Source organism: Henckelia pumila, chromosome 1 (assembly GCF_033568475.1).
Source record: "Henckelia pumila isolate YLH828 chromosome 1, ASM3356847v2, whole genome shotgun sequence".
Lineage (NCBI taxonomy): Eukaryota > Viridiplantae > Streptophyta > Magnoliopsida > Lamiales > Gesneriaceae > Henckelia > Henckelia pumila.
Genome location: NC_133120.1, coordinates 85,155,829 through 85,283,860, shown reverse-complemented (window position 1 = coordinate 85,283,860; position 128,032 = coordinate 85,155,829). Strand labels below are relative to the sequence as shown.

The following is a 128,032-nucleotide window of genomic DNA, read 5'->3' as shown; positions in this document are numbered from 1 at the left end:
GTGGTGGAGGTTTACTTCTGCACCTTTTGTTGCGGCGAGAGGAGTGGCCACCTGGGCCGAGTTTCGCACAGCTTTCCAAAAGCGGTATTTTCCTCCTGCACTCCGACAGTCGAAGGCAGGCGAGCTACTGAGTCTGCGACAGGGAACTATGTCTATCGATGAGTATCAGCAGAGGTTCTTTGATCTGCTATCCTATTGCCCCGAGATTGCTGATAGCTCAGGGATGAAGTATAATCTGTTCCTTCAGGGCCTTAACCCTGAGATCCATGACCGTGTGGCGGTTGGTGACGACATGTCCTACGAGGGTTTGGTGAGCCGTTGTCACCAGGCGGAGGATAGCATTCGGCGGAACAGGTCTTTCTCTCAGTCGAGACCTGCTAGTTCTTTGGCCCCCCGTGCCCAGTCATTCAAGAAGTCCGGGTCTACTTCTTCCTCTGGTTCGGGAGGTGTTGTCCGTTTCGGTAAGAAGGACAAGTGTGATCACTGTGGGAAGAACCATCCATCCGACAAGTGCCGCAGAGCTTCTGGAGCTTGTTTCCGTTGTGGAGAGACTGGTCATATCCGGAGGGATTGTCCACTGTTTGGGGGAGGCGGTTCTGGTTCTGGTTCAGGATCGGGTTCTCAGGCTACCGTACAGCAGAGGTCGCAGGGACAGTCTGCTGGGAGTTCTCATTTGAGGCCACGAGCTTCTGGCCAGGTGTTTGCCCTGAGACATGATCAGGCAGTGGAGGAGAATGAGAAAGTCATCGCAGGTACATTTATGCTTTATGGTATACCTGCTCTTGTACTTATTGACACTGGTGCATCTCATTCCTTCATTTCTGCACGTTTTGTTAAGAGGCATAAATTACCATGCATTGCACTAGACGTAGTGATGTCTGTTTCTACTCCGACGGGCCAATCTGCTTTGGCTAAGCGTCTAGTGATGGGTTGCCCTTTAGAGTTCAAAGGGAACATTCTGTTAGCGAATCTCATGGTCCTGGCGATGGACGACTTTGATTGCATTCTGGGAATAGATGTGCTGACTACCTATCGAGCTTCAGTGGACTGCTATCAGAGATTAGTACGCTTTCATCCGGAAGGGAGTGAGAGTTGGTTTTTCTATGGTGAGGGAGCGCGACCCCCGATGCCTTTGGTATCAGCTTTGAGAGCCTGTCGAGCTCTAGAGTCTGGCGGGGAAGGCTACCTTATCTATGCAGTTGATTTGTCCGCTGAGAGTATTGGGATAGAGAGCATTCCGGTTGTGGATGAATTTCCAGATGTGTTTCCTGATGAGATTCCGGGTTTTCCTCCTGCTAGGAAAGTCGAGTTTGGCATAGAGTTGATGCCGGGTACTTCGCCTATTTCTAGAGCACCGTATCGTCTGGCTCCGTCAGAGATGCGTGAGTTGAAGAATCAGCTACAGGATCTTTTGGACAAGGGGTACATTCGTCCTAGTGTATCTCCTTGGGGAGCTCCTGTTCTCTTCGTGAAGAAGAAGGATGGGTCGATGCGGCTGTGCATTGACTATCGGCAGCTGAATCGAGTCACTGTGAAGAACAAGTATCCGTTGCCTCGTATTGATGACTTGTTTGATCAGCTGCAGGGTACTTCTATTTACTCCAAGATTGACTTGAGATCTGGGTATCATCAGTTGAGAGTCCGTGATCAGGACGTAGCCAAGACTGCATTCCGTACTCGCTATGGGCATTACGAGTTCCTAGTGATGCCATTTGGTTTGACCAATGCGCCGGCTATATTCATGGATCTGATGAACCGTGTCTTCAGGGAGTATTTAGACAAGTTTGTCGTGGTCTTCATTGACGACATCTTGGTGTATTCGCGTAATACGGAAGAGCATGTTTCTCACTTGCGGTTGGTACTACAGACTCTTCGAGATGAGCAGTTGTACGCCAAGCTGAGCAAGTGTGAGTTCTGGATGGATAGAGTGGTCTTTCTTGGCCATATCATATCTAGGGTGGGGATTTCTGTTGATCCAAGCAAGATTGAAGCGGTACTTAATTGGTCGCGTCCGACGACAGTTGCTGAGATCCGTAGTTTTCTGGGTCTAGCAGGGTATTATCGTCGCTTCATTCTGAACTTCTCTCAGTTAGCTCGACCGTTGACGCAGCTTACCCGCAAGGGTGTGGATTTCGAGTGGTCCTCCGAGTGTGAGGAGAATTTCCGTGAGCTTCGACGGCGGTTGACTTCTGCGCCGGTGTTAGCATTACCGTCAGGATCTGGAGGGTATGTAGTTTACACGGATGCTTCTCTTCAGGGGTTAGGTTGTGTCCTGACTCAGAATGGGCATGTGATCGCATACGCTTCTAGACAGCTGAAGCTTCACGAGGACAACTACCCAGTCCATGATTTGGAGTTGGCAGCCATTGTGTTCGCTTTGAAGATCTGGCGTCATTATCTGTATGGCGAGAAATTTGAGATCTTCACCGACCATAAGAGTCTCAAGTATTTGTTCACTCAGGCGGAGTTGAACATGAGGCAGAGACGTTGGATGGACTTGCTTAAGGACTATGATTGCGAGATTAAGTACCATCCGGGAGCTGCTAATCTCACCGCTGATGCTTTGAGTCGCAAGGTGCGACTATCCGCACTTCAGACTTGTTCGATGTCTAGTGCGATCAGTGACTGTTGTACTTCAGGTTATACCTTCAAGCATAAGAAAGGTATGCAGAGTATCCAGATGTTTGCGATATTATCTGAGCCAGCTTTGTACTCGCGGATCCGAGATGCTCAGATGTCTGATTCGAAGACCCAGCGTTTAGCTCGTCTAGCTAACGAGGATAGCTCATCTGGATTTCATTATCAGTCAGATGGATTTCTGTGTTTGTCTGGTAGGCTTGTGATTCCACAGGATGAAGAGTTGCGAGAGGAGATTTTATCTCAGGCACATCGCACTAAGTTGAGTATTCATCCTGGGAGCAACAAGATGTACAAGGATCTACGTACTCGTTTCTGGTGGAAGGGAATGAAACGCAGTGTTTATCAGTTTGTTTTAAGATGTTTGGTGTGTCAACAGGTCAAGGCAGAGCACCGACGACCTGGAGGATTGCTTCACAGTCTGCCTATTCCTGAATGGAAATGGGAGTTTATCACTATGGACTTTGTGACCCATTTGCCGGTATCCCCGAGGAACTGTGATGCTATCTGGGTTGTGGTGGACCGACTCACCAAGTCAGCGCATTTCATTGCCTATAGCCGAGAGTACTCTGTGGATCGCATGGCACGGATGTACATTCAGGAGATCGTTCGACTTCATGGAGTGCCTGTGAGCATTGTCAGCGATCGGGACCCCAGGTTTACTTCTAGATTCTGGGGGAGTGTTCAGCGTGCGATGGGTACTACTCTCAGTTTGAGTACAGCCTATCATCCAGAGACTGATGGTCAGTCAGAGCGCACTATCCGTACGTTAGAGGATATGCTTAGAGCGCGCGTCTTGGATTTTGGTTCAGCCTGGCAGGATCATTTGCCGTTGATCGAGTTCGCTTACAACAACAGCTATCACACTAGTATTGGGATGGCACCTTTTGAGGCGCTGTATGGGCGACGTTGTCGTACTCCACTCTTCTGGGAAGAAGTGGGGGAGAGACAGGCTGAGGGACCGGAGTTTATCCAGCAGGCGATAGATATTGTTGATCAAATCAAGAAACGGATTAAGACTGCACAGGATCGTCAGGCCAGCTATGCTAATATCAAGCGTAGGCCTTTGCAGTTCGAGGTCGGGGAGAAAGTGTTTCTGAGAGTGTCACCTTTCCGCAAGATTCTCAGATTTGGCCTTAAGGGCAAGTTGTCTCCCAGATTTATCGGTCCGTTTGAGATCTTAGAGAGCATTGGCGATTTGGCTTATAGACTAGCTTTGCCACCGCATCTATCCAGCATTCACGACGTGTTCCACGTATCTCTGTTGCGACGGTATGTGGCGGATGAATCTCATATTCTGCAGCGGTCTGAGGTTCAGGTAGACAAGGATTTGACTTATGTTGAGAAACCTCTTCGCATCCTTGATTATAAGGATAAGGTTTTACGGAACAAAGTCATTCCTTTGGTTTTAGTTCAGTGGCAGCGCCGAGGCACTGAGGAAGCTACTTGGGAGCTTGAGGACAGGATGCGTAAAGACCATCCTGAGTTGTTTTGATTTCATTCTTTAAGTTGTATTCAGTTGCAAACTCTGTAAACGTTTGATTTGAATAAAGAATATTTCTGATTTCTGTATGTGCATTCGGTACTTAAGATCTGATTTCGAGGACGAAATATCTTAAGTGGGGGAGAATGTAGTAGCCCGAACCCTAATTGAGTAATTAAAGGATTAATGCTAATTAAATAAATTGGGGATTGGACGGATCGGAAGCTCCGAAGGGACGATCGAAAGCTCCGATCGGGATCGGAAGCTCCGATGAGGATCGGAGGCACCGATGATATTACGTCATCCATGACGTGTGGCTGGATCGGAAGCTCCGATCAGGACCGGAGGCTCCGATCACCCCTATCCGGAGTCATCAAGTGATATTTTGACACGTGGCAGATCAGGATCTTCGGAAGCTCCGATGGCAGGATCGGACGTTCCGATCGAAGTTCGGACGTTCCGATCGAGGATCGGAGGCTCCGATCGTTGTCTATAAATAGAAGGCCGAGATTTCATTTCTCCTTGCCAATTCCGGATTTCCTCTCTATTTCTAGTCATATTCGAGCTGTTCTAGTCTTCTTAGGCTTGGTCCGGAGGTCGGAGAGGCGTTCGATAGTCGTAGCGGAGTTGTGCCCAAGTTCTGGAGGCATCGACATCAAAGGGCTAACGACGGACGAAGGTATAGCTTTTGCTTCCTATAAATATTTAGGAGTATGCAATAGCTTAGTTAAGGCTTTTAGAGCACTGTAATGATAGTGGTATCATTTCGCTGTGTAGGCGGACTTTAGGCTTGGACTTAGAGCTGGTAGTGCCTACCTGGTATTTGAGGTACGAAAGTACTGTTCGAGATATCCTGACTGAGTATGCATGTATTATGTGACCGCATGATTTATATGCCATGATATTATGCTGCATTCATTTGCATCTTGCTGTATCTCCTTCGAGATGTCTGTTAGTAGGGTTGTACCCTATCCTGTTAGTGGATGGACTTCCATCGATTTGGGTCCGGTGTTTCCACGGTTATCTCGGTATGGGAGCCACCTCCTGAAGCGACGGCACAACGTGTTACATACCAGGGCCCGGTCTGTCTCTGTTATCTGATCCTTGACCTCGAGTCTATAGGGAGTTCACTTTGCATGCATGTATACTCATACTCTCGCACTGAGCGTTTTATGCTCACGTCTCGTACTCTGTATTTTCTGGACACCCTATTCCATGGGGCAGGTTTGCGATTGGACGAGGAGGGTGGATCCAGGAGGGGCTAGTCAGTGGTTGGTCAGCTGGAGCTTCGTCTAGGCTTTATTACTGTTGTTTGGGTTTTATACAGCTATTCGATTTGGTTGTATAATATTGGATAATTACAGATTCCTTTACTTGGGATTGTATAATGTTATTGGTTTCCGCAGTTTTATTCTGATATCTGTTTTATTAAGTTAATTGCATGCCTAAGTTCTGTTTAGTAGGTGATCCGGGTAAGGGTCACTACAAATCAAATATCGAAACGTAATTGCATCCATAACAGGAGAATACGTTTTTTCATAATCAATTCTAGGCCTTTGAGAAAAACTTTGTGCAACAAGTCTGGCTTTATATCTTGCTATTTCATTTTTCTCATTTCGCTTTCGAATAAAAACCCATCTGTATCCAACAGGTTTTACATCTTTAGGTGTGAGGACTATAGGTCCAAAAACATTACGTTTATTTAGCGAATCCAATTCAACCTGGATGACATCTTTCCATTTGACCCAATCATGACGAGTTTTACATTCACCAAAATATTTTGGTTCATGATCCTCATTTTCATTTATGATGTCACATGCCACATTATAAGAAAATATCTCATCAATATCTTCTATATCTTTTCGGTTCCATATTTTTCCTGTATTAATATAATTGATAGAGATTTCACGATTCTCGTCAGTTTTTGGTTCTGACAGAATATTTTCATCATCAGGTGTTTCTTCTGGAACACCATTTTCTATTTTATGATTATCGTGTTCCTATATGCCTTTTTTTCCGAGGATTTTTATCCTTGAAACCGACTGGCCTTCCATGCTTCAAGCGTTTTATGACATCATGAGTGTCTTCAATTTGTTTCTTTGGAATTTCAATTCGAGCAGGGGCATTTACAACATGTATATATGATTTTGTTACCCCTTTTGTGTCTGCAAATGCATCTGGCATTTGATTTGTAATTCTTTGCAAGTGCACAATTTGTTGTACATCTTTCTCACATTGTTTGGTCCTTGGATCCAAATGTAACAATGATGGTACATACCATGTGATTTTCTTTTCGATGTGTTTCTTTTCTCCCCCTAACATTGGGAAGATTTCTTCATTAAAATGACAATTAGCAAAACGTGCTGTAAACACATTGCTTGTCTGAGGCTCAAGATATCGAATGATTGATGGGCTATCATAACCGATATAAATACCGATTTTTCTTTGAGGACCCATTTTTTATCGTATAGGTGGTGCAATAGACACATACACCATACATCCAAAAATTTTCAGATGAGAAATATTTGGTTCTTTACCAAATGCAAGTTGCAATGGGGAGAATTTATGATATGCACTTGGTCGATTGCGAATTAATGCCGCAGCATGTAAAATTGCATGTCCCCATATAGAAATATGGAGTTTTGTTCTCATAATCATTGGTCTAGCAATCGGTTGTAGACGTTTAATCAATGATTCACCTAATCTATTCTGTGTATGAACATGAGCAACATGATGTTCAACAGTAATTCCCATTAACATACAATAGTCATTGAAAGTTTGGGAAGTAAATTCTCCAGCATTATCAAGTCTTATTATCTTGATTGTATAATCGAGAAATTGATTTCGCAATTTTATTATTTGAGTCATTAATCTTGCAAATGTCACATTCCGAGTTGACAATAAGCATACCTGTGACCATCTGCTGGAGGCATCGATCAATACCATAAAATATCGAAATGGTCTACATGGTGGATGAATTGGCCCACAAATATCACCCTGAATACGTTCAAGAAATATGAGTGATTCTGTTTGGATTTTAGCTGGTGATGGTCTTATAATAAGTTTTTCAAGAGAACATGCTTTACATTGAAACTTATTATTCTGAAAGATCTTCTGGTCTTTCAATGGATGATCATGTGTATTTTCAATAATTCTTCGCATCATTATTGAACCAGGATGTCTCAATCGATCATGCCAATTGGTTAATATTGGAGAATTATTAACCATCATATTTGATTCGATTGACCTTATATGTGTATAATGCAATCCAGTAGGGAGCATTGATAATTTTTCAACCACATATTTCTTTCCTGATTTATATGTGGTAAGACACATATATTTCTGATTTCCATTAGTTATCGTCTCAGTATCATATCCATGAGAATATATGTCATTAAAACTCAACAAATTTCTTTTCGATTGTGGTGAATATAAAACATCATTTATCCAAAATTTTGTATCATTTGGTAACAAAAAATGTGCTTTACCACAACCTTCAATCAAGTCTACAGGACCTGATATGGTATTCACCATTATTTTTGTTGGTTTTATTTCCATGAAATATTTTTTATCTCGCAGAATAGTGTGCGTTGTACCACTATCCGGTATGCAAATTTCCATGATATTATTTCCATGTTTGCTCATAGCATTTTCCATATCAAACTTCACAAAAATGCAATAAAAAAATTAAGTACAATACAAATGCAAAATATAACACGCTTTATAATACAAGAATGCATGAAAAATACAAATTTGTTACAATCTAGTTCCACCAATCTTTTAATCAATGTTTTCGAAATCATTAAAAAAATCTGCAGCATTGAAACTAGTTGAACCAATTAAATGGTCACTATTTTCAATAAAATTGGTCTCTTTTCCTTTTTCCTGTGTCGATTCTTTATAGAGCTTACATAGGTGCTCAGGGGTTCGACAAATATGTGACCAATGTCCTGGAGTGCCACATCTATAACAAACACTCTCAGATCTTTTTTAGTGATTTTCATTTTCACTCGTATTTTCATGCTGTTTTTTTGGTGGGTGGTTCGTGACATTCTTTTTAGATGAGTTATTGAAATAACTATCTCGATTATTTTCATATCCACGGCCACGACCACGACCACGACCGCGATAATTTTTACGTCCACGTCCACACCCACTTCCTCGACCTCGTCCACGACCAAAATATTGTCTATGCCTTTGATTTTGGTTTTCATTTTTAATTACGACATTTGCTTCTGGAAATGCCGTTGAACCAGTGGGTCAGGATTGATGATTTCTTACTAACAATTCGTTGTTCTTTTTCGCCACAAGAAGACATGCGATGAGTTCGGAATATCTTGAAAATCCATGCACTCTATATTGTTGTTGTAGAGTTATATTTGATGCGTTGAATGTGGAAAATGTTTTTCAAGCATTTCCATCTCAGTAACAACATGTCCACAAAATTTCATTTGCGAGACTATTAATACATCGCAGAATTGTAATCACTGAATTTTTTAAAGTCTTGGAATCTCAACGTATTCCATTCATCACGGGCGGTCGGGAGTATAACTTCCCTTATGTGCTCAAATCTTTCTTTCAACCCTTTTCATAAAATCATTGGGTCTTTTTCTGTGAGATACTCACATTTCAATCCTTCATCAAGATGTCTACGTAAGAAAATCATAGACTTTGCCTTTTCTTGTGAGGATGATATATTATTTTCTTTGATGGTATCACTTAGACCCAATGACTCAAGATGCATCTCTACATCGAGAGTCCATGGCATATAATTCTTTCCAGTGATATCGAGCGCAACGAATTCAATCTTTGCCAAATTTGACATGGTGGTACTAGAAAAATAACAATGCATTTTATTAGTTAATTTCTATTAGTACGATAATACAAAATAATGGAATAACGAAGATTACAAGTGCGTGTACAAATAGAGAAAAAGTATGTGGTGGAAAATCGCTGGTGAGTACAAGACTCGTGAGCATGATGATCATAGTCGTTATGAAAAATAACCTTATAAATGCCATCATCTTCATCTTTGAAAAATCGAGGAGAAATTATTTTGAGAGAAAGAGTGAATTTGGTATGATTGAAAATGAGTTTGAGTGAACATATTTATAGGGCAAAAACTAGTCGTTTGTTACCGTTGGGGGTAAGAAAAAATCGAGTATGTGTTGAATAAAAATTCGTGATAATCATGTGATGCATATAATGATAATCATAATTAAATATACGCAATAGAATATATATCATATCACGTTATTATAAGGTCAGTGTTCTAGACAACCTCTTATATAATAACATGAAATTATATATTGATATAGTTAGTATAAATACATAATAAATATATACCATATCACGTTATTATAATGTCGGTGTCATAGATAGCCTCTTATATAATAACATGAAATTATATAAATATAATTAGACAATAAAATTATATAAGCAGTAATGTATAATCATATCACATTATTATAATGTCGGTGTCATAGACAGCCTCTTATATAATAACATGAAATTATACAAATATAATTACACAATAAAATTATATAAGCAATAATGTATAATCATATCACGTTATTATTTAAAAACCCTTAGAGGCTTTTATACTTGTCGTATCCCTTACTGAGAGTATGAGATGTCGTCTTAACATCCTCACAGGATTTATAACAAGTTTTTTTAAAAACTTATTATTATTATTATTATTATTATTATTATTATTATTATTATTATTATTATTATTATTATTATTATTATTATTATTATTTTAGCATTTCTGATAATAACATGATATTATATATTAAATATATACACAACAAACAAATAAACAATAAAATAAATATACTTACTTGTTAAATATTTTTGTCTTCTCTTTGTGTTTTGGAGCGTCGGAAATTATAGAGAACCTTCGAGCGATCGTGCTGATAACGTGTTGTGAAAAGTAAAAATTTATGGTAAAAACTAAAAACTCTAAAACTCAAAATATATATCAAACCAAACACTTATAAAATCTTCTCTCTAAACTTGTGTTATTTCTTCACAAATGTTGAGATCTATTTATAGATCCTCAATTGAAAAATGTCCAAAAATAAATATGTCATCCATTACATAATCAAAAATTAAAATATCATCACATCACCATCACAATAATTTTCAATCTAATTTTAATATATAATTTCCAATATATATTATACACATTGCAAATACCTAATAAATATATATTTTGAAAGAAAAAATTATATGTAGAATTTTAAAAATTCGTATTCTTTCGAAATCAATGAGTTCGACCATATATCCATGGTGCATATAATTAATTAGTTTATAAGCAAGGACATATGCGTTAACAGTGGAATTCGGCAAGTGTCTGATTGTTTTTGAGTCGAAACATGCAGTGATTACCGCTAATTGTTTATTGATAGCTCGCTAAATGAAGCAAATGTCTTTATGATATTGGACATGGTAAAAACATTCGACAGACAATGCAACGAAACTGTCCTAGAAACCATATTTTTATGATATATATTATCCTAAACTAGCCCCCCAAAAACAAAATCGTGTTAACAAATAAAAGTGTCGTTATACCAAAAATGACATGATTAATACATTAAAAAAGTTATAAAAATAGTAATCAACTTCATTAATGCTAAACGCTGTTTTAATTAATCAATGGTGATGACTTTGAGACAAGTCACATCCTTAAGAAAAGGTAGCATCCCCAACCCTAGTTGTGTCCTTGCTCCATCACCATATATTCTTTATTTATAATTTCCAATTTAATTAAAATTAGAACCGAGCCTACCGAAAAAAAAAAAAGAAAAAAAAAATGGAACCGAGCCCTGCAGAAAATTTGATTGAATTGAAAGCTTCATGACAAGAATATAATAAATTCGACGAAGTTTAATGTTATACAAGAAATATTCGAATATAATAAAATTAAATAGAAAGGACAAATTTTGAATTTTTCAAAAAATGAGAAAATTTTGTGGATAATTTTATAAATGTACGAGATAAGTACTACTATCACAAGATAGATCACAAATTTTTTCACATGGGAAATTCATCAGAGGTGTAAGTACATATTTAATTTCGTTAATAAAACTTATTCAAAGAAGTTAGATAATTACTTTTTTCTAAAATAATTTTCTTAAGTAGGAGTGTTGGATCATATTGGCGGTCACATACTCACATTTATTCATGATAAAAGCTTGTATAAGTAAAGGAAAGTGATTTATAAACTTTTGATATTAATCATTGCTACAACAAAAAAAGAAACATTTTTTTGATAAAACAAGTATAAATGTTATTTGAATGCTTTATCAAAATTTGATTTTGATATGAATGAAAAGCGATAAAGTAAGAATATATCTATAGAAAGTATACATGTCAAAACGGGCCGGCGGTACGGGTCGGCCCGCAACCCGTCTCAACCCGCCTTTACGCAGGGTCGGCCCGCTATTTGGGCGGGCCTCCAAATGCTCAACTCAATCCAAACCGTTTTGGCGGGCCGGCGCGCTTAATTTTTTATTAATTTTTTTATAAAATAAATGTTAATTTTTTGATTAAAAAAATTATAAAAACACTTGAAATGCTAAGAAAATAAAAAATAAAATTTAATCAAATAGTTTAATTGATATTAAAAAGTATTACCTTGAAAAATTAATAATATATAAAATTAATTAGTAAAATAAAATATGAAAAAATTTACAAAATACTACATAGTTTATTATTATCAAAATTCATTCAAAATAATTTCAATAAAACTAAAAAATATGTATAAAAAATACAATTTTGCAAAAAAAAAAAAAAAAAATTGGCGGGCCAGCCCGCCCTAACACACGGCCCGCGCGGGCTCAGCCTGTTTGGGCCGCCTCCAAACGGGCTGAGATTTGGCCAACCCAACCCAACCCATTTCCATAGCGGGGCGGGTCAGCCCGACGGGCCCAACACAATTTGACAAGTCTAATAGAAAGGTAATTGACAACTATGTCATTTTTAAATAATTTTAATTTTAAAAAATATTTATTTAAAAAATATAGATTTTTTTTTTTAAAAGCATATGAATTTTTTTTCTAAACAATATTAAAATATAAACGAAGATTTCTTTTCCCTTGATCAGGTTAGACATAAATTAAAAGCCAATACAATGATTAAAGGTATTTAAACTACTTTATTTAGAATTTTGGGTAGATATTCTGCATGTTGTAACTAAAATGATTAAAAATTAAAATAAAATTTTCTTTTTTGGGACGGATAACAAAGAGACTTTTATTTTGATAAGAAGAAATAAAATTGTGAATAGAATCGCATGCATACTATATTTTAACATATTATAAAGGAAAATATATTTAAAGAATAAAAACTTATAAATTCAAATAAACATTGTTTGTAAATTTAATTAATTTGAAATAATTTTTAAAAAATACAATAACCCAAACGGAATTATTGAAATCATCTCTCATGACCTGTTTTTTTTAAAAATAAGTTTCTAATTTATTTCGAAATGATGATAATGATAAAGAGTCTAAACTATGAATCGTTGTCTAGCTCTATTAAAAAAGGTCACCGGTATAAATGATTCTTTTATATCTAATTCAAAAGAAAATTAAATATTTTAAATGCAAATTGCTCAAAAATCCTTAATGCAAACATGTTTTGTTCTGCACTCTCTAGCCACTTTTTTGTTCCACAATTTTTGTTAATTTGTACCACATCTTATATGGTTTTGTACCACATTTTATGACTAAAGAACCCAAAGCAAAACATGTTTGCATTTGAGAATTTTTGAGCAAATTGCCCATATTTTAATCAAGAAAATAAATTATTTTGAAATAATGATAATCCTTATTATTATTTTAAAAAAGTATGTAGTTGTGTGGCCTACACAAGAATCCTGGGCACCGCACAATAATAGTAAATATTCCATATGTTGGTTGAAGTTGGGACAATGGATCCCCCATGATGGGGATTCATCATCCCACTAATTGCTTCCATGGTCTTAGCTTATTCCACCCAATATAATTAAAGTTTCCACCTCATCCCTCTTATAGATTATTTAATTTTCCCATCCAACACGCGCTTTTCTCGTACCATTTCACACTACTAAGCTATTGGCTGGCAAGGATTTCATTGTAAGACGATTTTAATTCACCAAACCAAAACATTTATAAAGTATTTTAAATATTTTTTATTCTCTTTTAATAATATAAATTTATTTGTCTATATGATAAAATTGTTAATTGCAGTAACTATTATATATCCATACTATAATTTTAATTAAATAAAGCAAGAAGATTAAATATATAGTACAAACACACTTTCTTGAAGCATTTTTCTTAATTTAATTTGAAAACTACCCTTTCATCACACTAAACATTTAATTTTGTAGAAATGCTAAAATTTTCATATTTTATATTTAAAAAAAAAAACTCTTACTAAATCTTATATCATATTTATTTATGTGAAAATCAAAATTTGCAAAACAAATATGTGCACATAATGTGTGTGCGTTTGTGCTCAGTTGCTAGTACCGGGATGACATTTTGACATATTAGATGCATATATGATAGATCCAAGAGATTATGTGAGATACAAGAAATATTATATATAGTAATAGTATATATATATATAAATGATTAATCCGGGGATCTAATTTGATGGGATTTGATATAACTAAATGAAATCTTAGCAAAAATAAAAAAATCTAATATGATAAATTTTTTCTTTCTTTTCAAACCAACTAAAAATATCATGTCCTCAACAAACTATACATTTAATTCATAAATATTTTATCATATAATTGAAAAAATTATTTCGAAACCATTTTAAAATATTTATATATTTAAAAATTATGCAGATTTTTTTTACTATGAACTTCAATTATTTATAAGGCTAAAAACTTAATTTATCATAATTTGATAACTTTATCTCAATTTTATTTTGATGAAAATTTTTCATTATTAAAAAATTTAATTTAGTAAAAATAAATATTTCATTATATTTATAAATTATTTTTATTAAATACCATGTATAAAAAAATATGTGACTATTAAATATTATTAATAAAAAAGATATTTTAAAAATAATAAGTAAAAAAATATAAAATTAGATTAATTTTAACTATCAAATCCAATTCCTTAATAAACATTAGCCAAACACTAAAATGGAATTCTAAATCCAAGAATTTCAAATGCAATTCCAATTCCAATTTCAAATCAAATTCCTCCAAACACAGTGTTAGGGACATGTTTGATTTTCAGGATCTTTTTCTTCTATCGATGAAGTACTTCATATTGTGTTGTTTTTATTTTATTTTAATTAATATTTGAGCCCTTTAGCTAGCGATTTGGAAATATTAATTTGTATTTGGATTGAGTCATATAAGATTTTAAATTACATGGATTTTTTTAATTTTTTTATATAACTTAAACGCCCTACGAGATGTTCAAATCAAATATTTATTTAATTTATTTAGATTATAATTATATATTTATCACAATAAATTTCAAATCGTCAAAATATTAGAGTCATTTCAAATCTATTGTGATTAATATAATTATATATAATAAATACTAGCGTCTCTTGCACGCGATGCGTGCATGTACATAAATTTTTTATGTTAATTGACTTTCATGTCATTTTTAGAATCACATGACTGACTGAAAAAAAAAAAAGTAACATGATGAATTAGATATTCAAAGTTTAAAAGTGATAATTATCCAATCTAAAAATTTAAAATATAAACAAAGATAGCAAATGTCTTGGTAAATAAGATAAAATCTAATGGCTAAAAAATATGAGACCATATAAAATGACTAATTTGTTTAATAATTTTGATTTTTTTGGAATTAAATTAGGATATAATCGTAATTTCACCACAAGCTTCGCCGATTAATTGAAATTTAGTTAATTAAAGGCTCCCTAATTTAATAATATATTAGTATTTCACTGCACGCGTTGCGTGCTCGTACATTTCATTTTTTTAACGAAGAAAATAAATAATAAATTGTAAAATTAAAAAATAATTAAAAAAATATAACGTTTTTCTAAACAAATATTCACAAAATATATATATCTTATAAATTGAGTGTCATTTTTGTGAATAAAATAATATCAAAGGGCACAAAGTGAGCTTTTAATGTCTAGAAAAGAGAAAATGGTATAAAATGACTATTTAGCCCAATAATTTTAGTTTTATTGAAAATTAAGTTAGGAGATAATAATAATTTCAAATCAAACTTCACCAATTAATTGAAAGTTTGTTAATCAAAATGTCTCTACTTTAATAATATAGTAAGATAATATATATATATATATATATATACACACACACTAAGATATTGAAATGGATTTGAGTTTACTTTGTTTTAGTTATTTAGTCATGGAAATAAATTCGAAATCATGGGCTAAAACTCAATCCAAATACAACCTTATCCCCCAATTTGGCAATAATAAATAATTATGAATTAAAGAAAACAATTTGAGAAAATTCAAAATTACCTAATTAACAGGCTTTGTCGCGTCGTAAGGGAAAACTATGTATGGGGCTATATATGACCAAAATCATGAATATTAATTAATAACTAATAAACATGCACGTTCTAAAATTCTTTTCAAAATTATTGCATTTGCACATTATTTCACATTTTTCATGATACGTACGAAGAATAATTTTTTTTATCTTTATCTTTATAATTTTTTTTTTTTGCGTGATGATATTAGAAATCATGTATAGTGGATAATATATATCAATTGCTTTTGTGTGCAATATTTCAACTCATCCACTCTTGGTGTACGCGTCTATATAATTTAGAAATTGAATATGCGCGCACATGCATATATAATAGTGGTGGATATATAATATGTTTGCAAGCATATTGAATTATAATTTTTGCAATGAATAACTTAATTTTTTGGCCTGGCTAATGGCGAGAATGACACCGGTGGTCCTAAATGAGTTTAGAGTATATCACCACAAAATATAAACATTACATTGTATTCCTCTTGCATGCCATGCACTTGTTAGAGATCGAACAAGTATTAATGGCATAACATTCCTTCCCCCATCACCCTCAATCCCTATTATGAATTTAATATGTTGCCAACTTATAATTAACAAAAAGGAAAGGGTCGAACAATACTTATACCACAAAATTTTTATTACAATCTCATACATAAATATAACTAATTAATGGTGTGAAAAATGAATCAACACATTTTTTTATAAAAAAAAATTGAGAATTAATTGGAAATGACAAAAGCCTAAACTTGCATGGATGCATGCATATATGCTGAGAAATTATTCTTGTATTTAATTTTTTTTGGGTTTTGGATTGCTTTAGCAACTTTGTTCATGCAGCATAGACAAATTAATGAGGGAACGTACAGTACAGCTAGCGAGGGATAAATATGGTCCATACTTTTTTTCCATTTTAGTACTATTTTGTGTCATTAGCCCAATCCAAGTCCATTTAATTCCCAAGTGCCAATGACAAAGATCTCTTCATGCTATAATATTCTTCCCCCTTGGATACTTTTGGTTAAAAAATACTTGTCATTCATAAAGAGTGTGACAAGACTATGTACGTACAAATTAAAATGGGATCGAGCCTAGGTTTTTTTTTGAGATGTCGATGCTACCCACAGAGTAGTGCCTTGTGGGTAGCGTGACGGGTTTTGATAAATCCAAATCAATGGAACCCACGTGGAATCCACTGATTTGGACCAATCATTGGGGGTCATGTTGCCCATGTACAAAACCCTTTTTGAATGTTATCTTTGTTTGTTTTTTTTGTTTTGTTTTGTACTTTCTTTAATGGCAGCACAATTTCACAAACATATGGTGTTGGCATCGAAATTCACCGCACTTGGATCGTCCATGTCGATCGTACATTGGTAACCAGCCTGCAGTGTACTGCCAAACGTCAAACGTGGACATTCATATACCCACTCAAACTCTTGCATTTGCAGGTATACTCCGCAGAATGGTCCATGTACGTACGCACCTAAGATATATATTGCATGAATTTCTCTCGTAGAAACAGCTATCACATTACATATTCACATGCGAAGTTGATGAGCTCATTAAATTTGAAACTCAAACTATTTGGTACGTATGGTGTTTGTTTTGCAACGTGGAAGCATTGGCATGCATGCAACTTGCAATCACTCTACGTATCTCGATCGGACCTAACTCCACAGACACAGTTAGCTGAGGAAACTTACAGCTTGTGACAAGATACGAATATAATATTAATTATATAATAACTAAATGCCGGCCAGATTAATTAGTTTTCTTAGTAACTTCCCCATTCATTGTGAGAATTCATATTTTAACATCACGTAGCTTTATTCAGGCATTGTTAATAGAGTATGATATGGGCAGAGTTATAGGAACATGAAATGCAATTTCATCATTGTTTTGAGCATATATTATCTCAACTTGTGGATTTAAGATGTTGCGGCAAACAATATAATTAATGGACCCTTGTGTGATATTTGCGAGTGGAATTAATGAACGAGAGTGCCCACGCGGATTTATAGCTAGCCACTAAACTGACCCTTAATTAATCATTTCAATTTTTTTCATAAAGATGACCCGTCCCAATAGAATGGCACAAATTAAATATATATATATTTGGTAACACATACGCAGCCAAACTCATTCGGTTAAATATTTGAATTCAGAAATCATCGCAATGAATATTCAGTGCCAAACTTACATGCACATGAATATTCGACCCTTACCAACATTTGTGCGCCAATCTCCTGAATTCTGTATGAAAAGTTCTCACACTACAAAAAAACAAGCTATTTAGCCACGGTTTTATCAAAACCGTGGTTAAACAGCCACGGTTTGAAAAAAACTGTGGTTAATTAGCCACGGTTTTTTAAAACCGTGGATGAATAACCACGGCTTAAAAAAACCGTGGGTAAGTTAGCCACGGTTTTTTTAACCGTGGTTGAATAATCACGGTTTTATATAAACCGTGGCTAAAAGTAGCCACGGTTTGAAAAAACCGTGGTTAATTGTAGCCACAGTTTAAAACACCATAGCTAAGTTTTGCCATGGTTTTTTAAAACCGTGGTTAGTTAACCACGATTTTTTTAAAACTGTGGTTATATTTAACCACTGTTTTTAAAAAACCGTGGTTAAATTTAGCCACGGTTTTATTAAAACCGTGGTTAATCAATGTGCAAATTGCTCAAAAATCCCCAATACAAACATGTTTTGCTCGCACTCCCTAGTCACTTTTTTGTACCACATTTTTTGTTAATTTGTACTACATCTTGTATGGTTTTGTACCACATCTTGTATTGTTTTGTACCATATTTTATGACTAGGGACCCCAAAGCAAAACATGTTTGCATTTGGGGATTTTTGAGCAAATTGCCCTTAATCAATCACGGTTTTAATAAAACCGTGGTTAAATTAGCCACGGTTTTTTTAAACGATGGTTAAAAAACAAGTCGTTCAAAAAAAATACTTATCGAATATATTATTTTTTATTGAGTAATTATTTTATATAATTATTACTAAATATTATTATTACAAACATTAAATTATTATTATTGTTATTCCTAATTTATTTAATTAAAATGCATGTATCAAAATGTAAAAAATCTTGTTAATGAATGTTCCACTGTATTTATTATTTTATGAACATAAAAAATGTTATTCTAACATGTTTTTGCCGTTTATATTAATTAATCTTGTAAGGATCCAATGTTAATTACTATATCATTTGACTAGATATATTAATAATTACTTTATAGTGTTGAATTGAAATATTTAAACCAAATAATTAAATAATGTTTTAAAACATGTATTTGTTATTTCTTCCCGTTCTCCAGTTCAGTGGGAACAAGGGAATTTTCCGTTTTGGTTGGGCAATCTTGTATTAGCAAACATTACTATTTATTATAAATAAATATGCAAGATTCACTAGGGGTGTCAAAAACCAATCCAAACCGTCAACCACATACGATTCAACCCGAAAAATATTTCGTGTATATGATTTATTTATTGCGTGTTGTTTTATTAATATATAATTTTTATATCAATTTTTTATCAAGAAAATGGATAATTATTTAATACAAATAGAAAAATATCATTTTATTATATATTGATTAATATAATTAATATATATTATATTTGAATAATTAATTTATTAATGAGTAAAATAAAGGGTGTTACTGCTCGAAATTGAAAATTAAATTTGAATAAAAAATTGAACTGTTAATTCAGTTCAGTTTTTTCTCCTGATTAACTTAATCGAACCGAAAAACGAATTTTACATAAGTTTTTTGAATGAATAAAATAAATAATAATTAATATAAAAATAAAAAAAACCTACATTTTACTTCGAATTTTAAAAAACCCGGGCTTCACTAATAATTTTTGGTAGCTTTTTACTTCGACATATTATTTTTGAGGAAGTAAAACATTAAAAAATAAAAAAATTAATTATAACTGCTGAAGTAAAAAAGATGAACCGGTTCCAGACTTGATTTTCCTTTCACTTTTATTTCTAACCCAGCTCGCGTAGAAATAAATCATCAGCGATGCCCTTTCTTCTTCGACCAAACGGCCGCCGATTTCCATCTCCATCCATCCACCACCGTCGGAAACCGCTCGCAAACGCCATGATTTGAAAGCCCAATGTCTGAATCCTTCTATTTTGGTATCAATTTGGGTTTTTTCATGCAGTGGAGTGTGTAGAAAACGTAATCCCTAACCCCGATTCAGAAACAACAGTTCGCAAATCCCGTCACTTTCCTTCTCCCCTCTCCAAGTTGCCGCCGTCGATACTGAACCCCGCTGGGAATGTGTTGGTCGTCCCTCCTCCACCAAACCCATAACTTGTAGGTTCGATCTAAGCCTTGAATCTCAAGTTAGGAGCCCGATTTTGCGCGACTCGAAGACATGTTCGCAGCTGGATATGCACTAGGTGACTTGCCTTTCTTATTTATTAGCTATTTTCATTCGATTAGTATGTTTTAGCTTGGTTTTGAAGTTATTCCAGATTCTGTGCGCGAGCGTTTGTTTTGTTATTCCAGATTCAACCGCCCTTTCAACGCATATGAGCTATTTTTAAATCGTTTATAACTTGAAGCAAAGGACTCCAATCTTGTATTCTCTCCGCTCTCGATTCATGTGGTTCTGGGTTTGATTACCACTGGGTCGAATGGCGAAACCAGAGATCAGTCTTGGGATTTCTCAAGACTTAATTATCTTTGGTTGGTGCATCCACGTACAATTTTTATTTGTCAGTTTTTAATCAGGAATTTGGTATTGGACCACACTTTTCTTGGTTTCTTCTTGAGTATCAGTCATTGCGAGAAAACTGAAATGCTGGTTTTGACTTGAACACTTTCTTTGTCATGGGATGTTTTGCCTTAAATTTTTTGATAGCTCTCGGTGAACTATGTGAGAATACTCAATCAAGAATTTATATGTTCCAAACCTGTGTGCTAAAATCCAGATTCTAGGAAGGAGCCATTAATTTGTTTGACTATGCGATGCATTAGATATTTAGATTTGAATTTGAACTTTTTTAAAAGACAACAGGCTTCACCTGCCTTAAAAGATGATGTAACCTATTGTTATAAACAAAATGAAAACCAAATGGACTCTGCAGTTTGTTTTTGCATTTCTCTATATATTCTTTTATGAAATAGTTTCTAAATTTTTTACAGGGATATGGTTAAGTGCAACATGTTGTCAAAGTTCTCCTCCCCAGGCATGTAAATAATTAAATGTGTTCTTGCTGGTATTTTCAAGTGGCAGAGAAAATTAGAGAGTATGGCAGAAGAGATAATCGATGACATCATGGATGCGACAAAACAATGATTTTCAGAAACAGTAAGAAAAGAAACCATGTATCTCAATTTGTTCTTTTTTCTTTCGCAGCGGAGAATTATTTTTGTCCTTGATTGGTTGTTGGTCTATGGTGCCTGAATGGTTGTGATCGACTAGGGTTTTTAGTGACTGGGGATGGGAGATTTTTAGGTGTCCTACTTAAATTGTATCAAGTTCAACTTTTGAATTTAATCTTCTTATTGAGGTTTTGAATCGGGACAATGGCTTGGGTTATTGGATCAGGCGTGTTATTTGATTTATTTTTCCATCTTGACACTGTAACAGCAAGAAGATGAAGAGATGCTGGCACCGCACTCTAATTTGGTTGAAGGTCCCCAATGCTTGTCGTATTGCTGATTCTTTATTTTTTGTAAGATTTTTTTATGACGTTCATATAAATGGTACTTGACAGCTAGAATGCTATTGTAGTAGCCCGTAACCAAAATCAGTAATTAAGGAATTAATCATAATTACTTGGATAGAGTTCGAAAGCTCCGAAGGTAGGTTCGGAAGTTCCGAACAGGATCGGAAGCTCCGATGCAGGATCGGAAGCTCCGATGGTATCACGTCAGGCATGACGTGTGGCAAGATCGGAAGCTCCGATCAGGATCGGAAGCTCCGATCACCCCTATCCGGAGTCAACAAGTGATATTTTGAAACGTGGCAGATCAGGATCTTCGGAAGCTCCGATGGCAGGATCGGACGTTCCGATCGAGGTTCGGACGTTTCGATCGAGGATCGGAGGCTCCGATCGTTGTCTATAAATAGAAGGTCGAGAATTCATTTTCAATTGCCAATTCCGGATTTCCTCTCTACTCTAGTCGTATTCGAGTTGTTCTAGCCTTCCTAGGCTTGACCCGGGAGTCATCAAGGCGTTCGATAGTAGTAGCAGAGTTGTGCCCAGGTTCTGGAGGCATCGACATCAAAGGGCTAACGACGGACGAAGGTATAGCTTTTGCTTCCTATAAATATTTAGGAGTATGCAATAGCTTAGTTAAGGCTTTTAGAGCACTTTAATGATAGTAGTATCATTTGGCAGTGTAGAGCAGACTATAGGCGTGGACCTTGTAACATCCGGTACTTTTAATACGTAAATTCGCATGCATAATTAGGGATTTTATTTATTTAAAATTTTAGAATATGGGTTAAATATTTATGTGAATTATTTGTGCATGTTTTAAGTTATTTTTAAGTATTTAACCCATAATTAGTGATTTTCACGATTTATGGAAATTAATTGTTTTGATCGCGTTGACGGGACCGTGGACGGACGAGATGATAACTTTCTATCCAATTTATTTCATGAGCCTTTTAAGAGCCCAAAAATATTATTTTGAGTTTTATTTCCTCAAAATTTTCAGTATTTAATTTTATATATTTTTAGGAGTCCGTTTTTATTCAAATTAAGCCAAAATAATGACTTTTTAGTATTTTTAAAATTTCCTTAATTATATAATTCGAGATTTATGATTAGTATCAGATTTAAATCTTTTAAGTGGAGTCTTTAATTATATACTTTGGTATATTAATTAAGTAATTTATGTAGGGTAATTATATTTAAAATTTTAAATCCTAAAACTACCCAAGCCTACGCTCAAACCCTCCATCAGCCGCCTCCATCAGTTTTCTCACCCCCATCCATCATCTTCTTCCTCGAACCACAGCCAAGGACGTTCCATAGCCGAGTTTCTTCGAAGTTTCAAGGTTGCTCGTCGTCCCGTCGTCCCGGAATCGTTTTACACGTTGCTTTCTCTTCAACTTCGGTGGAAGGCATGTTTTCTTTCTCAAATTTTCGTTCCATATCAGTGGGTAATACTGTGCGTGTGTATGCAGCAGAAACATCCAAGAAATTTTCAGAAAAACATTGGCTTTTGATTGTTATGCACTTTGTTCATGTATTCCTTCCATCATGCTCATGTTTTCTTCAACCATGGTGCGTCCCGCTGCTGGCCAGGGGTCTTGAGGTCGTTTAAGGGTGGTTTGGACTCGAGTGGCTCGAGTGGTTCAAGCCAAACGAGCCCAGGAAGCAAGCTAGGCGATCGGGTGTCCTAGATCGGCGCAGGTTAGGGTTTAAGGGAAAGGGTGATCGGTTAAGGTGTAGGAGGTGCATGGGGCTGAGGCCTTGGGCTGGTTTGGTCCGCCCAGACGTGGGATACGTCTGGGCGGCGGAGCTCCGGCCAGGGAAGGCCGGAGCAGGGCGGCAGCAGCCCTAGAAGAGCTGCTGCTCGCGGCCGTAACAGAAACGAGGGGGGGCTTCGGGTTATGGGTTTAGGTTGGTCAGGGTCGGGTCCTGGGGGTCAGGGTCGGGTCAGTAGAGTCTAGGGTCGGGTCAAGTGAGTCCGGGTCCAGGTTAGGTGGGCCGGGCTTGAGTATTTTTTATTTTAAAGTATTTTAGGATTTAATTGGTTTTTGGGCCAATTAAATTAGAAATAAAATTATTTGGGTTTCCAAATAATTTTATTTGGACTTTTCAAAATATTTTTAAGTTAGCCAATAATTTTTATGGGCTCGTGGGCCCATAGGAATTTTTGGGCCAGTCAGTGTATTTTTGGGCCAGTCTAGAATTTTATTGGGTTTAATTAAGTTAATGGGCTTAAATATTTTATTTAGGCCCAGTTAAGTTAATCAAGTTATTTGGGCTTAGAAATGTGTTAATGGGCTTAAGTATGTTAATGGGCCAGATTTTAAGAAAATGGGCTTGAGTGTTAGGGCCAGCAGTTCAGTACAAACCATGAGAAATTTGCATGTGTTCTGATTATATATTTAATTATTATATGCATGAAAGTTATTTTAGTATTTATATGTTAGTATGAAAAATTAAATTAAATATATATGAAGGACACACATTTTATTTAAGTACATGCATTCACGAAATAATTTTATGGCATGATTTAATGTTTAAGGTTGAGCAAATAAAAATTTTATGTTGGAAGTTGAAGTAGTGTGACAATTATCAGGGGGACCAGTCCCCATTTATCAGGGCAGTTTACTATCATTATCAGGGTAGTTTACTACCAAATTTTCAGGGTGATTCGTCACCGCCACGTACGTTGGTTTAAGAGACTGATCAGTCGAACTTTATCAGGTTACACTATGGATACAACCATGCTATGTTAGAAAAATGTATGCTCAACAATGTTTCAGTATGTATTATATGATTATAGTTAAGATCAGTTTTTAAGCAAGATATTATAATTCAAGATTTTTAGCATGCTCATTCATGTATATGTTATGTATTAGTATTTCAGTGTTTTAAATTATTTTAAACCCTTGTTATGTTAGCATGTTTGGCCTCTAGGCTCACTACACTGGTATGGTGCAGGTGAGTACGTTGAGGATGTAGTACCCATCGGAGGCGAGGACGTATGAGTGGACATGCAGTGATTCCCCGGCCGTCGTCTGAGTCTTAATGATTTTATGGAATATTAAACACATCGTTATTTTTACTTAAATATTTTCAGTGCATGCAAAAATTTTACTTATTTGTTTAGTACAATGTTTTTATTTTAATGCATGACTCAAATATTTAATTTACTAAAGATTTCATTTTTTTCATAAGTCATTTATTTTTAAATTCATTTATTCTGTGCATATATGTATGGGCATGTATGTACATATATGTTTAATTAGTACTTTAAAAAATATATATATATTTCCGCATTTAATAATATTAGTACTAGATGTTTCAATTGGTATCAGAGCGGTCGTTCTTGGTGGGGTCATCACTGCTATGCGAGCTCAGAAATCCACGCTACCAGTCTGTAAGTTTTAATTGCTTTTAGTATGATTTAGTAGTATCATGTTTAAAACTTAAGCATTTATGTTAGCAGAAAATTTTTAAGTACTTAGTTATGCATTGCGATTTACGTAAAAAAATTGTGATGGTGCAGAATGCCTCCGAGACCAGTGAACAAACGTGGGGGACCTCCACCTCCACCTCCGCAGAACCCTCTATCAGCATTGGAGCAGGCCAATGCAAACATGATGGTTGGGATTACTGCTCTGTTGGAGCAGCAGACGGCGCGTCCTAGGCTTTCCCATGAGGAGGATGTGGCTGAGCGGTTCCAGAAGAAGGGACCGAAGGAGTTTACTGGTACCATCGATCCATTGGTGGCTGGGGGGTGGATTCGCTCTTTGGAGTCCATCTTTGCTTATATGGGGATTACTGACACCGATAGGGTGAAATGTGCGACGTATATGATGAAGGGCGATGCAGCTCTTTGGTGGGAGGGTGCAGCCAGGGGAGTACATCTTCCTATTTTGACTTGGGCGGAGTTTAGGTGTATCTTTTACGCCAAATACTTCACGGAGGATGCGCGCAGTCGTATGATCCGAGAGTTTATGAGTCTCCGGCAGGGGGATAAGACAGTTGTGGAGTACATCAGACAGTTTGAGAGGGGCTGTCACTTTGTGCCGCTGATTGCTGACAGTGCACCTGAGAAGATGAGATAGTTTATCGAGGGGCTCAGGGAAGAAATCAAGCATGACGTTCGTATGGCGGACGTCCCTACTTTTGAGGCTGCAGTCAGTAGAGCCTTGCGTTCTGAGGAGGGCAGGAGAGAGATCCACAGGGAGCAGCAGGGTAAGAAGCAGTTTCAGTCTGGGTATCAGCAACCATATTCGCAGCCTCCTGCGAAGAAGCAGTCTACTGGGCCGTCTAAGGGCCCGAATCAGCAGCAGAGGCCACAGCAGCCGAGGGTCGGGGCCCCTAATACTGCATAATTTCCTACTTGCCCGAAGTGCCAGAAGAAGCATCCAGGACCATGTCTTCTAGGAGCGGGCGTCTGTTTTCATTGTAAGGAGCCAGGGCATCAGATGGCCAATTGCCCGAGGAGGAGGAACACTACAGGGATAGTGTTTGTGATGCAGGCTGAGGAGGCAGACCCAGATACCTCCTTGATCACCGGTATATCTTACCCTAGTATTTTATAATTTCTTCCTTTGGTTAAGAATTTCGATTTTTCTTGTGGAATAATTTGTTATTTGGGATTTCCTATCTGCATGTTAGAATAGGAAGCATGTTTTACTTGTGATTAGAATTAAGGGTTGTTAGTGATTCATCTTTGGGGGAAAAGTTTAGTGATAGTATGAATTGTTGGGATTCTTCTGCGTGCAGGGAGAATTCTAGTTGGAGGTAACTCCACGTTTGCGTTGCTAGATTCAGGGGCTACGCATTCGTTTATCTCCCTAGAGTTCATCAGACGGATAGGCATCACACCGGAGATTGCCAACAGTGGTTATGATGTCACTATGCCGTCAGGACAGATTATTACTACCTCCAGTGTCATCCGAGAGCTGGAGTTAGAGCTACAGGGACACACCATCCACGCAGATGTAGTGGTTTTACCGTTGAGCGGGTTTGATTTGATTCTGGGTATGGACTGGTTGACAGTCAATGGAGCTTCGATTGATTTCCGTCGGAGGACCGTGTCAGTGAAACCAACAGGAGGCGACCCGTTTACTTTTCATGCATCTTAGAGCAGTAGTACTCCTCAGGTGATATCTCTTATTCAGGCGAGGAAGTTATTGAGACGGGGTTGCCGAGGTTTCCTAGCGAGTATTGTCACGGCCTCAGAACCATCTAGCAGATCATTATCAGAGATAGAGGTGGTTCGTGATTTTTCGGATGTATTTCCGGAGGATGTTGCAGGAATTCCACCAGTGAGAGATGTGGAGTTCGGTATCGACTTAGTGCCAGACACCGTGCCTATCTCTAAGGCACCGTACAGACTTGCTCCTACCGAGATGAAAGAGTTGAAGGAGCAGATACAGGAGTTATTAGAGAAAGGCTTTGTTCGTCCTAGCTTTTCTCCATGGGGAGCTCCAGTGTTGTTTGTGAAGAAGAAGGATGGCAGTATGAGACTGTGCATCGATTATCGAGAGCTCAACAGAGTCACGGTGAAGAATAAGTACCCATTGCCGAGGATAGAGGACTTATTTGACCAGTTGCAGGGAGCTTCAGTGTTCTCCAAGATCGATCTGCGATCTGGTTATCATCAGTTGCAAGTTAGAGATGCAGATGTGTCCAAGACTGCTTTCCGGACACGTTATGGGCATTACGAGTTCTTAGTGATGCCATTTGGGATGACCAATGCTCCAGCGATTTTCATGGATCTCATGAACCGAGTATTTCAGCCGTATCTCGATCAGTTCATCATAGTCTTTATTGATGATATCTTGATCTATTCTAGGAGCATTGAGGAGCATAGGCAGCATCTACAGACAGCCTTGCGGACTTTGAGGGAGCATCGGTTGTATGCCAAGTTCAGCAAGTGCGAGTTTTGGCTTGAGCAGGTGGCATTTCTTGGCCACATTATTTCGAGAGATGGGATTGCAGTGGATCAGTCGAAGGTTGAGGCGGTTCAGAATTGGGGGATTCCAAAGAATGCTTCAGAGATTCGCAGTTTCTTGGGTTTGGCAGGATATTATAAGAAGTTCATCAAGGGTTTTTCCTCTATTGCAGTACCCTTGATTTCCTTAACCAAGAATAATGCGAAGTTTAGTTGGAGTCCAGACTGTCAGAGGATCTTCGATCAGCTGAAGGAAGCACTCACTACCGCACCAGTTTTGGCAATGATAGTACCACACGAGGAGTTAGTGGTGTACACTGACGCGTCTAAGATAGGTTAAGGCACGGTACTTATGCAGTGTGGTAAGGTTATTGCATATGCGTCGAGGCAGTTAAAGATTCACGAGCAGAACTACCCGACACATGATTTGGAGTTAGCAGCAGTGGTCTTCGCTTTGAAAATCTGGAGGCACTATCTGTATGGTGAGAAGTGCAAGATTTTCACAGATCACAAGAGTCTCAAATATTTCTTCACTCAGAAGGAATTGAACATGAGACAATGCCGATGGTTGGATTTAGTGAAGGATTATGACTGTGACATTAGCTACCATCTAGGTAAAGCTAATGTAGTGGCCGATGCTTTGAGTCGGAAGTCGTCAGTGGTGTCGTGTTTGACAGTGCAGCTACCACTGCAGAGCGAGATTCAGAGGTTTGATTTGGAGTTGTACTCAAGTGGTCATGCACCGAGCTTGTCAGTGTTGTCAGTGGATGGCATCGTTCAGTACCGTGGTAGGATGTGGGTACCGAACGTCGATCAGTTGAGAGTTGAGATTTTGGCAGAGGCTCACACATCTCCGTACTCCATTCACCCCGGAAGTACGAAGATGTACAGAGATTTGCAGTTATTGTATTGGTGGCCCGGGATGAAGAGAGACATCGGGAGAGTTGTGTCAGAGTGCTTGACTTGTCAGCGAGTCAAGGCAGAGCATCAGCGTCCAGCAGGACTTCTTAGACCTCTTCCTATTCCGGAATGGAAATGGGAGAACATTACGATGGACTTTGTAGTTGGCCTTCCGAGGAGTTCTAGAGGATGTACAGTTATATGGGTGATCGTGGATAGACTCACCAAGTCAGCTCATTTCTTGCCGGTGAGGACTACCTACTCCTTGATACAGTATGCAGAGTTGTACATCAAGGAGATTGTTAGATTGCATGACATACCTGTGTCCATTGTATCCGATAGAGATCCGAGATTCACATCCGCGTTTTGGAAGAGTTTGCACACAGCTTTGGGGACTAGAATACTGTTCAGCACAGCTTTTCATCCCCAGACAGATGGTCAGTCAGAGAGGGTGATACAGATTCTTGAGGATTTATTGAGAGCCTGTGTCATCGATTTTCAGGGCTCATGGGAGACTAGACTGCCATTAGTGGAGTTTACCTATAACAACAGTTTTCAGTCGTCTATAGGTATGGCTCCTTATGAAGCGTTGTATGGGAGGAGATGCAGATCTCCTGTGCATTGGGATGAGGTTGGCGAGAGGATTTTACTCGGTCCCGAGATTGTGCAGCAGACAGCTGACATTGTGACTCAGATTCGGGATCGCATGAAGACTGCTCAGAGTCGTCAGAAGAGTTATGCAGATACTCGACGACGAGATTTGGAGTTCGCAGTAGGTGATCACGTGTTTCTGAAAGTGTCACCTATGAAGGGAGTGGTACGATTTGGCCGGAGAGGTAAGCTTAATCTGTAAGGCCCGAAAATATTAAGTTCTTAATTACGGGATTTAAGATTTAAATTCCGAATAAAAGTGAAAAGATGAATTTAAGAATTTATGGAAATTGGAGATTTCAATTTCGGGTCAGAAATATTTAATTTGAGGATTTTTGGATTTTAAGATTTTAATATCCGGAATTCTTAAATTAAAAGATTAAAAATATTTGAAATTGATATTTATGGAAGTTAAGATGTGAATTCCAAGATGATAAATATCAAGGATTTAATTTGAGGATGAAATCCGAGCAAGGACCCATTTGCAAATATTGAGAAATTCAAGGACTAAAATGCAATAAGGTCCGAAATGATTTAATTTTAATTCAAGAATATTTAATTTGAGAATATTTAGAGTTTAGAATTAAATTCTAATATTTTTAAATTATTTAGGATTGAAATTGAATTAAATCGCTTGTCCGAAGACTGAATTGCAATTAGGCCAAAGTTCAGGGACTAAACTGCAAATAGGCCAATATATATCTACTTGTACACGTGGGAATCAGATTGTTTCATTCCCAATTCTGAAAATGGCCGAGAGGTTTTAAAAACAAAAGGGTTAAGCCATTTTTGTCCCTTGAAACTCTGATATCTTTTGATCTGCCCGGTAGAATTTCCGAATGAACATATATTTGCGATCACAGCTCCGAGTGCTACGTTTTGACGTAAGTTTTATGAAGTTCTACCATGTTTGAATTTTATGTTGTTGTTAGAATTAAGATTTGATTGTATAAACATGTTCTAGCATATACGACGATAGTATATCTAAGACGGATCGAGAAAAGATCGTCGTTTGAACATGTTTTGGAATATTGAAAGAATTATCGAAATTCTGAATTTTGAGGGCTGCAATTCACGTGATTAGGCTGCTGAATTATGGATGTTCTGATACTTATAAGATTGTCTAATTGATGTTTAAGCTTTTAGAATTTTCAGTTTTAATCCGTTAAGCCGCCGGTTCAAGATTTTGAATTGTTATTCATTCTATATGTCTAGAGCTCATATTCAAGTGTTTAGTGGATGAATTGAATATGTGGTTATATTTAGAATAAAGGTATAATGATATTTGAATCGAAAGATTTATCGAATTCGAATAGTTGTGACGTCGGTTTGAATTCCGATTGTGTTAGTCAGATTTGAAATGTATCAGCTTTAAAGAAACATCGATTCAGATTGGAAATTGATGTTTAGATATGTTATACATTATTTCAGATTTGACTTGAAGATTATCAAAGTTGAATTGACGAGTTCGAGTTCGAATGACTTAAAGTGTTTGAAGTTGAATCAAGAATACCTTCAAGTAGCACTGATTGAAATAAGCAGAATTTGATGTCAGATTTGGACAGCTTGTAGTTGATCAAGAATTGACAGAGGGTCAGCTATTCGAATCAGAAATGCAGGTATGAATAGACATTAATAAGATGGGCAGAATAACTCGAGATTGTTGTTGATTATCGAGTTGCCTAAAATCACATACATGCATGTTTAATATATGTTATTATTTACGTTTACATAAATGGGATAGATTATTCAAGATAGATATCTTCTTGAATTTCCAGAATATTTATGTCAATGTTTATTTGTCTTCTTTGATTTATATTATGTTCTGTATTGAACATGTCTTACATATTCCATGTGATGCTTACAGATTTGTCGGTATCTTTGAGTGATTATATGATCATATGATTATATGATTGATGTGTTCAAGATATTGTTTTAGCTTATGTATGATTTGATGCATTCAGATTATGTTGCATTCATCTTGAACTCCAGCCTGAAAAGCACAGAGGGTTGAAAGGCCTAGAATGCAGATGACGTTTGTAGAACTGTAGTTGAGTGGCACGAAATGTAGATTTACTTCCAGAGTCTGATGACTCATGGCACGGAATATAGATTTATTTCCAGAGCTAGATAATTCACTATAGTTGAACCAACGTCAGGGGATTGAGAGATTTGACGCCACCTCGATTGGGAGAGTCGGTGGTTAGTTAAAGATTTTATTTCCCCGGGATCCCAGTATTACGATTTATTGATATCAGCTTCGATAGCCTATTCCTTGGCACATGCATTGCATTTATGCATTAACCTAGAGATTTCTAGGGATTAGAATATGCGTTTATAAATGCTAGAATGTTATGTTATGACATTCAAGATTTGAATGAGTTTATATATTTGGTATTAAAGATGAACATACTATCATGTTTTACCTCCTATTACATGATTGAAGATTTATGATTCATTTGGCATATAGATATCATATGTTTAACTGATGTATATGCATGTTGTTCATACTGAGATTTATTCTCACCGGAGTTATCCGGCTGTTGCTTTGTTTGTATGTGTGCATTGCTTCAGGTTTGGGGCATGAGCAAGTCAGATGTGGCTTGGATAGCTCAAGATTGAGAAAGATTAGCATGTGGTGACTTCGGGCTAAGAATAGATTGTTGTCAAATGCATGTTCGAAGGTGTTGATTTAGTTTGAGCTTAGAAAACTTAGAATTGAGTTTATTGTATTGCACCTTAGAAACATGTATGCGATTATTGTTATGTCTAGATATGCATGTGTTTATGCTTCGGACATATTGAGATTATGTATGCAATTTTTCAGATTTGAAATAGCCCTAGCAACTTTGATCTTTGTTGTAGTCTTTGATAATTTTTGTAAATTTCTGCACCGACCCTTCTTGGTAGAATGAGCATAACTTTTTACTGAAAACTCCGATTAGGGTTCGGTTGGTGGCATTGGAAAGCTAAGACAAAGATCTACAACTTTTATGTTTATCATTTTACCAGATTCTGTCCGAAACCTATGAGCGGGCGTGCCTGAAGTGGGGCGCGGGCGCGCGTGGGGTTCTGGAAAAAAAAAATAAATTTGGTTTGAATATTCTTTTATTATATGATTAATTGTTGATTAATCGTTTATTGCCCTAAGATGAGATTAGCAACCCGAGGTCCCCACAACAGGTGGTATCAGAGCATAAAGTCTTGGACTAAGATGGAAGTTGAGCGGGGTAGATTGAGTCGCATGCATTTATAGTATGGCATGAATATGCTGTACTTGCTTTACAGAATTGTATGCGACTATGATTGCTTGATTGAACACTACTTGCTTTATTGAGATAAGAATTACATGCTTATATGTTGTTATGTATGCCTGATTTCTTGAATTCATTAGAATAAGTGAATTCGTTTTAAGCATGTAATATGTGAAAAAACATGAGAAATTGCAAGTATGTGTTCTATTAAGAAGCATGAGATTATATGTACGATATACTGACATTGTATGTTATAATATCTGCCATATATATTGCTTCTATTATTGCATAAGACAGATTGTACAGATAGAATGAGAACCTCATACAGAACAGAACCGCAGACAGAACAGAACAGAGTTGAGGTAAGTTTTTGAGCCGATGCACTGAGGAGTATGTGAGTTGAACAACTCCAAAGTTATGAATCATCAACTCAGAAAGATACAGAATATGCTATGTCTAGAAAGGAGTTGATTTGAAAAGTTGGATCAGTTGTTCAAGAGAAGCATATTCAGATGAACATAGAACTAGCCTGATTTTATATCAACTCCAGGACTTAGCAAGAAGTTGGTGAAGTTGCCAGAAGAAGTACTGAAATTGTTTGGCAGGTAAGTAAACAGAATTGTTTCTTTCCGTATATGCTAAAGAAGATAGAACAGTAGACTTTGCAGACTAGAAGCATAAGCTGATTTCAAACCAGTAATAGAAGAACGAAATCATGAACTGGTAGTATGAGGCAGAGTTGATTTTTTTTTATTCACGCCTCTGTAATTGTGAAAACACTATAATCATCACCTTCACTAAACTTTCATAGCAGTATAGCTATGAAGCAAGCGATAGTGACAATAACAGCAAAGATCGAGTCAGTATAAACGCCAGCAGATGAAGATATATAAGCATAGTTCCACTAGCTGAAAGGCTCAAGTTGTATCAGATAAGAATATTATAGGTAAGTGAGTTAATTCTAGTTAACCGCTTATATATTGATTGCATAGCATACGTTCATAGATCAGTGATTTGTTATGCTATAATCTGTATCTGATGAGCCTGTATTCATCGTATTTGCTGAAATTTTGCCTTTGAGTAGATGGAATACATTTGAATGATTAGACAGAGAAGATGAAATGCAGACTTGAGGAAATAAGATTGAATATGCATTATAGATATTAATGCAATAACTGAGTATCGGATAAGAATTGATTGATTCCGTGCAGTGATTAAGTTAGATCAGCAATAGCAATGAGTAGAGATCTATTTGATATGAGTTTCAGAAATAAATTTCTCTTATGTCGGTACTGTTTATATCACGATGGTCGTGGAAGAATGTCAGTATAAGTCTAGTCGATATATTGAACTAGTACAGAATCAACCTAGAATTGACAGCTATGTCAGTGGTTAAAATGTACAGACATAGTTCAATGACATATATCGATTTTTCTACAACATAAATGCAGTTCTATATAGAGTGGTGTCTAGTACGATGGTATTATGACAACTTGTATAGAAGAGCATTACGTGAACTGAAGAACTCCAGAAACAGTTAGAAGATTGAGTAGAACAGAGTTATGTAGTACCAACATGATGATTAATTCTATGACAATAAGTTACGTCGAAAAGATTATATTCGGCTATTGTCAGCTAAGAATTAATAAATGAACTCATGTCAATAGAGAATAAGAAAAATCAGTTACAGTTGAGCGTTATCTTCAATTTTGCTGAAACTATTACATCATAAAAATCGTGATTCTTGAATTTCTTAATATCGATTCTGAGGTTTTTGTATTCGACCTCGATCGAGTTTGATGGACTCTTATTTTTTTTACTAGAGTCTAATTTGATTCCTTCTTCTTGATTTTTATGATGCAAGTGATATGGTATCACTTAGCAGATTTTATCATTCAGAATATGTAATTTTGGATGATCTTGATTTGAGCAAGTTCCTTTGAGCTGAGATTTGAGAATTTTGATTATTTGATGTATTTATTCAGTATATTTTGAAGTAGTTGGCTCGTAACTGATAGAAATTCAGATTCAGAATACTAGAAAGATTTCTGGGTTTTAGCTAATTGCTGGATTTATTGGGTACAGATCTGTACTTGTTGAATATTTATGCTTGGCAGATACTTAAACAATCAGAATTGTTGTGATCCAAGCTAAACTCGAATTAGTTTGGACAGATAAAAGCAATAGAATATTGATTGAGAATGCTATAGTAAGATATGAGATAAGACAGCAGAGCAGAACAGATGAATTTTTGCGGTGAATAATCGTTTGATTATGCCAGATATTCTAGATATGGAATATCAGATTCTGAAAGATGCATATGACAACAGATTTAATATTCATTTCGTTGTCTAAACATGTATGACTTACACGTAGTCAATACTTGGAAATTAGTATTGGAAGAAGAACTGAAAACAGATACGACAGAATTGACAGTACCAATACTAAAATTCCAGTAAAAGAAGCAGAAAAGAAGAACGCAAGTGGTTTATGTAACAGATTAGTTACATAAGATTTGAAAACGGATCAACTTTGTGAACGACTTTAGTTTGAATCTACTCGAATCGTCATGATTTTGCGGTTTAGAGTGTAGTAGATTTCTACAGATTTATGAATATGTTGTATTAGATATGATACAAACATAAAAGATACTTGTCATGCATTTAGCAAGATGATCAGATTACCGGAATTATGGAAATCTATTGTCAAAATAGAGACTTTAGATTCGTTTTCTAGATTGTGGCATTGATTGTCAGATGTTCTGAGTGTTTGGTTATATGAGATTTCATTATACCATCCTCTGATTAGTGGACTATCAGATGTGATTATCCAGATTTCCGAGGATATGCTCAGAACTATAGTACTAGATTCGGTACTAGTTGCTTGATTATTTGCCACGTGATTACTATGATTCATGTGACAGCTATTTGATTGATATAAAGACAATATTTTGATGATTGATTGATCAGAAACACAGAAATGTCTTTATATAGAAATGATCTTTCAGAACTATCAGCTATTTGACCAGCTATGAGTCAAGAAATGATAGAGAATGTGAAGATTGTTTTGAACAGAAATAGAACATCAGTGACTGAGCTAGAAAATGGGCAACAGATATAGAGATTTGAAGCCTGAGCAGAATGATCAATTCAGAAATTGTTTATCGAGCATCAATAGGTTTAGAAAGAGATGTAAGAATTGATCCCTGTGAGTATTTGATCTAGCTAATTGATTAATACTCAATTACGAATTGTCCGATAGATGAATTATTATCTATATGCATTGGCTAAAGAATATCAGCTAGAATATGTATGTGCATTCAATTTAGATACAACAGAAGTCGATAAGATTGTAAGCAAGACAGACTAACTAATGCAGAGTTAGATCACGAGAAAAAGAAACTTAGATATAAGTTGACTCAGTGATTATAGGTGAATGCGAATAGATATGATTGCAGAAACAATCAGAAAGAAGATTAAGCTATGATAGAAGAGAAAATATCAGAATAGATATCGATAGCTCAGAGAATTGAAGTTAGTATTACTTCAGTCAGCTACACAGCCTACAAGAATCAGCAGTAAGATCGAATGCGATTTCGAGGACGAAATCATTCCTTAGAGGGGAGGAATTGTAAGGCCCGAAAATATTAAGTTCTTAATTACGGGATTTAAGATTTAAATTCCGAATAAAAGTGAAAAGATGAATTTAAGAATTTATGGAAATTGGAGATTTCAATTTTGGGTCAGAAATATTTAATTTGAGGATTTTTGGATTTTAAGATTTTAATATCCGGAATTCTTAAATTAAAAGATTAAAAATATTTGCAATTGATATTTATGGAAGTTAAGATGTGAATTCCAAGATGATAAATATCAAGGATTTAATTTGAGGATGAAATCCGAGCAAGGACCCATTTGCAAATATTAAGAAATTCAAGGACTAAAATGCAATAAGGTCCGAAATGATTTAATTTTAATTCAAGAATATTTAATTTGAGAATATTTAGAGTTTAGAATTAAATTCTAATATTTTTAAATTATTTAGGATTGAAATTGAATTAAAAAAATCGCTTGTCCGAGGACTGAATTGCAATTAGGCCAAAGTTCAGGGACTAAAATGCAAATAGGCCAATATATATCTACTTGTACACGTGGGAATCAGATTGTTTCATTCCCAATTCTGAAAATGGCCGAGAGGTTTTAAAAACAAAAGGGTTAAGCCATTTTTGTCCCTTGAAACTCCGATATCTTTTGATCTGCCCGGTAGAATTTCTGAATGAACATATATTTGCGATCACAGCTCCGAGTACTACGTTTTGACGTAAGTTTTATGAAATTCTACCATGTTTGAATTTTATGTTGTTGTTAGAATTAAGATTTGATTGTATAAACATGTTCTAGCATATACGACGATAGTATATCTAAGACGGATCGAGAAAAGATCGTCGTTTGGACATGTTTTGGAATATTGAAAGAATTATCGAAATTCTGAATTTTGAGGGCTGCAATTCACGTGATTAGGCTGCTGAATTATGGATGTTCTGATACTTATAAGATTGTCTAATTGATGTTTAAGATTTTAGAATTTCCGGTTTTAATCCGTTACGCCACCGGTTCAAGATTTTGAATTGTTATTCATTCTATATGTCTAGAGCTCATATTCAAGTGTTTAGTGGATGAATTGAATATGTGGTTATATTTAGAATGAAGGTATAATGATATTTGAATCGAAAGATTTATCGAATTCGAATAGTTGTGACGTCGGTTTGAATTCCGATTGTGTTAGTCAGATTTGAAATGTATCAGCTTTAAAGAAACATCGATTCAGATTGGAAATTGATGTTTAGATATGTTATACATTATTTCAGATTTGACTTGAAGATTATCGAAGTTGAATTGACGAGTTCGAGTTCGAATGACTTAAAGTGTTTGAAGTTGAATCAAGAATACCTTCAAGTAGCACTGATTGAAATAAGCAGAATTTGATGTCAGATTTGGACAGCTTGTAGTTGATCAAGAATTGACAGAGGGTCAGCTATTCGAATCAGAAATGCAGGTATGAATAGACATTAATAAGATGGGCAGAATAACTCGAGATTGTTGTTGATTATCGAGTTGCCTAAAATCACATACATGCATGTTTAATATATGTTATTATTTACGTTTACATAAATGGGATAGATTATTCAAGATAGATATCTTCTTGAATTTCCAGAATATTTATGTCAATGTTTATTTGTCTTCTTTGATTTATATTATGTTCTGTATTGAACATGTCTTACATATTCCATGTGATGCTTACAGATTTGTCGGTATCTTTGAGTGATTATATGATCATATGATTATATGATTGATGTGTTCAAGATGTTGTTTTAGCTTATGTATGATTTGATGCATTCAGATTATGTTGCATTCATCTTGAACTCCAGCCTGAAAAGCACAGAGGGTTGAAAGGCCTAGAATGCAGATGACGTTTGTAGAACTGTAGTTGAGTGGCACGGAATGTAGATTTACTTCCAGAGTCTGATGACTCATGGCACGGAATATAGATTTATTTCCAGAGCTAGATAACTCACTATAGTTGAACCAACGTCAGGGGATTGAGAGATTTGACGCCACCTCGATTGGGAGAGTCGGTGGTTAGTTAAAGATTTTATTTCCCCGGGATCCCAGTATTACGATTTATTGATATCAGCTTCGATAGCCTATTCCTTGGCACATGCATTGCATTTATGCATTAACCTAGAGATTTCTAAGGATTAGAATATGCGTTTATAAATTCTAGCATGTTATGTTATGACATTCAAGATTTGAATGAGTTTATATATTTGGTATTAAAGATGAACATACTATCATGTTTTACCTCCTATTACATGATTGAAGATTTATGATTCATTTGGCATATAGATATCATATGTTTAACTGATGTATATGCATGTTGTTCATACTGAGATTTATTCTCACCGGAGTTATCCGGCTGTTGCTTTATTTGTATTTGTGCATTGCTTCAGGTTTGGGGCATGAGCAAGTCAGATGTGGCTTGGATAGCTCAAGATTGAGAAAGATTAGCATGTGGTGACTTCGGGCTAAGAATAGATTGTTGTCAAATGCATGTTCGAAGGTGTTGATTTAGTTTGAGCTTAGAAAACTTAGAATTGAGTTTATTGTATTGCACCTTAGAAACATGTATGCGATTATTGTTATGTCTAGATATGCATGTGTTTATGCTTCGGACATATTGAGATTATGTATGCAATTTTTCAGATTTGAAATAGCCCTAGCAACTTTGATCTTTGTTGTAGTCTTTGATAATTTTTGTAAATTTCTGCACCGACCCTTTTTGGTAGAATGAGCATAACTTTTTACTGAAAACTCCGATTAGGGTGAAGTTGGTGGCATTGGAAAGCTAAGACAAAGATCTACAACTTTTATGTTTATCATTTTACCAGATTCTGTCCGAAACCTATGCGCGGGCGCGCCTGAAGTGGGGCGCGGGCGCGCGTGGGGTTCTGAAAAAAAAAAAATTGGTTTGAATATTCTTTTATTATATGATTAATTGTTGATTAATCGTTTATTGCCCTAAGATGAGATTAGCAACCCGAGGTCCCCACATAATCCGAGGTATATAGGGCCATTCGAGATCTTGGAGAGAGTTGGCACGTTGGCCTACCGTTTAGCTCTACCGCCAGGGCTTGCAGCAGTGCACAACGTTTTCCATGTATCCATGCTGCGGAGATATGTCTCCAACCCGTCGCATGTGTTGGATTATGAGCCTATTCAGTTGACACCGGAGTTAGCATTTGAGGAGAGGCCTATACGGATCTTGGCTAGGGAGGAGCGCAGATTGAGGACGCGAGTCATACCGATGGTCAGAGTCCAGTGGCTGAATCACTCAGAGGAGGAAGCTACTTGGGAGACCGAGCCAGACATGAGGACTCGCTACCCGGAGTTGTTCGGGTAAGTACTTTAATTTCGAGGACGAAATTCAATTTAAGGGGGGAAGAATTGTAACATCCGGTACTTTTAATACGTAAATTCGCATGCATAATTAGGGATTTTATTTATTTAAAATTTTAGAATATGGGTTAAATATTTATGTGAATTATTTGTGCATGTTTTAAGTTATTTTTAAGTATTTAACCCATAATTAGTGATTTTCACGATTTATGGAAATTAATTGTTTTGATCGCGTTGACGGGACCGTGGACGAACGAGATGACAACTTTCTATCCAATTTATTTCATGAGCCTTTTAAGAGCCCAAAAATATTATTTTGAGTTTTATTTCCTCAAAATTTCAGTATTTAATTTTATATATTTTTAGGAGTCCGTTTTTATTCAAATTAAGCCAAAATAATGACTTTTTTGTATTTTTAAAATTTCCTTAATTATATAATTCGAGATTTATGATTAGTATCAGATTTAAATCTTTTAAGTGGAGTCTTTAATTATATACTTTGGTATATTAATTAAGTAATTTATGTAGGGTAATTATATTTAAAATTTTAAATCCTAAAACTACCCAACCCTACGCTCAAACCCTCCATCAGCCGCCTCCATCAGTTTTCTCACCCCCATCCATCATCTTCTTCCTCGAACCACAGCCAAGGAGGTTCCATAGCCGAGTTTCTTCGAAGTTTCAAGGTTGCTCGTCGTCCCGTCGTCCCGGAATCGTTTTACACGTTGCTTTCTCTTCAACTTCGGTGGAAGGCATGTTTTCTTTCTCAAATTTTTGTTCCATATCAGTGGGTAATAGTGTGCGTGTGTATGCAGCAGAAACATCCAAGAAATTTTCAGAAAAACATTGGCTTTTGATTTTTATGCACTTTGTTCATGTATTCCTTCCATCATGCTCATGTTTTCTTCAACCATGGTGCGTCCCGCTGCTGGCCAGGGGTCTTGAGGTCGTGTAAGGGTGGTTTGGACTCGAGTGGCTCGAGTGGTTCGAGCCAAACGAGCCCAGGAAGCAAGCTAGGCAATCGGGTGTCCTAGATCGGCGCAGGTTAGGGTTTAAGGGAAAGGGTGATCGGTTAAGGTGTAGGAGGTGCATGGGGCTGAGGCCTTGGGCTGGTTTGGTCCGCCCAGACGTGGGCTACGTCTGGGCGGCGGAGCTCCGGCCAGGGATGGCCGGAGCAGGGCGGCAGCAGCCCTAGAAGGGCTGCTGCTCGCGGCCGTAACAGAAACGAGGGGGGGGCTTCGGGTTATGGGTTTGGGTTGGTCTGGGTCGGGTCCTGGGGGTCAGGGTCGGGTCAGTAGAGTCTAGGGTCGGGTCAAATGAGTCCGGGTCCGGGTTAGGTGGGCCGGCTCGAGTATTTTTAATTTTAAAGTATTTTAGGATTTAATTGGTTTTTGGGCCAATTAAATTAGAAATAAAATTATTTGGGCTTCCAAATAATTTTATTTGGACTTTTCAAAATATTTTTAAGTTAGCCCAATAATTTTTATGGGCTCGTGGGCCCATAGGAATTTTTGGGCCAGTCAGTGTATTTTTGGGTCAGTCTAAAATTTTATTGGGTTTAATTAAGTTAATGGGCTTAAATATTTTATTTAGGCCCAGTTAAGTTAATCAAGTTATTTGGGCTTAGAAATGTGTTAATGGGCTTAAGTATGTTAATGGGCCAGATTTTAAGAAAATGGGCTTGAGTGTTAGGGCCAGCAGTTCAGTACAAACCATGAGAAATTTTCATGTGTCCTGATTATATATTTAATTTTATATGCATGAAAGTTATTTTAGTATTTATATGTTAGTATGAAAAATTAAATTAAATATATATGAAGGACACACATTTTATTTAAGTACATGCATTCACGAAATAATTTTATGGCATGATTTAATGTTTAAGGTTGAGCAAATAAAAATTTTATGTTGGAAGTTGAAGTAGTGTGACAATTATCAGGGGGACCAGTCCCCATTTATCAGGGCAGTTTACTGTCATTATCAGGGTAGTTTACTACCAAATTTTTAGGGTGATTCGTCACTGCCACGTACGTTGGTTTAAGAGACTGATCAGTCGAACTTTATCAGGTTACACTATGGATACAACCATGCTATGTTAGAAAAATGTATGCTCAACAATGTTTCAGTATGTATTATATGATTATAGTTAAGATCAGTTTTTAAGCAAGATATTATAATTCATGATTTTTAGCATGCTCATTCATGTATATGTTATGTATTAGTATTTCAGTGTTTTAAATTATTTTAAACCCTTGTTATGTTAGCATGTTGGGCCTCTAGGCTCACTACACTGGTATGGTGCAGGTGAGTACGTTGAGGATGTAGTACCCACCGGAGGCGAGGACGTATGAGTGGACATGCAGTGATTCCCCCGCGGCCGTCGTCTGAGTCTTAATGATTTTATGGAATATTAAACACATCGTTATTTTTACTTAAATATTTTCAGTGCATGCAAACATTTTACTTATTTGTTTAGTACAATGTTTTTATTTTAATGGATGACTCAGATATTTAATTTACTAAAGATTTCATTTTTTTCATAAGTCATTTATTTTTAAATTCATTTATTCTGTGCATATATGTATGGGCATGTATGTACATATATGTTTAATTAGTACTTTAAAAAAATATATATATATTTCCGCAATTAATAATATTAGTACTAGATGTTTCAGACCTAGAGTTGGTAGAGCTTGCACTGTTTTGAGGTACGGAAGTACTGTTCGAGATATCCTGACTGAGTATGCATGTATTATGTGACTGCATGATTTATATGTCATTGATTTATGCTGCATTCATTTGCATACTGAGCTATCTGCTTCGAGATGTCTGTTAGTAGGGTTGTACCCTATCCTGTTAGTGGATGGACTTCCATGGCTTTGGGTCCGGCATATCCACTGGTATTATGGTATGGGAGCCACCTCCTGAAGTGACGGCACATCGTGCTACATACCAGGGCCCGGTCTGTATCTGTTATCTGATCCTTGACCTCGAGTTTATAGAGAGTTCACTTTGCATGCATGTATACTCATACTCTCGTACTGAGCGTCTTATGCTCACGTCTCGTATTCTGTGTTTCTGGACACCCTATTCCATGGGGCAGGTTTGCGATTGGACGAGGCGGGTGGATCCAGGAGGGGCTAGTCAGTGGTTGACCAGCTGGAGCTTCGTCTAGGTTTTATTTCTGTTGTTTTGAGGATGATACAGCTATTCGATTTGGTTGTATATTATTTGGATAAATTACAGATTTCTTTACTTGGGATTGTATAACGTTTATGGTTTTCGCAGTTTTATTCTGATATCTATTTAATTAAGTTAATTGCATGCCTAAGTTCTGTTAATAGGTGATCCAGGTAAGGGTCACTACATTTATGGTATCAGAGCATGCAAAAGTATTCTTGGGATTTAGTCTCATCATGAGGTATTTTTGTAGATGACAGATCGTGATGACCAGAGTTCTCATGGCAGTTTTGGTGGGTGTTGGGGTGATGCCGACCGAGAGCATCGTCGAGAACGGCGTCATCGTCATCATGACGACGAGCGTTTCACTGTGCGTCGATTCTTAGCTATGGGTCCTAAGCCCTTAGTTGGAGGTGAGTCTCCGGAGGATGCGGAGAATTGGTTAGACCGCATGGAGACGACTTTTCAGACTTTCCATTGCACCGAGGAGCAGAAGATGGAGACCCTTGGCTATCTGCTGGATGGGCGAGCCCGTAGGTGGTGGAGGTTTACTTCTGTACCCTTTATTGCGGTGAGAGGAGTGGCCACCTGGGTCGAGTTCCGCACAGCTTTCCAAAAGCGGTATTTTCCTCCTACACTCCGTCAGTCGAAGGCAGGCGAGCTAATGAGTCTGCGACAGGGAGCGATGTCTATTGATGAGTATCCGCAGAAGTTCTTTGATCTGCTATCCTATTGCCCCGAGATTGCTGATAGCTCAGAGATGAAGTATAATCTGTTTCTTCAGGGCCTTAACCCTGAGATCCATGACCGTGTGGCGGTTGGAGACGACATGTCCTACGAGGGTTTGGTGAGCCGTTGTCACCAGGCGGAGGACAGCATTCGACGGAACAGGTCTTTCCCTCAGTCGAGATCTGCTAGTTCTATGGGTCCCCGAGCCCAATCTTTCAAGAAGTCTGGATCTACTACTTCTTCCTCTGGCTCTGCTGGTGTTGTCCGTTATGATAAGAAGGACAAGTGTGATCGCTGTGGAAAGAACCATCCATCCGACAAGTGCTGTAGAGCTTCTGGAGCTTGTTTCCGTTGTGGAGAGACTGGTCATATCCGGAGGGATTGTCCACTGTCTGGGGGAGGCGGTTCTGGTTCTGGTTCAGGATCTGGTTCTCAGGCCACCGTTCAGCAGATGTCGCAGGGACAACCTGCTGGGAGTTCTCATTTGAGGCCACGAACTTCTGGCCAGGTGTTTGCCTTGAGGCATGATCAGGCAGTGGAGGAGAATGAGAAAGTCATCGCATGTACATTTATGCTTTATGGTATACCTGCTCTTGTACTTATTGACACTGGTGCATCTCATTCCTTCATTTCTGCACGTTTTGTTAAGAGGCATAAGTTACCATGCATTGCACTAGACGTAGTGATGTCTGTTTCTACTCCGACGGGCCAATCTGCTTTGGCTAAGCGTCTAGTGATGGGTTGCCCTTTAGAGTTTGAAGGAAACATTCTGTTAGCGAATCTCATGTTCCTGGCAATGGACGACTTTGATTGCATTCTGGGAATAGATATGTTGACTACCTATCGAGCTACAGTGGACTGCTATCAGAGATTAGTACGCTTTCATCCGGAGGAGAGTGAGAGCTGGTTTTTCTATGGTGAGGGAGCGCGACCCCCGATGCCTTTGGTATCAGCTTTGAGAGCCTGTCGAGCTCTAGAGTCTGGCGGGGAAGGCTACCTTATCTATGCAGTTGATTTGTCCGCTGAGAGTATTGGGATAGAGAGCATTCCTGTTGTGGATGAATTTCCATATGTATTTTCTGATGAGATTCCGGATTTTCCTCCTGTTAGGGAAGTCGAGTTTGGCATAGAGTTGATGCCGGGTACTTCGCCTATTTCTCGAGCACCGTATCGTCTGGCTCCATCAGAGATGCGTGAGTTGAAGAATCAGCTACAAGATCTTTTGGACAAGGGGTACATTCGTCCTAGTGTATCTCCTTGGGGAGCTCCTGTTCTCTTTGTAAAGAAAAAGAATGGGTCGATGCGGTTGTGCATTGACTATCGGCAGCTGAATCGAGTCACTGTGAAGAACAAGTATCCATTGCCTCGTATTGATGACTTGTTTGATCAGCTGCAGGGCACGTCAGTTTACTCCAAGATTGACTTGAGATCTGGGTATCATCAGTTGAGAGTCCGTGATCAGGATGTAGCCAAGACTGCATTCCGTACTCGCTATGGGCATTACGAGTTCCTAGTGATGCCATTTGGTTTGACTAATGCGCCGGCTATATTCATGGATTTGATGAACCATGTCTTCAGGGAGTATTTGGACATGTTTGTCGTGGTCTTCATTGACGACATCTTGGTGTATTCGCGTAATATGGAAGAGCATGTTTCTCACTTGCGGTTGGTACTGCAGACTCTTCGAGATGAGCAGTTGTACGCCAATCTGAGCAAGTGTGAGTTCTGGATGGATAGAGTGGTCTTTCTTGGCCATATCATATCCAAGGAGGGGATTTCTGTTGATCCAAGCAAGATTGAAGCGGTACTTAATTGGTCGCGTCCGACGACAGTTGCTGAGATCCGTAGTTTTCTGGGTCTAGCAGGGTATTATCGTTGCTTCATTTTGAAATTCTCTCAGTTAGCTCGACCGTTGACGCAGCTTACTCGCAAGGGTGTGGACTTCGAGTGGTCCTCCGAGTGTGAGAAGAATTTCTGTGAGCTTCGACGGCGGTTGACTTTTGCGCCGGTGTTGGCATTACCGTCAGGATCTGGAGGGTATGTGGCATACAGTGATGCTTCTCTTCAGGGGTTAGATTGTGTTCTGACTCAGAATGGGCATGTGATCGCATACGCTTCTAGACAGCTGAAGCTTCACAAGGACAACTATCCAGTCCATGATTTGGAGTTAGCAGCCATTGTATTCGCTTTGAAAATCTGGCGTCATTATCTGTATGGCGAGAAATTTGAGATCTTCACCGACCATAAGAGTCTCAAGTATTTGTTCACTCAGGCGGAGTTGAACATGAGGCAGAGACGTTGGATGGACTTGCTTAAGGACTATGATTGCAAGATTAAGTACCATCCGGGAGCTGCTAATCTCACCGCTGATGCTTTGAGTCGCAAGGTGCGACTATCCGCACTTCAGACTTGTTCGATGTCTAGTGCGATCAGTGACAGTTGTACTTCAGGATATACCTTCAAGCATAAGAAAGGTATGCAGAGTATCCAGATGTTTGCAATATTATCTGAGCCAGCTTTGTATTCGCGGATTCGAGATGCTCAGATGTCTGATTTGAAGACCCAGCGTTTAGCTCATCTAGCTAACGAAGGTAGCTCGTCTGGATTTCATTATCAGTCAGATGACTTTCTGTGTTTGTCTGGTAGGCTTGTGATTCCGCAAGATGAAGAGTTGCGAGAGGAGATTTTGTCTCAGACACATCGCACTAAGTTGAGTATTCATCCTGGGAGCAACAAGATGTACAAGGATCTACGTACTCGTTTCTGGTGGAAGGGAATGAAACGCAGTTTTTATCATTTTGTTTCGAGATGTTTGGTGTGTCAACAGGTCAAGGCAAAGCACCGACGACCTGGAGGATTGCTTCACAGTCTGCCTATTCCTGAATGGAAATTGAAGTTTATCACAATGGACTTTGTGACCCATTTTCCGGTATCCCCGAAGAACTGTGATGCTATCTGGGTTGTGGTGGATCGACTCACCAAGTCAGCGCATTTCATTGCCTATAGCCGGGAGTACAATGTGGATTGGATGACACGGTTATACATTCAGGAGATCGTTCGACTTCATGGAGTGCCTGTGAGCATTGTCAGCGATCGGGACCCCAGGTTTACTTTTAGATTCTGGGGGAGTGTTCAGCATGCGATGGGTACTACTCTCAGTTTGAGTACTGCCTATCATCCGAAGACTGATGGTCAGTCAGAGCGCACTATCCGTACTTTGGAGGATATGCTTAGAGCGTGCGTCATGGATTTTGGTTCAGCCTGGCAGGATCATTTGCCATTGATCAAGTTCGCGTACAACAACAGCTATCATACTAGCATTAGGATGACACCTTTTGAGGCGTTGTACGGGCGACGTTGTCGTACTCCACTCTTCTGGGAAGAAGTGGGGGAGAGACAGGCTGAGGGACCGGAGTTTATCTAGCAGTCGATAGACATTGTTGATCAGATCAAGAAACGGATTAAGATTGCACAGGATCATCAGGCCAGCTATGCTAATACCAAGCGTAGGCCTTTGCAGTTTGATGTCGGGGAGAAAGTGTTTCTGAGAGTGTCACCTTTCCGCAAGATTCTCAGATTTGGCCTTAAGGGCAAGTTATCTCCCAGGTTTATCGATCCGTTTGAGATCTTGGAGAGCATTGGCGATTTGGCTTATCGACTAGCTTTGCCACCGCATCTTTCCAATATTCACGACGTGTTCCACATATCTCTGTTGCGACGGTATGTGGCGGATGAATCTCATATTTTGCAACGGTCTGAGGTTCAGGTGAACAAGGATTTGACCTATGTTGAGAAACCTATTCGTATCCTAGATTATAAGGATAAGGTTTTACGGAACAAAGTCATTTCTTTGGTTTTGGTTCAGTGGCAGCGCCGAGGCACTGAGGAAGCTACTTGGGAGCTTGAGGACAGGATGCGTGAAGACCATCCTGAGTTGTTTTGATGCCATTCTTAAGTTGTATTCAGTTGCAAACTCTGTAAACGTTTGATTGGAATAAATAATGTTTCTGATTTCTGTATTATATTCAGTACTTAAGATCTGATTTCGAGGATGAAATATCTTAAGTGGGGGAGAATGTAGTAGCCGGTAACCAAAATCAGTAATTAAGGAATTAATCATAATTACTTGGATAGAGTTTGGAAGCTCCGAAGGTAGGTTCGGAAGTTCCGAACAGGATCGGAAGCTTCGATGCAGGATCGGAAGCTCCGATGGTATTACGTCAGGCATGACGTGTGGCATGTAGTAGCCCGTAACCAAATCAGTAATTAAGGAATTAATCATAATTACTTGGGTAGAGTTCGGAAGCTCCGATCAGGATCGGAAGCTCCGATCAATATTACGTCAGGCATGACGTGTGGCAAGATCGGAAGCTCCGATCACCCCTATCCGGAGTCAACAAGTGATATTTTGACACGTGGCAGATCAGGATCTTCGGAAGCTCTGACGGCAGGATTGGACGTTCCGATCGAGGTTCGGACGTTCCGATCAAGGATCGGAAGTTCCGATCGTTGTCTATAAATAGAAGGCCGAGACTTCACTTTCATTTGCCAATTCCGAGTTCTCCTTTCCATTCTAGTCCTTTTGGAGCTGTTCTAGTCTTCTTAGGCTTGGTCCAAAGGTCGACGAGGCGTTCAGTAGTCGTAGCGGAGTTGTGCCCAAGTTTTGGAGGCATCGACATCAAAGGGCTAACGACGGACGAAGGTATAGCTTTTGCTTCCTATAAATATTTAGGAGTATGCAATAGCTTAGTTAAGGCTTTTAGAGCACTTTAATGATAGTAGTATCATTTGGCAGTATAAGAGCAGACTATAGGCGTGGACCTAGAGTTGGTAGAGCTTGCACTGTTTTGAGGTACGAAAGTACTGTTCGAGATATCCTGACTGAGTATGCATGTATTATGTGATTGCATGATTTATATGCCATGATATTATGCTGCATTCATTTGCATCTTGCTGTATCTCTTTCGAGATGTCTGTTAGTAGGGTTGTACCCTATCCTGTTAGTGGATGGACTTCCATCAATTTGGGTCCGGCGTATCCACGGTTATCTCGGTATGGGAGCCACCTCCTGAAGCGACGGCACAGCGTGCTACATACCAGGGCCCGGTCTGTCTCTGTTATCTGATCCTTGACCTCGAGTCTATAGGGAGTTCACTTTGCATGCATGTATACTCATACTCTCGCACTGAGCGTTTTATGCTCACTTCTTGTACTCTGTATTTTCTGGACACCCTATTCCATAGGGCAGATTTGCGATTGGACGAGGAGGGTGGATCCAGGAGGGGCTATTCAGTGGCTGGCCAGCTGGAGCTTCGCTTAGGTTTTATTACTGTTGTTTGGGTTTATAAAGCTATTCGATTTGGTTGTATATTATTGGATAAATTACAGATTCCTTCACTTGGGATTGTATATTGTTTATGTTTCCGCAGTTTCATTCTGATATCTGTTTGATTAAGTTAATTGCATGCATAAGTTTTGTTTAGTAGGTGATCCGAGTGAGGGTCACTACATTTATGGTATCAGAGCATGCAAAAGAATTCTTGGGATTTAGTCTCATCTTGAGGTATTTTTGTAGATGGCAAATCGTGACGACCGGAGTTCTCATGGCAGTGTTGGTGGGCGTTGGGGTGATGCCGACCGGGAGCCTCGTCGAGAACGGCTTCATCGTCATCATGACGACGAGCGTTTCACTGTGCGTCGATTCTTAGCTATGGGTCCTAAGCCCTTAGTTGGAGGTGAGTCTCCGGAGGATGCGGAGAATTGGTTAGACCGCATGGAGACGACTTTTCAGACTTTCCATTGCACCGAGGAGCAGAAGATGGACACCCTTGGCAATCTGCTGGATGGGCGAGCCCGTAGGTGGTGGAGGTTTACTTCTGCACCCTTTATTGCGGTGAGAGGAGTGGCCACCTAGACCGAGTTCCGCACAGCTTTCCAAAAGCGGTATTTTCCTCCTACACTCCCTCAGTCGAAGGCAGGCGAGCTACTGAGTCTGCGACAGGGAGCCATGTCTATCGATGAGTATCAGCAGAGGTACTTTGATCTGCTATCCTATTGCCCCGAGATTGCTAATAGCTCAGAGATGAAGTATAATCTGTTCCTTCAGGGCCTTAACCCTGAGATCCATGACCGTGTGCCGGTTGGCGACGACATGTCCTACGAGGGTTTGGTGAGCCGTTGTCACCAGGCAGAAGACAGCATTCGGCGGAACAAGTCTTTCTCTCAGTCGAGACCTACTAGTTCTTTGGGTCCCCGTGGCCAAATTTTTAAGAAGTCTAGATCTTCTTCTTCCTCTGGTTCTGGAGGTGTTGTCCGTTACGGTAAGAAGGACAAGTGTGATCACTGTGGGAAGAACCATCCATCCGACAAGTGCCGTAGAGCTTCTGGAGCTTGTTTCCATTGTGGAGAGACTGGTCATATCCGGAGGGATTGTCCAGTGTCTGGGGGAGGCGGTTCTGGTTCTGGTTTAGGATCGGGCTCTCAGGCCACCGTACAGCAGAGGTCGCAGGGACAGTCTGCTGGGAGTTCTCATTTGAGGCCACGAGCTTCTGGCCAGGTGTTTGCCCTGAGACATGATCAGGCTGTGGAGGAGAATGAGAAAGTCATCGCAGGTACATTTCTGCTTTATGGTATACCTGCTCTTGTACTTATTGACACTGGTGCATCTCATTCCTTCATTTCTGCACGTTTTGTTAAGAGGCATAAGTTACCATGCATTGCACTAGACGTAGTGATGTATGTTTTTACTCCGACGGGCCAATCTGCTTTGGCTAAGCGTCTAGTGATGGGTTGCCCTTTAGAGTTCGAAGGGAACATTCTGTTAGCGAATCTCATGGTCCTGGCGATTGACGACTTTGATTGCATTTTGGGAATAGATATGTTGACTACCTATCGAGCTTCAGTGGACTGCTATCAGAGATTAGTACGCTTTCATCTAGATGGGAGTGAGAGTTGGTTTTTCTATGGTGAGGGAGCGCGACCCCCGATGCCTTTGGTATCAGCTTTGAGAGCTTGTCGATCTCTAGAGTCTAGCGGGGAAGGATACCTTATCTATGCAGTTGATTTGTCCGCTGAGAGTATTGGGATAGAGAGCATTCCTGTTGTGGATGAATTTCCAGATGTGTTTCCTGATGAGATTCCGGGTTTTCCTCCTGCTAGGGAAGTCGAGTTTGGCATAGAGTTGATGCCGGGTACTTCGCCTATTTCTAGAGCACCGTATCGTCTGGCTCCGTCAGAGATGCGTGAGTTGAAGAATCAGCTACAGGATCTTTTGGACAAGGGGTACATTCGTCCTAGTGTATCTCCTTGGGGAGCTCCTGTTCTCTTCGTGAAGAAGAAGGATTGGTCGATGCGGCTGTGCATTGACTATCGGCAGCTGAATCGAGTCACTGTGAAGAACAAGTATCTGTTGCCTCGTATTGATGACTTGTTTGACCAGCTGCAGGGCACATCAGTTTACTCCAAGATTGACTTGAGATCTGGGTATCATCAGTTGAGAGTCCGTGATCAGGACGTAGCCAAGACGGCATTCCGTACTCGCTATGGGCATGTGATCGCATACGCTTTTAGACAGCTGAAGCTTCACGAGGACAACTACCCAGTCCATGATTTGGAATTGGCAGCCATTGTGTTCGCTTTGAAGATCTGGCGTCATTATCTGTATGGCGAGAAATTTGAGATCTTCACCGACCATAAGAGTCTCAAGTATTTGTTCACTCAGGCAGAGTTGAACATGAGGCAGAGATGTTGGATGGACTTGCTTAAGGACTATGATTGCGAGATTAAGTACCATCCAGGAGCTGCTAATCTCACCGCTGATGCTTTGAGTTGCAAGGTGCGACTATTCGCACTTCAGACTTGTTCGATGTCTAGTGCGATCAGTGACTGTTGTATTTCAGGTTTTACCTTCAAGCATAAGAAAGGTATGCAGAGTATCCAGATGTTTGCGATATTATCTGAGCCAGCCTTGTATTCACGGATCCGAGATGCTCAGATGTCTGATTCGAAGACCCAGCGTTTAGCTCGTCTAGCTAACGAGGGTAGATCGTCTGGATTTCATTATCAGTCAGATGGCTTTCTGTGTTTGTCTGGTAGGCTTGTGATTCCGCAGGATGAGAGTTGCGAGAGGAGATTTTGTCTCAGGCGCATCGCACTAAGTTGAGTGTTCATCCTGGAAGCAACAAGATGTACAAGGATCTACGTACTCGTTTCTGGTGGAAGGGAATGAAACGCAGTATTTATCAGTTTGTTTTGAGATGTTTGGTGTGTCAACAGGTCAAGGCAGAGCACCGACGACCTGGAGGATTGCTTCACAGTCTTCCTATTCCTGAATGGAAATGGGAGTTTATCACTATAGACTTTGTGACCCATTTGCCAGTATCCCCAAAGAACTGTGATGCTATCTGGGTTGTGGTGGACCGACTCACCAAGTCAGCGCATTTCATTGCCTATAGCCGAGAGTACTCTGTGGATCGCATGGCACGGATGTACATTCAGGAGATCGTTCGACTTCATGGAGTGCCTGTGAGCATTGTCAGTGATCGGGACCCCAGGTTTACTTCTAGATTTTGGCGGAGCGTTCAGCGTGCGATGGGTACTACTCTCAGTTTGAGTACAGCCTATCATCCGGAGACTGATGGTCAGTCAGAGCGCACTATCCGTACGTTAGAGGATATGCTTAGAGCGTGCGTCATGGATTTTGGTTCAGCATGGCAAGATCATTTGCCGTTGATTGAGTTCGCTTACAACAATAGCTATCATACTAGTATTGGGATGGCACCTTTTGAGGCGTTGTATGGGCGACGTTGTCGTACTCCACTCTTCTGGGAAGAAGTGGGGGAGAGACAGGCTGAAGGACCGGAGTTTATCCAGCAGGCGATAGACATTGTTGATCAAATCAAGAAACGGATTAAGACTGCACAGGATCGTCAGACCAGTTATGCTAATATCAAGCGTAGACCTTTGCAGTTCGAGGTCGGGGAGAAAGTGTTTCTGAGAGTGTCACCTTTCCGAAAGATTCTCAGATTTGGCCTTAAGGGCAAGTTGTCTCCCAGATTTATCGGTCCGTTTGAGATCTTGGAAAGCATTGGCGATTTGGCTTATCGACTAGCTTTGCCACCGCATCTATCCAGTATTCACGACGTGTTCCACGTATCTCTGTTGCGACGGTATGTGGCGGATGAATCTCATATTCTGCAGCGGTCTGAGGTTCAGGTAGACAAGGGTTTGACTTATGTTGAGAAACCTCTTCGTATCCTGGATTATAAGGATAAGGTTTTACGGAACAAAGTCATTCCTTTGGTTTTAGTTCAGTGGCAGCGCCGAGGCACTGAGGAAGCTACTTGGGAGCTTGAGGACAGGATGCGTAAAGACCATCCTGAGTTGTTTTGATTTCATTCTTTGAGTTGTATTCAGTTGCAAACTCTGTAAACGTTTGATTTGAATAAAGAATGTTTCTGATTTCTGTATTTGCATTCGGTACTTAAGATCTGATTTCGAGGACGAAATATCTTAAGTGGGGGAGAATGTAGTAGCCCGTAACCAAATCAGTAATTACAAAATTAATCATAATTACTTGGGTAGAGTTCGGAAACTCCGAAGGTGAGATCGAAAGCTCCGATCAGGATCGGAAGCTCCGAACAGGATCGGAAACACCGATCAATATTACGTCAGGCATGACGTGTGGCAAGATCGGAAGCTCCGATCAGGACCGAAAGCTCCGATCACCCCTATCCGGAGTCAACAAGTGATATTTTGACACGTGGCAGATCAGGATCTTCGGAAGCTCCGACGGCAGGATCGGACGTTCCGATCAAGGATCGGAAGTTCCGATCGTTGTCTATAAATAGAAGGCCGAGACTTCACTTTCATTTGCCAATTCCGAGTTCTCCTTTCCATTCTAGTCCTTTTGGAGCTGTTCTAGTCTTCTTAGGCTTGGTCCAGAGGTCGACGAGGCGTTCAGTAGTCGTAGCGGAGTTGTGCCCAAGTTTTGGAGGCATCAACATCAAAGGGCTAATGACGGACGAAGGTATAGATTTTGCTTCCTATAAATATTTAGGAGTATGCAATAGCTTAGTTAAGGCTTTTAGAGCACTTTAATGATAGTAGTATCATTTGGCAGTATAAGAGCAGACTATAGGCGTGGACCTAGAGTTGGTAGAGCTTGCACTGTTTTGAGGTACGAAAGTACTGTTCGAGATATCCTGACTGAGTATGCATGTATTATGTGATTGCATGATTTATATGCCATGATATTATGCTGCATTCATTTGCATCTTGCTGTATCTCTTTCGAGATGTCTGTTAGTAGGGTTGTACCCTATCCTGTTAGTGGATGGACTTCCATCAATTTGGGTCCGGCGTATCCACGGTTATCTCGGTATGGGAGCCACCTCCTGAAGCGATGGCACAGCGTGCTACATACCAGGGCCCGGTCTGTCTCTGTTATCTGATCCTTGACCTCGAGTCTATAGGGAGTTCACTTTGCATGCATGTATACTCATACTCTCGCACTGAGCGTTTTATGCTCACGTCTTGTACTCTGTATTTTCTGGACACTCTATTCCATGGGGCAGGTTTGCGATTGGACGAGGAGGGTGGATCCAGGAGGGGCTAGTCAGTGGCTGGCCAGCTAGAGCTTCGCTTAGGTTTTATTACTGTTGTTTGGGTTTATACAGCTATTCGATTTGGTTGTATATTATTGGATAAATTACAGATTCCTTCACTTGGGATTGTATATTGTTTATGTTTCCGCAGTTTCATTCTGATATCTGTTTGATTAAGTTAATTGCATGCATAAGTTTTGTTTAGTAGGTGATCCGGGTGAGGGTCACTACATGGCAAGATCGGAAGCTCCGATCAGGATCGGAAGCTCCGATCACCCCTATCCGGAGTCAACAAGTGATATTTTGACACGTGGCAGATCAGGATCTTCGAAAGCTCCGATGGCAGGATCGGACGTTCCGATCGAGGTTCGGACGTTCCGATCGAGGATCGGAGGCTCCGATCGTTGTCTATAAATAGAAGGCCGAGAATTCATTTTCAATTGCCAATTCCGGATTTCCTCTCTACTCTAGTCATATTCGAGTTGTTCTAGCCTTCCTAGGCTTGACCTGGGAGTCGTCAAGGCTTTCGATAGTCGTAGCAGAGTTGTGCCCAGGTTCTGGAGGCATCGACATCAAAGGGCTAACGACGGACGAAGGTATAGCTTTTGCTTTCTATAAATATTTAGGAGTATGCAATAGCTTAGTTAAGGCTTTTAGAGCACTTTAATGATAGTAGTATCATTTGGCAGTGTAGAGCAGATTATAGGCGTGGACTTAGAGTTGGTAGAGCTTGCACTGTTTTGAGGTACAAAAGTACTGTTCGAGATATTCTGATGAGTATGCATATATTATGTGACTGCATGATTTATATGTCATTGATTTATGCTGCATTCATTTGCATACTAAGCTATCTCCTTCGAGATGTCTGTTAGTAGGGTTGTACCCTATCCTGTTAGTGGATGGACTTCCATGGCTTTGGGTCCGGCATATCCACTGGTATTATGGTATGGGAGCCACCTCCTGAAGCGACGGCACAGCGTGCTACATACCAGAGCCCGGTCTGTCTCTGTTATCTGATCCTTGACCTCGAGTTTATAGGGAGTTCACTTTGCATGCATGTATACTCATACTCTCGTACTGAGCGTCTTATGCTCACGTCTCGTATTCTGTGTTTCTAGACACCCTATTCCATGGGGCAGGTTTGCGATTGGACGAGACGGGTGGATCCAGGAAGGGCTAGTCAGTGGTTGACCAGCTGGAGCTTCGTCTAGGTTTTATTTCTGTTGTTTTGAGGATGATACAGATATTCGATTTGGTTGTATATTATTTGGATAAATTACAGATTCCTTTACTTGGGATTGTATAACGTTTATGGTTTCCGCAGTTTTATTCTGATATCTGTTTAATTAAGTTAATTGCATGTCTAAGTTCTGTTAGTAGGTGATCCGGGTAAGGGTCACTACAGCTACTCTCTCTCTTTTTATATTGGCTTGTTGTGTTTGGAGAGATATTTATATTGCTAGTCCGACCTAATTGAAGAACGGTTCTTTATTTCTCTATGTCGAGCACTATAAAACTAGATTTCATGGTTGTGTTTATCTGAATTCAGTAGTGTCTTGATTGCCTTCTAACATTCATTGGTTTTTCAATTTTGCACTCTCGCATACTTCTGATTTTTATTGTTGGTGTAGTTTTGTAGTAACTGAGTGTTTTATTTTTGTTGGTTTCTCTGAATCATGGATGGTTGTTGCAAAAGTATGATGAACTGCTATTTGGGCCTTTGGGACTTTTGACTTATCTAATGAACTTTTGTTTATTTTTTTGGACATTAGGATGCGAAAGGGTGTTGTTCATTGATTTTCCTCCAATTCTGCAGCTTCAGTTAAAGCGTTTTGAGTATGATTTCACGAGGGACACAATTGTTAAGGTTAGTTATTATAACTTTTGAAGTTTCACTTTTGTTTGATTAATGTTGGTGTTTGATTATTTTTCGTTTGTTTTTTACTTTTTAGAGTAAAATTTGTTGCTTGTGTTTTCTTCATAAGGTATTGTTTAGTTTATCTCTTATGTTACGCAAGTAATTATTGGCTTCATCATGAATCTAAGAGTGATATGAATAATTATCACTTGCCAAGTTAATTTCATGTTCAGTAAACTATGTTTCCTGTCACTCTTCCTTAATGGCAGCTTCCCACACAATAGAGAACCTGAGGAAGGTAATTTGGAAAAATCTCATCAACAAAAGCTGGTAAGTTATGTTTATAGTAAACACATTTTGTTTTTATCGCTATGTTTATTTATTTCTGGAAAATAATGGGAGAAATTGCAAAATAGGGTTTAAGAATGTCGTCACCTTTTCTTGATTCTTAGATTTTGTCTTCTCATTACAAAAAGTTTATTCAAGTTTACTTTCATATCTTTTACCTTTGCATTTTTTTTTGTTTAATTGATATTTTTTGTTTCAGAATAGATTCCAGCTCTGTTTTTTTTTAGCATTTTGGCTCATTTTAATATTATTTTGTCTTACCATAGTAAATCGGTTAAGTTATGTTATTTCCAAGGTTCCTTTTATTTGTGGGATGAACCTTCTGGGAGGTAGTGGTATTCCAATGTTATGGGCATCTTGTTTTAGCTATGTATTTAGATTTTTAAATGTTAAACTATATAATTTTTATTAGTTTTAGTGTTTGTTGTGGGATTAGTTTTATTTTTTTTTTTGTTTGATTTTATATGTTTTGGGAGATATTTTTATCTTTGATAAACATTTTCATTAGTTTTTATGCATTTGATCTTCCGTGACTAATTTAGATTAGCCACGATTTTTTTCATTTTCGTGGCTAATTTAGCCACGGTTTGGCATCAAACAGTGGCTAAATTAACCACGGTTTTTTATAACCGTGGTAATTTTAACCACGGTTTTTTTAAAAACGTGGCTAACTTTTACCACGGTTATAAAAAAACCGTGGTTAATTTAGCCACGATGTTTTGAAAAATCGTGGCTATGTTAACCACGGTTTTTTAAAAAATCGTGGCTATTTTAACCACGGTTTTTTAAAAACCGTGGTTAACTTAACCACGGTTTTTGAAAAAACCGTGGCTAATTCAACCACAATTTTTTTAAAATCGTGGTTAAATTAACTACGGTTTTGCATAAAATCGTGGTTAAATTAACAACGGTTTTTTTTATTTCGTGGCTAATTTAGCCACGGTGTTTTTAAAAACCGTGGTTAAATTAACCACGGTTTTGATTAAAACTGTGGTTAAATTTAGCCATGTTTAACAACGGTGGATTTAACCACGGTTTCAAAAACCGTGGCTAAACTCAAAGTTTTTTTGTAGTGTCACCTCATGTGTGTGATTCACTTTTAAAAACTAATTGATGCTTCACTAGTACTAGCCGCACCGCACACGCATTGCGTCTATAATATTATATAAAAATAATATGTTATGTGTGTATATAATATAAATATATATTTTTCAAGTATTTGATTTTAAATTTTTTTTTCGTAATTATTTGATCATTTTTTTGGGGTTTTTTTTTAAATAACAAATTAAAAGTGAGCATAGCAAAAGACCACTAAACTATTTTTGTTTTATATATAGTATATATATATTATTTTGCAACTACGTACTGGGCTCAATAAATAACTCAATCTCGCAACGGCCTTCGTGCACTCAAATATATATATATATATGTAGTGACATTCTCGATTCGATCTTTCATTATCTACGGCTTAATTCGTTCGACAAGTAATTATTATAAAATGATTTTTATAAAAATGTTTTTTCTAAATTTTTTTGAAAATTTGTTTTTAGAATATGTATGTATATGTTTGGACAACTATTTTATAAAAAATATTTTTATTCAAAATTATATATTTTGATTTTTATCATTACACGTTCATTTATAAAATTATCAAAAAATATATCTCAACTGTTATTTACAAACTATATTTGGAGAACTCGATTAAAAATAATTTTCAAAATGTTTTACAAATTGTCCAAACACATATTTTTAATTTTTTTTATACTTATAAAACACTAAAAGTTTTTTTTTAAATCTTTGTCGTCCAAACGACCTCTATATCAAGAAATATTCCACATTAAATGGGAGGGAAGTTCATATATATATATATTATATATATATATATATATATATATATATATATATATTATATGTATATATATATATATTTGTAGAACACTTCGTATTCATTCGATTAAACAAAAAAAAAATTGAGATATAAGAAAATATAACATATCTGGCTAAATGTTTAATTGCAATCCAAGTGAATTAAGATATCTATTTAATCACAAAAACTTATATGAAATCGTTTTACGAATTTCACGAATCAATTTTGTGACACAGATCTTTACTCGACTCTTAGGAAAATATTACTTTTAATTCACTGCAAATATAAACTGGTCGATCATTTTGTAAGAGGCATACTCATATTAATTTTAAATAGTATTAATCTTCTCTCGCAATAATTCCTCCAAAAGTATTACTCAAATGTTTCCAAATAGTCTATATCGCCAGGTGCGCGCATCAACAGATTGCCAACTCAAGAATTTGGCATAGAAAACTTTATATTAATATATGTCCCATTCGAATCTAATAAAATAATTTTAATTTGTGGACAACAAGAAAACAATATAATGACTTAATGAGTAGCCCAGCTAGACTTAATGGCATGTTTAATAGCTTTGTAAATTTCAGGCCAAATGGACGTCGTTTGGCCGGCCAAATTGCCTCTCGAAATCCCGAGCTCTTCGTCTTCTCCGACCAGTTCGACGGCCGATGGGTTTTCCGGCGTCCCAGACATATCTTTAGATTCGTCTTTCCTTCCTGATCAAGGTTTGCCCTCCCCCGTTCCTTCTCCTTCACTGACTCCGGTGGGATTTGCTTCTGAAATCACGTCTGCGCTGATCAAGTCGAGCCCGTTCTTTCCTTCTTCGATTCCGGCGAGCTCAGGCGTCTATTGCTCTAACCAAGCCCCGATTTGGAATCCTCCTCAACATACTTTCCAGATGCACCCAAGCCCGTTCCCAATTACCTCTCCATCTGAGCTGCAATTCGGATCGACCATTCGTGGCCCTGAAACCCTAGCCCCGACTATCTTCTTCCCTAATTTCTCCGCCGTGGCTCCGCCTTTTTCCAATTCCTTCATCCCTCACCATGGCCTGAACCCTACCTTCATTTCCCATCCCTCAATTTCTGGTTTTATGTCGTCGATCGGAAACGCCCAAATCCGAGCCCCCTCGCCGAGTTTCGATCCGAGTCAGGCTTTTAACACCCTCCTACCGCCCGAGTCTGCACACATGGACCCCAAATTCGTGTTCTCCACCACCTCGCCGGCCCTCGGTGGTACTCCGACCGGTGACTTCCGAGTCAACTCGGACGTGTCACGCGGCCACACTCACTGTGTCAACTCTGCGAGTCAACTCGTGGTCAACCCAGTCAAAATCGTTGACCCCGTGGTCAAAATTGGTCAAGCTTTTGGTCAAATGGTTGACTTGGTCAACCCGGTCAAAATTGTTGACCCCTTGGTCAAAGAAGTCCAAATTGTTGACTTTGCAGTCAACCCAGTCAAAATTATTGATTCTCTAGTCAAAATTGGAGAGGGAGAAGTCCACATGGTTGACTTGGATCCTCAAGTCAAAATTATTGACCAGCCGGTCAACTCTACCTCCAAAATTGCTGATTCTGTCCCTGTTTCTTTTCGGGATGCTCTAGCGCCTCCATCTCCTCGAGCTTCGAGGAAGAGCTTCGCAGATGTGATCAATTCGATGGAGGATCTTCCGGAGCCGACTTTTCGGGATGGAAAACCGGGTATTCAATTCCCGGATGAGGTAATTTCATCCCTTATCGAGCCTTTTAAGTTTGCCTTGGTGGGCAAAATTACGGGGAACCGGTCCACTGCTCCCAATAGCATGATTTCAACTGCCTTTTCTCAAATGGGTTTTAAGACTTCTTTTACTCTAAAATTCCTCCCTCGGGGTTATTTGGTCATCACTCTTTCTTGTGAAGAGAATTTTTCTCGTCTTTGGACGCAGGGAGGGATTTTTGTGGGAACAGTTGGGATCCGCTTTTCCAAGTGGACCCCTGAATTCAAGTTTGAGGCAGAGTCGCCTATTGCCCCTGTCGGGGTCCGATTTCCTGAGCTTCCATTGCACTTATATAACAAGAAGAGCCTGTATGCCATCGCCAGAATTCTTGGGAATCCAATTAAATTGGATGAGCATACGGCGGAGAGATCGAGAGGGGCTTTTGCCCGGGTTTGTGTGGAAATGAACGTGCTTGACGAGCGAATTAAGCATGTGTGAGTTGGATGGGGTGAGCACACCCAAGAGATAGAGGTAGTTTATGAGAAGGTCCCGTCCTTCTGCACTGATTGCAAGATGTTGGGTCATTCTACCTCTGTGTGCTATTCCCACGGGAAGAACCCAAGACCTCCTCGTCCAAAGTCTTCCGTTGGGAAGGAAAAGGTTGTGATCGGGAATCCTCCTCCGCAGCCTCAGGAGGCGGGTCCTTCAGTGGCCCCGGAAGGCCCTGATCCTTTTGCCCCCGGGGCGGGAAATTGGACCACCAAGAAGAGAAGGCGTAACCAGCAGCGGCGGCCACCTCCTCAGGCTGTCTCGCGTATTCAGAATGCCTTCCAAGTTCTTGAGTCTTTACCTGAGGAGCCTGATCTTTGTCGCTCTGAGTTGAGGACTGAGGCTCCTTTCGAGTCTACTGAGCAGAGTCCAGATTTCCATGTGGATGGAGATGTTGTTAAGGACATTGCTTCTGGGTCCAGTGATACTGCGATGGGAGGAGATGCTGGTGCTCCTGACCCGCAGTCTGTTGTCGCTCCCCAGGAGGGATCTGACCTCTTCTTGGCCCCTTCTTGGGCTCGCCAGGTGGAGGAAGAGGTTGGTGCCTCTTCAGTGGTTGGTGAGATGGAGCTTGGTTTCCCGCAGGTTGTTCCTGTGCCTGCCTTTGAGGCTACTGATACTTGTACTTTGAATCACAGTAGCCACTCCATCCCTTCGCTTCCTGGGACTCCTGTGGAGTCCTCCGCCCCGTTCTTTGAGGGGCTTGTCTCTCAGCAGGGTACTATTTGTCAGGATGTTGATCCGATCACTGAGTTTGTCAGCGAGGACGACTCAAGTTCCTTCTGTGGGACTGAATCGTGTGATGGGAGAGATTTTGGGAGATATGATGAGGATTTTGATTTCTCTGTCTCACCCTCCAAGAGAACGCTTCGTTCTGACACGAAGCGACAGCAGACTCGCCAGGAGTCTAGAAAGAAGACGGGGCCTTACTCCACCCGTTCCAAATGCAGTGCCTAATTTGGAACATCAGGGGACTCAGGAGCTCTGAGTCCCAGGAGAGGCTTCATGCCTTGGTGAAAGAGAAGCGTATCAAGATCTTGGCTATCTTGGAGCCGATGATTGCCCTTGACCAGCGCTTCATGACCCGTCGCCTTGGTTTCCAGAGAGTTCTGTCGAATGTCTCTGGTCATATTTGGGTTTTTTTGGCGGACGATGTGATGGCGGAGTGTGTCCTTGATCACGCTCAGTTCCTCCATCTTCGCGTGTCGGCTCCTTTTTTGCCGACCCCTGTTTTTTGCTCTTTCGTGTATGCCAAGTGTGACTACATTTTACGGCGCGACTTGTGGGCTTCTTTGCTGCAGGTCAAGCCTGTTGATGGCCCCTGGCTTGTCGGGGGGATTTTAATGTCGTGAGGGATGCCTCCGAGTGTCTTGGCTCTTCTGGTGGGAGGCAGCTCCCCATGGACGAGTTTAATCATTTTGTTTTGGAGTCTGCGCTGGTTGACGCTGGCTTTGAGGGCTCTTCGTTCACTTGGACGAATAAGTCCATTTGGAAGCGTCTTGACAGAGTTCTTGTTTCTGTGGATTGGGGTGACCATTTCAACTCTATCAGGGTTGAACACCTCAGTCGCACGGTTTCGGATCATTGTCCTCTTTTGGTGTCTGCTCCTGTCTTTGCTCGGGGGCCGAGCTCGTTTCGATTCCAGAGCATGTGGACTCGGCACCCGGGGTTCCTTCAAACCGTCAGGCTGAACTGGAACATGCCCTGCTCTTTGCAAGGCATGCCCAGGCTCTTTGCCAAGCTGAAACGGTTGAAGGGCCACCTCAAGTAGTGGAACCGGGATGTTTTTGGGAACCTTTTTGGTAAGATCGCTGAGGCGGAGAGGTCGGTTAGACTGGCTGAGGCTGCCTGTGAAGCGAATTCCTCTCAGCATAGCTGGACCTCCTTGTCCAGATGCAATGAGGAGCTATCTAGAGTCACCGCTATGGAAGCGGATTTTTGGAAGCAGAAAGATGCTTGTAATTGGCTTGAGGACGGGGAGAGGAATACGAAGCTTTTCCACAACATGGTGAAAAAGAAGAATGTGGTTAATAAGATTTTTCGTATTTGGGAGGATGGTAATTGCATCACCTCTCCTGGTCTCATCAATCAGTCAGGGGCTGCCTATTTCGAGCGCCTTCTCACTGGAGATCCTTTTGTCCTGGATCTTCCGGATTTTTCTGGCTTCTTCTCGGAGATTTCGGAGGAGGAGAACCATAGTTTTGCCGCCGAACCTTCCTTGGAAGAGGTTCGTGCTGTCGTCTTTTCCATCCCTCGCGATAGTGTGGCGGGCCCCGATGGGTTTTCTTCGGGTTTTTTTTAGAGCTGCTGGGATTTTGTGCAGCATGATGTCATGGACGCTGTCCTTGATTTCTTTCGGGGCTCTCTTATGCCCCAGGGCTTCACTGCCACCACGATCACTTTGATCCCCAAAGTCGAGGGTGCGCAAGCTTGGACGGACTTCCGTCCCATCAGCTTGTGTAATGTTTCCAACAAGATTATCTCGAAGCTTTTATACTCTCGTCTGCGGTCGGTGGTGGGGAGACTCGTTTCTCAGAGTCAGAGTGGCTTTGTGCCGGGGCGGATGATTGCTGACAATATCCTTCTCGCGCATGAGCTCACTCATAGTCTTAATCTCCTTGCCCGTGGTGGTAATGTCATTCTGAAATTGGACATGGCTAAGGCCTATGATAGAGTCCAATGGTCTTTTCTTCTGGATGTCCTCCAAAGGTTTGGTTTTTCGGAGCAGGTTGTGAGAATGGTGAGGGCTTGCATTTCTTTTTGCAAGTTCTCGGTTAATGTCAATGGCACCCCTGCTGGTTTTTTTGCTTCCTCGAGGGGCTTGAGACAGGGTGACCCGTTATCTCCCCTCCTCTTTGTTCTTGGAGCGGAGTATCTGTCCCGTGGCTTGGACCGGTTGTTCCTCCAGCATGCTGATTTGAGGTATCGGTCTGGGTGTGATTTGCCGATTTCCCATTTGGCCTATGCTGACGATGTCATTATTTTTGCCAATGGGGGATCCCGTGGTCTTCAGCGTCTCAAAGATTTTCTGGCTCACTATGAAAATTGCTCGGGCCAGCTCGTTAATGTGGCCAAGAGTGCTATGATCTTTCCTCCGGGCTGGACCGCTCGTCGCCGCTCCCGTTTGCTGCAAATCACTGGATTTGAGGAGGGGCATCTGCCCTTGAAATACCTTGGAGCTCCGCTTTTCCGTGGGAACCGCAAGTGCTCTCTCTTTGAGCCTCTTCTGCAGTCGGTCCGAAAAAAGCTGGAGGGCTGGGAGTCCCGTTCCCTTGCTCCTGGGAGTAGGATGACGCTGATCCGCAGTGTGCTCCTTTCGATCCCGATCCATCTCTGCCAGGTGATCCAGCCTCCTTTAGCTGTTTTGGAGAAATTGGAGCGTATTTTCAATGTTTTTCTTTGGGGCTCCAGACCCTTAGAGAAGAAGTGGCACTGGGCCCACTGGTCTCGCGCCTATCTCCCTGTGAAAGAAGGAGGCCTGGGTTTTCGCAGGCTCAAGGACATTATTGACAGCTTTTCCATGAAGCTGTGGTTCAGATTCCGGCAGGGTTCCTCTCTCTGGGCGAGGTTCCTCTCGAGGAAGTATTGCCGGACTGTCAGCCCTATTTGTGCTCTTTCTCGTGGAGTCATTTCCCCCACTTGGAGGCGTTTGCTCCAGATTAGACCTCGTGCGGAGCCTGGTATCCGGTGGAGGATTGGTCTTGGGGATGTCTCTTTTTGGGATGATACTTGGCTGGGTGATGCCCCTTTGTCGAGCAGGTGTAATGTCAGAGGGGATCGGTGTGTGCGTGTTTTCAGCTTCCTTTTGGAGGGAGACTGGGATTTTGATCTCCTTTGCGCTGTCGTCGCTCCCTCGGTGGCGGAGGAGATCGTTCAGATTCCTGTTTTGGTGGATGAGCCGGATGCGACTATCTGGATCCACAGCACCGATGGTGCCTTTTCTGTGAGATCTGCTTGGGAGCAGGTCAGACCGAGAGGTTCGGTCTCGGATATCTTTAATCCCTGTTGGGGTCGCTGGATGAGGCCCACCATGTCCTTCTTTCTGTGGAGGTTTTGGCATCGGTGGTTGCCTGTGGATGAGGTGCTCCAGCAGCGGGGCTTCTCCCTTGTGTCCAAATGCCAGTGCTGTGAGATGTCGGAGACATTCACTCACATTTTCATCGACGGTCCCATCGCCCGCTCTGTGTGGCATTTCTTTGGGGCTATCTTTAGAGTTCGCATCCCTGCCACTGAGAACTTTAGTCTGTTTCTCAGTGCTTGGAAAAGGGGTCGCGAGTGGTCTCTGGGGGGTAATGTGAGGGAATTCATTCCTTTTGTCGTGCTTTGGTTCCTCTGGACTGCACGCAATGATACTAAGCACCGTCACTTACCCTACTCTGCGGAGAAGGTTAAGTTCCAAATTTTGTCTTATTTGAAACTTGCTCATTCCGCAACTGTTATCAAGCCCCGTCTTTGGCTGGGGGCTTTGCAGGCTGCGAGGAAGATGAGCATTTCGGTCGGCCTTCAACGGATTCACAAGACTGCGATCGTCCGTTGGTTGAGGCCTCCACCTGGGTCCTTCAAGCTCAATGTGGATGGGAGCTCGAGAGGTAACCCGGGTGAGTCGTCTGTGGGGGGGGGGGGTTGTCCGGGATTCTTCTAGTAGGGTCTTGGCATTTTTTAGTGAGTTCATTGGTTTGGGGTCCAATGTCCGTGCAGAACTCTGGGCGATTTGGAGGGGTATTCTTCTCTGTTCTGACCTTAGCCTTTTTCCCCTTTGGATTGAGACTGATTCCCAGATTGCCATTCAGATTCTTAGATCTCGGAGGTGCCGATGGGATTTGGACCATATTGTTTCGAGGACGCGTGTTTTGGTGCGGAATAGGCCGGTTCATTTCTCGCATATCTATCGGGAAGGGAATTCGGTTGCGGATGCGTTGGCGCGGCAGGCTCATGATCATAGGCAGTGTTTGTTGGAGATTGGTGTTCCTTTAATCACTCCCATCGCTGCGTTGGCCCGTTCTGACTCTTCCGGGCTTCCTTACCTTAGATCTAGGTTTTCTTAGAGCCTCACGCTCGCTTATAGCCGTTTCTCTTGGGCTTGCCTTTCTTTGCTTGCTCTCCTTTTTGGTTTAGGTCATCCTAGATTTAGATATATGTAGCTATTTATTTTTATTTGCAGGTACAGCTCTCCGGCCCTTTTTCGGAGGTTTTGGAGTTAGTCTGTTCCCCTGTCGCTTGCTTTGCTTCTTCAGGGTGATGGACCACCAGGCGTTCACTGTGCTTATCCTTGTCTGGTTCTTGCTGTTGTTTGGATGTTTTGTGGGCGGTCTCTCGTGCCCCTCGCTTTTTGGGCTTCCAGTCTTCTTGGGAGTTAGGTTATGGCTTGAGTTTCCTTCGCCATTTTCCTGTTCTTTTGCTCTGGGCCTGCTGGTTTGCGGTCGCTCCTCTTTTTCCTCGCGGCCTATGTATAGTGACTTCCCAGCTGACCATGACTTTTGGACATATTTCTTGCATTGCTTTGATCTGTTGTTCAGCTCTGGACGGTGCCAGCTCAGTGTCGGATTTGATTTTGCTGGCCTGGAGTTGTGGATCTCCTCTAGGTTTTACTGCACAGGTTGATTCCAGCCACTCTTCGTGCCTCAGTGTCCGTTTTTGATTTTGCTGGGCCGAGCTGTGGTTCTCTTCTAGCTTTTGCTGCCCAGGATGACTGCTGACGTTGACTTAGTTAGCTATCTTTGATATTATTTGTTTATACTTATTTCCTAGGGATGCTTTGGTTGTATATTTTTCGATACCCTAGTTGTTCTGATGTTCGTATTACCTTTGTATAGCCTTTTGGGGAGGTCTTGGCCTAGTCCCCCTCCTCCTTTAGGTTTCATTTGTATCGCTTTTTTATGTTTATATACAGGTAGGGGTCTGCCTAACCCCCCCGCTTCCGACGGTGTTTTTTGTTTAAAAAAAAAAATCCAATTCAACTACGTACGTGAATTGTTAGTTAATTTGTTCTTCAGAAGCTAAATGATGGATTTTTCGTACGAACAACTTTTCGGACAAATTAATACGTTGCATATAAAAATATTTTCAACGTAGTGTACTGACTAGTGTGTATGATTTGCAGACTGAAGACTACTACTTAGTTCTAGAGAGTTTTATTCCTTATTGATGGATACAAGTTTAGAAATAATTGAATTTAATTTTACGTGAATTAAGTTGGTGTCAAATTCTTTTAAGCCCATGTGTTTAGCGGATATGTCGATGCCACCCTGAGGGTAGCGTGTGAGTTTATTATTGGCCACTCATGTGGGACCCACACATGGGTCCCACAAAAGTGGCCAGTAAAAAACTGACACGATGCATCGAATTATCCGTGTTTAGCCTAAGGAGAATAGTACATCTTTTCTTGTGGAGCCCATGGCCCATTTAAGAAAATCTATAAATAGGAGACTTTGTTAGACTCCAGCAAATAAAAGGTACATTCTCATTCTCTCAATTTGTGCTCTAAAAAGCTCTCTAGCTACTTTTTGCGAGTATATATTTTGAAAAAGTCATTTATTTGAACGTCGAAGGATTTTTGTCAGATAACAAAATTTCGTGTAGCATCACGTATAATTATATATTTGTAGATACCAAGACCTATCAACCTTAAATTTTAGTGTTTGAATAGAAAGTAGATCCGCTTCACACGTATACTCATTCATGTCTTACATGTCAAATAGAGAGAACAAAAAAAAATACAAACTAGTAAATTGTTTTAAAAAGACGAGACATATTGTTAACTTATAATTAAATTATATTAATTATTGTTTGTTTATTATAATTTAAAGGTTTGAGTTATATTATATAACATAAACATTTTCCTTGCAATTAATTAACATTCCGTACAACTCCTATAATCTGCCGCGTGTGTGTGAAAAGGCTCGGTTTATGTTAGCAGACGATATATCAACGGTCCAGATCATCCGGAAGATCACATCATGTGATCTGGGTCGTTGCTACCCCACCCGGGCGCATAAACGGCTCCGTGTAAAAATTAATATCTCCATCGCCGGAGCAGTCTATACTACCCCACCTAGATGCTTGTAGAACATAAACCGTACCAATTTTATTCACTTCACCTCGAAAATATTGGGCTGTACTTGCAGATCATGCATCCAGGTGCATTGCACCTAATAAGGCCCTTCAAATATTTCCTATCATCTTGTTCAAAAAAAAAATGTATTTCCTATCATCTACTCTCGAAAAATATTTACTATCATCATCCATATAACAAATAAAAATGTTGTCTTATTTACGATCATAATTAGGCTCTGTGTTATATAAATTAATTCTTCAATATTTAGATTAAGAACAATTAATTAATCTTACAACCCAAATTAAAGTGTGGATGAATTAAATACATAGATTTTTTTAATTTCACTTGTTCGTGAAATCAAGTATATCGACTGCAGAAAATTGTATAAAACTGTTATGATTCTATTTCTAGTAACTGATTATTTTTTTGGGGTTCACATAAATTAAAACATAAAAACTGAATCATAACAGTTTCATAAAATTTGATCTATGCGGCAACTTTGGTGGTCTAGTAGCATAAATTTCTGACTTCGATCGAGTTCAAGATATCACTTAATATTATTTGAAAATTTGAAATAAATTAACCTAATTATCTAATTTCAAATGATAAGCTTAATTATCAACTAGCTACGGTGCACACGCGTTGCATGTATATTATAATATTTGAATTTTATGATGTGTTAGTAAGATATAACATAAATGGTATTCATAAATTTCTGAAAAATTATAAAAAAGATAAATGTTTGCATAATTTTATAAGAAATAAGAAAAATAAAGATAAATCATAATTGGAGTGATGGGTGAAGTCGAAAGTGGTGGAAGGAAGGAAATGAGTTTGTGGTCTTTTAGAGTTGGTTTTTTTAATGTTAAATTTCTATCATGTTCTTTTTATTTTCAAAAATATGACAAAACAAATAATGGTATTTTTGTCCACTCATATTTTGGACCAAATTCAGTTAATTTAATGGGTTTGTGCATTATAAAATGGTAAAAATATGGTATTAGTTATATTTAGGATCGACGAACAAAATATAATATAATAAGAGATTTTAAATCAACCGTGTTAATTTTTATGGGCTTAACTGAATTCATATCAAATAGGTGATTCATCATGAACAAAAAAGATGCAATTTGTGTTTTTTTTGGAAATAAATATTTTTATGCAAATTTTTTTTTTTGATTTGATGCAAAACTATTAGATATGTATAGTTTGGATACAAATATATTTAATCTGAAATGTCAATTAATCGACCCCTTCGAATACTCTAAATCACATAAATGCATCTATCAACTAATCAAATTAAGCAACGAGCTAGCTAAATAATAATAATCTTTCAGTTGCTTAATAGAGATACCATTAATGCATAAGCAGTACGAATGGATGGCAAGGCTGCGAGCACTACAAAGTTAAATCCCTTAAGATAAATTTTATCGATCTCACTATATATATAGAGGAATGCTCAGCTATTTAACTATGTTTTCCCACTTGGTTCGCGACCACTAAAACTCGGTAGTGGGTTTTAGTGGTTTTTGTTTTTTGTTTTTGCATCACTAAAACCCACTACCGGGTTTTAGTGGTCGCAGACCAAGTGGAGAAACTGAAAATTCTTCTATATATATATATATATATATATATTATATTATATATCCTCAAGAAAATAAAGAAAAATTAGAATGTGTGGGCTCATTAAAGTTGCATGCGTTGCTTACCAAGTCCAACGGAAGATGCATGCAACAAGTGAAACTAACTAGCTGATATGTTTCAAGGCGCAGCGTGGCCGCCGGCGAGGTCTTATATGACGATTAAGGGATCGGAACAACTCATGATATAGAAAATTAATAAAAATAAAATGTGATTTTTTGTCATCTGAAAACTTATATGATCTGGGTGAATATTCAGAGAGGGAGGGTTACAAAGGATCGGAGTATGCACCTGCATATGAAGATAAAGCTAAAATGGTGATTGAGATAGTGTCCGAAAACATTAGAATTAAGTCATTATTAGATTTTGGTTTTAAAAAAAAATCAGTTTATTTGTGTATTTCTTAAGTTCGGATTTTTGTTTTAGCTTATGCTTAGTTAATTTAAAAATATACCAAGTGGTCCCGGTCGTCCCTTCAATGAAGTTTCTTATTTCAACGGATATACACCCATGTGTGTGTATATATGTATATTGTACCAATATCAAAAGAAGATGATGAGCCTAGGGAGAGGGACTCATTAATTGTTACAGCTTGGAATTATACATAAATCAGGTAATCATATTATAAATTAATTTTGACAAATTTATTGTTTCATTAATAACACACGAGGGCATCATATTGCACCACTGCTCCTTTTTTTTTTTGGATACAAATACACCACTGGCACTGCTCCTTTTAATAGTTTGAATTTGAAATGAATTGAATTGAAATTTTGCATCAAAAAAAGAAAACATACTATAAAATAATATTAAATTATCCTAATTTACTCTACCACGACTCCATGAATCCGAGAAAAATTAATGTCGAAACTGAGAATAGTAGTACACTTGACAAATGCTACCGTATCAGCACATGAGTTGATGTTGCACTCCCACCTCAGCTCTTCACACTCAATTTTCCCCAAGAGAATCTCACTTTTTTCTTCACAGCCACTCTGGGTTTCCTCCAGGTAAATATAATCTCCCAATGGATATTTTGCTTTTATGGATGGATAGATTTACACACGCACTCCATATGTCCCGTCAGTGGATTTGTTCTTGAAAATTTTCTTTTGCATCAATTGATTACTTGTACCATGTTCACCGATGGTTTGCCAGTGATTTTGATTTGCTGAATTCGTAAATTATGGTAAAGTTCGAAACTTGTATTATTACGGGCTTCCCTTTTTATTTTATCTGAAAATTTGTGACTTTTGGGAATATAAGCTTATGTCGCTCAGAGTAAGAAAGATTGAATTTTGAATTGATGTGGGCGGTGAATTGCTTCTTACTTCAACATTCACGACGTTTTGTGACGAAGATTTGTTGCTTCGGATTTTTTATCACTTGAACAGAACTCGAGTAATAGAAGTGTATAAAGTTAAGGATAATAGATTTCAGATTTATATTTGTTTGGTTATGACAAACGAAGACTACATGAAGAGTACGCTAATCTTTTTTGTATGAGTACATTCTAAATTCCACGGCAAGAAAAACTGGTGTTTTTAACGTGGGCAGAGTAAAATGAAATGGGATAGTAGATGCTTAAGTCGAGTATAAACATTAGTTAAATCAAGTATAAACATTTTCTATATATGATGTAGTGTATGCCATAATATTTACTAAGTTATTATTGCACATGCCTATACACTAGTCAAGAGTTTTAGATATGTGGCCATTAACTTTGAAATCTGAGTAGTTTTTCAGTATCTGAATTGCGGAAACTGCTTATAATTTTGAAAGTTTGGGACATTATATCGGAATATTTGATTCATTATAAATAATTGTCGAGTCTATGTCTTACATTTGTTTGATTTGCTCCTTTTGATTGTCGTCCTACATCAGGAATTCAGGATCTACTGTATTTTCTTCATACTTGTTGCCGTTGCATCAGAAAAATATTAGTTCTCTAAAAAATTGCATTTTTTCCCTTCCTGCCTAGGTAGATGTTGACTAACATGAAATTGATATAATTTTACTTTTTAGAAACATCCCGCTTCTTGATTTCTATCCAATTACCGAATTTCATTTTTCTTACTTTTCCAGTAGAAGATTATCGGTTTTATCTGTTATGGACAATTCGAAATCCAACCCTGCCAAAGAAATGCCGGCAGGTTTTGATGCGACTATGCTGGAAGAATATGCTTCTACTTCTAAGTTACTCCAAGAATTCACTGATATTCCCACCATAGATAAAGCATGGACTTTTAAATCTGACGATGGTAATGCTGGTCAGTTTTATCAGAATTTACCACTTTAAACTTTATTCTAACTATTTCCTGTTGTTTGAACCTGTGCAGCTACTAATTGTTTACATAATTTTCTGCAGAAGATGGTTCTCATGCTATGTTTTCAATTAGCCAACCAAATACTTTGGCCAACAAGAGGAAGAAATCCATACTATCCAGTCACATTCTACAAAAAAACAGTAATTCTATTACTTTTCAATGGGCACCATTTCCTATCGAGGTTACCGGCGTCTCTGCTATGGTGCCCTCTCCGTCAGGTACAAAGCTTCTAATTATTCGAAACCCTGAGGATGGCTCTCCAACGCACTTTGAAATATGGGGCCCATCTGATGTGAAGGACGACTTCGTTGTTGCGCAATCTGTCCATGGTTCGGTATATACTGATGGATGGTAAATATTCTCTATATATCATAGATTACTACCCACATGATGTGCCCACAAGCTACAGGCTGAGCATTCTGCATAGAAAAGAATCGTTGCACAAAATGGGGGCAAAAAATTATAAGGAAAAGAAATGTACAGTGAGTTTATATAGTTATTCAAATTTTCTTACCTTGAAATCCCATGATATAAGAATAGAAGGACCAATCCTTGCGGAAGCTTAGTATTCATACGTGTGTGCGTGTGTGTGCGTGTATATATATATATTTCATAGTTTCTGACTTGGCATATGATCTTATTTTTTAATGATCATAAAGTTATATTGAAACCTGAAGGGTAACAATCAAGTTTGCAACTTCCCAAGTCCTCATTGATACTTTCTCAAGGAATTTACATCAAATTTCCGTGCATTTGATTTTTGCATGAAGTGACACCCACAAATTTCTGCGCATTTGATTTTTGCATGGCAGAAGTGACACACCATTAATTATGATAGTATGTGAGGATATGATTCTTTCAAGTTTTTTAAAATGAACCTGAATGAAAAATAACACATGAAATCACCAGTTCCTGCGCAATGACTACTCTTCTCCTCCATCTACATTTTATCGAGATTTTCTGATTATTTTTGTAGGTGCAATTTATGCATATCTTAGTGTCATTGACATCATTGTGCATCATTTTTCCGTCGTTGAGATGTTTTATGTTTTGTGGTGACAGGTTTGAGGGAATCTCATGGAACTCAGATGAAACTGCTGTAGCTTATGTTGCCGAAGAACCTAATCCCCCAAAACCCACGTTTAATAACTTTGGTTTCAAAACTGAGGGTACCACAGAGAAGGAATGCTGTAGCTGGAAGGGTCAAGGTGATTGGGCTGAGGATTGGGGAGAAACTTACTTCGGCAAAAGGCGGCCGACACTTTTTGTCATTGATATCAATAGGTACAAGTAGTTGTATGGGGCAAGTGTACCCATCCCACAATTGGGTAAAAAATATTTCAAAATTTGTGTTTATTTTTTTCTAAATTTCTAAGGTTTACCCCTCTAAAATTAGTAGATTGCCCCCTCATATAAATTTATAAAATACTGGTTCTTTCCATGGTTGTATATTACAACATAAAACCGGGATATGTTCAATATTCATGCATCATGTCCTAAAATGAACTTTGTGCAGTGGAGAAATACGTGCTGTTGAAGGAGTAGGAAACACATTGAGCGTAGGCCAAGTTGTATGGGCACCATCAACCGAAGGGCAGCAATATTTGGTATTTGTTGGGTGGCTTTCAAGTGATAGGAAACTTGGTATGAAATATTGCTACAATAGGCCTTGTTTCTTGTATGCAGTTGAAGCACCTTCTTTCAAATCAAAAGACAGCTTAACCAGGTATAGCAACCTACTAGTAAATATCTTATTTTGAGTCGCACACATTACTATTTCATTGGCAATCAGAAATATGACTCTCCTACCTGGTTTGCTCTTTGTATGATTTCTCTGTTTTCCTGAGTAGAAATTCCGCTGAAGATTTACTCATTGTCAATTTGACCCTCGGCATCAGTAGTGCATTCTTTCCTCGATTCAGGTATGCTTACATAGAATGGACGTTTTAAATAATTATACCCGTGGATATTCCAGTGGCTTATCTAGGATCAAGCATGCAGCGTATGTTATTGTTTTGTAAGAATTCTGTGATCATTCTACTACTAAACTCTCTTATAACAAATTTCTTAAACCAGCCCAGATGGGAAATGCCTCATTTTTTTGTCTGCAAAAAGTTCTGTGGACTCCGGGGCACATTCAGCCACAGATTCGCTTCATAAGATTGATTGGCCGTCTGATGGAAAGCTCGGATCCAATTTGAAAGTTGTAGATGTGGTATGCTATTTTTCTATTGGCTTTGACAAGTCAAAATAACTATAGAGGAGTTAACCAAATAACTAAGAATCTTGGATGTTGTTTTTGTAATGTTGGTTATGTTTCCAAAATTTCTAGAAGATGCATTCTTGAAATAAATTTATCAAAAGTTGAATCTGAGATTTGATGTATCTTCGGATATATTTTCAGGATGAGACAATTTTACTCTGAATGTTAGGTCATGTCATGTTATAATATTTTGTAATTATGTATTGGCAATTTATAATGTAGTAATTAGGTATGAAAAGGTAATGAAAAGCATTTTGAGAGAACTATAAAATTATGAGAATATGTTCGTTGGCATTTCCCGAAAATAAAAACATTCCATAAAAACATGTATATCCCCTCTCTTTGATATGGTATTAGTTGATTATATCTTGATGTGGCGTTTCTGGTGCTAATGAGTAGCCTGCAGTTAATGTTATACAACAGAGAACAATAGTCACAGAAAAGGTTGAGTAGTATGTGTATTTTATCCTTTTCAAACATGTCTTGGGTCATATCTTTTGTGGTTTATTTAGGTTCCTGTTGTGATGTGTCCTGAAGATGGCTGCTTTCCTGGGCTTTATGGTGCTAAGTTTCTCAGTGACCCATGGCTTTCTGATGGACATACCATCATTTTATCTTCTGTATGGTGCAGTGTTCAAGCAATACTTTCAGTGAATATATCAAGGTAACTTGGAACTATGCTAATCATTTTCAAACTCTTGTGTTTATAACTAACGGTTCCCTTATGATTATCAGCGGAAGAGTGTCACGGATCAGTCCAAATAGTTCAAACTTTTCTTGGGATGTCCTTGCTCTAGATGGAGACAATATTATTGCCAGTACGTGCGAATGTGTTTTAATGTGACATGAAGGGCTGTCTGTTTGAGTTTGTACCACAAACTAAATGATTATTTTTGTTTTGTCTTGAAAAGTTTGCAGTAGCGTAATTGATGTTCCTCAAATCAAGTATGGCAGTCTCATTAACAAGACACCTACAGATGCTCAATGGAATTGGCTTGAAGTTTTTGGCCCCATAACCAAATGCTATGAAAATGTATCTTTAAATTTTCTAAGCTCCAAATCTTTCTAGTTTCTGCATACTTTTTATGTAAAACTCTTAACCATTTTCTTGTAATTTGGTGCAGGTTAAGTCTTTAATGTCTTCCCCTCAGATTAGTACGTTGAAGATTCCAGTCAGGAACTCGCCTGAGAACTTGACAGGAGGTAGTTTAAGCAATTATCTCATATTAAACAGTATTGTGAAAACAAAATATTATACCTTATCGCTAACTTGTCATATGCTCTAGGTGCAAGCAAACCATTTGAAGCTATCTTTGTATCTTCCAAATCCAAGATGCCTAATGGGCAAGAACCAATGATAGTGATCCTTCATGGTGGTCCTCACTCCGTCTCATTGTCTAGCTTCTCAAAGTCCTTGGCTTTCCTCAGTTCACTGGGTTACAGTTTGTTGATTGTGAATTATAGGTACTCTCAGTTATTTTTGAATGTACTTTTGATGTCCAACTATTATTTTAGTATTCTAGTAAGATAATGAGGTGAAAGTAAAAGCACATCTTGATTTGAATCTGTCGATTCCAGAGGTTCATTGGGATTTGGTGAAGAAGCGTTGCAGTCTCTTCCAGGGAATGTGGGGTCTCAGGTGATTGTTATTAGACCAATCGTTCATTTTCGTGCAATTAATGAAATTCGAGGTGTGTAGGAATCTAATCTGCCTTCTTGATACGTGTGCAGGATGTCAATGATGTACTCACTGCTATAGACTATGTTATCGATAAGGGGCTTGCGGACCCATCTAAAATAGCAGTTCTTGGTGGTTCACATGGTGGATTTTTGACAACACACTTGATTGGTCAGGTCGAAATGTGGAAATTTTTACACTTCTATCTTCAGATATGATAGCTTTGTGAGTTATAAATACTTGAAGTGAAACCATTGAGGGTACATTTTGAAAGAGACTGTATTTTAGGAAATGAAACCTAGTTTGAGGATGTCCCAAAAATGAACAGAGAACATTTCAATCACCAAGTCATCTTGTCGTGTAGCTTTTGCTCAAAATTTTGTTGTATTTCTTTCAGGCACCGGACAGATTTGTTGCAGCAGCTGCCAGGAACCCTGTATGCAACCTTGCCTTGATGGTCGGCACATCAGATATTCCGGATTGGTGTTTCTTCGAGGCATATGGAAGTGAGGGAAAAGCTCTCTTTACAGAATCCCCTTCATCAGAACACCTTGCTTTCTTTCACAGCAAGTCTCCAATTTCTCACATATCCAAGGTCCAATTTTTTTTGCTATTGCAGATGCTATTCTATTGCAAAGAAATCGACTACATACCAACTATTACTTTTTTGTTCTAATTTACAGGTCAAAACTCCTACACTGTTCCTTCTTGGCGCTAAGGACCTTCGTGTGCCGGTTTCTAACGGATTACAAGTAAGATTTAATATTATCATTAGACCTTGAATTTACTGGTTATGACTGTATTTTAGACCAGGGTACAAGCAAGCCAAGCAGTTTATGGGTAGCTCGTTAGGAATTCAGCTAAAATTCGACTTGGCTCGAGCTACTTCGATACCCCACCTGTATACTGAACAGAAGAGATGATTCTATTTTAATCCTAGAATGCAAAAAAGTTTGCCTCGAGCTTTAATAACACGACACCGCTCCTTGTTGAGTTCGAGTATAGCAAGTCAATATACGAAGAAGAGCTTGTCTGTCCTTGAGTTTATCTGTAGCATAGCACGAGCTGGACTCAATTCTCATATTTGATGCACCCTTAACCGATGCCATATGTAATGAAACAGATGGAATTCCATCATTAGAATTTTCCCCGACTAACACAGGAAATTTTTATATAGATAGGCAATATACGGTTGGGGTGGCGTTTAATTTCAGTTTTTTTTTTGTCACGTACGCAGTATGCACGAGCATTGAAGGAGAAAGGAGTGGAAACTAAGGTGATTGTGTTTCCTGAAGATGTGCATGGCATTGAACGGTAACGGCTTTGTTCCCGATTACGATGAGCCATGAATTTTGTTGAGTCGGCCTGGTTTGTAGTCTGATATGTGTTTTCTTGCAGACCGCAGTCCGATTTCGAGAGCTTCCTCAATATTGGAGTCTGGTTCAAGAAGTACTGCAGATAGCATAAAATTAATTCTTCAACTTCTGGAACCAATTATTTTCTTGATGATTTTCATTTTACACATACACAAACATTAAAGATGCTAGGTAAGAGGCTACTGTCGCCGAACCCTTCATATTCCTACGCTTAATTCGACTTGGTGGAATTAGATTTTTTTTTTTTTTCAATTATATGTTCTACGTGTGATGCTTATAATTATCATCTGTGATATAGAATAACATTTAAAGATTTAATTTAATTTATTTTTTAAAAAAATATTAAATTTAATTTGGTAGAAAGTAAACTTTTTTAGCTTCTTACTTAACAACTATAATTTCAAGTGCTGTATACATCGCCAATAACAATTAACAAGTCATTGTTTCATGAATCGACTGTGTGAAAGAAAAGTTAATTCGAGTTATTTATTGTATTCAATTAAATATGAAAACATATAATTTAAAGTTTGAAAATTAATTAAAAACTATGGCACTTTCAAGACGTTCTTGTCCACCGTCATTACTAGAAAAAAGGTAAAATAAAAAAAAAGTTCCTATTTATAGGAACAATATCAACAATATATAAATAAATGATCGTGGATAACATTCTAGCTAGCAATACAATTCTTTTATAATGAATTTACTCAGGCGTGCTAACAAGCCAAAAAACTTTCGAATTTGACTTAAAATCAGTTTTGTATGTTTTTTAAATTCAGATGTTTGCTTAATTTAATTGCATTCCAAAGGTTCATGAGAGATCAATTCTGTTTCTGCAAAAATTATTATTATTATTTTTTTGTAAAAAGTTTGTATTAGAACTACTTGCCACTTACTCATTTTTATTTTAACTTTTCATTTTGTTTTCAAATATTAATTTATAAATTTAATCACAGATTCAATTGAGAAATGAGAGTTATCATACTGATATGTACCTCATGATATGGGGTGACTCGATGTCATTTATTTTCTTAACCAAGCTTCAAAGTATGAATATTCATTAATCATCAACGTTTAAAACCACGAACTATTCATTTCTAAAATTTATTTAAAGCTTTCTCAAAAATAAAAATAAAAATAATTTTCGTACTGCGGTGGTTATTTTGCTCTAAATTTCGGTCCCTTGACGTGTTAGACCAACATGGAAAACTTCCAAGAAAAAACAGAGTGAGAAATCACCATTACAATTCTATTTAATGTCGATCGTGTTTCCACCTAGAAAATGAAGAGAAAAGATGACTTAAAAGTACAGGTCTCCTTGACTCCGACAAGTCAATAGCGTGAACGTTGCTTTATTTGTAGACTTATATTATATATGTGGCTTCTGCTGATCACAGGCGCTGCATATTTTTCTACGTTTCAAATTCCTGAAAAAGGGTAACCTTCTCTCCCATTCTTGAGTAATTTTAACTGAATTATTCATGTTTTATACTCTATCTTTTGACAGCTTTGAAGCAGCATAAGTTATCCTGGTACGGTTACTTTATCTACACTTCTCGAGTACTTTTTTATGGAATTATTTTTGTGTACTTTTAGTTTCTTGGTAGATTCGACGAGCCGAGAATAATACATTGAATTAGATGAATGTAGTGTCTTTTCATTGTCTTGAGTTTGATCTTTGGACATAACTCGGATAAAAGTTGAGTGTGAAAATAATTAATTACATCCTTTAAACTACGCTCACGGCTCATTTGATCACAAGTTCGTACAGAATTTGCACGCAGAACACTTTTGCAACCTCTAAAAATAAATAAGTGATTATGAAGATTGCAAACACTACCCAATGGAAGTTCTTCTTTCTTGTTTTTTCTTTTTTCTTTTGGGATTTTTGAAGCTCCAAATTCCCCCATAATGATTCGGCTCTTGGTTTATATGATTATATCACTTAAGGTTTGTTTGGTGACTTTTGTGCGACCGTTTATTTTTACTTCCTGTTAGCTTATTCGATTTTTTTTACATGATAAGGCTCGAGTTTGATGGGATATTTTCTTTTAGATTTGAGGTGAAAGAATCTAAATTAAGCCATTTTTTATGCCTCTAGCTTTGTGGAATCAATGTAATTTAACATTCTTCATAAGTAGGAAGTATATATTTCAAAGACAATTGTATCATTACAGACATTACAGCACATCCCCTCTTGTTTTATTGGAAAAAAGCTGTAGTATGATCCTATTTGTTGAACAGAATAATCACAACAGTGATGGCGGAGCTAGTACCAATTGGAACAATTATAGCAGTTGTTTCCAGCCAGATCATTAAAACAGCTCAGGCTGCCAAGGATGTCGTTTTTGAAAATAAAAGTTTCAAGGTTTTAGCCAAACATCTTTTTGACATCGATCCCGTGTTGAAGGAACTTCAGTTGAAGCAGCTTAGTGACTCGCCTGCCACGAGGCAAGCTTTGGATTGCCTGGAAACGGATGTCAAGAAAGCAAATAACTTGGTAGAAAAGTACAAGAACCGGGCACGTTTCTACTTGCTGGTGAAGTGTAGGCACATTGTTAAGGAAGTACAGGATGTTACGAGAGAGATAGGAAAGTCTTTGACTGCTCTCTCTCTCGCAAATATTGAGGTATTATCAGGAATCTCGGACCAGGTGAATAGGTTACAGAACGAAATGCAACGAGCAGAATTTGAGGCGTCTAAGTCTCAGCTTCAAATAATTGATAAGCTAAACCAAGGTCTTTCAGATCATGTACTTGATAAAGAATTTGCAAATGATATGTTGACGGAAATTGCTCTTGCTGTTGGTGTGCCAGTCGAGCCCACTGAAATTAGCAGGGAATTAGCTAGCTTCAAAAGGGAAAAAGAGGAAGCCGAAAATCGGAAAGAAATGGCTGAAGTTTTGTTCTTAGAACAGGTAATTGAACTGCTATCGAGGGCAGATGCTGCCAAAGATTATGAACAAGTAAGGGAGCAATATTTCCAAAGAGTTAAAGTTATTGACCGGTACAATTCTCGAGAAGAATATATTCAACCCTTTAAACCGTTCTTTTGTTGCATAACCGGAGATTTGATGGTTGATCCGGTTAGCCTCTGCACGGGTACAACCTGTGAAAGAGCAGCCCTTGATTCTTGGTTTGAAGATGGGAATAAAACAGATCCAGAAACAGGTGAAATTCTTCAAGATTTTTCATACAGAGCAAACATCCAACTAGGGCAATCGATCCAGGAGTGGAGGGAACTGAACTATTGTGTCAAGATTAGGCGTTGCAAGGAAAACTTGATATCGGAGGTCATTTCATCTGTTGAACAAGCGGTTCTCCAAATAAGAGAGCTCATTAGAGAGAACCGTATCAATAAAGATTGGATTTCTATTTCAGGATTAACTGTTATCGCTGTTGCTATGCTTGGTAGCACGGTTGATGGAGAGGTAAAGAAGGAATTATTAGTAACCTTGAAGGACATTGTAGAAGGTCATGCTATGAACAAGGTTTGTATTTTACACATTAAACACAACCATTCAGAACTATTCATTTTCTTGATAAAATTTCTGCCTTTTATCTTATAGGTTATCTTCATTGAGAATCAGGGAATTGAGAAACTAGTTCCATGCTTAAGCTTGGATTCAGAAATATCAAAGCCTGCAGTTGAGTTGCTATACGAGGTTTTGCTTGACAGGTCGGGCTGGAATATGTCGTACTGCAGGATGCTTTCTAACAATTGCGACGTGATCCATCTTCTTGTTTCCCTTCTGAAAAATCCAATTGATGAAATAACTAAAACAGTTGAAGAAATTTTAGTTAAGCTTTGTGATGCAGATGAGAATGTTATTCAAGCTGCTAAAGTGAATTGGTTTAGACCTCTGGTAGATAAAGTTGTCCAAGGTATGTCATCAAAAATTTATTTCTCTCTAATAAATCATACAAGGGTCTTTAGCATTTAGAATCTCATATTTTATTGTTTAAACATTTTTAGGATCAGCTTCTGTAAGGACATCAATGTTGAAAGAGCTTGTCATCCTGGAACTTGATGAAGAGAAAATAAGGCTACTTGGTGAGGAGGGGATTGTTCCACCGCTGCTCGAAATGGCATCTGGAAATTTGGAGTCAAAAGATTTGTCTCTACGAATACTTGTCAAGTTGTCGACTTTCCATCAAAACAAAAGGCTTATTGCTTATTCCGGTGGAGTTTGTCTGATCTTGAATCTGTTATTTTCGTCCCACACTCACATTGTCATTATAGATAAATGTGCTGAAATTCTTGCTAATCTCTCTTCAAATGGCGATGGAACTAAATTCTTGATTGATGAAACGGGAACTCAACTTGAGTTGGAAGATGTGACAGCCAGATTACTTGCTTTTCAACAGAATCTTAATTCATGGGATGTTGTTCGAAGGCCTGCATTGCATGCTCTTTTAGGGATCTGTCAGTCAGAGGCAGGACTTGTGAAATCTGCCGTTCTTTCTTCAAGTGCCGTTTCCGTAGTCCTCTCACTTCTCGATGACTCGAACCAAGAAATACGAGAACTGGCAATCAACCTTCTGTTTCTTTTCTCTCATCACGAACCGCAGGGAGTTGTAGAGTATCTCCTCAAGCCAAGAAGATTGGAAGCTTTAGTGGGATTTCTTGAAAATTCTGAAAAAGCTGATGTACAAATGGCTGCAGCTGGTTTACTAGCGAACCTTCCGAAATCAGAAACTTCACTAACAGAAAAGTTGATTGAACTAGGCGGGCTTAATGCGATTATAAACATTTTGAAATCGGGGACGATTCAAGCGACAGAGAATGCTTTGAGTGCTCTTTTCAGATTCACAGATCCGACAAACCTCAAGTCTCAACGTATAGTAGTCGAACTAAGCGCATATCCTCTGCTCACTGGCCTTCTTAAGGCTGATTCATTGACAGCCAGAGCCAGAGCTGCAGCTTTATTGGGTGATCTTTCTATGAGAAGTCCAGAACTAACAGACAAATCCAAGAAACACAGATTCTGTTGCATTCCTAGAACCGGTTTTTCAGTTTGTCCTGCACATGGAGGCATTTGCAGTGTGGAGACTACGTTTTGTCTGTTAAAAACCGATTCTCTGCCTGATCTTGTTAGCTTGGTGCAAGATAAAGTTCATGCTACAGCTTATGAAGCAATTCAGACACTCTCAACTTTAGTTCAAGAAGAGTCTCCAAATAGAGGTGCGAAAGTTCTTCACGAAAACGGCGCGATTGGACCAGTAATAGAAGTTTTGAGCTGGGGATCAGAGTCACTAAAAGGAGAGGCATTGGCCCTTTTGGAGAAAGTTTTTGTGTCGAGGGATATGGCTGACTTTTACGGACCGGTAGCTAAATCGCCTCTTCTGTGCCTCACCGGCCGGAGGATTTACGAGGATGGTCATCTTCAAAAGAAAGCTGCTAGAATCCTACTTCTTATTGAACGGTATTCTAAAGCATCCGCAGCTCTTCTTGTTGGTTTAAACGATTCATCGATGATATAGTTGTGTTGTGGCTTCTTTGTGTCAAAAGGATAGTGTCCTTGGCCTTATTATTTTTAAAATATATTATTACATTATGAAACCAAACAAAAATATAAGATTAATTGAATTGGAAGGTACTGATATATAATATGATCATTATAAAAAAAATCATTATAAAAGATTAATTGAATTGGAAGGTACTGCTACAAAAAAAAATATGATCATTATAAAAAAAAATCAATCTATAAATAAAATGTGTGATATCAACTTTTGTAAATTTTTTTTTACACAACGCATTCTTATTTTCTAAATTTAGATTCCTAAATTTTTTATGTCAAAAATATATTGTGTAATATATGTTCATTTAAGTGAATTATTTTTTATATATAAAATATTGATTTAATTGTAGATGGATATAAATCGGTGCAAAAAAGACTTGCTCTCAGTTTAAATCCTCACGATACATTACACAACAACTAATTAAATATATTGTATTTTCATTAATTTAATATTCAATAAAATTAAAACTTTTCAATAAAATATTACAACAACATTATTTCAATGCAATTTTTAAAAATCAAGTTAAATATGTTATTTCGTATTCTCCTGTATAACCGTTTACAATACGATGGTAATCAAAATAATCTTTCATGGAATTGTTTTCGAAAACATTCACATCTTTGTTTATTAATTAATATATTGATTTATTATTATTATTATTATTATTATTATTATTATTATTATTATTATTATTATTATTATTATTATTATTATTATTATTATTATTATTATTATTATATTGAAGCATGGAATGAAAGGAAGAGAAAACCCAAATGAAGCACATAAAGGGAAATATCAGCTGCAGCTTCTTCCTTCTCATAAACCATTCGTCAAATCAAAATCTTTAATCTTTTTCCAGAAAAAAGGTCCAATTTTCCTGTCTTTCCACGATCTATTTTAATATATCCCATATCAAGAATATGTTCTTAAGTTCCTCGATCTTGGAGATCTTAACACTGTTAAATTTGGTACATACAGGGGGGGATCTATGGGGGCACTCATGTCCAAATTCTGGTTCATGATGTTTCCGGCGAAGGAGTATAAGATCGTGGTGGTGGGTTTGGACAACGCCGGCAAAACGACGACGCTCTACAAGCTTCATTTGGGGGAGGTGGTCACCACCCACCCAACTGTTGGGAGCAATGTTGAGGAGGTTGTGTACAAGAATATCCGTTTCGAGGTATTTCACTCTAATTTCAATTCTATTTCTGGGGGAAAAAACGGATTTCTTGACTATAAATTTGAGATAATCAACGGTTTGATCAATTCGCAATTTTGTGGCTTTATCGAAATATTGAAAATTTCAAGTGCTTCTCGAGATGAATATGATGGAAAACCAGCTGGGGAATCAGTATTATTTGTGCGTTTCTTGATCTTGAAATTGTTGATGATTCCTGTGTGCAGCGATATTAAGGATTTAGCTGGGCTGTTGTATTTTGGGACGGGGATTTTTATTTTTGGAAATTAAACATAAAACCTGATTATTATTATTTTTTTTTTTCAATTGGGAGTTCCGTGTTTGGAAGTTGAGTCCACCTCTCGTTCATCTCGGATCTGTTACCTACAGTAAGAACTCACCTTTAGGTAGCCATACTTTTGTGAAAAGGTTTATTCTCTCAGTAAAAAAGTATTAGAGGTTGTAGAATCTTATGTACAGATCAAAGGAAAAGCAAGAAGCCATGTCCATGCGAAGAACAAGAATCACGATTCATGAGGAATATAAAGAATTGATAATGGAATAGAGAATAAAGATAGAGAAACTGTTATTGTATTCTATTGCAATTGTTGATATACGGTTGAAATCTATGTTTAAACAACATTCAGTTTATATTCGTTGTGCTAGCCATTCATCAATAACTGACAAACTATCCAACTGCTAAAGGCATGCCATAAATCCATACTTTAGTCTGCTGTATTGTTCGATGAATATACCAGTAAGAATGGTCTTATTAATATCTGATGTTTTCATTATCTTTAAGAAACTTGAATATACATGTTCTGTGAAGTTTGTTGAAATTGGAGGTTTTGGTCTTCAAGTTTGATTATGTTTGTCCCAAACATGAATATAGATTCTGAGGAACTGCTTAAAGAAGAATGAGAATCTTGCTTCAAAAAACAAGAAAAGAGAAGAAAAGAAAATGAGGGAAGTGATTAGGTTCTGTGTGACGTGAGTCCAGTTTTGTCTGATTTAAGTTAATGAACACGTGATTGTGTGCTATTGGACTTTAGCTTCATAAATGAGGAATGGCGGAAGAGATCATGTAGTTAGCTTATGAAGCATGGTACGATGTTGTCTAAATACTTTGAGTAACATGCATTGCTTCTTCGGCACTTAACATGTTGATATATAGATGAGTTTGAATATAGAAACACTTGATCTTAAAGAACAATTCAAGTTTTTTTGTTGTTGTTGTTTTTTTATTTTTTATTTTTTATTTTCCCAAAAACTTGCAGTTGGATCCAACTGCCAGTTGGTTCCAGCACCAGTTCATTCAGAGCTTGAGTTTGTTTTAACTACATTCCTGACTGCCACTAAATTGTTCTCAAAATTGCAGATATGAACTGTGTGGACTGTTCAAACTATGCATCCTGACTATTCATAGAACTTTGAGTAATACTTCTGCTTTTCAATAATCAGGTATGGGATCTTGGTGGGCAAGACCGACTCAGGACATCATGGGCGACTTACTACCGTGGGACTCATGCTGTTATTGTGGTAATAGACAGCACAGACAGAGCTAGGATTTCTATCGTGAAGGATGAATTATTTGGACTCCTTCCACACGAAGATCTACAAAATGCTGTTGTTCTCATATTTGCAAACAAGCAGGATATCAAGGATTGCATGACACCTGCTGAAATAACCGATGCTCTGTCTCTTCACAGTATCAAGAACCATGATTGGCATATTCAAGCTAGCTGTGCTCTTACCGGTGAAGGTTTATACGATGGGTTGGGATGGATAGCGCAGAAAGTAACTGGGAAAGCAACTAGCTGAAAATCTGGAATCATATGCCCAAATATTGGGAACATTTGTAATTTGATGAGTCTGTCATAACTGGATTCTTAGAGTACTCTTATACAGTATATGGTGTTTTTCAATGAAAGCCTATCTTTTGTGGCATTGTTTTGCCTATGTTTGCTGGCAATATAATTTGGTTCCACGAGCATAATTTATTTTTCGAACAGCCATGACCAGTTTTCGAGTAATCTGAAGATTACATTTTCTGAAGAAAAGTTTAGTTCGAAGGTTAAATTTATGTTTTACTTTTTCTGAAAACATAAATTTGTGCTATGAAATATACATCAGTTCATCTCATCATCAAAAAGTTTAGCTCCACGCTCTGTTATTTGCGTAGCTAGTTAATACACTTGTAGATGCTTGTATCGTTATAGAAAGACCAAAAAGAAAGACCAAGAAAGTTAATGCAAGGATTGCAGAGCAGGACCAAAAAACAAGAAAACGAAAAGAAAAGAAAGAAAAGAAAAAAGAGTTTAAAAACAAAAAACTGAAAACTAAAAAGAACTGCACAAATTGTAGCATGAACTATCATTCATTCACTTTGTGCAGCATGAACTATCATTCATTCACAGATATATTTAAATAGAATTGGGTAGAGAATTGGAATCATCGTATCAAACACCGCACCATTCATCATCTGATGTACATGCAACATCGTTAATCCAAATCTGCTGGCATGGGGTGACGGGGTGACAAAGAATTTTAATTTTCTGACGACGTAAACATAAGCTAGTTCAACATGAAAAACGGTTGTGTCCAACTATCCTCGATGCCTGCTGTAAGAGAGGTTTTCACGGAAACACCTTTAGAAGAATGATAATCCCAGAATCAGCTGCAACCATCATAGTATCTGGCATCTGCATCCAGAAGAATCTTGAGGCCCTTCAAACCATCGATCCCAAATTGGATTTATCGGTCCATTCGTTCTGAAAGGGGACAGAAAATATCATATGACCCATTAAATGGTCGAATAGTACAGCTATTGGTTTCGGAATAGTCATGGGCTCGAGTCAGATTGGATGAAAAATTTTGTTAATGGTACCGTGATCGATTGTGGAGAAAGAGGGAGGCCAGCAAGGCCGTTGCTCCTCCCTTTTAATTTTCCCATATATTTGTAGATTTTTCGATACAAAAAGGAGAAAAGCATGATATTTTTATAAATAAAAACTCGGAGAGAAACATTATTTTGCCCCTCATTGTATTTTTTTTTAAAAAAATTAACTCTTAATTTCTGGCTTAGCTAGTCACTACTGACCATACTGATGGCACTCGTGAATAAAGACGTAAGTTAGAGTTCTTACACAGGAAGAAGAGGGTCTGGTCTTGTCTCGATATTACTCAGCATCCTGTTAATAATAAAAGTACTATCAGGCATTTATATCATGCTAAAAAGCAGAAAAGTGGTGCATCATTTAAAGATCTTCTCACTTACTCCTTACAAGCAGCTGATGCTTTCTCCATTTTCTCGAGCTGTTCCAATTCTTCCTGTGCACGTTTCGCATAAGAAATTACTAAAGTAGAAAAAATCCATTTTGGTGCTTAGTAATGTGATAATCACACTGAAAAATATCTTATTGCCACCAGTTAAAGGTGTCATGCGGCATATTTTGCAACAGTGTGAAGTCTTTCTTCCGTGCAATTATAACCATCACAGACACTACAGGCCGAAAATTTTGGTGATCCAATTGCTCAACATAGCAGATAGGTGGATATGGATCGATATTACATATATTCTCTGCTACGTACTTTAAAAAGTCTGAGAAAGGCAAATGACTATCATATATAGGATTCCGAACATCCATGAAGGTGAAGCAGGAAAGCTGCCCGGAAAAAAGAATCACAATTCACAGGTACTTGTAGTTTACAATATAGCACTTCGAGTTTTGCAAGTACTTGCAGTTTACAATAAAACACTTAGAATTTTGCCATGTCGTGACAAGTAAAATGATAGAAAATCCATCGCTAATTGGGTGTTTTAAAAGTAAGGACTCGCCAAAACAACGTATTGCAGCAATCTGGTTTGAATTTTACAATTTAAAACCAACAAATTTATTAGTATACAAATCAAAGCACTGTAATTGCCTTCTAAATGTTAATTATTCTACAGCATGGACGTACAAGTAAATACATGCACATGTGACAGTCCAATTACTACTAGAAATCTATATGTGAAAACTGTTATCTATATAAAAGTGAATAAATCAAAGTTCATTCGCCAAAAAAGAGTACTATAAGCACAATTTCACCAATTATTTTTTTATGCGTATACAGGGACGACAGAGAATACTCAGTTAGATACCTTTTTAAAGCCAAAAAACTAGATATTTTTTTTATTTCCTTGGCAAGCACCATAAAAGAAAATCAAGTATCCCATACATCTGCATAAGCTACTCTTGTGCCAGGTCCTGGGTCCACTAGGTGAGGATATGTACAAGCGAGATTGTACATAATGAGTTCCACAAGCAATTATTTTGCATACATTCCCACTTTGGGAAAATAACTAATTCAAGTCAGGGGACTAAATATGTTATACATCCTTATAAGCCTATTCATACCGTCTCAACATTTTATTTTGCGACTGGGTATTGCAATTTTCACCCATTGGACATGGGATGTACTTATCGTGCTCTTTCACAATTTTCATGAGTATACAGCCGGATTTTCCAGGCTAAGACTGATTGTCTTTGATACTTTCTATCACTCCCCGAACCTACGAGTTGGGTGTCAATGCAAGTTGCAACGTACATGATGGGCTCCACTAACAACTAATTCGCATTTGTCATCGCTCAACAAAATGATTGAACCATGTCGCTAAAAGAGTTCATTGTCAATCGTTTAAGTCCAATCACGCTCCTTCAACATTTGTATGTGGAACATGATTTATATTGTGATCGAGAACCATTATGTATTTGGCAAAAATATCAAAGGTTAATTTTTAACTAATTGATTAACAACGAAATCCATAACTTCTCTTTCTCAACAGATTTATAATGTGGACTAGTTGGTCAAGATAATTCACAAACACGTTGGATCAAACTACGCACTTGTCAAACCAAGCATTTAAATGTTCAATATTGTATTTCTATTGCACAGTTTGAGGCTGGATAATACACAAATGTCAAGTTTCTTAGGGCTTAGTTTCATCAATAACACTTGTGAACCAAGATGTTCATTAAATGTTCTGTAATATATAACTCAATCTAACCGTAGATTCAGTTTATTAGACAGTGTGCGCTTTTGGCTGAAGAATTCCTGGACTTGCTAATTCTAGTAAAACATAAGCACTCATAAGAAGCATTATTTTGCATTGATCACATTCATCACCATCGGTAGGCATGTTTTTTTCCGAAAAAATTTCTCCACCAATTCCAAGAAGTATGCTAGTAACAGAACACACGTATCCAACCAATGAAAAAAAAAAAATACCCGAAACTCAATCAAAGAGGAACTCTCATTTCTTTCTAGTACTAATTGTGAAAGGTGAAAATAGATATGGTTCCACAGGAACCTACAATTTCTTTTGGCAAAACAAGGTATTCCAAAATCCACTCCAACTACTATTTTGGATCACCGAACAACGATAAGAAAGCTCAAGGTAAAAAGCTAAATTCTCTAAAGCACCAATTTCTTTTGTCGTTGAAATGAAACAGATTTTTATTTCTTAAGAAAATCCAGGAAGAAAGAAAAAAGACCAGGAGATATACCTCAAGATTTCATCTTTCACCACTCAATAAAGTGCGCAGTGAAATTACAGCATCCCAGACATAAGACAACATGAAAAAAAATATATGATAACAAAAACAAATAGAGGGCCAAGTCAAGAAAACAATAGAAGAGAAAACAACCTCCAAGAATCGAGTTTCTTGCTCGAGTCTCTTCAATTCAGCAGAAACCCTGTGTTTCCCTCTTGTATCCGCTGCTCCCATCGGCGATCGAAGCTCACCTGAACTCCCAGTTTGCATTTTTCATATACTTCTGACGTAAAAATATAAACAAGAACTAAAAGCACAATCTAAAGAACAAAGCAGACCCACAAAAATTTTTGAATTAAACAAGAAACATAGAAAGAAACTTTTTCGGTTTGGTCTATTAAGTTCGATTTCGTCCAGGATCAACTAACGTAGTAACGTAGCTAAAAGTAGTCGGCCTTTTTTTTCCTTCTCTTTTTTCCCCGTGTGTAGCTTTTTTCCACAAAGAAATGGTGTCTAACCTCACAGACATATATTGCAAAATTTGGATATATCAATTAATGTGACTTTTGAAAAATACCCTTCAAGTTAATTAAATATTAAAAAAATTAGAATTTATAATTTGACTTATTAATAAAAAATAATCATCATAATTAAATTATTTTAGCGCACGGTTACGTGTGATTAACACAAGTATATGTGCAGAAATTATTTTTTCTTCATGTTGAAATATTTTAGTCAGTATTTCTTCAAATTATGGATATAAATGGGTCAGCAGATGGAGCTAAAAATGGACTAAAGCCGAGCTAGGTAAATATGGGATTGCAGAAATGAAGCCCAGTTTTTAGTCCAATTTGATTAAAGCCCGTTAGTTCCTAATCAGGTGGGTAATGGGTTTGGGTGAATCAATGTATATGAACCTCCATACTAAGATTTCATAATAAAGATTTGTTCATGCTACTACCTATGGACAATGGCCCGTTTGGATTTGGTAGACATTTTTTAAAAAAAGCACTTTTTTAAGCTATAATTTTTGGCTTTTGAAAAAGCTCTAATTTTGACTTAAAAAAGTGCTTATTTAAGCACTTTTTTGGTCAGTCAAACACTTTATTAAATAAAAAGCACTTTAAAAAGTGCTTTTTTGGCCTGACTTTTGAAACCAAATGAGGCCAATATCTCGAAACCCTCATTTCAAGGTCACAAAGAGGTCATAATATTTCCCATATAATTCAATGTGTGAGTTCACTCGAAAAATACACATGACTCCCTTGTAGTTTTTGGATTAAAAGTTGAGTACGGACCGGTTGATGAGACTTTTGGGTAGTACCCAAATCATTCATCTGACGGTTTACATCTCAACGCATATGCATAATTAATATTATAGTGCTGATATATATGACAAATTATGGGTTAGATCTCCTATTAGGGTAATACACTTGAGGTAGGTTGAACTAAACCGTCTGACCATTGGGTAACAATTAGCATCAAAGACGATTTTTAATATATATTTAATGGATAATGACAAGATGTTGAAGAATGTCAAAAATATAAACCAACCAACCACAAACAAAAGATTTTAAATATCTTAAAAAATAAATGATTATGAATTGTTTCATAATAAATTTGATAATATCGATAGTCAAAGAAATCAAAACACATCGTAGTAACAACACCATAATATATGTGCCAATGATCAGTGAAACAAATTAATGCAGCTTTTAAAAATATCAATATAAAGTTTTTAAATCAGGGCACTGTAAAATCGTATAAATATTAGTATTTTTTTTCCCCCAAAAGGGGAGGGCTTTTTAAATGAGAAATTACAGTTGTCAATGGGGAGCAAAACGCGTGGACAGCAAAGCACATTTATGTCGTTTTGATTTTCAAATCCCATGTACTTTTAAGTTGCACACTTCCCACAGCCATGGGCTGTTTATGTTCATGTTTAGTCGTGCTGTTTGAAAAATGCTCAATATAATTCTTTTCATCATTTATTTTAGTCACGGATCAACATTAATATTACCTATGTATTAAATTTGTATATAGTGCATTACATATAAATCACTACCGAATCAAAACTCTTCGATAAATCACTACTAAACAAGTAAATAAATTAAAAATATATTTTGAAACATTCCGTCCAAAAAAAGGAATTGAATCATGCAAATAAATAATTAATCAAACATAAATGTTGCTATGTATCTGAGATGTTGAACGAGGAAATTAAAAATTACATGTATGAACAATAAGGTATGGAGAAAATCCAAGAGACAAGAGTTGGAAAGGTCATAGACATGAAACCGAGTCAAGGGCAGATTCGGTCGACTTTTTAATGTTATTCCTAAAGGGAAACATTACATGCACATTACATACACATACAACTCCATTTTTGACCTATTCATTGTTTCAGCTGAGCATGTTTTTCGTTGCCATTTCGTCAAACGTGTGTAGTAATTATGTGCGTCACTCGTTTTCTACATGCAGCAGTTTTTAAACAACCATGTTCACTTTATAGGAAATACTATATACTCATTGTATAATTCTATCCACGACCACGAACACGATCACTGACCATTTCAAATTATTTCATGTCGAGCTTGATCAATTGTTTATATTTTGGTAATATTAATGAATGTCAAATTAATGAAGGGACCGGCCGGTCAAAGAAATCCAGCTACTCTAGCTCAGAGAAATGACCCCAAATTTAGATTCAAAATGACCTTAATTGCTTTTTCACTGAGAAATATTCAATTCAAAATACACGTACACACATTCTACCACTCCCACTGGTACAACGTAACGTTGACCTACTCAATTCTTGACTGCTCCTCATTTTCTTTTATTATTAATAATAATAATAATAATAATATTTGTAAAGTATAGAGAAACTTGATGCGTTTACTACGGCTTTGTTTGTCTCACCTCTCTCTCGCTAGTACGTAGTCAGTCGGTACCACATGTCATATATATATAAAGCCAGCCAGGATTGAGCTAGCCTATACACAATAATATTATATAACATTAATATATATATACCTCTCTCAAACCAAAGTATTTTTTCGTTCATTGTTACATCAAGAAAACCTATAATATCCATGGCCGACGCAATGCTTAATGAAGAACAGATTGTTGAGTTCAAAGAAGCCTTTAGTCTATTTGACAAAGATGGTGATGGTTAGTGTTTTGTTTTTTTGTTCACCTTGAATATTTTATATCATGGGGTTTGTTAATTTCTAATTCAAATTTACATACATACGGGCAGGTTGTATTACCATCGAAGAATTGGCGACGGTGATAAGGTCTTTGGATCAGAACCCCAGTGAGGAGGAGCTTCAGGATATGATTAATGAGGTTGATTCTGACGGGAATGGGACCATCGAATTTGCTGAGTTCTTGACTCTCATGGCCAAGAAAGTTAAGGTATATATGAAGTACATTTGGTCTTTTGTCATAATTATGAAACAGCCACGGAGACTTAATGTAGCTAGAAATAATCATTTCCAGGACACTCATGATTCCGAGGAGGAGCTCAAGGAAGCATTCAAAGTGTTTGACAAAGATCAAAATGGCTACATTTCAGCTGCTGAGGTATATATATATAATATATATATCTAGGATAGGATATGTATTAATTAACATTTGTTTTCATGTTACTACACAATTTTTTTTTTTGGTTGTAGGTAGGTGGATTAGATCCTTATTGATTAATTAAATTTTTTTGATGATTTTTTTTTTTTTGCAGCTTCGTCATGTGATGATCAATTTAGGTGAAAAATTAAGCGATGATGAGGTGGAGCAGATGATTAGAGAAGCGGATTTGGATGGCGACGGGCAAGTTAATTACGATGAATTTGTGAAGATGATGATGACTATTGGTTGAAGACATAGAGAGATGAATTTTTATGTTAACTTTCTTTTTAAGTTTAGTGTTTTACAATTATTGTTTCATTTTGGCTAATTTATTTTTTTCAAATTGAAGAGATGGAATTTTGTATTTCTTATCGAGTTAATTTGATATGAATGTTGATTTGTTTTTGTTCCAATTGCTTGAAAAGCCTATTTTCCTCGTACGTTCTGACGCAAATTAATCCTAAATTTTTATTTTATTTTTTTTGTTTTTGAAAATCATTAAGCCTAAATTTTGACTAGTTATATAAAGTTTATCGGCATAAAATATACGTTTACAATCCAATTTCTTGGAAAAGTTTCTGCAAGTTTGTGTTAGTTTGTAGTATTTCAACAAATGAGAACTTCCAATTGGCAATATAATTCATCGATGCAAACGTAGTAACGTTAAAAAAAGAAACTATGGGGTTCAATCTTAAAAGAAATACTTTAATGAGGTTTTGGCAAAGGTGCAGATTAAGAAAGAATTGCCGTCCAAACAAAAGAAAACAAAATTAACATCCACCGTCACATTATCAGGCTTTCCCTAAACTGGAGTCTCCAGTGCATTCAATTCAAATTTCAAAGTGATAAAAGAAAACTTGGGTGGTATCAGCAAAATCTAAGCACCCACGACTTCGGTCACCTCAGGCGTCTCCTCAGCAGGCCTCTCAAGCTTGACACCAACGTCTTCACTATAATCGCCGTGAACCTACAAGTTCATGCAAATGCGGACAAACTTTATGTTACGATCAAAGGAGATGAATTTGACTCTCGGTTTGTGTCCCAAGTAATAGACATGGTTAACAGAATTTAGATTTCAATATTTCAACGATGTTCTGATGACGACCATTGCAGTCATCACATTTTTTCTCGATTCATGAACAAAAATATAAAAGATCCCATCTTATTGCATCAAGATTTTGAAGGTTAACTTGTTAACAGTGACATAGGGCTAAAAGGAGATGGACAGTAAAAACTTGCCTCCATTAACTTGCCAAGGTCGAATTTGGGAGCTTTTAAGATCTTAACCTTCCTAATGTACACATTTTGCAGAGGGTAAATACTAGAAGTAGCCTTCTCAATCTCTTTTCCGATTGACTCGGGAATGAACTTCTGAACCAAATCCTTGAGATCACAGGATTGTGCCTGGTTAACCATGATTTCACGCATCTTCCTCCGGATCTATAGGAAAAAGAATCATCCACATGAAATTGTTATATTACTGGAACAGAACATTTACAAAAACATAAGCTACACAGATCTGAGGATGAAGACACATATAAATGGTGTGAATAAATTTGAAACAAGTTCGTAATAATTCACGTATTTACTTGACGAATTTGGCTGGACTGTGCGTAACATGTCCTCTTCTGCTGATTCACACGCTTCTTGGTGAAACCAATGCAAAACAATCTCAGAGTATAATTGTCAGTAGTTTTGACATCAACATGAGCCTCAATCAATGACTGCCACTTCTTGACAAGTGACCTTAATTTATCAGTAGTAAAGTCCATACCCTGCAGCTCACCAAGAAAATCAAAGACATTAGATACACAGAATGCACACATATCACCAAAGTGTTTGGCATCTTTAGCTCCTTCATACCCAGAAGTTTGTGAGAACATTCTTGCCCTGAACATCTTCAACTCTCAAACGGATCTTTCTGAAGGCGTGGTCTTCATCACCTTGAAGGTCAGCCAAGGACACCTCAACAACACGATGCTTGAGTCCTTCAGAAGCAATCTGATAGGAAAGATTAAATGTTCAACATAACACATGTAAAATAAAAAATAAAATATTTTCTAATAGATTTTGTAAAGCATTAAAAACATTTAACTCCATCAAAACAAGCTCTGAATTTCATAACTTCAACAAGTACACAAAGAACCATCAAATAAAAATGAAAAATGCCATTTTCTCTTCATTTGTGAGCACTTGCTTGTCTACCTAATATCTCCTCCTGAGGAACATTGATCAATACATCAACACTCGTCACACGTTGTCCTTAAATATATGCATAAAACAAACAAACCAAAAGAAGTTTCATTGAAGCACGCCTTAATATGCTTTAGTGGTTCAAGGCACCCTTTCACACACTTTTAATGCAGGGGTGGGTGATGTCAAGTTAAAATGGAAGATAACAAAGTTTCATTTTTGTACAGAGTTGTAAATATTTTTTATATTGTCTAGCACAGTGGTCGCAAAGAGATTCTGTAGACTGTAATATATCATCTCTCTTACAGAATCACATATTAATAAACTCTGAGATACACAAATGCTTTAGTGCAAACTCTGCTTGTCATAACTATAGGTTTTACCTTAATTAAGACGAAACAAAATCTTGAATGAGTTCAAAAGCATGTAAAACCAGACTCCAACATCCACCATAAGATTTAAATAGAGTATTAAGGTATCCATGAAACACACATGGCATGAAACAAGATCATTAGCAAGATGTTTCCTTCACCAAAACAAATGTAACAAGACCAATACATTTCCTCAAAAACATAAGCAAATTAACAATTTTATGGACTCCAGATCCAGACACATGATAAAGAGGAATACTGAAATATGACACAAACAACCAAGGCTACAGAAAGAATGATTGAGCTTTTAGCGGATAACAAGATGCAAGTAAAATTCAATTATACAACATAGAGCAGCCAACCTATAAGAATAATACATGGAAGAAAGTATACAAAACTGGGAATAAACATAATTGCTGATAAGCAACCGTGAACGGCAACAGTAAGCTGGTGAAACACAGTAATCTCATCGAAGATTTCCGAAAATTACAGAAAGCCAAATCCGAATTTTAAAAGCAATAATTCCTTCGACATTAACTCATAAGATGAATAAAAATCAAATCTTTGGTCTCAAACTTAACAATGCGATACAATAATTTATTATACCTTTGTACCCTGAGTACGAGTGACAAGGGTTTTGCCGACATTTCTGGTGTTGAATATTGAAGGCGCTTTGATATCATACCAATCTTTTTTAGCAAACGGATCGGTCCTATTATCAATTACAAACGCAATTTAAGCCAAAACTCTCACTTTATATTAAACTAGCACCATTCAGAATACTCACGCTTTCTTCTTGCCTCCCTTCTTACCCTTTGAAATCCTCTTGTTCTTACTGAAAATAAACCATAGCAAACATTACAAAGAGCAATACATATAATAAAATAATTTTGTATATGAAGTGATTAAATAGATTGAGCAATTGTAAATAACATCAACGGAGAGAAAACTCACCCGACGGCCATCGCGGCTGAACTTTAGGTGAGACAGAGAATACTCCGAGTGAGGCTACCTCTATGTAAAACGTGCTCCGCTTGAAGAACCCTAGGAATTTTTTTACGGACCTATGTATTGGTTATGGGCTTGTATTTTTTCGATTGCTTTTGGGCTCAATTATTCGGACTATTGGGTGGGCCCATAGGTGCAGGGGGTAGAGATTATCTGTAATCTTTTTTTAAAATTACCCATAAATCGAGGCCCTAAGAGTAGGGATGTAAATGAGCCGAACAGTTTGCGAACTGTTCGGGTCTCGGCTTGTTAAAAGCTCGTTCGAGCTCGTTTAATGAGGCTCGTTAAGGCAAACAAACCAAGCTCGAGCTTTATAATATTCGGCTCGTTAGCTCGTGAACATGCTTGTGAACAGACTCTTTAGCTCGTGAACAGGCTCGTTAACAAGCTCGTAAGTCATCTCTTAGACGAAAAAATAATAGTATTGATATTTAATTTATAAATTTACACTTTACTTATGAAATATATTGAAAAATTTATAAAAATTAATTTATTAGAATAAAATTACAAATTTTAATAATAATATTATATATTTTTTCAAATATATAATTTAATTTTTAATTAATTTAATAAATATTTAAATTTATAGTTTAAATATATGAAGCTCTTTTAGGCTCGATAAAAGCTCGAATAAGCTCGTGAGCCATGAATATATTCGTTAAATAAGCTCGGGCTCGGGCTCGGCTCGGTTATAAATGAACCGAGCTTGAACATTCAAAAGCTCGGCTCGACTCGGCTCGGATCATTTACATCCTTACCTAAGAGCGATCATTAGGTTAATTTCATTATCGGGGAATGAACCGAAATCGATTTAGCTGAAATTTTTCAAGTTTACTGTAATGAACCGAATAAATCACTAAAACCGAATTTACCGATGTTTTCACAAAAAATTTAAAATTTGTGTAAAAAATTAATTACTGAAATATGAGATCTTTATCATAATAAAATAAAGTATATCTAACAAATTTTTTTTGAAAAAAAATTACATGCAATATTAACTATAAAATCATTAATTAATATTATAAATTAGACAAAAACTCACATGATGCGGTCTCAAGAGTTATTTTTTTTTAGACGGGTCTCTTATATGGGTTATCCATTAAAAAATATTACATTTTATGTCAAAAGTATTACTTATTATTATAAATATGGGTAAGGTTGACCCGTCTCATGGATGAGACCATCTCAAAAGAGTGTTACTCAATAAATTATATGTAAGTCCTAGAAAAAGTTTTAAAAAATTAATTATTTAATTATTGGGTTATTTCGGTTAATTTATTTTTTACGAATCAAACTGATTAATTAATCGATATTTTCTAAAATTATAAACAAATTTCTGAATTAACAGAAGGAAATTTTGAATTAATTCAGTTTGATCGATTTAACCTATATAATGCTCACATGAAAATTACTTTCTTCAAAGTAGGTGTGAATATGTTATTCATTCAAAAACAAAAGGTGAAATAAAAAAAATGCAGGCATGAATCACATGTAAGTAATGGATGAATAATCCCAAACAATGAAGAAAGAGCGTATTTAATTTGGTGATATATATATATATATATATATAATTTCTGATTTTCTTGTCATTATAAACTTCATGTCTTGAGCCAAGCGAAGTTTTCTTGTACACGGATTTATAATTTATTCTGAAACTTCATATTCATCCAAAAAACAATGGATTTATAAAGTCATGATTTCAAATCCTGAAATTTTAAAAGGTTTAATATGAAATATTCATTCACAATTCAAATCCCGAAATTTTAAAAGTTATTATGTTAATTTATTTGAATTGACCTAATAATCAACTACTTTTTTTTTTAATTTATAACCCGAAAACTCAACCTAAATAGTATAGACAGTTGTGCGAGCTAGATTACTATCATTCTATCATCCATATAATTAACTACTTTTAAGTATCATGTTATTATGGATAAACTGTAGAAATTTTCTCCAAAACAAATTGTGATTTAATTAATCTTACTAGTGACTACTACTTTCTTAAAAAAAATTAAAGTAAAGTTCTTGTATTTATTTATTTATTATGTTTTAAAAAATATATAAATGTATACAGTGTATTCTTTCTTCGAAGTTCATCCTTCCCTTTCGTGTAACAACCAAAGACGAAAAATATTAAAGAAAACCAAAACAAAATAGAAGTCAAGATAAGTACAAACAACCAAATAAAAAAAAATTAACAAAAAACGTGAACTTGATCAAGGCAATCAATAATGATACGGAGGCGGAGAAGGAGGCGGAGACGGTGGCGGAGAAGGCGGCGGAGACACACAGCCGAAAGCGGTACAATCAACTGGATGCGAGTAAAAAGCATGACATTCTTTATCAGAACGCTGTTTAGGCTTGTGGGGAATACAATTCACGGAATCATCCTTAGATTTAATCTTGCGACAAGAAGTTGGCTCCGTACAGAAGTAATTATCAGCAAAAGTGAAATTCTCCAGCCTCGGCAACGAACAGATGCTCTCTGGAATCGCCCCGGAGAGCTTGTTATGAGCAACATTCAGCTGTTCCAGGGACTTCATGTTGCCAATAGCTTCAGGCAAGCTCCCCACAAGCCTGTTGGAACTCACATCAAACACCGTCAACTTAGTCAAAAAACCGATTTCCCGAGGCAAACACCCTCCCAGTCCAACGTTACTGATGATAATCTCGTTCAGGGTTTTCGCCATTTTCCCTATACTCGAAGGCAAACACCCCTGGAGATTGTTGTTGGCAAGAACTAAAACAGAGACTGTCGAGTTCCCGAGGTTTCTAGGAAGAGTGAAGTGGAAATCATTGTTGTTTATGAAAAGGGCGTCCAGTTTTTTATCAAACAAGCCAGGTGGCACCTTTCCCTGGAATTTGTTGAATCGAATATCCACGAATTTGAGCGAAGGGAGACAAAGAACGACAGAAGGGAACTTCCCAGACAGAAGATTGTTGCTAACATCAAGTTCATATAAGAGATGGAGATTGCGAAAACTATCCGGGATCGTGCCTTTGAATCGGTTCGAGTTTAGATGGAACAAGGCTAGATCAGTCAACAGGCCGAGTTCTTCGGGCAATGAACCTGAAATCCCCGCATGATTCAAATCAACCCCAGCTACTGTGATTATGTGGGGATCATCGGGTGCGGGGGCGCAGAAAATTCCGTTGTATTTGCAAACATCATGGCCAAACCAGTTAGAAGTGAAGTTGTTGGGGTCATGTGTGATGGCATGTTTCCAGGCTTGGAGAGCTAAGAATGCATTGAAAAGTCGAGGGTTTGGAAGTGGTGTGGAATAGTTTGATGCTTGCTGGGATGGTTTAGTGAAGAGGAATAAAAGGCAGAGGATCGTGAAAATGGTTAAAGGATTGATTATTTTCATTTTTCGTTTGCTGCTTCAGATCATTTTTGGAGTTTTTATTTGGACAAGCTAAGGTTTCGGGGACCAGTTACGTTTTTGTATTGGATATATGATAGGCTAATCGTTTCCCACACATATATATAGTCGGCTTTTTTTTATCTTTATGAAATATATGTGTAATTAATGATATACATCTCAAACTAAATTACCTTAAAATAACATGAGAGATAAACAAGTGATGATGTAATTGAGATTAATTTATATTATATGTGGTTATGACTTTTAATATACGTACTATATTATGATCATTACATGTTTACTATATTAAAGTAATATTATAGAAAATATAGTTTTGTTCATATATATATAAGGAAAAATAAGTTTTTTGGTCAATTAACTTGTCCATGTTTTGGTTTTGGTCCATTAAATTTTTCGATGTGAGTTTTGGTACACTAAATTTCCATTTTCAGTGTTTTTTGGTCTAATTGCATACGTGTCAACTTCTGATTGGTTCAAAATGATGACGTGGACCAATAAAAAACTGACACATATGCAGTTGGACAAAAAACACTGAAAATGCAATGTTAGTGTACCTAAACCCATATCGAAAAAGTTAATGGACCAAAACCCAAAAGGAGTAAACTTACTGAACAAAAAAACTCATTTTCCCTATATATAAACACACACATAGAAAGATAAAGATAATGTATTGCAAGGGTTTCGTACTTAATAATATAGTAAGTTTTGATTGTATAAATATGAAAACATATATATATATATATATATAATAACAATAATAATAATATAATTACATATATACCTCAAATTTTGCATGTATAATTTATTATTTCTTTCAAACGTTTATTTTATCATAAAATTCAAATTTTGATAATCAGTTATGTAATAAAATATGAATTTTGTATACAATAAAATGAGTGGTGTGAAATTTAAATATATTATAAATGAAATTAAAATGAAAGAGAGAGAGTGTAGGAATATATTTGATTAATTTTTTTTAACAATGATCGAACTTGCAATTGCTATGTTATGTATTGGGTAAATATTCATGCTAACGCGGTAGTTTATGTAGAACATGCTAGTGAGATAGACTTCATTAGGTAAATCATATACCATAAATTCGTTCGAAAAAAATGTTAAAGAAGGAAAATTTTTTGAATCCTAACAATTAGTTAGGTGTTTACGCCTACTTAAAAAGGTTATCATGTACCCTGTATATTTTGAAATGTATTACAATTAAAAGTAAACGCGACAAAACTATATAAAGATCGAATTAATACGTATAATTCGATAGGGTTGTTGATGAGATTAGCTCTTCAAAATAATAAAATTACACCAAAAACACGGTTTTTAGCTTTGGTAGCTGAATTTAAAATATAAATTGCATCCGTCTTTTTCACAATACTTGTGTCATACAAATATGCTTTGACAAAACCCACAAGTTTTTGGAGACCTAGTCTTTCAAGATATCCATGGGGCCACTGGTTTTATTTTTTGTCCAACTATTATTATTATTATTATTATTATTATTATTAGTATTATTATTATTATTATTATTATTATTATTTTATACTCCTCTATTTTAGTTTTTATTTAATATAGATAAATATACTTACCCCGGCCCACAAATAAATTAAATATATCATATTGTATTGTGCATTAATAAGCAGGAAATTCAAATATTTAATTGGTAGCAAATATATAGACAAGGAATATTGGCCTCAATGACGTTGGTTGGGAAATTGGAATTGTCAAAATCCTACCGATCAGGTTTTCGTATCATTCTACGATATTATATTATACTAAACGCTTGCATGTATGGACGAGGTAAAGGAGTGATACATACGAAACTTCTATGATCATTCCACACTATCTTTCCAATTAATTGTTATTGTTATTTGTTTTTTGCCCCCATTTTTCGTAAATGTATTTTTGCCCTTTACTTCACCAACCACGTTAAATTTTACAGTAGTTTTTTTTTAATTATCCACGTGATTAAGATTTGCTTTTAAGACATGGTCTTAGATTGAAACCTTTTCAAATTAATTAAAGCATCAATCAATTAGAAGTCCTGCATGGAGTGGCAGGTAAGTTCAATGGTTAGAATTTAGAAATAGCTATTTACCATGGTTTGTTATTTTATATATACTTATATTGCTGTCATCCACATTAATTGATAGATAATTAAATATTACCATTTTAAAAGAATTAATATAATTAAGTTCGTCACCTAAATATATACCGAACTAATGTTCATCCACATAATTTAATTAAAATTACGCGTCTTATGAGATAATCTTATAAAATGTTTTCTGTTGATCAAAACGATGATGACTTAAATTTGTTTCCGATGATGTTCAACATAAGACGGTCATATTAAAAATACATGAGTGATATATATATATATATATATATATATAGATATATATATGTGCTTAATTCGGAGTTGGGAGATTTACTAGCTCTTACTTGAAAATTCATATTTTTAATTCTCCCGAACGAATTTTATTTTTAAATGTATGGTTTTTTTTCTGAACTTCAAATTTCAAACATCATCAAAGTTATTTAAAAGGACAAAAATTATATTTGAGCATATGATGCTTGCTAAAGATTGCAAACTTATTGTTTGTGATGTTAAGTGTATTTAAAATAAATTAATCCCATTTGCCTGAGAAAGTCAGACTTCAAAAATTAGGTTGGAATTTCATCGTTTACCAAGTAACATATGCCGATAAATAGATGGATATTCTCATTAATTTTCTTCTTCCTCTTCTTTTTTAAAAAAGAAATTTCTTTTTCCCCTTGCTGTACAGCACATAGTCTTATTAGCTTAAGGGAAACTAGTCTTATTAGCTTAAGGGAAACTGCAACATAGTGGAATATATAGTTTTGATCTCTTGAACAATCACCGTGGCCACTTATATGAGCACCGACTGACTGATATTCATTTATTAGATATACAAGATACAACGTCAGTCGGTGCTCATGTAAGTATCCGCGATGGTTGTCCTGGAGATCTACACTATATATATAATATAATAACTTTAAAAAATTTGATATTTACACTCCATTTTTAATTTGTTATTTTCACTCTATTCATAAACAAATTTAAATATGAAATGAAAAATAGATAACATAAAATAAAATATAAATATCAACTCCCTAACTCTAACCATAGACATAATTTCTATGCTTTTCATCTCAACGGGTAATTTTGAGCTATTGCTAAACAGCTTGGAATTGATGATCAAACCCCGGGAAAACCCGTTTGACAAATTAAAGTAAATTATTAAATTTAAATCAAGGCATTCAAAGGTTAATTGTTATTCTTAATTAGCCTTTTTTTCATGCGAAAGGACAAGTATTTTAGGGTCAATTGAAGGCTTAAATTAAGTAATTCCGATGTCATGGTTGTTTTTTTACACAAAATTATTCCTATTTATTATTCCATATCGAAAATAAAAATTCAACTATGGTAAATTCACTAAAATGAAGAATATCTCACACTCGTATCCAAATTTAACTGCAAGATTTGTTATAATAGTTTTATCCAAATTTAATGATTACATTACTCTTAGTACAAAAGATTATTATAAAACATCATAAATCTATACACAACTAGTATTATCATCATAATTAAATAATAGCGTAATCTTCAATCTTAGAGAAATTTTTATTTAAAAAAAATTTACGCATAAAATTATTATATACATTGCATGATCATGCAGTTGGATATGACCGCACTCCATGATTCATTAACTTTTTTTTTTTTGAGGAAAATGATTCATTAACTTCTAACCTTTGAAACAAATGATTTTATTATATTTTAGTTACTTTAGCTTAGTGCGACCTGCGTTCCCGGGTGGGATGAAAGTTCAGCTTGTAAATTTCATCCTATCATGAAACATATTTTGATAAAAGGTAAAAGGCAATAAATTTTATCAACATTACAACTAATTGAAACATTTTAGCCATAGTACAAATTTGCTTGATATGGATGCTGCTTCCCTGGCTGAAGTGATGATGCATTAAGAACGTGAAGTCAAACCAAGAGAGAATATGTGTGTAACCCAACCCATGTCCGTTTAATCTGCAAGAACATTTTATAAGGTTGCACATTTTTCTATCTATCCTAAATTAAATTAAACCGTAGCATACAAATCGAAAGTAGCAATGCTGTGATTTAATCCTCTAAAAACACGGAAAAAAGCGACTGACATGCAGCTGTAAATCAAACTAAAACAACCAACCCATTGGAACAAGATTATTTTGGTTTTGCCAAATTTCTGCTCAAGTCCTGGGCTTTGTTGCTAGGCCAGTTTCTACTTTCTTGATCTCAAAAATGAGCATTCTCCACATCTTTAGCACAAACATTTCGGCTTCATCGTCCAAAATAGATTGGAGCCGTTCAAACATCTCACTAGCATTTATGTGTTCCTGAGTGCTGGAAACTATGTAGTCCACAAGTGTAACCTCTTCTTCTCCCAGAAAATCAGTGATCTTCTTTGATATCCAGGGTCTCATTCTCTCGTGCAGTGCGTTCTGAAAAAAGCAAACACAGAACTAATAAGCTGCGGGCAAGATGGTACCTGTTTATTTCAGGAGAACAAAAGAGAGATCAAATAATTCAAACGTAGGGTCTGGTCACATTTATATGCAAGAGATGGCAGGTATTCAAACAAAATTTAGTGTATAGCTCTAGTGTAGTCAGGAAGTCCCCATGGTTTACTCTTTAACTTTCAAGAAATCTTCACGGTTATAAATTTAGTTGAGTGATCAGAAATTTAGACAAAGTGGGTTGCTTGATTGGTAAAATGAAGATGGTTCTCTATTCATTCATCATGCAGTGCTGACTTTTTCCGACACATCTTTATCAAACAAACAAGACATCAGCAAGTTATGTCACCTGTTCGTAAATAACCCAGTTTATCTCATATGAGAACAATTCATCTTTGGTCTTTGGAATTGCGTCGATCAACTGCTTGGCATCCAAGAGTTTTTGGTTTTCCAGTGTCTTCAACTTATTTGCTCTCTCCCTGTCCGAATGATCCTTTCTACTATCTTCACGCGTGCTACTAGTCTCTTCTTCGTATCTACCACGATCACGCTGGCTAGATTTCTCATGATAACGCCTGCCTTTTTCTTTTTCTGTTCCAACTTTCTCTTCTTTAGGATGCATAGTTGAAATACGCTTTACATCTGTTGCTGCAACCATATTGGAAGATGGGCCTTCCGACATGGAAGACTTAACTGCTTGCTGTTCCTCAGTTGAGTAATCAATCGGGACCAGTGGCCTCATCTTCTTTTCCTTGTGTGCATCCTCATCCTCATCCGCATTAAATACAGAAGGGATTGCAGCTCGTTTTCCAGACCCTGAAAGGCCAAAACCCAACTTCCTGGTAGGTGCCTGTCGCTCATCTGTTGCAGCAGTAACAGTTTCATCATTGACGCCATTCGGTAAAACCACTTCACCTGCAATCAACCAAAGGGATCTAAGACACAAGATGTGGAAGGTACATACAGCAACATACCATAAAGTTTAAAAAATTACTTTCATATATTCCGCCGCTTGGTAGGAGATCAGAGGTCTGAACAACTGCTTTACTCCGATCTTCAAGATATGATGCATCATTGGGTAAAATAGTATTCTCATGCCCATTAGCTGGTCCAGCAGATATAATTTTCTGAGACTCCTGCTGTTTCTTTAGCAGTTCTTCCGCAGCCTTCATTTCAGATTCTACAATCTCTTCTTCCTCTCTCAATCTATCAGCCACGTCCTCTTCCTTCTCCCTTTGTCTTCGTTTCCTCTCTTCATCGCTAGTCCTGTATTTCCTCTTTTTTCCATAACCATCATCACTATCACGCTCTTGGTCCATTATTTCCCACTTCCTTTCTTGAGACTTCTCTTTCTCTTTTTCTCGCTCTCTCTTCCGCCAATGCTCCCTCTCTCTTTCCCTAGTTTCCCAATCTTTTTCACGCACTTTGTACCTGCGTTCTTCTTCCCTGCTCTTATATTCTCTATCTTTCTCCCTCTTAGCTCGTTCTTGTTCTCGCTCCCTCTCATATCTTTCAAGTTCCTTTTCCTTTTCTCGCCGTGATTCACGGTCTCGGTCTCTGCTCTTATCTTGCCTTCTACTCCTATCAGGAGAACCAGTTTCAGCCCTGTCATGATCACTCGCGAGCTTACTTTCACCAGTCTTCTCGTCTTCATTTTTGTCTTCAGCATCTGCGCAAAAAATTTAAAACATGGCACGGGTGCTTGTCGAAAAACAAAGTTTAAATGACAAAATTGTCTCCACGAGATAATAGTGCCAGAATCCCTAAAAATAGACTTCCGATTGAGGAAGTAAAAAAAAGAACACCTTTTCATTCACAGGCAAAAGCAAAACTCACCATGCTTTGCCACATCCGTTTCTGATTCTCCATCCCTTGACCCAGAGGGCTGTTCTGAGTTTGAGTTGTCAGGACCATCAACAGCTGTTTGTAGAGGTGGGGGTGGGGGTGGCAGAGGTTTGTTCTTCAACCTCTCATCTAGCATGCTAGTAAGCTTTTCGAGAGCCTCACGGTCTGCTTCCATGTCTTCATCAGTTACAATGCCAAAATTGGCATCTTCAGGATTTTCCTTATTCAATTTCTCACCGTCATCCTTTTTCTCTTCCTCTGAAGAAGGCTTCACAGACTCATTGGAGGACGTCACTGCTTCGTTTTTATCAGACACTGACGCAGTCGGTTCCCCTAACCCAAATACTTCAGTTTCGGATCCTTGGATAGTCTTTGAGCTTTCAGTTTTTTTCTTAACGTAATGTTCAAGATAAACAGAGGTTGCTTGATTAACTTTTAACTGCAAATTCATCAAACCCACTATACATAAGCCAAAACGAAGTTCAAAATTTTTACGAGAAAATCGATAGTTTAGAAGAAAGTTATCGGCGAAAGTTATTTGCATTATGAAGATGCATCCAGGGATATTGAAAAAAGGCTCTATCAAGACAGAGGTATGAACTATGAAAAGGAAACACTTAACATGTGATTCCAGATTATATTCGAAATATCACATAGATTTGTGTTTGGCGAGCACTTCATACCTCTATCAAGACAGAGGTATGAACTATGAAAAGGAAACACTTAACATGTGATTCCAGATTATATTCGAAATATCACATAGATTTGTGTTTGGCGAGCACTTCATAGACTAAGATATTTATCTCAACCATGCTTGAAAAATACAGGAAAATCATTGAATAAGTTTCAAATACCATTAACTCCTGTCCATCGACATTCAATTTATTGAGAAGCCGCATTGCACGAAGAACTCCTTCAGCAAACTCAAACTCGCAAAATCCAAAACCCTTCAGAGTACCATTAGTAGGATCTTGCACCCGTTTCCAACTCTTTACAGGCCCACAAAGCTTCAGAAAAAATAAAAAGTAAGATTTCATTGAAGTGAGCAACATTAAAGCTTTCCTGGCCAACCAATATACTGATAAAGTAGGGACACAACATACATTGAACTCAATAAGTTAAAAAAAAAAAGTGAGAGCTAGGTAAAAAGTACGAGTCTTGTACTTGCAACAGAGAAAGCATGAAATCATTTTCCACAGTTGATGATATCTTCCCAACGTAAACAATTGTCTGCGGCTTCTCAGTTACTACAACACTTGGGATAACAGGTTGCCTAACAACAGGAGAAGTTAATGGACCACGAATTCCAATGACTGGTGGGCGTGCCAGAGCCGGCACGACACCAACCAGCGGTCTTGGAGGAAATCCTGGACGCAGCATTGGGGCATAAGGAGAAGGATAACGAACAGCACCTGCACAAGGAGACACAAAGATCTAGGCTAATGTGTCAGAATTTGTTCATGAAATTCCTTTACACAGCTGGAAATTATGAGTATAAAAGAACCGATGATACAAATCATACATGGTTACTTAAAAAGAAACAGGGACAAGAACATTCACCAGCAGAATATAGAACCTGAAGGGACATCAAAACAATATAACTCAAATTCGTGAATCAGGAACGCGTGAACAGATCATACCTCATGTATCCACTTGTAAAACAGAATGCGGGTCAAAAACTATCCAATTCCAGGCACCATATGTGAAGGTTTAATTTGAGAAAATCAACTTCTCACTCACACTAGAGCGATCAAAAACAGAACCTTAAAAACAGAACTAAGGTAAAGGTCTACAAAATTTAATTACATTACTCATAACAATGGTTTTAGAGTCATTTTTTAATAAAATGCAAAGAAAACTAAAATCAAATTGGGAATGAGAAGATTGTGATACCTTGATTGACATAGGCAAAGCTGCAGTCAACTTTTAATAGAGTCTGCTGTCGGCAATTCAAAAATTAAAATCCCACGAAAGGGATAAACATTCTTAGAACTACAACAAGTATCCTCATGATTAAAATAGGAGTACCAGAAATGCGTCTTGTTTCATTAGAGGAAAAATGCATTTTGTGCAGCCTATTACCTGGACCTCAGTTAGATGCTTGATTTTTCCTATCCCTTGTGTTCTATGAATTAGAATTGTAGACATTACCATTCTAGTACTCAATCGGTACTTAAGCGAGATTAATCAAAGAAACCAAACAAATAAATTGCGTTCATACCAACAAAAAAGGAGTTGAAGAGTTGGGGTACTCAGTAGTCTCTAATGAAGCCTTCCAACCTTTCCCAAGGTAATCAATCATGAGTGCACTGTAGGAGAAAACATAGTCATCGATACCCCTAAATCCAACCAACATATATCTCTCCCCACACCTTAGTGACACTCATTCTTCCTTTTTCATCAACATATCAGATCATACTATATAAATGAAGCTCAAGTATAAATATGCAATATTGTCCTTAGTTTCAACATGATTTTAATGCCTATATGGCATACAATAGAATCAAGTCAATCCACTGCCGAATTCATTAAAGCTTAAAACTTTTGGAAGTGCTAAGTCGTGCATAACCGTAAAATTCAAAGTTACAGCAAACTTTTATTTTTGAACCAACCATATAATATTAACTCAAAAATATTTCACAAGATGATGCATATTAAGAACAAGACATCACACACAGTTAAATTAACAGAGGGCGAGACTGTGTCAGAAACGGAGAAAGGACCCACCCGGATGAGGCATCGAACCTTGGGGAAAATTCTGAGGGATCGGGGGATAGCCATTTGGTAGGTGCATAGGGTATCTCAAAGGCTGAGACGCTACGGCATAAGGATGCTGCCCCGGAGCCATTACAACTTGAGGTGGCGCACCACTCCCGACCCCCGAAGCTGTAGCCATCATCACAGGCGGCATCGCGCTCACCCCAGGCGGCGGAAACCCGGGATTTTGATATGGAGGAACAGGTGAGAACAGCGGCGTGGAGCCGGAAGAAGGAACCGGAACAAGAGGAACAGCGGGGCGAAAGGATGGCTGGATCGACGGCGGAGGCGGCATGCTCATATTAGGGTTAGGGTTTGGGAAAGGGGTTGGCGATGATGAAGAGAGATCGGATTGGATGGATGGTTTGGGGGTCGAACTATCGGAATCTGGTTGGTTCGGTGCGAGAACGGGATCGGCGGCAGTTGTTTCCGGCACCGTGGGTGGCTCCGCCATTGCTCTAAGTACAACCAAGGTATGTCGTGATAAAGCCCTAGTGCTAATTTGTGCCAAAACCTACGTGGATGCTACAATTTACCATTAATAATTAATAATGAATAGTTCTCGTGTGTAATGTGTATGCGTTGTAAATTTATAATATCCGATTTTTTTACGAAAAATCCAGTAAAAAAATCCAAAATAAAATAAATACTAAATTTTAAAAGTGTTTTTTTTATATAAATAAATTAATTTATAAAAGTGATATTTTTGTAAATTAATAATAATTATTATTATTAGACAAAAATAAAATGATATTTTGATAATTAAATATATATTAAAGGGTAAAAAAATGAGATGATCATATCAGTGTACCAACCTTTCAACTTTAATAAAATAAAACATAGAAAAGATAATATGAAACGACCCTAACTCTATAATTAATAAATAAATATGCGAAATTTTTTTTTTATTTTATATATACTTACTAAAAATAATATGCACATATATGCTCATACATACATGCACAGAATAAAAAAAATTAAAATAAATAAATAAATAACTTAAATAAAAATTGCATTCTTTAAATAAAATAAATATCTGAGTCAAACATTTAATTAAAAATACTGCATAAGAAAAATGATGTAAAATTTGCATGCACTGAAAATATTCAAATAAAATATTCAAAACCACAACCACTGAAAAATAACTAAAAAGTGTAACATGCTGACATAATTAAAACATGCAATGTGACTCAGACATCTATCACGGTCACGGGGTCACTGCATGTCCGCTCATATGTCCTCGCCGTCGGTAGGAGCTACATCCTCCTCTACGAACTCACCTGCACCATACCAGTGTAGTGAGCCTAGAGGCCCAACATGCTAACATAACAAGGGTTTAAAATAATTTAAAACAATTAAATATTAATACATAACATACACATGAATGAGCATGCTTAAAAATATCATGGCATAACATAACTTAAATTAACTTAAATAACGTAATACATAAATATTGTTGAGCAAATAATTTTCTAACATCGCATGGTTGTATCCGTAGTGTAACCTTAAATCATACATTAAATACTGATCAGCGTGGAAACCAACGTACGTGGCGGTGACGAATCACCTCTTAAATTGGCAGTAAACTGCCCTTCAATAGTTCACATATGGGGACGAATCCCCCTTAAATTGTCACACTACTTCAACTTCCAACATAAAATATTTTATTATTGCATCAACCTTAAACATTTAATTATGCATAAAATTATTTCATGAATGCATGTACTTAAATAAAATGTGTGTCCTTCATATATATTTAATTTAATTTCTTACTAACATATAAATATTAAAATAACTTCAATGCATAAAAATAATTAAATATATAATCAGGACGCATGCAATTTTCTCATGGATTGTACTGGACTGCTGGCCCTAAACTCTCAAGCCCATTTACTTAAATCTGGCTCATTAATACAGAGACTGGCCCATTAACATACTTAAGCCCAATAAAATTATTCTAAGCCCAATTAAATTAATTAAAGCCCATTAACAACTTAAACTGGCCCAATGGGCCCCAAAGCCCAAAGACTGGCCCAATAACTTTCATGGGCCCTAAAGCCCATAAAAATTAGTGGGCTCACTTAATTAAAATTATTTAAGCCCAAATAATTAAATTCAACCCAAAAATAATTAAATGGAGCCCAATTAAATTTTGAGATTTAATTAGGCCCATTAAACCATTAGTTAAACTAAAAACTTAAAAATAAAAATACCCGAGCCCAACTAACTTAACCCGGACCCGGACCCAACTAACTTAACCCACAAACTTCCAGACCCGACCCGGACCAGCCCTGAAACCCTAAACCCGATCAGCCCTTCCCTTCCCTTCTCGGCCGCCGCGAGCAGCAGCCCTTCTAGGGCTGCTGCCGCCCTGCTCCGGCCACCCCTGGCCGGAGCCCCGCCGCCCAGACGTAGCCCACGTCTGGGCGGTTCGAACCTAGCCCCTGCCCCCGGCCCATGCATCCCATCGGTCATCCACCGAGCCCCCTTCCCCGAAACCCTAGCTGCGCTTCCTTGGGACCCGATCGACTCTAGGTGGTTTCCTGGGCTCGTTTGGCTCGAGCCACTCGAGCCATTCGGTCCAGACCCTCCTCACCCTACCTAGGACTCTGACCAGCAGCCATACCAGCCATGGTGGACCTGAAAACGTGAACATGAAGAAGGAAAACAAGGAACCTTGCGCATAAACCGAAACAACCGAACCATTTTCTGAAAAACTTGAAAGTTTTTGATGCATACACAATCCACACAATATAATATCTGATAGGTACGAAAAAATGGAAGAAAATCATGCCTTTCACCGAAATTGAAGAGAAAAACGTGTGTGAGACGATTCCGGGACGACGGGACGACGAGCAACCTTGAAACTTCGAAGAAATTCGGCTATGGAACTTCCTTGGAGATGTCTGGCCGAAGAAGATGATGAAGATGGTGGGGTGAGGCGGCTGAAGCTTAGGGTCGATGGGTTTGGGGTAGATTAGGTTAAGTTTTTAATAAAATAGGTTTTTAGGAAATTAAATATATTAATAAGGATTTTAATATATATAAAATATATAACTTAAAAATCTAATTAAGAAAATAAATCTGATAAATAACTTAAATATCTTAAAAATCCCGAAATATCAAATTAATGGAATTTTAAAAATACTAAAAAGTCAATATTTTGGCTTATTTTGAATAAAATGGACTCCTAAAATTATATAAAAATAAATACTAAAAATTTTGAGGCAATAAAACTCAAAATAATATTTTTGGGCTCTAAAAATGCTCATGGAATAAATTAGCTAGAAAGTTGTCATCTCGTCTGTCCATGGTCCCGTCTACGCGATCAAAACAATTAAAATACTAAAAATCGTAAAATCACTAATTATGGGTGAAATGCTTAAAAAAAAAATAAATTAAATCATGCACAAATAATTCACATAATTATTTAACCCATAAATCTAAAATTTAAATAATTAAATACCCTAATTATGCATGCGAATTTACGTATTTAAAATACCGGGTGTTACATAATAATATCTCTTGTATATTATTAAATTTGAGGTTTACATAATAACTACTTTTAATAGGGTATATCATACCATTTTTTGTCTCTAAAAAATACTTTTTATTGTATTAATAACCATAATTCTTTTTAAATAAAATAAAGAATCAAAAATTAATAACAAACAAACATAACATTAAATATAAATAAAATTACTCAATTTTTATTGTATTTCATATAAAAATTTGTTATACACAATAAAAATTTAATTTATATATATGTGTCGTGTGCATATATTTATTAGTTTATAACAACAACGCTCAATGTATACCGTGGTTCGTTGTCTTTCTATTTCGCAAAAAAATATATAAAAAAATAAAATGTTTATTTTTATTAAAGTAAAAGTAATAAATTTAATAAGATGGAAGATATTTTAGATGATATATCTAATATATATGTATATACTATTAAGAACTATGAAATCATTTAATATATTGAGGAATATTTTGATATATTTGCAAGATATATTTAAAAATCGTCATAATTATTTTTAAATTGTTTTAATTTGGAATTCGTTTAAATTTAGTTTGTTCGTGCAAATCAAGAATTTTAAATATGTTATAGTCTTGTTCTCAAATACATAAGATTGCGTACTTTCACACAAATAAAACGGCGTTATATCCATTAATAAACAAGAAATAAAAGGAAAAAAATGTTACTAAATGTAAAAAAAGCATAACTATATATTTGAGAGTAGTATAACGAGTCAAACTGATCCATCTATTGACGCTCTAACTTCGATTTACCAGCTTTGAAGCATAATTGTTGTTTGCATTTTGGGGTCAGCTAGTTTATGTGAAGAATGCTATTTTCAGTTCATTGTAAAGCCCAAGTAAATAAGATCCCACAAAAAGCCCACAAATTTTCTTTGTACTACTTCCACCAAAATATTATTTTTCTTCTTTTTTTTTCTTGTACGAAAGAGGACATCAAATATTGAGTTTGAGTTTACAATATATCAAATATCCCTGAATTATATTAGAGCCGATCAAGAACTTTGAAATATGATTCACCCTTTTAACACATTGCAATCATCTCTTATACTGGAACCGAACACTAGATATACTTTGTCGCGACGAATCCGGTACTGTACCTCGCACCCCGAATCCCGTTTTTATTCATCCAAACATCCTTACATCAGGCACAACTTAAATAATGCTTGCAAATTTTACTCACTGAATCGGGTATATGACCACCTTACCAGTGGCTCGGTTCGTTTCCAAGTACGAGAAAGCTTCGTTAACCTTGTCGAAAGGGAAGGGTCCCTCGGGATCGAGTATCGGCTTCACCTTGCCACTCTCCAGATATGGATTCAGATCCTTTAAATATTCTCCATTCGAAGTCACCACGAACCTGAAGCCTGGTGGGGTGACAGCACCCGTTAGGACAACTACACTCCCGCCGTCCTTCACTACCTTCGCTGCCCTGTCGCCTTGTCCTGTCATGTTCGAAATAGAAAAAGAAGTGCATATTTATAACTTGATTGCATGATCTAGTAAAGATTGAATGGAGATTATGAACTCACCGACTGCATCATAAACTACATCATATTTCTCCGGCCTGTCTTCGAAGTTCTCTTTAGTGTAGTCGATAGCCAAGTCAGCACCCAAGCTTTTCAGAAGTTCAAGTTTTGATGTGCTGGAAGTGGCAGCTATCTTTGATGCGCCAAACACATGTTTTGCAACCTGCTCAAAAAGGCACAAACTTTCAGTAGAAAACTATTGAATTAAAGCTACGACTAAAAAGACAAGAACCAAGTAGAGTTGTATATTTTCTCTTTTACCTGAATGGCAAGGGATCCAACGCCACCAGCTCCGCCGAGAACAAGAACGGATTTGCCCTCAGAAAAACCAGCCTTTAGAAGGCCTTCGTATGCCGTCTCAATTGCAAGAGGGAGACAGGCCGCCTCCGCGAAATCAAGATTCTTAGGCTTCAGGGCCAATAATTTCTCCTCGACCGCAGTGTATTCCGCTAATGACCCGAACTGTTTTGGTCCAGTCAGTGGTTTCTCATTGATGTCCCCGTACACTTGGTCCCCTTCCTTCAGACCCTTCACTTGACTTCCAACTTTAACCACAACGCCCGCAACATCATAGCCTGGAACAGTCTGTGCGCAAAACAAAATTCGAAATACACGTCAATAAAATGCATGCGTTACTTTGGTTGAATTTAACTAGACCTGATCAGTATACCTAAAATATTTTAAAATTTTACGAGCAATTTATATAAAAAAATTTAATCCAAGTATCAAATTTCTATAAGAAATGCACAAATCACCTCTGTACCTCAGCTACTGCTCTACTTACTACCGATACATCCCAAACATGAAAAAAGGGATCGGAAGCAGATTTGACTGAATTATACCCAAAAATGGCACAGAGAAACAAAAGGGTCGAGATAAAACTTACAGGAAGAGGTGAATCGGTGGCCTGAAATTTCCCTAATCTCCTTTTGAAATCAACAGGGTTAAGCGCGGCAGCGGCCACTTTAATCAGAACCTGATCTTCCATGACCTCAGGCACGGCAACATTGGACTCAAATTTCAACACATCAACACCCCCATACTCACTGTATGTCCAGGCCTTCATTTCAGACGGAACTGAGGAAGAAGAAGAAGCAGCAGTAGTTGAGGCTTCTGCAGATGGAGAAGCTGCGAGTATTCTTAGTTTTCGTGAAGCAGCAATGGGTTTTTGGGCTGGTTTTATAGAGTATTTTTGAATGGTAATTTGGGAGGTGACAAGTGGAAGTGGAAGTTTGGTTAATGAAGAGTGGAGAGGTACTGGTGACCTCCATTGGACAGCGGTAGGAGAGAAGATAGAATCCATGGGTAGCTTATCAACTCTCCGCTTTTTTATGTGGCATGCACACACGGTTAATGTGAAACAAAGCCCCAAATCTTGCTAATTCGTAGAGAAAAATATTTTATTTTATTAATGTTCTAATAAATGTAATTTTATTATTATTATTTTTAAAATATGTATACATACATCAGTACATCACGCATAATTTAATTTTTTTTTAAAAAAATAACAATTTTTCTTCTTATTTTTGTAGTTTTAAGTGTTTATTTAAACCACATCGATCCATCGAGCACCTTCTGATTTTTCTTTGATTTCAAGCCACTCGTGGTTAAATTTTGTTAGGTAAGTATCGAGGTTCATTGTATATGGACATAATTGATTTCAATCATGAGGTATGTCACTCATGCTTAAAAATAAAATTGATATTGATATTTGTTGAAACTCACCCTTATAACTTAAAAATAATATGACTTTTTAAACATTTTAATCTTCAGATATTTGATATTTATTCTGTTTTCCTTGAAGTAAAATCAACACATGCACTTAAATTTACAATATAAATTTTTTTTTTTTAAAAAATTAAAGCAATGTTCATTTATACGCACACACAAATGATCAAACAAAAAGGGATTAAAGCTCATAAACGCTTTTGTTGTTTGGCTTTCGGTTTAGGCACATATTGATCCAACAGCATTGACAGCAATCACTGATCAAAGAAAATGCATGGAACTCTTATGTATACAAATTGAACATAACTTTGAATTTAACTGCATAACAACCTTCTCTGACAACGTCGTTTCAAATTTTTTCTTCTCAGCACCCATCTCTCCTTGATATTACACAGACCATCAACTCCATATTCACCAGTTTTTCCATCAAACAAATCCAAGCCCTCAACCTGCGAAGAAGGATCTTGCCTGATTCTGGCAGCTTCAGCAAGCAAGTCATTAATCAACATTTCTGTAGTCTTTGTAGTAATTCCTCTGAGATACCAAGAAATAGGAGGGGGTGGAACGATGGATGGCTGTATGAGTTGTTCCAAGTGCAACTTTGAGCCGATTCTTCCCCTTCCTTTAGTGCAAGAGATGTAATCTTTCAGAGACTTGGGCTTTAACGGGTGGCACAAGTGTTCGTCAACATATATAGGTTCCATTTTCCAGCAACCTTCGAATCTTTGCATGAATCCTGACTTTATTTGTTTGAATTTCATCTAACAAGGGGAAAACACGTTGTAGACTAACACTTACATAGCTAGTAATCGACAATAATGCGTCTAAATGAAGATACACGTTTGATTTTAAGAAGACACAACATTCCTCAGAGCAAAAAAAATGCTGTGTGGCATGCCAGGGGCCAATCACTGAGATTCTAACAATTGAAGTTTGAATCAAACAAACAAATGAAATACATTTATTAAATGATGTTCCATTCTTACAGTGTGATCTTCTCTGTTCTGATCAACTAAAACATGAACAGAGATAGTCCCAGACCACCAAAGGAATCGCCAAAGTGCTGCTTGCTCCACTTCCACTAATTGCCTCGATCCTTCTTCAAGTAGAACTTTTCTTGATATTACTTCCTAAGGATACCAAATATTGACTAAATCAAAACGCAAATGGTGAACCATAAATTCAGATTGTCTGGATTATAGTGAACACGTTTTTGACACCAAAGCTCATATTTCCTCTTGTACGCTATAGTTTCAAGGCCATCCTCAGAGAGCATGATCATTACCTTAATATTCTTGAAAACTCTTTTGTTATCAGGATCTGTGACAATGTTATAAACCGCATCTGGTGGCAACCCAACATTGACTTTCATAACTAGGTTGCAAAGTGAACCCTTAGGTACCGTAACCTGGGAGAAAGTTCAGAAGGCATTATAAAGAGCACTCTCACGGATAAATCGATGATTCGGTGGTGGATGGACTGAGATATTACACATTGAGGAATGTCAAGCAACAGCAAAAGCAGAAAACTCCAAATACCTCTATTTCTGGAGGATGATCGACCCACTTTGGATTCTCTTTCCATGCATACAGTTGTTTTTCTAAATTCAACAGTGAAGTAGATAACTCTTTGTTGTTCATCTTAGGAAATTGTAAGATATTTGAATAGTCATCTCTCTTAAATGGTTTGAAATGCAGCTGCAACCACAAGATGATTTATCTTAAATACAAATGAGTAAAAGTTCCCTTTTTCAATTTACTTTATGTTTTCAGTGATAACGCACCTCAACATACTCACACGCTTTCTTAGGGAAGTTTGAGACCAAGCTATATACATCAAAACCGGTCAAATTAGGAAGCCCAAAGCTTTTCTTGTTTGAGTCATCTGTGCTCATTCTTGTCGATTGAATTTCATCCATCACTACCTGTAAGAGTGTTACCATTCATAAGTTTCTTTTCTTTGAGATCTTGATATAGTAGTGTAGAGTCTTTTGACAACGTATTTCTCAGCGGTTCAATGACATTTTTTTATCAGACTAAAAGGTTCAAGAACCATTAACTACAACTTAGCTTCCAATCTATTCTGTGACAAGGCTGCGCGATGCTCGTGGAATTTGAATATTGCTCGTAGAAATTTATGATCGAATGAACTATTTACTTTTTCCCATAAACCATGCTTCAGGGTCTCTGACTGCAAAATATGTCACATATCTTCTCTTAATGAGCATCGTTACCAGAAACGGAGACAAAATTACGAAATGCAACTAAAGAGATTTGATACGGTGAGCACCTGCTGACGTGACATCATGCACATCCAATAGGTGAGTGACACATCAGCATATGCTCACATGGGTGCTCAAGATGGGTGTTCACCGTATCAAAACTCTGCAACTAAATTTATCAATTTCTATTCAACTATCTCAATTGCGTTAGATCGATGAGATTTATCCCTGTCTATTCCTACAACCCATTAACTTCATTTTCATAGTCCGTGGACATGTAACAACAACATTACTCTATGGATACGTCCAACTCCCCCAAAGAGTAGGTTTACAAGGGCAATCTTATACAGGGGCCAACCTAGGACTTCCAATTCAATGAATAAAACCTGTAAATTTCAGAGAGTAATTTCTCCCAAATTCGAATATCACTCTTTGAATACATCAACTCCCCTCACAAAAAAAATTTGTGAGCAGACCCACTTATAAATTAGCATAAACTTCATGCCAATATTATAATCAATTGAGCATTATTCTATTAATCTCCATCAAAATCTTTAAATGACCATATAATATCGTCCCAACTTTCAAGTCCCCAACCCGCAAACAGACATTTTTATAAAAACTCCCTGACAAACAAATATCAAATCAAAAAGGAAAAAAAAAATCCAATAACAGCAAGAAATCAGAAAACAAGATCACCCAGCAAACAAACTATTCAGTTATCGCAAGAAACAGCACACAATATGCCATTCAGACAGCAAGCATCAATCTACCAAGAACATAAAATGGAAGATGGGTTGAATTATAACACTAACCTCACTGGTAAAATGGGAAAAATTGAACAATCGAATGGAAAGTGGAAACTAACTATCGAATATGAAGTTGAAGAGTAGCTAAATAATTCTTTCAAAAAAAAAAAAAAAGAGTAGCTAAATAATTGGTCGGAAACTTCGAGTCAGAATCGCATTCCGAGTAGTCGCCCCGGGGAGAACCACGCTTCTATCTCAAATTTGAACAAGTCTCGCGTTTCAGCTCTTTACTCGCGTAAATAGCTAGCAGCCATAATTTACTAGAGGAGATTTATTTAGGAGAATTTATTAGTGCATAAAAAATATTCTAAATTACCTTTTCAAGAAAAAAAAATAGTCTACATTACATTATTTATTTAAGGTTTTTTTAAAAAAAACAAATTATTTGGAAATGCTTATTTTCATTAACAAGTGAAAACGAGTAAGCAACACAAGTAAATAATATATCGATGCTAGCAGCAAGCAATATAATAATTAAGTGTAATTATCATTGCAAGCTAGATACCACCAATGTCGGATGAACTATGAAGCGAAAAATAAAGCAAGGTATATAACCCCACTGAGGGTTTTTAAAGTTCCCATCACGAAATTTCCATGTTTGTCTCAGATTATAAATGAGCGATTTTAAATGTATAAAACAAAATTTGTTCTGCAATTAAATGTTTAACATCTCTCAATTTTGTTTCAAACTATTATTTGTTTATTCTTAATAATTATAATTTAAATTCTGACACGTGTGAAATTTTGATTTCCCCCGTGTATGCATCTTGTTTATTTCTTTAAGGTATATGTCGTTTTTTGAAAGGAAAAATTTTCAAGTAAATCAAACATTCATGATATAAATCAATCCTATGAAATAAATTTGTTGATCTCTATGGATCAAACCTACAAATATTTATAATATAAAAAATTATATTTTTGACATAAAAAATAATACAATACAATGAGTGACTCGATTAGAAGATCCGTCTAATAAAATTTTATCGTTAGACCATTTCATAAAAGTTTTGTGTAAAATAAATTATTCGACCACACTTAATTACGATTCTCTAGCAATCAATCTTTGATATTCATATATTGCGATGTGACAATGTTTGGACAATTTTCAATCTCACGGTAAATCGAATGGCACAAATAAATCTCCATGACAGAGAACCATTGGATTGCAATAATTATTTTTATTATTAAAGCAATCAAACCACAATGTGTAAGTTGTACGATTTAAAAAATGAAGTTGTATCAATTTTATCAACTATAATTTTTTATAAAGTGACAAACATTTGTCTTGTCGTACACCATTGAGCAAAATAATCATTTTTTTTATATATAATTATATTTTATATCTATTATGAAAAAATAATTAAATATAATATTGTGTAAGGGAGAAAGAACACGCTTCTCCCTCGATAAAAGACACAAATTAATGAATATCTTTACCTTGTCTTTTTATTAAAGAAAAGCCACGCCCTTAGAATTCCCAGGGAAAAACTATACCTATTAACTAATCATATTTTTTTATACCTATTAACTAATCATTTTTTTAACAATAAAACTTATAATTTTATTAAAAAATATTTAAATCGTCTATTACAAAATCTACTAATCAACGTGGTAACATCTCATGCTCCCAAACAAAAGAGGAGGAGAAGAAATTGTAAAATGAGCAAGTCTATGTGCTATAATATTTGCTTACGATGACAATGATGCAACTTGATACTAAACAATCATATGTTTTTTAAATAAAAAAGCACTCTTACTATAATATATATAGAACCAAAAAAAATTGAATTAATTACATTGAAACAAACAACTAATTCCATCCTTTCGATCTTGGCCTAGCTCTTTGCCTTGTTTTCACTCAAAGAACATAAAATTCTAACCCGATTATAAGCAAATTTCGAACATATATTTTCTATACTTTAACCCAGCAGACCTAAGAAAAGAAGATATATAATGTCACAACCAGTTATACTATACCCAAATAACAATCTCCCAAGACAGTCAAATTCTTCCCATTCTAATGGGTCGTTCGGACCTGTTTTTGTGGTCTTGGCAGTGATCGTTGTCTTATCAGCGGTGGCTTGCGTGCTGGGACGGTTGTGCAACAGGCGATATCACAGGGACGCTGCGAAGGAGGGAGCGGTGCACCACCGCGGGTCGAAGGCCAAGAAGCAAAGCCATGGACTTGGACCCAAAGAGTGGGAATCTAGGCAAGAACCTAACTTGATCAACACGAGAGGCCGTGGGGACATAGAATTCGGATTTGACAAGAAAATGCCTTCCGTGAAGAATATGGCTAAAAACGGAGGAAAGCAAGCTCATCATGCAAATGGTGGACACAAGCCAGAAGTAAGATTTGCTGATAATTAATATAATATGTACGTAGGGCAACAACAGTCCTTTAATTTCGTTAATGTGTAATATATTTTATCATTTCGTTTCGTTAAGCTCCCAGTGTGATTAAAGCTAGGGATTAAAGCTCATAAGCGCTTTTATTGTTTGGCTTTCGGTTAGCCACATATTGCTCTAACAGCATTGACAGCAATCACTGATCAAAGAAAATGCATGGAACTCTGATTGTATACAAATCGAACATAACTTTGAATTCAACTACATAACAACCTTCTCCGACAACGTGGTTTCGAAATTTTTCTTCTCAGCACCCATCTCTCCTTGATATTAGTATTACACAGACCATCAACTCTATATTCACCTGTTTTCCATCAAACAAATCCAAGCCCTCAACCTGCGAAGAAGGATCTTGCCTGATTCGGGCAGCTTCAGCGAGCAAGTTATGAATCAGCATTTCTATAGTCTTTGTAGTAATTCCTCTGAGATACCAAGAAATAGGAGGGGTTGGAACGATGTATGGCTGTATGAGTTGTTCCAAGTGCAACTTTGAGCCGATTCTTCCCCTTCCTAAAAAAGAGACGCAATCTTCAGAGACTTGGGCTTTAACGAGTGGCACAAGTCTTCGTCAACATATATAGGTTCCATTTTCCAGCAACCTTCAAATCTTTGCATGAATCCCGACATTATTTGTTTGAATTTCATCTGACAAGGGGAAAACACGTTGTAGACTAACACTTAGATAGCTAGTAATCGATATAACGAGTCTAAATGAAGATACACGTTAGATTTTAAGAAGACACGACATTTCTCAGAGCAAAAATGCCGTGTGACATACCAGGGGCCAATCAATCACTGAGATTCTAACGATTGAAGCTCGAATCAAACAAACAAATGAAATACAGTTATTAAATGATGTTCCATTCTTACAGTGTGATCTTCTCTGTTCTAATCAACTAAAACATGAACAGAGATAGTCCCAGACCACCAAAGGAATCGCCAAAGTGCTGCTTGCTCCACTTCCACTAATTGCCTCGATCCTTCTTCAAGTAAAACTTTTCTTGATATTACTTCCTAAGGATACCAAATATTGAATAAATCAAAACGCAAATGGTGCACCATAAATTCAGATTGTCTGGATTATAGTGAACAAGTTTTTGACCCCAAAGCTCATATTTCCTCTTGTACGCTATAGTTTCAAGGCCATCCTCGGAGAGCATGATCATTACCTTAATATTCTCCGCATCTGGTGGATACCCAACATTGACTTTCATAACTAGGTTGCAAAGTGAACCTTTAGGTACCGTAACCTGGGAGAAAGTTCAGAAGGCATTACAAGAAGCACTCTCACGGATAAATCGTTGATTCAGTGGTGGATGGACTGAGATATTACAAATTGAGGAATGTCAAGCAACAGCAAAAGCAGAAAACTCCAAATACCTCTATTTCTGGAGGATGATCGACCCACTTTGGATTCTCTTTCTATGCATACAGTTGTTTTTCTAAATTCAACAGTGAAGTAGATAACTCTTTGTTGTTCCTCTTAGGAAATTGTAAGATATTTGAATAGTCATCTCTCTTAAATGGTTTGAAATGCAGCTGCAACCACATGAATGATTTATCTTAAATACAAATGAGTTAAAGTTCCCTTTTTCAATTTACTTTATGTTTTCAGTGATAACGCACCTCAACATACTCACACACTTTATTAGGGAAGTTTGAGACCAAGCTATATACATCAAAACCGGTCAAATTAGGAAGCCCAAAGCTTTTCTTGCTTGAGTCATCTGTGCTCATTCTTGTGGTTTGAATTTCATCCATCACTACCTGTACGAGTGTTACCATTAATAAGTTTTTTTTCTTTGAGATCTTGATGTAGTAGTGTCGAGTCGTTTGACAACGTATTTCTCAGCGGTTCAATGACATTTTTTTAACAGACTAAAAGGTTCAAGAACCATTAACTACAACTTAGCGTCCAATCTATTCTCTGACAAGGCTGCACGATGCTCATGGAATTTGAATATTGCTCGTACAAATTTATGATTGAATGAACTAGTTACTTTTTCCCATAAACCATGCTTCAAGGTCTCTGACCGCAAAATATGCCACTTATCTTCTCTTAATGAGCATCATTACCAGAAACGGAGACAAAATTACAACATGCAACTAAAGAGATTTGATATGGTGAGCAAATATCGTGAGCACCAATGTGAGCAACTGCTGACGTGGCATCACACATATCCAAAAGGTGAGCTGACACATCAGCAGGTTCTCACAGAGTGCTTACGATGGATGCTCACCATATCAAAACTCTGCAACTAAATTTATCAATTTCTATTCAACTATCTCAATTACGTTTATTAGAAATTAAACTTGGACCTAACTCACCTCAAAAACTAGCTCAAGAGGTGAGGTTTGCCCTTGTTCATATAAAGAGGTCCAGATTATTTAGCCAACCTATGGAGCGTGGATATATTAACGGGTGGCCAACTATGGGACGGGTGAGGCCAACTATGGGCCGACCAACACATAACGGGAACCCGGGCTTTGATATCATATTAGAAATTAAAGTTGGACCTAACTCACCTCAAAAGCTAGCTCAAGAGGTAAGGTTTGCCCTTGTTCATATAAAGAGATCCAGGTTATTTAGCCAACCTATGTGGGACATAAATCAATGCACCAACATAGATCAATTAGATTTATTCATGTCTATTCCTACAACCCATTAACTTCATTTTCATAGTCTGTGGACATGTAACTACAATGTTACTCTATGGATACGTCCTCCCCCAAAGACTAGGTTTTCAGGGCCACTCTCATAGGGGCAGACTTAGGATTTCCTATTTAATGAAAAAAACCAATAAATTTCAGAGTGTAATTTTTCCCAAATTCGAATATCACTCTTTGAATACTTCGACTCCCCTCAGAAAGAAAAAATTGAGAGAAGACCCACTTATAAATTAGCATCAACCTCATGCCAATATTATAATCAATTGAGCACTATTCTATTAAACTCCATCAAAATCTTTAAATGACCTTATAATATCCTCCCAACTCCCAAATCCCAACCCGCAAACAGAAATTTTTATAAAAACTCACTGACAAACAAATATCAAATCAAAAAGGAAAAAAATATCCAATAACAGCAAGAAATCAGTAAACAAGCATCACCAAACAATTATTCGCAAGAAACAACACACAATATGCCATTCAGACAGCTAGCATCAATCTACAAAGAACATAAAATGGAAGATGGGTTGAATTATACACTAACCTCACTGGTAAAATGGGAAAAATTGAACAATCAAATGGAAATTGGAAACAAACGATCGAATATGAAGTTGAAGAGTAGCTAAATAATTGGTCGGAAACTTCCAGTCAGAATCGCATTCCAAGTAGTCGCACCGGGTAGAACACGCTTCTTTCTCAATTTGAACAAAACTCGCGTTTCACCTCATTAAGCACAATTCACTAGAGGAGATTTATTTAAGAGAATTTATTAGTGCATAAAATAGTCTAAATTATCTTTTTTTTTAAAAAAAAAAATCTACATTACATTCTTTATTCAAGGTTTTTTTTTAAAAAATAATTATTTGGAAACGCTAATTTTTTTTAACAAACAAGGGCGATACAACTAAATAACTTATATCGGTACGAGTAGCAAGCAATATAATAATTAAGTATAATTATCATTGCAAGCTTGATACCACCAACTTCTTTGAGGGATGAAACGAAAAATAAAGCAAGGTATATCCACTTAGGGTTTTTATTATAAATGAGCGATTTTAAATGTATAAAACAAAATTTGTTCTGCAATTAAATGATTAACCTCTCACAATTTTGTTTCAATTATTTATTTATTCTAATCTAAATCCTCACACGTGTGAAAATTTAACTTCACCGTGCATGCATCTTGTTTCTTTTTTTTTTTTAATATATGCATCTTGTGTTTTTTAGTTATTTATTTAAGGTATATGTCGTTTTATAAAAGGAAAATTTATCAAGTAAATCAAACATTCATGATATAAATAAATCTTACGAAAAGTTGGACTCTACGGATTAAACTTTAATCAATATCGGGGTCGTAAATATATCGAGATTCCGCTTAGAGCATGTATAAGGATGTGAGGAAGTTGATGTGATAAACTTGATAATATGATCACATGATAATGTAAGTGTTGGTAACGAACATACAATAATGTGGTGATGTTGTAGTGGTAATGTTGAAGTGATATTTTTTTAATCAGTTAAATTATACTTTTAAAACACAATATTTTTTTAATCAATTAAATAATACTTTTAAAACATAATAAAAATACAAATAAATATAACAAATTAAAAATAAACATATTTAAATTTTAAAATTACATTGAAAAATGCACATAAATTTAAGAAATAAAAAAAAATTAAAACATAAAAAAATAATTTAAAAAAAAATACATAATATTCCAAAATAAAAAAAAAACATGAAAAAAAGACACATAAATTAAATTTGACACAAGTAAATAAAAGCAGACGAGTTCCATTATTTATAGAAAATTTCATTAATTTTAAAAAATATAGTCGTTGATCTTTTTAAATATTTTTATTAATTATTCTTAATTTTTTTACAATTTATTTAATTTATTTTTAATTAAAATCATTTTATAAATCTCTTCTATCTTATCTTTACTAAATTATAATTGATAAACTCATTAGAGTAACTAAATTTGGTCATTTTAATAGATTTTTAAATTTATCCTTATAATTCTTTCAAATATATTCAATGATTAAAAGGTAAAAATGTAATTTAGGATTAAAAAACTCTCACATCTTATCCCCACTATCCCACTATCTTAATTTTTAATTATTATTTTTATAAAATTATATTATGTGCATATGCAAAGAATGTGCTTAGTGTACTAGTAATAGTTATAATTGAGTGGAATATAGTAACTCCTATGATAAGGACACTGACTTTCATTCCAATTTTACCCATTTTTGAAGTTACTTTTATGGGTTCTATCCACTATTTCTGACTCCACGTCTCTCCCAATTCTCACACTTCATCAAATATTTTTAAAAACATCAAATTAATACAAATAATAAATATACAATATTCACATATTTTTTACGCACGCAATGTATACGCGTTTTCCGGTAAGTAAAATAATAATTGAGATCTCGTTCATGTTTTTTTTAAAAAAATTTAAATAAATAAAAAGGAGAAAGAAAAACTGGTGAGCTTCACCTCACGAAGAGGGGTGAGACTATGCTCCACCAGCTGTGCTGCAGCCTGCACATGGAGAAGAACTTCAGGTGCAACATAGTCTCACCCCACGAAGGAGGTCTACGCGGGCCCACCATCTTGAAACAATAAAATCTTATTATTAGATTCTCAATCTTACAAACTTAAATTTGAAACGTAACTAAACATGAGAGAATCCTAATTCTAATGAAAAACCGACATTAATCCTAATCCTAACAGATATCAAATTAGTCATTACAATCCACATCGTAACGAAAAACTTAAAAAAGTATAAATAAATAGCCGACTATAAGGGAAAAATGAAGGAAAATTTCATCATGCCCCATGGGTTTTATCCCATGTGATAGGTGGAAGCATATGATTGGTCAAATTATGCGGGTCTCATATGATTAATATGGGGTCCCCATGATTTGGACCAATGAAAGAGTTCCACCTACCCATAGGCATTATCCCATGGGGTAGAGTTTTTTTTTATTTTTAATTTAAAAAAATAAAATATTTCAAAAATAAGGCGTGTAGAAAACCATTTCAAAATTACTTTAAAACGCTGTCGGTGACAGTTGCAAAATAATTTTGCAGCATCCGCTGCCACTGAGAGCGGACCCTGCCACATAGGCAGCGTCCGCTTCAACTAACAGCGGACGCTGCTAGTTGAAAATATTTTTATAAAAAATGATTATGTATTTGATATTAAAAGGTAATTTTTTCTCAAATAATCAAACTTTAAATTTTAATTTTTGATTTGATTACCAACTAAAAAAATTATTAAGATAAAAATTAAAAATCTAACAGGTAAAAAATTAAATAGATTAAATAAATTTATTTGTAATCAGTTATACTTATAAAAAAATTGTTAACTTAAATAAACATATTTTGATTTGTAAATTTTTTTATAAAAAAAAATTATGTATTTGTTATTAATACCATAATTTTTTTCTCAAAAAATCAATCTTTTAATTTTAATGTTGGACTTGATTACCAGCTAAAAAAATTATTAAGACAAAAATAAAAAATTAAACTGATTAAATAAAATTATTTATGATCAGTTATATTTATAAAAAATTGGTTAACTTAAATAAACATATTTTGATTAAAAATTTTGATTTAATATTAGTATTAGATAGAAAATTTCTCGAGGTGAACCGGAATCATTTTGAAAATGTGAACTCGAACCCGACTAACCCGATCAATCTGATTTGATTTTTTTTAAAAAATAATGAAATAACAATTTACAACAAACAATATTAATAGTAATATTAAATCAAAAATTTTAATCAAAATAGGTTTATTTAAGTTAACCAATTTTTTATAAATATAACTGATCACAAATAAATGTATTTATTAATTTTAATTTTTTATCTATAAATTTTTTTTATTTTTGTCTTAAAATTTTTTTTAGCTAGTAATCAAGTCCAAAATTAAAATTAAAAGTTTGATTTTTTGAGAAAAAAATTACTGTATTATTAACAAATACATAATTATTTTTTATAAAAATATTTATAAATCAAAATATGTTTATTTAAATTAACCAATTTTTTTATAAGTATAACTAATTACAAACAAATTTATTTAATCAATTTAATTTCTTAGCTGTTAAATTTTTAATTTTTATCTTAATATTTTTTTAGCTGATAATAAATCGAAAATTAAAATTAAAAAGTTTGAGTTTTTTAAGAAAAAATTACTTTTTAATATCCAATACATAATCATTTTTTATAAAAATATTTATAAATTAAAAAATTATAAAAACAAATTAAAAAATAAAAAAAAATTTTTAAAAAAAGAAAAAAGGCATGGGGACTTGTCGGGCTAGCAGCGTCCGCTGCTGGTTGAAGCGGACGCGGCCTATGTGGCAGTGTCCGCTTTCAGTGGCAGCGGACGCTGCAAAATAATTTTGCAGAGTCCGCTGTCACCGACTGCGTTTTAAAGTAATTTTGAAATGTTTTCTACACGCCTTATTTTTGAAATATTTTATTTTTTTAAAATTAAAAATAAAAAAAACCCTATAAGGTAGGATCGAAGTAACCGAAAAATGAAGGAGCTACCAAACACTAATAATAACAAATAATATATATGCTACCAGAGCATATCTTTAAAAGAGAATCACAAAACTAGAAGTTTAAGAAGTAAAAGTCAGACTGCTAGAACCTCCAACATTTGATGGAATTCGCCCGCTAAACTTGTTCCTCCCATAATTTTAACACCTCCAGATTCTTGCTGTTAGAAATTTCTGCAGGAAATTCTCCATGAAACTCATTTTCAGACAAATTCCAAGACACGAAGGCTGCAATTCTTGGTGAAAACCGAGGGGACTGGACCTGAAAATCTGTTGTTTGCCAGAGAAAGCTCTTCGATACGATCAAATCTGGGCCTTATTATCTCCCTCCAAATGATTTATGTTAGATCAATGGAATTCGGATATCTCCACAATGGTATGATATTGTCCACTTTGGATATAAA

The 128,032-nt window shown here is 36.9% G+C and overlaps 11 protein-coding genes, 1 long non-coding RNA gene and 1 pseudogene across 33 annotated transcripts; 6 read left to right on the top strand and 7 right to left on the bottom strand.

The window, feature by feature from the left end:
- Positions 1 to 19,941: 19,941 nt before the first annotated feature.
- Positions 19,942 to 21,343, top strand: LOC140873538 (uncharacterized). Its single transcript, XR_012148073.1, has 3 exons — positions 19,942 to 20,061; positions 20,810 to 20,975; positions 21,258 to 21,343. It is a non-coding gene; the product is annotated as an uncharacterized lncRNA (long non-coding RNA).
- Positions 21,344 to 61,777: 40,434 nt separating this feature from the next.
- Positions 61,778 to 65,454, top strand: LOC140867082 (uncharacterized). Its single transcript, XM_073272163.1, has 4 exons — positions 61,778 to 62,080; positions 62,177 to 64,442; positions 64,552 to 64,851; positions 65,015 to 65,454. Exons 1-4 carry the CDS (start codon positions 61,778 to 61,780, stop codon positions 65,452 to 65,454), a joined length of 3,309 nt encoding a protein of 1,102 aa, XP_073128264.1.
- Positions 65,455 to 69,311: 3,857 nt separating this feature from the next.
- On the top strand, positions 69,312 to 76,483 carry LOC140882204 (acylamino-acid-releasing enzyme 1). Of its 9 annotated transcripts, none has more exons than XM_073288065.1 (18): positions 69,312 to 69,558; positions 70,637 to 70,818; positions 70,917 to 71,226; positions 71,938 to 72,159; positions 72,392 to 72,601; positions 72,723 to 72,797; positions 72,952 to 73,090; positions 73,651 to 73,802; positions 73,874 to 73,956; positions 74,050 to 74,171; positions 74,263 to 74,341; positions 74,425 to 74,602; positions 74,717 to 74,777; positions 74,870 to 74,992; positions 75,214 to 75,411; positions 75,500 to 75,568; positions 76,054 to 76,130; positions 76,215 to 76,483. In XM_073288065.1, exons 1-18 carry the CDS (start codon positions 69,410 to 69,412, stop codon positions 76,276 to 76,278), a joined length of 2,493 nt encoding a protein of 830 aa, XP_073144166.1. In that variant the 5' UTR covers positions 69,312 to 69,409; the 3' UTR covers positions 76,279 to 76,483. The 9 variants fall into 9 exon arrangements, with proteins under 9 accessions (XP_073144166.1, XP_073144158.1, XP_073144190.1 ...); XM_073288057.1 differs by having other exon boundaries at positions 70,634 to 70,818; positions 70,920 to 71,226; positions 76,215 to 76,482; XM_073288089.1 differs by having other exon boundaries at positions 69,313 to 69,558; positions 70,634 to 70,809; positions 70,920 to 71,226; positions 76,215 to 76,482.
- Positions 76,484 to 77,414: 931 nt separating this feature from the next.
- On the top strand, positions 77,415 to 81,787 carry LOC140879313 (U-box domain-containing protein 44-like). Of its 4 annotated transcripts, none has more exons than XM_073283007.1 (5): positions 77,423 to 77,626; positions 77,697 to 77,721; positions 78,434 to 79,679; positions 79,758 to 80,073; positions 80,165 to 81,786. In XM_073283007.1, the coding sequence occupies exons 3-5, from the start codon at positions 78,450 to 78,452 to the stop codon at positions 81,670 to 81,672; spliced, it is 3,054 nt and encodes a 1,017-aa protein (XP_073139108.1). In that variant the 5' UTR covers positions 77,423 to 77,626; positions 77,697 to 77,721; positions 78,434 to 78,449; the 3' UTR covers positions 81,673 to 81,786. The 4 variants fall into 4 exon arrangements, with proteins under 4 accessions (XP_073139092.1, XP_073139108.1, XP_073139097.1 ...); XM_073283001.1 differs by lacking the exon at positions 77,697 to 77,721 and having other exon boundaries at positions 77,447 to 77,495; positions 77,587 to 77,626; XM_073282991.1 differs by lacking the exon at positions 77,697 to 77,721 and having other exon boundaries at positions 77,415 to 77,626; positions 80,165 to 81,787.
- Positions 81,788 to 82,472: 685 nt separating this feature from the next.
- Positions 82,473 to 84,868, top strand: LOC140874732 (uncharacterized). The gene is made up of 3 exons (XM_073278100.1): positions 82,473 to 82,577; positions 82,690 to 82,891; positions 84,350 to 84,868. Exons 2-3 carry the CDS (start codon positions 82,700 to 82,702, stop codon positions 84,707 to 84,709), a joined length of 552 nt encoding a protein of 183 aa, XP_073134201.1. The 5' UTR covers positions 82,473 to 82,577; positions 82,690 to 82,699; the 3' UTR covers positions 84,710 to 84,868.
- A 440-nt stretch (positions 84,869 to 85,308) lies between these two features.
- LOC140880693 (guanine nucleotide-binding protein subunit gamma 2) lies at positions 85,309 to 88,937 on the bottom strand. The gene is made up of 4 exons (XM_073285355.1): positions 88,579 to 88,937; positions 86,166 to 86,218; positions 86,035 to 86,079; positions 85,309 to 85,659 (listed from the first exon to the last, which is right to left on the bottom strand). Exons 1-4 carry the CDS (start codon positions 88,693 to 88,695, stop codon positions 85,575 to 85,577), a joined length of 300 nt encoding a protein of 99 aa, XP_073141456.1. The 5' UTR covers positions 88,696 to 88,937; the 3' UTR covers positions 85,309 to 85,574.
- A 2,471-nt stretch (positions 88,938 to 91,408) lies between these two features.
- LOC140889489 (calmodulin-1-like) lies at positions 91,409 to 92,475 on the top strand. The gene is made up of 4 exons (XM_073297209.1): positions 91,409 to 91,596; positions 91,685 to 91,842; positions 91,927 to 92,010; positions 92,165 to 92,475. The coding sequence occupies exons 1-4, from the start codon at positions 91,518 to 91,520 to the stop codon at positions 92,300 to 92,302; spliced, it is 459 nt and encodes a 152-aa protein (XP_073153310.1). The 5' UTR covers positions 91,409 to 91,517; the 3' UTR covers positions 92,303 to 92,475.
- A 261-nt stretch (positions 92,476 to 92,736) lies between these two features.
- LOC140889675 (small ribosomal subunit protein eS1-like) lies at positions 92,737 to 95,677 on the bottom strand. The gene is made up of 7 exons (XM_073297400.1): positions 95,571 to 95,677; positions 95,404 to 95,451; positions 95,223 to 95,328; positions 93,916 to 94,053; positions 93,642 to 93,827; positions 93,292 to 93,492; positions 92,737 to 93,019 (listed from the first exon to the last, which is right to left on the bottom strand). The coding sequence occupies exons 1-7, from the start codon at positions 95,579 to 95,581 to the stop codon at positions 92,930 to 92,932; spliced, it is 780 nt and encodes a 259-aa protein (XP_073153501.1). The 5' UTR covers positions 95,582 to 95,677; the 3' UTR covers positions 92,737 to 92,929.
- A 2,030-nt stretch (positions 95,678 to 97,707) lies between these two features.
- LOC140875699 (leucine-rich repeat extensin-like protein 6) lies at positions 97,708 to 99,087 on the bottom strand. Its single transcript, XM_073279472.1, has one exon. The coding sequence runs from the start codon at positions 98,990 to 98,992 to the stop codon at positions 97,850 to 97,852; it is 1,143 nt and encodes a 380-aa protein (XP_073135573.1). The 5' UTR covers positions 98,993 to 99,087; the 3' UTR covers positions 97,708 to 97,849.
- Positions 99,088 to 103,055: 3,968 nt separating this feature from the next.
- On the bottom strand, positions 103,056 to 108,685 carry LOC140886445 (RNA-binding motif protein 25). 8 transcript variants are annotated; one of them, XM_073293198.1, is made up of 9 exons: positions 108,119 to 108,252; positions 107,613 to 107,700; positions 107,285 to 107,327; positions 106,556 to 106,803; positions 106,246 to 106,398; positions 105,383 to 105,830; positions 104,541 to 105,215; positions 103,896 to 104,461; positions 103,056 to 103,531 (listed from the first exon to the last, which is right to left on the bottom strand). In XM_073293198.1, the coding sequence occupies exons 2-9, from the start codon at positions 107,691 to 107,693 to the stop codon at positions 103,280 to 103,282; spliced, it is 2,466 nt and encodes an 821-aa protein (XP_073149299.1). In that variant the 5' UTR covers positions 107,694 to 107,700; positions 108,119 to 108,252; the 3' UTR covers positions 103,056 to 103,279. The 8 variants fall into 8 exon arrangements, with proteins under 8 accessions (XP_073149299.1, XP_073149223.1, XP_073149524.1 ...); XM_073293122.1 differs by lacking the exon at positions 108,119 to 108,252 and having other exon boundaries at positions 107,613 to 108,108; XM_073293423.1 differs by lacking the exon at positions 108,119 to 108,252 and adding an exon at positions 107,032 to 107,132 and having other exon boundaries at positions 107,285 to 107,749.
- A 3,865-nt stretch (positions 108,686 to 112,550) lies between these two features.
- On the bottom strand, positions 112,551 to 114,566 carry LOC140874965 (2-methylene-furan-3-one reductase-like). 2 transcript variants are annotated; one of them, XM_073278470.1, is made up of 4 exons: positions 114,104 to 114,566; positions 113,479 to 113,802; positions 113,221 to 113,383; positions 112,551 to 113,133 (listed from the first exon to the last, which is right to left on the bottom strand). In XM_073278470.1, exons 1-4 carry the CDS (start codon positions 114,518 to 114,520, stop codon positions 112,868 to 112,870), a joined length of 1,170 nt encoding a protein of 389 aa, XP_073134571.1. In that variant the 5' UTR covers positions 114,521 to 114,566; the 3' UTR covers positions 112,551 to 112,867. The 2 variants fall into 2 exon arrangements, with proteins under 2 accessions (XP_073134571.1, XP_073134572.1); XM_073278471.1 differs by having other exon boundaries at positions 113,221 to 113,380; positions 114,104 to 114,564.
- Positions 114,567 to 115,108: 542 nt separating this feature from the next.
- On the bottom strand, positions 115,109 to 118,144 carry LOC140882437 (uncharacterized). 3 transcript variants are annotated; one of them, XM_073288456.1, is made up of 7 exons: positions 117,982 to 118,144; positions 117,005 to 117,135; positions 116,729 to 116,869; positions 116,484 to 116,642; positions 116,231 to 116,353; positions 115,932 to 116,075; positions 115,109 to 115,706 (listed from the first exon to the last, which is right to left on the bottom strand). In XM_073288456.1, exons 3-7 carry the CDS (start codon positions 116,861 to 116,863, stop codon positions 115,260 to 115,262), a joined length of 1,008 nt encoding a protein of 335 aa, XP_073144557.1. In that variant the 5' UTR covers positions 116,864 to 116,869; positions 117,005 to 117,135; positions 117,982 to 118,144; the 3' UTR covers positions 115,109 to 115,259. The 3 variants fall into 3 exon arrangements, with proteins under 3 accessions (XP_073144557.1, XP_073144539.1, XP_073144548.1); XM_073288438.1 differs by having other exon boundaries at positions 116,729 to 117,135; positions 117,982 to 118,143; XM_073288447.1 differs by lacking the exon at positions 117,005 to 117,135 and having other exon boundaries at positions 117,982 to 118,143.
- Positions 118,145 to 120,366: 2,222 nt separating this feature from the next.
- Positions 120,367 to 123,627, bottom strand: LOC140893137 (uncharacterized; annotated as a pseudogene).
- Positions 123,628 to 128,032: the final 4,405 nt, after the last annotated feature.

Coding starts and splice junctions, on each gene's coding strand:
- LOC140889489 (XM_073297209.1), top strand. CDS start 91,518: ATGGCCGACGCAATGCTTAATGAAGAACAGATTGTTGAGTTCAAAGAA. Junction 91,843..91,926: donor TCATGGCCAAGAAAGTTAAG/GTATATATGAAG, acceptor AATCATTTCCAG/GACACTCATGATTCCGAGGA. Junction 92,011..92,164: donor GCTACATTTCAGCTGCTGAG/GTATATATATAT, acceptor TTTTTTTTGCAG/CTTCGTCATGTGATGATCAA.
- LOC140867082 (XM_073272163.1), top strand. CDS start 61,778: ATGGAAGCGGATTTTTGGAAGCAGAAAGATGCTTGTAATTGGCTTGAG. Junction 62,081..62,176: donor CCGAACCTTCCTTGGAAGAG/GTTCGTGCTGTC, acceptor GATTTTGTGCAG/CATGATGTCATGGACGCTGT. Junction 64,852..65,014: donor TCCCATCGCTGCGTTGGCCC/GTTCTGACTCTT, acceptor TTTTATTTGCAG/GTACAGCTCTCCGGCCCTTT.
- LOC140882437 (XM_073288438.1), bottom strand. CDS start 116,887: ATGGTAACACTCTTACAGGTAGTGATGGATGAAATTCAATCGACAAGA. Junction 116,076..116,230: donor GAGTTTTCAAGAATATTAAG/GTAATGATCATG, acceptor TGGTATCCTTAG/GAAGTAATATCAAGAAAAGT. Junction 115,707..115,931: donor AGAACAGAGAAGATCACACT/GTAAGAATGGAA, acceptor TCCCCTTGTTAG/ATGAAATTCAAACAAATAAA.
- LOC140879313 (XM_073282991.1), top strand. CDS start 77,565: ATGTGGCTTCTGCTGATCACAGGCGCTGCATATTTTTCTACGTTTCAA. Junction 77,627..78,433: donor TTTCAAATTCCTGAAAAAGG/GTAACCTTCTCT, acceptor TTTGTTGAACAG/AATAATCACAACAGTGATGG. Junction 80,074..80,164: donor GGTAGATAAAGTTGTCCAAG/GTATGTCATCAA, acceptor AAACATTTTTAG/GATCAGCTTCTGTAAGGACA.
- LOC140880693 (XM_073285355.1), bottom strand. CDS start 88,695: ATGCAAACTGGGAGTTCAGGTGAGCTTCGATCGCCGATGGGAGCAGCG. Junction 86,080..86,165: donor GCATCAGCTGCTTGTAAGGA/GTAAGTGAGAAG, acceptor TATTATTAACAG/GATGCTGAGTAATATCGAGA. Junction 85,660..86,034: donor CCAGACCCTCTTCTTCCTGT/GTAAGAACTCTA, acceptor GTCCCCTTTCAG/AACGAATGGACCGATAAATC.
- LOC140882204 (XM_073288041.1), top strand. CDS start 69,410: ATGTCGAAACTGAGAATAGTAGTACACTTGACAAATGCTACCGTATCA. Junction 74,342..74,424: donor GCCTGAGAACTTGACAGGAG/GTAGTTTAAGCA, acceptor CATATGCTCTAG/GTGCAAGCAAACCATTTGAA. Junction 74,603..74,716: donor TTGTTGATTGTGAATTATAG/GTACTCTCAGTT, acceptor TGTCGATTCCAG/AGGTTCATTGGGATTTGGTG.
- LOC140886445 (XM_073293054.1), bottom strand. CDS start 108,602: ATGGCGGAGCCACCCACGGTGCCGGAAACAACTGCCGCCGATCCCGTT. Junction 106,804..108,118: donor AGGTTCGATGCCTCATCCGG/GTGGGTCCTTTC, acceptor CTCCTTGTGCAG/GTGCTGTTCGTTATCCTTCT. Junction 106,399..106,555: donor TCATGCTTTCTCTGTTGCAA/GTACAAGACTCG, acceptor TTTTTTCTGAAG/CTTTGTGGGCCTGTAAAGAG.
- LOC140875699 (XM_073279472.1), bottom strand. CDS start 98,992: ATGAAAATAATCAATCCTTTAACCATTTTCACGATCCTCTGCCTTTTA.
- LOC140874965 (XM_073278470.1), bottom strand. CDS start 114,520: ATGGATTCTATCTTCTCTCCTACCGCTGTCCAATGGAGGTCACCAGTA. Junction 113,803..114,103: donor CCACCGATTCACCTCTTCCT/GTAAGTTTTATC, acceptor TTTTGCGCACAG/ACTGTTCCAGGCTATGATGT. Junction 113,134..113,220: donor TGTAGTTTATGATGCAGTCG/GTGAGTTCATAA, acceptor CGAACATGACAG/GACAAGGCGACAGGGCAGCG.
- LOC140889675 (XM_073297400.1), bottom strand. Junction 95,329..95,403: donor AAGGGAGGCAAGAAGAAAGC/GTGAGTATTCTG, acceptor AATTGATAATAG/GACCGATCCGTTTGCTAAAA. Junction 93,828..93,915: donor ATGTTCTCACAAACTTCTGG/GTATGAAGGAGC, acceptor GGTGAGCTGCAG/GGTATGGACTTTACTACTGA.
- LOC140874732 (XM_073278100.1), top strand. CDS start 82,700: ATGGGGGCACTCATGTCCAAATTCTGGTTCATGATGTTTCCGGCGAAG. Junction 82,892..84,349: donor ACAAGAATATCCGTTTCGAG/GTATTTCACTCT, acceptor TTCAATAATCAG/GTATGGGATCTTGGTGGGCA.